At 35.0% G+C, this 127,892-nt stretch overlaps 6 protein-coding genes across 8 annotated transcripts in view; 1 reads left to right on the forward strand and 5 right to left on the reverse strand.

Moving 5' to 3' along the window:
- Window positions 1–3,964: 3,964 nt before the first annotated feature.
- On the forward strand, window positions 3,965–36,525 carry LOC144446556 (high-affinity choline transporter 1-like). The gene is made up of 8 exons (XM_078136348.1): window positions 3,965–4,130; window positions 29,785–29,892; window positions 30,616–30,771; window positions 31,190–31,338; window positions 32,075–32,206; window positions 32,422–32,575; window positions 33,181–33,389; window positions 33,852–36,525. Exons 1-8 carry the CDS (start codon window positions 3,965–3,967, stop codon window positions 34,539–34,541), a joined length of 1,764 nt encoding a protein of 587 aa, XP_077992474.1. The 3' UTR covers window positions 34,542–36,525.
- A 10,376-nt stretch (window positions 36,526–46,901) lies between these two features.
- Window positions 46,902–73,294, reverse strand: LOC144446651 (fibroblast growth factor receptor-like 1). The gene is made up of 7 exons (XM_078136467.1): window positions 73,175–73,294; window positions 72,608–72,710; window positions 63,179–63,454; window positions 54,435–54,542; window positions 51,448–51,732; window positions 50,378–50,737; window positions 46,902–48,952 (listed from the first exon to the last, which is right to left on the reverse strand). The coding sequence occupies exons 2-7, from the start codon at window positions 72,669–72,671 to the stop codon at window positions 48,537–48,539; spliced, it is 1,509 nt and encodes a 502-aa protein (XP_077992593.1). The 5' UTR covers window positions 72,672–72,710; window positions 73,175–73,294; the 3' UTR covers window positions 46,902–48,536.
- A 17,638-nt stretch (window positions 73,295–90,932) lies between these two features.
- Window positions 90,933–104,707, reverse strand: LOC144446398 (ADP-ribosylhydrolase ARH3-like). Its single transcript, XM_078136152.1, has 6 exons — window positions 104,321–104,707; window positions 103,180–103,276; window positions 102,557–102,767; window positions 102,227–102,429; window positions 93,788–93,975; window positions 90,933–92,264 (listed from the first exon to the last, which is right to left on the reverse strand). Exons 1-6 carry the CDS (start codon window positions 104,484–104,486, stop codon window positions 91,984–91,986), a joined length of 1,146 nt encoding a protein of 381 aa, XP_077992278.1. The 5' UTR covers window positions 104,487–104,707; the 3' UTR covers window positions 90,933–91,983.
- Window positions 104,708–105,491: 784 nt separating this feature from the next.
- On the reverse strand, window positions 105,492–111,191 carry LOC144446290 (ADP-ribosylhydrolase ARH3-like). Its single transcript, XM_078136038.1, has 7 exons — window positions 111,026–111,191; window positions 109,453–109,534; window positions 108,203–108,355; window positions 107,586–107,796; window positions 106,906–107,084; window positions 106,559–106,692; window positions 105,492–106,314 (listed from the first exon to the last, which is right to left on the reverse strand). The coding sequence occupies exons 1-7, from the start codon at window positions 111,189–111,191 to the stop codon at window positions 106,001–106,003; spliced, it is 1,239 nt and encodes a 412-aa protein (XP_077992164.1). The 3' UTR covers window positions 105,492–106,000.
- A 2,409-nt stretch (window positions 111,192–113,600) lies between these two features.
- LOC144446400 (ADP-ribosylhydrolase ARH3-like) lies at window positions 113,601–119,136 on the reverse strand. The gene is made up of 6 exons (XM_078136153.1): window positions 118,987–119,136; window positions 118,087–118,183; window positions 116,747–116,957; window positions 116,081–116,274; window positions 115,434–115,567; window positions 113,601–114,791 (listed from the first exon to the last, which is right to left on the reverse strand). The coding sequence occupies exons 2-6, from the start codon at window positions 118,152–118,154 to the stop codon at window positions 114,490–114,492; spliced, it is 909 nt and encodes a 302-aa protein (XP_077992279.1). The 5' UTR covers window positions 118,155–118,183; window positions 118,987–119,136; the 3' UTR covers window positions 113,601–114,489.
- An 843-nt stretch (window positions 119,137–119,979) lies between these two features.
- The window catches only part of LOC144446633 (uncharacterized), a 20,549-nt gene continuing 12,636 nt past the window's right edge, over window positions 119,980–127,892 (reverse strand). For all 3 annotated transcript variants that reach the window (XM_078136439.1, XM_078136438.1, XM_078136440.1), the window contains exons 8-14: window positions 126,948–127,220; window positions 125,803–126,035; window positions 125,357–125,489; window positions 123,391–123,557; window positions 122,733–122,822; window positions 122,069–122,225; window positions 119,980–121,460 (exon numbers count right to left, since the gene is read on the reverse strand). In XM_078136439.1, coding sequence (XP_077992565.1) covers window positions 120,859–121,460; window positions 122,069–122,225; window positions 122,733–122,822; window positions 123,391–123,557; window positions 125,357–125,489; window positions 125,803–126,035; window positions 126,948–127,220 — 1,655 coding nt within the window. In that variant the 3' untranslated portion in view covers window positions 119,980–120,858. The remainder of the gene's footprint in view (window positions 121,461–122,068; window positions 122,226–122,732; window positions 122,823–123,390; window positions 123,558–125,356; window positions 125,490–125,802; window positions 126,036–126,947; window positions 127,221–127,892) is intronic.

A 127,892-nucleotide genomic window follows, 5' to 3' on the forward strand; every position in this document is an offset into this window, starting at 1 on the left:
ATGTATTAAGGAGCAAGTCATGCACATGTTAGTTAACAAAATTTGTTTTAACCCCCCCCCCCCCCCCCCCCCCAAAAAAAAATACGAAAAAAAAATAATACAAAATACTCACTGCTCAGTTATTAAACCAATAGGCTACAATACAATCAAACCCATGCGGTTTAAATTTAGGAAATAGTACACTGTAAAGCAATATTTGAATATGTCAAGTTACATTTACAGTGTACATGTAGTAATAAATGTGCTTACCAAAAAGAAAGAAAAAACAGTCACTGCTCCCTGATGAAAACACCAGGCTATGGTACAATCAAACATATGTAGGATGTACTATACACTGTAGAGCAATATTTGTACATGTAAGGTAATTAGTAATATATTTGTAAGAAAAAATTCAGTAAGAAATAGAGATATAGTTAGTGTAGATAAGTGGATTGATCCACTAGGCTATAGTACAATCAAATATATACTGTCTAAATGTAGGAAATTATAAGCCATGGAACAACATTTGTTCATGTAAAGTATGAGTAATAAATGTGTTTTTACCACAAGCAAGAAAAACAGTGACTACTCCTCTTGGCTACAGTTCAAAATACCCATGCTGTTTAAATTTAGGCAATAAGGCCATTGAGTAATATTTGTTCATGTAGATGAACTGTGTAGTATACACTTGCTTTTACCTAAAGAAAGAAAAACAGTCACTGCTCCAAGCTTTGTTCCTATCCTATATGGATTACCTCCAAAGTATTTAATTGTGTTGTTTAAACTGTGAAGGTAAAACGAGACTAGAGTAATTTTGATCTTGGATGATGGAAAACATAATTCCACCTTCTTTTGGTCGGCAAAGATCCATTAATGGCATCATCTAGCCAATCTACTTGATTAGGCTGCTCTTAATCGCTACTAAAAGCCCAGGAATTATTCATGACAAGGGTTAGTATACGTCAAGACTCCACACAGGCATTTATATACATATACAGCCGTAAACAGTCAATGTGTAATTTGTACTAAATGCAATGTCTAACCTGCATTATCTTAGCAAAGTAAAATACTGATTGGTATGTTGATGCATTTCCTGTTGCCATGTGAACTTAGTATTACTGTAAAGAGCCCTTAGTGGCCTCATGTTAGTTTGAATAAGAGAAGACTTAATTATGAAATTTGATTTTACTGATACCACGTGACATAAAATTGACATACACGTATTAGTGCTGGGTCCTATGTTTGGTTCAGTGCAGTGACATAGGGGCTCTGATTCAGTCGAGGATATTTCTATCGTATTGGTGAACATTTACGCTTCGTTTTTACTGCCAGTTTTTCTCGTTGAGGTAGGTTTAAAAACTTAATTGCTGTTGAGTTTCAGACTTTTTAAGTAAAATGCTTGCACATTTTTGTCAGTTTAGAAGTACTTCATAAAATTACTGTCAGTTTGATAAATCTTACATGATTTAAAGGAATCATCAGGGAGAAAAAGTGTTTTTGTTTAACATTGCATTTCTTTGTGGTTGCACGTGTAATCGAATGAGGCATCGTCAGCACCGACTTTCAAGAATCAGGAAATTCTCTTTTTTCCCTGATAAGCATGTTTTCAGTGATCGTTATGATACTACTAATGACTTTAGTTGGAACGTACACTATAAATCAGAATGAATCCATTGTCTCTGGTAGTCAGATAACTGTCCATATCAATGACTGGCCTACCTGATCTGATCATTTCCTGGAATTCAGCGAATTCAGATTTTTTCTCCGTAATGCTGGCAATTTCCAGACTTTGTAATGTATGTCTGACTCCATGATGAGTAAATTTTAGTGTGTCTTTTACAGTTCAGTTGTGTTTAGTTATACATACAAGCTTGACGGCAAATGATTTGTATTTCTTAGTACTGATGAAATTCAAAGTCATTTCTCAACTTTTTATACAATTTTTAAGATAGCATTGTGAGTCAATTCTACATTTTATAACAAATATTTTTTAGGGAACCAATTTTGTGTCTGTAGTCACACTTCTTGTCCTGTAACTCATGGACTTACAGTATTTCAGGGTGAATGATTAAAACCAACAACTACAATGGTCTATGTTTTGATATGTCATTTGTAAGTCATAGAGACCAAAATGTCACCTGCTTGTTAATCGAGAGGCAAGCTGATTAAATACAGTTCAATAATTGATTGATGTTTGCTTTTACTCTAAGGTCTAACGATTTTTTTACCTTTCATATTTTCCTTACAGGTCACATGCATGTGTACATAGGAATAAAGAATCAATAGGAGTTAATGCCTGTAAGAACGTAAGTAGCAAATCTCTAGTGTTGGACATTTTACCCTCCTTTTTCAAAGCGTGTTCCATGTTGGAGTTTGTTGCTCTGTAGTCTTCATTCTGCATGTACATTCCTTGAATATTCACACTTTTACCTTGTAGCACTACTACTGCCCTAGGGCTGTATGTAACAAATGTCATTTATTCATCATACCTAATCTTTACATGTAAGGTATCACATTGCAAGCATAAATTTTATATTTCACGTTTTCTAATTGTTATGCCATCTCACTGACCTGACGCAATAGTTATTTCTTTTATTCAATATTATTGGATGGATATGTTGGTATTAATTCATATTTGAGAATATATGATTATGTTCAAATGTTTAAAATTATTTCATGAATTTTTCGATTTTTTTTTTCATCATATAATACTTTCTATATTATTGTTGCAATTATTAGATGGTAAATTTTTTAGAAAATTATGTATTTTTCAGTCCCACCGTAATCCTATTTTTCTAAATGTCACCATGGTAATAGAATCTACCTTGTATTACTGACTAATGGCTAAAGGACAGTTTTGTTACTTGAATGAAGTTTTCATTTCAATACAATTGCTAAACTGTCAGTGGATATAAAATTTTCATATATTCTTCTTCAAAATCTCCATGAAACTGAGGGTGGTGGGGTGAATGTTGGGATTGAAAGAAAGTTAATACTGTGGTATATTGAAAGTTAATACTGTGGTATATTGTTGTGGGGGAGGGGGGAGGGGGGGGGGGGCATTCCAGATTATTTATTAAGGCCCTGGTACAAAAAATGTAGATGTGGTAAGATTTTTCTTGTAGTGAAAAATTTAACAGAAATCTAAGCACAGTAGTTTTATCTTGTAAGAATAATTGATTTTACTTTTGTATAAGTGCAGTGTTTTTGATAAGGGCGATAAGCAGGTAAACTCTATCGAGGTTCCCTAGTAATTCTATAGAGGTTCTCAAACAAAATGATGGTAGATCACTGAAGTGTACCGTAATATTTATAAGAGGACCTAAACTGATTTGACACTTGTTTTATAGTAGTGCATGTTCAGGAACAATGAGGAATTTGACTGGTGAACACAGATTTTAAAAACTGCACTGGCTGCAACTGGAATAATTTCTTGAACCTGTTTTGTTAGGTATGATGACTTACTCATCGTATTGTACATGTACACCCTGAACAGTATTGAATCACATGTGGATAAATATATATGTACTTTTGTACCTATACACTCAGCATGGTGCAATATATCCTATTAAATTGATTTTAAGGTCCACACCCAAAAATCAGTCACCCAATGAACATGATTTCAACTTATTACTATACTACTTGTAGATAAAATAGACCTTGAATTCATACATACAATGTCTAATTATTGAAATTTTATAATTTTCAGTGAATATATTGCTGGTTGTCTGATTGAAAAAATAATATCTAAGAAAACAGTTTCAAAAAATCCTTCCAGTTATAGCTGGTACACCTTTTACTCTGGCTTTGAGAAGTATGCTATAATGGTATATTCTCTACAAAACTCATTCTCCTCTTTCTCTTTTATTTCCACAGATAGTTTTTGAAGTGCTATGAGAAACCTTTAACCTATACTTTTCAACACATTCCAAATATTTTTTCACAAGAGATATTTTCTAGAGATTAATTTGATTAATCATTCAAGATGGGTGTCAACATTGTTGGTTTGGTGGCCATTATTGTGTTTTATTTACTCATCCTGTGTGTGGGTCTATGGGCATCAAGGAAGAGTAAGGGTAAAGCCGATAGTGAAGAGGTTATGCTGGCTGGACGAAACATAGGACTTGCTGTAGGAATATTTACTATGACTGGTGAGTTATGAAGTCCCCTCCCCCCTCAATTTTGCCACTGAAATCAGACAGCAAAGAAGGTAGCAGCCTAGAATCCAGGTGATTTGGGATTTTGATTTTTGAGGGGGAAACAAAATTCAAAGTCCCCAATCGCCTGGATTCTAGGCTAGGTATGTATGTATGTATGTATGTATGTATGTATGTATGTATGTATTGTTGGCCATTACAATTTTTATGTGTGCTCTAGGAAAAAGAAAGAAATTTTAGGAGGAATATTTTTGTATGTGATGTGCCCTGGGAAAAAGTGACCTAAATTATTATCGAACTACACTCAGTGTGTCAGTATCATGTGGAGTTAGGGTTTTGATGATCTTTAATAACACACCTAGGGAGTTCATATTTTCAAGTTGAAAGAAATGGTTGATTTTCTTCATGAGCTCGCAAAAGTATATTTTTTTGAACTTTTAGATTTTAAAAGTTCTCAATGACCTCATTTAAGTCTGTAGAACTTTTCATGCTAGTGAAGCAGTCGTGACTGTATACGTATATGTATGTATTCTTGAATGCTAAAATTATGTTTCTTGTTTGGTGAAAAAAAGCTGAGTAAATATGACTTGGTGTAATTATATGCAAATTATGGGTTAGTAACCGACTGATTACATGTTGACCTTTGATTTTTGATGAAAGACATTTAGACTGGTTGATTTCATAAAGTAAATGAGCTGTCGTCAAATTTGAATTATTTATACATGTATAAACAAATCGTGTACAAAATGTCTATTTATGATTATGTAAATTCTAGAAAACAGCCAAAAATACAGTTTCCTTACATGTAGATGCAATATAGTTCCAACTCAGTGCATACATTTCTAAAATTCTAGAAATTACATGTAATTGTCATAATCTTGACCTTTTTTTGACTTTTTTTAACTGTGTACTCAGAGTCAAATAACCTTCATTATCATGTGGACAAATCATAAACATGAAGCAAAAATATTGAAAATGTCAAAATAATAAATATTAACAGAAACTGATCGTAACCACTATCAGAAATTTTAAATGTCACCCCTTCATTTCATCTGTTCTGAGATTGAATTTTATTTATGTTTTATAATTACTGTATATTTCAGCTACATGTGGTAAACTTTGATCTTTGTGTGTTTTCCTTTTTTTACCACCATTGTCTGTTGAAACTTTGAACCCATAATACTGTAAACCTGGATATTTTTACCACTGGAAAATTTTGTGATTTTTAGCCTTCAGCTAGTTCTCAGACTAATTTGAGTAATTACCAGACTGGTACATTGTGTTCATGTATAAAAAGGCATTTTAGTCACTCTTTATTTTTGCAATTTTGTATCAAGTGAAATAAGTGAAAATAAGTCTTATGCAAACATTTCCAGGTTTACAGTTTATGATTTTGAAATTAGTTTGCTATTACTATATGCAGTGGAAATATTGTAAAAGGTTCAGTATTTCACTATTTAGAGTTGTTAGTAATATAGTCTCTATAAAACTTGAAAAATTCACAGAGTTTTAGGTTTAATAGTGAATTTTCTCGGTAAAGAAAAATCGAATACTTGTAAAAAAACATATGGTGTACAAGTATTCTTGACTGAAGGGTAAATTAGTTAAATGGGGACGCCACTTCAGGAAATGAAGACATTTTCATAAACAGTGGGTTCTGGAAAGACATTGTGTACTGTCACAATTTCTTGCGATTTCAGAGAAATGTCAAGTTGATTTTGTTTCATGAGAGATGTTTTAAACTGAAGAGAATATACATTCATGGAACATGAATATTCATTGTTCAACTATGAATATATTATTTCTGCTGATTCCCATGATGCAATAGTGCATAGCAAGGCTACCCTGTAACAGCCTGATGCTTCTCTGAAATCGCAAGTAAATTTGTAGGTGATATAAAATCATGAAATGACTCTACAGAACCCATAGTTTATGAAAATGTTTATTTCCTGGAGTGGCAGTCCCCTTTAAAGTTCCATCAGAGTCTCTTAGTCAGTTCATTTTAAGCATGGCCGCCATCTGCTTCACATACCCACCTACCCTCGGTTCAACACTCACAAAGCATAGCCAGTAACTAGGGATGGTCCCATAATTGCAGTGCATGTCAGTAGCTGGCTCTACTGAGGCTTTGCCCCTTGTTTGCTAGTACACATTCCTTTACAGATACAGGAATTCAACCTAGTCTTCAAACTCATATGGTCTAAAGATAACACCTGTTTGGCCATTTTACATGAGAACACTGCATGGATATACCCTTCCTAAGTTCTAACCGCCAAGTTGAATTTAGCATATTTGCATGAGGTCAGAGTCAACTTGGGGGAAAAACTTTGTCATTGAGCAGTTAAGTTTACAAGAGTTACATAAGAATTTTTATCCAAGTGAACTGTGATGTCATGGAAGTAAACCAAATTCTACACTTTGCCTCTGACTGGGATGGTTAAGAGCTTATAGAGTGACTGTGGGCAATGCAACAAATTGTGTTTTGTGACAAACAAAAAGCACTATCACTTGATACACACATATCAAATGACCACATCAGTTTAATTTCCTCAAGAAATTGTTACAAGGCTTCACCTTTAATTTGTTAGCCAGGGGTGGAAGGAACCTTACAGAATATGCCACACCAAGCAGAATTCATCGACAACTATTTTGAACATAGCATTTCATATACAACAAGCTTTCTATATATCCACATACATTATATGAGCTCCTGGCACAGTGACACTTCTCATCTTTTGTGTAGTGTTTGATTAATTCAACAACATAATTTGATTGGTCTAATAAATTACATCTGATTCATTTTAATAATCCATCATCCATTGACAGTGAGAGTTCTGTCTCTCCTTAAAATAGCCCGGACTGTAACTTGTCGTGGTCGTATTATTTTCACAAGCTATAGGGATCATCAGTTTGGATATCTTGACATGTTAAGACCATGACATCCAGAGAGCAACCTATGAATATAAAAGAAACAAAGAAAAAAAACAGGGAAAAACTGATCCTGATAGTTTCATTGCGGCTACTGTCATCTGTGATTGCTCATTTACTTACCCACTATAGTCATTCTCAAGATTTCCTTGTTCAGACAACCCTGATTAAAAAATGGACAATTTGACTTTTAACATTCAACATTTCCTTTCAGAGTGATTGAAAGTCAACAAAGGCCATTTCATCAATGAAATTGCATTCTGCAAATGTGCCTATCAATTATAGGGAGCTTTAACAGCAATCCCATCACGCTACAAGTAGTCATGGATAGTTGATCATGCTTTATACTTTGTTCATTGTTACAACAGTCATATAAACATATCTTCTTTCCCTTAAGAGGAAATGATACAGAATCGTTTTTATCCATCCATATTTTCATGATAACATCAGATATTTTCATTATGAAGACAGAAAGTAAAAAAGAACAATTATCTGCATTGATACAGACTATTTAATGGTGTTGGTAACTTAAGTAAAGTATAAAATATATGGTAAACCTGGCACAAAGGTGAGATTATATAGTTTGCATATGGTAATGAAGGGTGTCACAAAACTAGAAATATACAAAAAAAAGATAAAACTTACAGATATAACAATGTATGTGTATGTTACAGCTCTATGTTACACTACATTACATCAGCCGTTGTAGTATACCCTGACAAAACCAACATGTCAGTGAAACTTTGCGATTATTCTCATTGACAATAATTTTGTAGTGATATTTTATATTTTGCACTGCATATATCATATTTTGATGTCTTACATTGGCTTTGGGAAAACGTTTATAGACAGATTACGAGAGTTTGTAGATTGAAAAAATGAATATGTTTATTGTGATGTTCATAGAAGGTTGCTACTCAGTTTCATATTTTTAGCTGTATGTGGAAACATTTTTTACTTTACTATTTCATTACATTAGTATACTCATCAAGTGGTGTTTTCTGAAGTAATAGTAGGTTTAATCATTTCCATGCGTGGGTAGATGTATGCATTAGACATGTTAGTCTTTATGTGGGTAAAAAAATATCTTAAGTGTCCTCGCACCTGAACATGAGAATTCCGTTATTTCTTTGAAGTCATTGTACTTCGTAATCGTTCTTAACAAACTTGTGACATAATAATCTGAATGATATGTTTTGTTGTAAGTTATATTAACATAATAGTTATTAAAAATAAAATTTCTACGTTAATTCTTGTAAAATCAAGTTTCCAGAAATCAATTACATACAAATTATGACGTCACATATTTCTATCCAAAAACCTACACAGAGTCTTAGATATGCATTGGATTTTAAAGCTATTGAATTTTATAGAAGGCCCACTTGTATGAAACTCATCACCTTGATCTAAAGACTGTTTGAAGTTTGGACTCCCTAAATCCCAGAAGTAGACATTTTTTCTTCTTTTTTTTTTATCGGACAGGATCACTGCATTGCCATTGTGAGTTGCATTAAATGGCATTCTAATCTTCCTTTTTATCACTGCATTCTACTGAATGTTATGCTATCTGTAAACTCCATCCTTAAAGCACTCCTACATGAAAGTAAAAGTGGAAAGTTGTGTAATGGGAAAGAGAAAAGACCTTTGGTATTATACGGAATGCTTATATGAAACCAATATAAGTACTCAACATTAGAAGGTGTCCATGTCCATTCTAAGTCTCTTCAAAGTAGTTGTACTAAGTACCATGGATTATTTAAATTGCTGTTTGATTGAAAAAGAAGTCACATGCTCTGTCTGTATCTTTCTTCTACATGTATTTATATTTTGTGGTGTTTTATAAGGTGTTATTTGAGCCGGGGGGGGGGGGGGGGTACCACTGGCCAGTTCTAGTAGGGGTGTGTGGCCAATGCTGTCAACCCCAGACCCCATTTTAGACCAACGATGAACTCATGGTTGAACGATGGATACTATGTTGCGCATGTGCAGTTAATGTAACAATGCATTATGGGACGATATCTAAAACCAAGCATTTCAGGGGGTGTGCATGCTATCTCAACCAGTGAATTAGCAGGGGGAAATCCTGAACTCGACGAGAATTTATTAAGGAGCTTTTTCCGGGACCCCATTTTAGACCAAACAAAATAAAAAATTGTGAAATGTGGACCTCATTTTAGACTCATTAGTTCTCAAAAGACAGTACTCATTTTAGACCAAAGGGCGAAAAACCCTACCCCAAAGGCAGGCACATATACGTATACCCAATAGGTGGGAATAACCCCCCCTTCCCCCCCCCCCCCCCCCCCCCCCCCCAGTACATGAGCAAATGAAAAGAAATTAAGCCAATGAAAATAGCATGAGATTTCGAACCAATATAAAATGTTAACCCCTCTGGGCAGTAAGGGGGAGGAAGCTATTTGTTCTGTGTGTCTGTGTGTCTGTCTTGGTTGTCAGCAAGCCATGATTGTCAATTAGAATGGATTCTACGTATATGTGGTTATTTGTCTGTAGTTATTTGTCTGTCAAACGTACACTTTTCCCCCTACAAGAACTTAACAGAAAGTTGCAATACTATGTATGCTGTATGCACATCACCTATTTGTTGTGATATTATCAAATTTGATGTTCATTTCTTGTAAAATTTCACAATGTATCCACACTACACATGGTTGGACTTGGAGCTGTATCATTTTCCTTCCTCTGTCTATTAGAAGACTACCTACATTTTGATATTAAACTGTACATAAAGAAGTGCCCCAATGTTTTGAGTGTGATAACAATGCACATTATTGACACAATTGTGTATTCATAAATTTCTTTAGATAGAAAACACCTGCTTGGTATGAAAAAAGTAATCTTTGGCAAACAACAGTCTTGCTATCGACATTAAAGGTATTCATGAGTGGGTGTGCAACTGGAGGCTCTTCCCACTTAAGTAGATATCAGGTTTCCTTGCCATTTTGTACAGGTCGAAAATACTGAAAGAACTTTTGAGGCATTTGTATGTTGTACTTCTAAAAGTTTGCAATTAATAGCAATTATACTGATATACAAATTGTAGGTGTCTCTATTGTTGACGAAAAAATCCTGAGTAGGAATGATAGTATCATGAAAGGCCCGGGAAGTTAAGTTGTGTTATTGAATTATTGTTACCTAAGTTAAATGTTGCGTTACATTATTGTATAAGGTTAAAATGTTATGTATTGCTTCCCCCCTTCCCCCCATCCACCATGAACAATTGTACATGTACATGAGGATCGGATGACAATCTGTTTGACATGAGGAGGGCAGATAACGTCCTGATTTGATCAATATCCAAATTGGAGCATAACAGTTCTATTACATGCCAAGTGAACAATTATGGGAAATGTATATTGATATTTGTGTTAACCATTCAAGTAGATTGCCAAAATTGGAGAATATCTGATAAAAATCATGATTTAGAGGACATACTTTAACTGCTGGATACTTGTTCATGTATACTGCCCATGGGCGATATAAGCATCACCTGCCTGGCAAACATTTCAGATGTTCCCATCTTGCATCCATTATAATAACATTACATAGGGATGAGATTTTGATGGAGTTGATGTGATGATCTGGTTGCAGTGTTAAGCTCAGGTTACAATTTGTATCTTTATAACATGTATACTACTACATATCTACAAACTGTTCATTTCATTTTCTCAACAGTTCATAAAATTCCACATGCATGTACACCAGAAATACCATCAATCTGCCAAACTTCTATTCCTGCTTGCAAATAAAAAGGACTCAAATCTGACAATGTCTCTAAACATATTGCAGAATCGAGTCCTGACTTACTCCATCTGCAAGCAGGACTACTGAACTTCTGTTTTACATACTGCTTGCTATGATATTGTCAACCAAAAAAGCGTATGCTTACTTGTATGACAAACCTAGGTGGCAAAATTGTGCTTTAGCTTGTGGATATTTGTACCCCCTAAGTACCCAAGTGTATATTCAGTATAAAGTAATTCTTGGTGCAAGTGTGATATGATAATGCACTTTTGGCTATGTGCCTGTTACACTTACAGGCATGAGTAATCTATTGCAGTCTTGACTCTAAGCTATTCAAATAGAAACAGTTGTAATCTAACATGATAACAATAAATTTTCTTAATGGATTGTGTTTGCTTGAAGACCATATTTGGTATAGAAACTTCTGAATGTGTAGAATAAACCATATTTCAAAGAAAAAAATGTCATCATTAAAAAAAATTAAACATTAGAGCAAAGCAATATCTTGTTTTATGAAAGAGGCAGAAAGAAAGGAAGAAATAATGATATGTGATGAGTATTATAATGATGAATTTGAAGTACATATAACAGCTTCCGGAAAACTTTCGGAAATTCTATTCCACTTTGGAAAGGTCTCTTTTTTTGATTGATAAAGGGTTAATAGATATGCTGCTCACTGTAGACATATCAAATCATGACATAAACTTGCATTTGACACTTTCATTTTCAAAATTAACCCATGTAAAAAGTTGCCATTTGGCCAAAAAATTGCCCAATTTCTTGGTATTTGCCAAAATATTGGCCAATATTTTGAGACTTCCCAAAATATTGGCCAATATTTTGAGACTTCCCAAAATATTGGCCAATATTTTGTGTGTTTACCAATATATTGGCCAATATTTTTGGAGTCTGCCAATATATTGTCCAATATATTTTCAGCTCTCAATATATTTTTCCCCTATAAATGTATCATTGGCCAATATATTGGTTCCTTTTTAGCACAACTGAACTGATAAGGTTCAATAGTGCTATAAGCATGGCAAACTGTCTGTCAGTCTGTGTGTGTGTGTGTGTGTGTGTGTGTGTGTGTGTAAACAACTTAAAGTCAAAAACCGCTGCGACCGATTGCTTTGATATTTGGTGGTCATGTTACTTCTGGTGTCTAGTTGGGAAACTGTTCAAATGAAAATGATTGCATCAGAAATGTGATTTTGGGTCACAAAAATGGGATTTTTGGTAAAAATATTTAAACTCCAAAAAAGATGGCCTGAAATTTGGTGGGAACAGTTTTGAAGGCTAGTAAATTCATATTTGTTCATGACATGATGATTCAAAAGACATGATGCAAATTATATTGTCAGTTATATGCAAAGTAGTTGTAAATGTGAATTTTGGTCAAAAATTTATATCTCAAAAAGTACATGGTCAGTGAGACTGAAACTTGGTGAGATGTTTCTAAAAGTGTTATTCTGCAGATTTTCTTAAAATATTTTGACACAATTGGCCCTAGCAACCATTACCACGCCCTTAACAACAACCAGATGGCAGTATATTTTGGTCAAATAACAACATCTTCAGGTAGGCAAGTGAGTAAACATTCAGCAACAAGACCATGCCCATAGTAACAGCCAAATGATTGCGTACATTGCAAAGATAGTAATATGGTTGGATAGGCAACTGGATAGTCATCCAGCAAATGAACACCTATTGTTAACATGGACCTGGGCATGTGGATAAACATTTATAAAAACTGTACAGTTGTGCTACAGTGCCATTTGCAGTATTTTTAGGAATTATTCCCTTATTTTTTTAAATCAAATTTTCCATCCCATAATGTTTAATACCAAATGTTGCATCAAATGTAAACATTGTGAAATATTTTACTTTTATACACTATCCATCATTTCCCCTATCTACACCTTGTTATTGCCAATTTACTTTAAAATATTTGAACATTAATTTTAAATGAGCCTAGTTGCTGTGGTAGTTTACACATTATGGACCAGGACAAAAGAAATGACCACTTTCAAACTAGTATAAGAACAGTGACAATATTGGGCGAGCTATCGTAGATGGGAAATACAGGTGAAAGTAATCCTTTCTTGTTTATTTACTATCCAAAATTCTATGTTCCCCACTTCCTAGTTGCTGCAGTGTTGGAAGCTTCCTCAACAAAATTTCCATCATGAACTCTTGCTTTGACATTAATATTTATTTATTTATTTTTATTTATTTATTTTTTTGGTGGGGGGGGGGGGGGGGTTGCAAAACTTCATTGCTCTGAGCAGATCAATCGAATGAGTGTTTGTGACTGACCTATTGAACTTTCTTGTAACAATAACAATGACCATTACACATAAACAAGGTATACTGACAAGCCGAATACTCAGCAATTTTACATACCATATGGAATATAAAAAGAAAAAGTGTTTGATACAAAGCACAAAAATTCTTAAAACATTCTCAAGAACTACAGTTCTTTTTGTAACCATGGTGAAGAGTTAACAATGAGAAATGGCACACACATACACCTGTTGAAAAAAGACCATGATGCATAAATGTAATATTGAAACATCTAACTTTCACTTCATAAATTTATCTTTATCTCAGCCCCTTCCCAAGACAAACTTTCTATTTTGAAATTTCCCTCCCAAACAGAATTACCTTTCACCCCACAATTCATAAACACCAGTTTTTTCCAAAAAATGTACTAAAGCATTTTTCCAGTTAGTTTTTATGATCTTTCCCACACATAGTTCATCATATACTGTCACAATCCATTCACCCTCCATAAGGCAGTCATTACAGCTTTAACCTGAAAAACAAAGAAAAGAGCTTGCATTAAAACTTGCATTATGTAACTGAATATAGACACAACTGCCCTATATAAAGAGGATTATGGCTAATCTATGCAAATGCAGGAAATTCAAACTGCTGTACAGAGCACTAGCTTCTGGGTCTTGTTTTCAGCATTTTTTTCTGTGCTTCGAGAAACACACAGGTCATGTATCATGTACAAATTGTTTGTGCATGTCAATGAAAAGTTTATAGATTTCATCACAAAATAACACAGATGTTATTACTGATCATGGGCAAAGAATACATTTTCATTCAACCCTGTGAGATGCTTTGGATTGGTACAAACATACAATTTATAAATGGCTCCATATGATGATTGAAGGCTTTTTGGAAAAAAATCTTCATTCTCATTATGTTAATTGAAAATTTTTTGCAGTAAGGTTTTCTTCTCAACACTGTGTTTCTGATAGGTGGGACACAATCAAGGGCGAAAGTCTGAGGTCTAGCTAAAGTCATCTCCACACTTTGATGATATAAATAACAGCTGATCAGAGAAGGTAGTTGACAGCTAGTAATACAGAGAACATGTCAGTGGCTTTAGTGGTCTGAGGTAAAAATAACCACAATGGATCAACCAAAATGTGTGAATGACAATGTCTACACACTCATCAAACTCACAATTACCATACATGTATATACAGTAGTGAGATTATATACCATCATGACTGAGCATAGAACCTAGATAGACATCCCATCGTAGAGACTGAATAACTGAAAAAGGCATTCAGATACAAGAACCTTTCTCTTGACATGCTTCAAGGGAAATGTTCCAAGCTTTAGTTGCCTTTTTGTGAGAAATCAATTTGAAACTAAGTATAAGAGGTATCACCAGTTTGAACTTGGAATACACTATGTGGGCTAAAATGCAACCACAGACGGTACAGCTAGGGGTCACATCACATCACTAGTAGTGATATGAATCATACTTCACAAAGCACAGACAAAAGAAACAGTTCACACCATATACACAGAATAAGAAAAGATATGCATAGAATTGCAAAACTGGTTGCTACACAAACACTAAGATGTAATCCTCAGTAAGAACACAAACATTATAATCATGTATGTTAATGTACATACTAGTATCCTAGAGGTCATGGGTTATTGAATAGATTACCATACATTACTCAACCCACAAGCTCTAAGGAAAATTTCAACTTTTCCAAGACACTTTGGGCTAGCCCTTACTGGCAACCTTTGGTAGCCATCATAGTGAGAAAAATAGCCTGAGGGGTCTAGCATATATTTTATGGACAAAGGTGATCCACTGTCTATGCTAGAAGTTTCAGTTTTTACCGGTAAAAATGGGTTGGGGTCACATCCTTCCAAGAGTAATTGAAGGTTAGATAAGGAAGCACCTCTAAAGCAAACAACAAAGACTGCTACACAACTAACTTCTTAGTTGTCTGTGATTAGTTCAACATTTTGAGAAAACAAATGAAATGCAAGGCCACTCCACAGTAGAATGCTTACTGTTCACACGTTTTGGACAATGACATGTTACCATAAAATTACCATCTTCACTTGAAAATCAACCATTATATGTGGAGTCTGGAAATTGAGTAGCAAATTATCTTTGGTCAGCATAGATGTATCTTTGAGTAATTAATTACTCCAAGGATGGATGTAAAATTTTTATTGACAATAACATTCACAACAACAGAAATCAACTTTCCAAAATGATAGAGCTACACTTACCACAATCTCGGAACTTTCACTTCCACTCTGTATCAAAGTGACATTTCCACTAGGGCAAGTTTTCCTTCTTTCCATTGACGTGCCATACGATGGTAACATTGCCATCTAAGCATTTGAAGACTAGAACATGACGCGATGGTTTTCGATCAAGCACTAGTATGCTGCTTTTGCAGATTATGACATGTAGACTGTGATAATCTCAGGATATTTTATCATGATTGCGTAACACTGTCAGGTCGTTAAATCATATTTGGAAAATGCTCAATTGCATACTATTTACATATTTTGTATTAAGTTGGCCATGTTTTATACCCAATGACAGTGTGCTAATTATTTCCAAATGTAGCATTCATGCCATTTGTTAACAAAGCATTCAGCACAGAGTGTTTCTTGTGACAAAATGCAAATTTTTTTTTAATTGATTTGAAAACAACATTTAGGGAATTCTGGTAACTATAGCCATAAAATATACTTTTCAGCCCTATACACATATCTGAGTAAGAAAAAATTTCAATGGTGCACCCATGAAATATTAAATATGTCAGAAATGACGTGACTTGCTTCACTTACAGATACATTTATATGATCATGCAAGAGAGACAACATCTACTGGCCAAGACAACTTGAGGTAGAAAGGGGTATGGTTTGTGACACACAGATCGAACCACAGACATGCAGCACATGTGTTCCTTGTCTGTGACAGAACATACTTGTATTGAAGCCAAGCTGCAAGGTGACCGTTACAATGTTGTATTATCATTGTGAGTGCAAAAGTAAAGTACATACAAACATTGCTACAATCTGAATACAAGGGTGACTGTCACTCTTTTGTCATGTTGATAAATTTCAACAAAGAACAAAAGTTTAGGGATATCCCAGGTAGTGGGTTATACTTCCATGATTTTTCCAAGCAAATCGATAGTTATTTAGTTTACCATTCACCAACAGCTATTCAGATTGTCAGTAGATTTCAGCAAATTGCCAATATTTTTGTGATGTTGACTAAATGTTTCCTCATAGTACCAGATACATGGTCAAAATATTCATCTTTCAATTAGCCATCAGAATCAAAATAAGTCCTCTCTGTTTTAAGGACAAATGAAAATTTTTTGTCATCAAAGTGATATTCACTGGTAACAGGTAAATGTTACCACTATCACTGATCACAGGCAAACCCTTCCCTAAGTTCCGATGCAAAATGTTTAGTAGTTCTCCAACCCCAATCCTGAGAATTTATCCAGAGATATTACATATAGGACGTCACAATCACAATGTGTATAAACTCTGTACATTATTAGAAGAAACTGTCAACATTCAAATAAATTAGTTTTGTAAACATGTCTGCATGTCTGAGATACCTTTAAGATTTAAACTATTCACACAAGATGGTCCACATACGGCAAGCCGTTGTAGTTGAACATGGAGCATAAGCTTGTGGCCATCTTGAACATGGACCCATTGGCCTAGTGGCTATCTTTTAAAATGAGCTGTAAAAAATGTCAAGTCTCGAGCTTTACTGGGATATGGATTAAAAACACACAACAGTGCAGTGCCTGGCTTTGAAAGGGAGCTATTAGTTGTGTTTGAAAAGTAAAACTGCAATTAAGTAATGAGTTTAAAATATAATGAATAAAGAGGTATGTAATGGTACACAAAGTACCTACATGTAAAACATTAAACTGAGACACAGTCCCTCCACCCACCTGGAGGGACTGGGTGTGACATGCTGAGACCATGAACTGAGTCTCAGTTTGCCAAAAATAGCCATCCATATCCGAGACCAGTCTCGGTTTTCCATGAACTTCAGTCCCAGATTAAAAAAAGTCTATCTGAGAATAGTTTCAGTTCACAAAAATTCATGATGTCACACTACATGTATACTATTGAGACTGAAAATTTACCAAAGATTGTAATGACAACAAACATTACAAGTAACATAGATGCATCCTTAATACTAGTACATCATAAGGGTCTATGAATACATCCATGCTAGAAACAAAACAAAGGCTTAGTAAACTACACATACAGATCACATGATAACTACACAAAAGAAAGAGTTGACACCATATACACAGAATAACAAAAGGTATGTATGGAAGGCAACATTGATTACAATACAAACACAAACAAGTATCGAAATCCTAAGAACATATTAAACACTCTAACCATGGAAGTTTTTTTTTGCCATTTGAGACTGGCAAACTGAGACTAGTCTCAGATGGTTATTTTTTTGCAACTGAGACTCTCAGTTCATGGTCTCAGTTTAACATTTTAAGTACCTTTACATACCTCGACTAAAACATGTTACAAGTAGTAAATTTTGTAACTGTGGGGACAAAATGGTAAATTGTTTAAAGGAAACCAATATATCGACCAAATACATTCATTTAGGAAAAATATATTGGGCAGTTTATTTGAGAGCTGAAAATATATTGGCCAATATATTGGCAAACTCACAAAATATTGGCCAATATTTTTGGAAGTCTCAAAATATTGGCCAATATTTTGGGAAGTCTCAAAATATTGGCCAATATTTTGGCAAATACCAAAAAATTGGGCAATTTTTTGGCCAAATGGCAACTTTTTACATGGGTTAATTTTGAAAATGAAAGTGTCAAATGCAAGTTTATGTCATGATTTGATATGTCTACAGTGAGCAGCATATCTATTAACCCTTTATCAATCAAAAAAAGAGACCTTTCCAAAGTGGAATAGAATTTCCGAAAGTTTCCCGGAAGCTGTTATATATATTTATCGTCAAACTACTAAAGGGTAATGTTATTTTGATGTAGGGACATGAAGTTTAGAGTAAAATCTATCTCAGAACCAAAGGAATTACGGAATTAGGTTCTTTCCAAAACTTAGTTACAATATGAGGTAAAAACAAGTGTACATAGGGTGAAACAATTGACCTACATAGCCCCCCTCCCCTCCCCCCTCCCCCAAATCTTTGAATACATGTATACATGTAGATATCAAAGACTATGGACTATTATGGGATGCTGTCCTATTGCTCAATTCTAGCGTGGGACTTGCCCACCTTTTCGCACGCAATAATGTAAACATTAGCCGTATTATAGTATCGCATGTTTCAATTCCGACATTACTTTGTTCAATGGAATAGTTTTGTTTGTTAGAGAAATATTGATATTCCCCCCTAATTGAATTCAGGAGTCACTGGGTTAAGTATTCAGCAGAATTGCATTGGTTACCATGGCAACCACATTGTTGGCTATAATTTCAAATGTCTACAGAGGTGTCATTAGATTGAATGTAGCCCTGTTGCCCTAGAAACAGCAGGTTAATTTTGTTGGGCAGTTAATGAAACGATGATCAAGTTCTGCCCTAGCCAGTTTGTAAGGTTGGCTGTAAAAACTCTCCCGAGACAAATTTCCTTAACTGCTTCCTTTTAAAGTAAGTATTAAAGGAAATTGGGGAATCTCAGGGAATAATAAATTACGCATTCGATTTATGTCAACATGGAATGACCAAACAGTTTTAACTTAATTTGTAGTCCAGATAAAAAATGTGATGATGGATTGGTGTTCTAAAATTGGAAATCTTCTCGTAATGATTACTTTTATGTCATCGAAATGCAGAAATTTTCACTTATCCAAACAAAAAGAGGAATGCAAGTATAGTGGAATGGCTCTTTATTAGAAGTGAAAATTTCTGTAATATGGGAATTTTCCATAATGTGATTAAAAACAAGATGGCTGAGAACTGTTAGAATCTGTTAACACATACATTAACCTGATGGGCAGGATGACAAGTTATTGCCCTTGGCGGTCCACTCAGCTGCTTGTATGAAATGACAACTAAATTACAAGATATTTATATTCAACATGACTAAAATTCACATGCTGCTCATACACTTCTCTTCCCCTGTATAATATTTTGGAACGTCACTGAGAAATAAAAAACGGTGTGGTTAGGATTGCTTGATAAGACTTTCAAATTTTAGAAATGAAGATGGCTTAAAAATAAAAGTTGTGTTTTCATGATACAAGCAGGATGTATTCCTTCTCTGGTTGGTTCTTGTAAATGTAGTGCCACGTCTGTCTGTCACTTTACTGCAGGTTATAAAAATCGCTATGGATATTAATTTCAGAGGATAGCAATATCATGCCTTTATATTCAAGTTTGTGCACATTTTTTCTTTGTGTACTTTATAAGTTATATTAAACTTTCACTGCAGATGCTTGATACTTTTTTGAAATTTAAAAAAGGAACACTAACCAAAAGTAATAACTTCTGTCTTCCATGAAAATCAAATACTGCAGTATTATAACATGAATTATATTCAGAGTATAAATTTGTGTTTAGCTTTATAAAATTATTAGGTTTAAAGAAACTGTAATAGGTCTCAAGTAATTTCTAATCGTGGTATTACCATTTGTTAGTTACAACTCCAACTACCTTATCACCAGAACTACAGATGTGTACGTACATGTATGTGAGGTCATTAGCTGTGCTTCTGTCCACACTGTGTAATGGGTTAGACTGAATGAGATTTTTGAACACTATTAAAAATCTTCTCTTCTGTGTTGGAATGCTCGTAATTTATCTGATCCTGTAAATACCCTGGCACCATTGTGATTGTCTTTTCACCCATTTAAAAAGTGATGGATTCAAAGTGGATTTTGTCAAAAACCAGGAAATCTTCCAGGAAATTGATCCGGTGGTATCAGTGTACATTGAGGATAACAGTCACACGTGAAGGCTTTGTGTGCCCACTTACATCATTAAGTCTATTTATCATCACATCCTTATGTTCAAAGACCTCAGCCATTTTCTTTTTCTGCTGTATTTTTTATTATGAAAGACACTCCAAATACAGTGAATTGTAAATTGAATGTACAGTGTTATTTTTATGGAATTATAGAAATTGCTTGCCACCTGCATTTACATATACATAATAATAATAATAATAATTACATTCTTATCAGCACATTACGCAACAACCTCAATGCGCTATACAGCACTAAAAAAAGAAAAAGCATCACGAAGGGTTAAACTGTAAAAATGTCCGACATAAAACAGAGAGACCTTAAAAACTGTTAAAACCAAATATCCAAGATGAAATTTAAACAAAGAAGGACCTTAACAACTTATAAAATCTCTGTACATGTTGGATGTTAACCAAACCAAATTAAAAATATAGAAATACTAACATCTGTAAATGATAAAATATACAACTGACATGTATTTGGCACCAAAGAATAACATGAACACCTTTTGTGTCAAAGTTTTCGAAAAAACGTTACATAGAAAAAGGGAATGAACATAAAACTTGCTAAGTTTCCTGTAAAATGTACAACAATATGCCCACATTCCTAAGTACAATATGATAGCCGATGTTTTGAGAATCACTCTTCTCTCAGAGCCACTTTTTGTGTTATAGTGTATCCATAATTTAGGGGAAAACTAGGTAAAAAATACAGGTCAATATCAAGCTTACCATTCAATAGGATAATATTGATGAAACCCCTTTGATTAGGATAAAAACAGTCACAATGTATTTATAGAGAAAATCTGTTAGTGTGCACTCTCTCAGATTTCAGCAGATACATAAAGGGTATTCATTGATTTTGTTCACAAATCAATGTTTATTTTTAGTATACATTAGGGCCATTTGTGGCAAATGTTCTTGATTTTCAGTTCGTAATGCTAGTAGCAACTGGAAATAGTAATTGAGTTGTATAGGATTTCATAGTCAGTTTTATTAAAGACACTCAAGCTGAGTTTTTATGTTTTGGAGGTATTATCTTTGTTATAGGTGAAAGGAGAATACCATTCCAGGAAAGAGAAACATTTTCATAAACTATTCTGGAGAGTCGTTTCATGATTCTATTTCACCTACAATTACTGGCAATTTCAGAGAGATATTTTAAAACTGAAGGGAATAATTTAGCATTCTTTATAGGGTATCTTTGCTGTCAGTCATTGCATGATTTGGAGTCAGTACAAATGATATATAGTTATAGTTGCACAGTGAATATATATGATTCTTGAGTGTTTATTCCCTTCAGTGTAAAACATATCTATGAAATCGCAAGTAATTGTAAGTGATGTAAAATCATGAAATGACTCCCAAACCCATAGTTCATGAAAATGTCTCTATTTCCTGGAGTGGCATTGCCCGATAAACATGCCTGTTATGTTTACTATAGCATATTTTAATTTTACCATTCACATACCATCTGCTATTGGCAGAACTCATGTTCAAGGTCAAGTAGCAAATTCTTCAATAACTTGGGGTTTATTTTACCTACATCATTCAGATATTTAGAGGTAGAAATGTAAGCTTAGTATTTTGACACACTTCTGACCTTGCACTTCATCTTCATGGTCAAATTTATATTTGTTCAAACTTGAAATTTTGTTCTGAGGGTAAAAATTCAAATTGTCTACACTAATATTATCTAAGGTAACCTTTTTGATAAGATTTGCAGGACCATATGTTAGACATCAATTGACAGCACAATATATGTTGTGGGGGTGGGGGGCTGTGTCTTTGAATGTAGAAGCCTTGTTTCTTTTCTTTTTACAGGCAAGATTAAGATCAACTACATTGTATGTTTTGGTAGACCTTCACTGCACAACATCCAGACGTGGTAAAATAGGAATATGCCATGTTTGCATTGTCAGTTATTTCCAAGGGAATGATTTATGTAATTTTAGAATTGATGGAAGGGGTTGTTTTGAACTTTTGACAAAAGTCGATCATAAAACTGAATAAATCAAAAATCAACTCGGCTTGGAGAAACATGAGGAAGCATTCTCCCACAAGTTTTGGTGACGTCACAGAGACCCTTGACCCTTGACCCTTGACCCTATTCAGAGGTTTGCTACATATGGTTTTGATTCATAGCTTTATTTTGCTGAGATTGTATCCATCAGGCTACATAAATCATAACGGTTCCAAGAAAGAGCCGTGTCTTAAATCGCATAAAACCTGAAATGAGATGTTTAATAATTAAACGCATCCTGTTGTAGGAAAGACGTTATCAATTATGAAGTGGTATTTATAACACTGGAGAGGAAGAATTACAACTGTCGTATTGCTGTCATAAATTTAAATTATGTTAAATTTAAATTTCAAGGAATTTTAGCTTTTTCATTGTTACTAATTACAAGGGATACTGGCCAACCTTTAAAAAAAATTCTAACATACACTTACTCACAATCTACAGAACTCCATTCAGACACATACGTGAGCCAACTTGAGGCATCTCTTTTATCTAAATTTTAAATACTTACATAAAACTACTGGTATTGTTTTTATTTTGATTTGTGCCTTAAAAAGTAAGTGTGAAATATCCATAGAGTAATTACAGGTTTACACATATGTATGTTTTCTATCGCCCTGATGCCAACAGTAATATTTGGATACCAAAAATCCTGTCCACAAATTACATGTACTTATTTCCTCCATTATGATGAGACAGATGTGACAGATTTCGTGTTACCAGTACTATTGATAATTTATACACGTATCAGTGAGCACAACATGCAATTTTTCACATGAAACAAAAATAATACAAAAATGTTCAAATCTGGTTCATCTCCCATGAAAAATTTTGGTCAATAATAGTTTCATTTTGACTGTTTTTTTTAGTTTAAGTTTCTAAAAAGCTTTACCATGTTTGTGATGTACAAACTCGATTTTGTCATTTTTTTTGCTAAGAAAAAGTGTAGTTAATCTAAATCTTGTGAAAAGTCTCCTTTTAACAGTGTGGTTTCCAGACTGAATCAACACACAATTTTATAATATAATTTGGTGTTGTTTTTACATCACAAAATATGCTGTTGGTGTCATGGAGTTTTCCATTTCAGTTTATGTTTATAGTTAGCATAAAAATTATAGTTTGTGAAATACTGTGAAATGTCCTGTCAGATACAGAATTCGGGTTTTTTATATACCCATACATAGTTGGCTTTGACTCCAGACTCATCATTCCCATTGTATTTCCGAATTGTGCTGATACTGATTGCAAAAGTATTTTTGTTGCAGACAGTTTGGCTGTGCTGTTTCCGAAATAACAAAGTTTCATGGTTTTTTCCCTGAGCTCTAGATTTGTAAACTATCAATTAAATTAAATGAAACTTACTCTATCTACACACCCACACAGTACCTTACCCACATAGATTGATTACACATGATATGTTTGTGACCCTTACAGATTAAGCAGGATATGTTCGTGAGATTGAGATTTTGATAAAAATCCATTGCGATTTACAAAGTATACAGTGACAAGCATCATAACAGTAATCAATAGGATCTTTATAATAGGCATTTCACTCCTGATTTTATTGATCTGCTAATAACGCTTTTTTTCATCCCAATTGATTTCTTGGATGATGTTTCACCTTTAAACATCTGTTTAACCTGCTGTCATTGCCAGTCGTCACATCGTAACATGAAAAAAGTATAGGGATTTCTTACAAATTGTGATACATTTTACAGTAAAATTTTAGTTCGAAGATGAAAATAAGAATCACATATTATTTCAATCAACAATATTGTTGTGGTGTGCCAAAAATTTTACTGAAAACTTTTCCAATATATATATTTATAAGTGTTCCCAGTAAAAGAGATTAAAATGTATTATTTTAAAACAAACTTTCAAATAATTTTGAATAAACGCGTATAGCTGAAAAAGCAATGTCTAATGTTGAGAGATAAAAAAAGTGCGAACATTTTCTTTATTTCCCCATATCTACGTCAATGTCTTTTAAGAGATTTAGAACACTATTTAGTTTGAATTTTAAACAGATAAACAGATAGCCAATGGGAATATGAGAACACATTTGAATCTACCAATAAGGATACTGTATTTGGTTTACAAGATAAATGAATGAACATTTCAGTCAGCTAGCCAATAAAAGAAAACATATTTGAACCTACCAGTAAAAAGACCATATTCCGTTCAAAAGATAATTTGACTAACATTTCAGACAGTTGGCCAATTAAAATATGGGAACATATTTGAATCTACCGATAAAAAAGCTGTATTCTGTTCAAAAGATAACTTGACTAACATTTCAGACAGTTGGCCAATTAAAATATGGGAACATATTTGAACCTACCGATAAAAAAGCTGTATTCTGTTCAAAAGATAACTTGACTAACATTTCAGACAGTTGGCCAATTAAAATATGGGAACATATTTGAACCTACCGATAAAAAAGCTGTATTCTGTTCAAAAGATAATTTGACTCACATTTCAGACTACAATATAAGACTGTTATACCGTAGCACACCTGATTTATCGAGTATCTTGTGAAATAATCTCTTTTCAGCCATTGCGAGATTTATGTGACCCTTATCTTACCACCCTGTCATGGATGAATTAGTTTTAATCTAAGAACCCTCTGCTCTGTTAAATTAATGCTCTACTTAATACAGATGTCACAGTGTGACGACCTCTGACCTTACAGACTAGGTCACTGGTGATTGACCTCTGACCTGCTTAGTTGAATCAATTTTGTCATGACATTAAAATTTAGAGAGACTAGAGTTCAATGAATCACAATGTGTCCTCAAGTTTATAAATATATGTAGAATGCCTGCTACTTACAAGAGGATGCAGTTCTTGAAGAAATTTTTGAAACTTAAGATGATTGAGGAAGAGTGTAATACAAGATGCACTAGAATTAATCATGTGTTTTATATACAGCAGCAAATCAAAATTAGTTTTATTTAGTATTTCTTACATTTAACATCGAAATTATATCGCCCCTGCCAGAATATAATACTGCTGACAAAATCAAATTTCTTTTCAAGTCTTGTTTATGTCACACCTTTATACAGCCGCTGTTCTGTGTGAATGTAATTACCAAATGATATTTTGTATGTCGTAAATTGAAAGTGATTTAAAATTTTCACTTTCGATATTTTTGTTTTCAAATTTATGCGAAATCTAACTTGGATTTAAGATTAGATTTAAATCAATTTGGGCAATAAATATGATAAATTTATGATAAATATTTTGTAAATATTTTAGATTTTGTTTTATTACAAGGCTTCTACTAATAGCAGGAAGGAAATCAAATGAATGTACGTGTGTGGTGAATTATTTAATGGCACTGAAAAATAAGGATACAAGAAATTAATAGACATGAATGGCCAACTCATTTTTGGCAAATTTATGTTCACAGCCTAAGCAACTAACATTACTGATGGAAAATGTAAAAATTGTGAAAAATATCTGACCAAAAAATGAGCAGCAATACTGGAGTGGTAAGTGCAGCGACAGCAATCAACTGAGTACACTTGTGCAAGATTCAAAAATGCTCGGACAAATTAACTAGATTGTACTCCTGCAAATTTATTTAGGTGACTTCAATAATTATACTGATGTACTTTGTACAAAGTGCATTTAGGAATTGTATATACAGGGCAATTGGATAGAAAGATGATGCTCTAGCAGTAATTTCAGGGAATAAAGAAGGTCAGGCTACATCAGGAGATAAGATGAACCCCTGGCAAGGGTTTCCATGGTAACAGCATCAGTATCCAATGATTAACTACAGTACATCAGTAGGCTGAAGATGACATTTGGTCAGTTCACTCAAAATAGAGAGATTTTACACTTCAGAATGATTTTGTCACAGTATGCGATAACATTTCACAAATTGAATTACTTTTCTAGCAAACACACAATCTCAAGATCAAAAATGTCATTTTAGCAGAGGCTCATATTTTGATGGGAGATTTTGTACACCTGAAAGTGACTTGTCACACCAAGCTGCAATATTCAAATTAAAACTATGTTTCTTGTTAGAGAAGACACAATTTTACGGTTGAAAAATTCAGTGTAGTAGAAAGTGTTAGATTCTAAACTTGAAAGTGATTTTGGTATACCATTCCTTAAATATTAAAATTGAAGTTATTTTCTAACACAGAATGTGAAAGTCAATGTAACAATCTACTATCAGATTGGATTGGAGAGTTTATACTTGAGAGAGATTTTATCATGCTGTGTAGTAGAATTTCAAAATAAAGTTGCATTTTTTTTAGAAGATACAATATTGAGATTGAGAAAGTCATTGTAACAGATATCGTAAGTATTTGATTAGAAAGGTGCACACTGGAGAGTAAGTGTATGGCTCCCTTTAGTACAGTTTGTAGTAGTAGGCTACATGCACCATAAAATGTACATTTCTAATAAAAAAAAGACAATTTTCAGATTGAGAAAGTCATCACAGCTGATACTGTCTGATTTTGATGCGAGGTTTTACGCTTGAGAGTGATATTGTCACATGGCTACATGTATACATGTACGTGTATGTTACATCAAATTTCAAATTCTAGTTACACGTACATTTCTAATAGAAGATAACATTTTCAGATTAAGAAAGTCATTGTAACTGATACTGTCAGATTTGACATTCACTACATTATCTCAATATGGAGGCCTGATGATCAAGTTATCAGTAGAGGGCCAAAGACACCTTATTGAATGCCGTCTATATCGTGAATGTCCTCTATATCGTGAATGTCCTCTATATCGTGAATGCCCTCTATATCATGAATACCCTCTATATCGTGAATGCCTTCTATATAATCATGAATGTCCTCTATCATGAATGCCCTGTATATCGTGAATGCTCTCTATATTGTGAATGCCCTCTATATCTTCAATCAAATTGCATTCAAATTATTTTGAGATGTTACTGGTTACATTGAATTAGAATTATTTTCCACACATTTTGAAACTTGAAGGCTGTCTACATGAAGCAGAAGACACTACAATTATGTATGATGTTGTGTGATATGTTAAAACTGAGAGTTTAGTTGGTTTAGTTACAAATGTAGGTAACCCTCTTGGCTATTAACTGTTAAATTAGATTTCTATCCAGAACACAGATAAATTGAATGAGTGTGTGGAATGAGATGAGACAGTGTTTAATGTATGTACATGTTGAGGAGAAGCGTCATAGAAAGTGGTCTACCCACTTAGTACTTGGGGGGCCTGGTCCAAAACTGAGGCATTTCCAAGATATCCACATTGCCTAGAAAAAAGATCCCGGTCCAAAATGTCGGCATTTCCAAAATGTTCTGTCACATTGCACATAAAGCCCACATTTCCAAGATATTCACATTGCCTAGAAAGTTCCTGGTCCCAAATTTAGGCATTTCCAAGATATTTGCATTGTGTAGAGAGTTAGTAGCTCCAAAATTGAAGCATTTTTCAAGGTATTCCCTATTTTGGAAATGCAAACAAAAATGACTTTATACCATATATTGCATAAAAGATGACAAACCCATTTCCCCAAGACTTCACTGCAATTAGTTTGAATTGAAGTCAGTAAAACTTACATAACTGAAAGATTTACCTTAAGATTTGACTGGAATATGAAGTTGAATAAATTAGTGTAATTATTCACAATAATTAATGTGCAGATCTTGTAAAAAGATGCCATATTTGAAAATAAAATCACCAAAATATTGCTCTGTATATCTATTTGTGATTTTTGTTTGCAAAATTTATTTTTTCAGAATTTTTGTGCACATATTATTTTTGGAAGGTGTAGGTTGATTGATGATCTACAATTGTTCTCAGTGAAAACTAATAACCAGAGTATTCAAAATTATTATAAAATTTGTGAATAAATGAATAAAACATAGATGGATGAAAATAGACTTGTTTGTACGACACATCCTGTCCTTTATAGAGTTATACATCACTGGAAAAAGTTGTCATCACATATAATTGCGATTTTTTGCTTAATTTGTATTTTCTGATTTGCTTTGCCCCAGAAATTTGATGACATACAGAGTTGGCATGACCTTTAACCTTTACAACCTATGCAACTGACTACCTATCTAACAAAGAGTGTTGTTCATTTCATACACGTGTCATCAGAAACAAAATGAAATTAACATTGGAGTTGATGGGCGTATATTGAGTGTATGATATAAAGGAAGTTAATGAGGGAGAGGAGATCAAAGAACAGGGATAAATAAATCACTATGTAGTCAGGCTGTCTCTCCGTGTTGATATTTCAAGGGAAAGGCTTTGTTGGCAAGATGAAGGCAATTACAGTTTGAGGTATCATAAATCAAAATGTACTGAGAATGTTTGTGTTGTAACCGATTCCTGGAGACCCAAGTTGTGATGCATATAGAATTTTGATTACGAAAGATATGCAGTACATATTTTGGGAGTTTGTTTCATCTGTGAAAGAAGTGAATATTTGTCTTTATCTTTTTGAAATGTTTTATTACGAGTTCAAAAAAATCTATATATTAATGATCAACGGAAAATTTGCCTCTAGAAATTGTTTAGGTTTTCAAATATACTGTGTAACACTGTACATATGAAAATGAAAATTTATGTTTAGGGAATCCAGAGGGACAGCCTTCTCCACAGCTAGTTATTGGATTAGTAATATTTGATATATGATACTTTTACGATTTTTTTTTCAATGAAATGGTTTTTTTTGCAAGGGTTCTCAACACTATTATATTGTATAGGCCAATGTTGATAGCATTAAAACAAACTTAACTAAGGTTTTGAACAAATAGAACTGTCACTGAAAGTATTCAAGTGCACTTGGTGTAGTATGTGTCTGTCTGTGTGTTTGTTCTGGAATCCAGGCAAATGGAGAAATAACAAATTCAAAAACCCATTTGCATGGATTCCTATTCTCGGTTACCCAGCCTCTCGCCACTGGGGGCTCTGCCTACGAGACCACCCCAAACTAAAGTCTGTGGAAATGAGATACAAATGAAAGTCACACAGTACATTTCTTCCAAGCATAAAAATGGGCTTACAAGGCCTGTTTGTTGTAATTAATATATCTATCAGTTGTTTGAGAAGTGATAATCTGTAGCGAGCAGCGAGAAGTCGGGTAACCAAGACTAATGGATTCCAGGCTAGTTTTGGTTGGTGCATTTAGTCTCACATGTATCAGTAATGGTCATTTTGTTCATTTAGCAGGGATGTAGATAAGTTTTGAAGTGGGCATTTAGAAATTGTAGACAGGTAGTGCAGACAGGGAAGGAGATGTCTCTTCTCACTGGTTTAGAAAATTTTCAATGCAAATAAGACCATATTTATAGGTGATACAACTCTGAATTTTTACACACATTTTGAACTGTTAGGTTTAATGATGATTTATAGAAAATATTATTGTTTGATGTTCATCCTAATATTGAGGAGAAACTTTTAAAAAAGAGCATGAAACTCATAAATTGTGCTACTATGATATGCTATCACCCGCAGTACCAACCAGTTTGGGTTCTTGAACAGCGCCATCTAGTGGTCAAACATGAACATTGTGATGAGGAGGTCATAATGTATCACTTTGTGCAATAGATTGAAATCATTGAGATCACCAATATCAAAATTCAAAGCAATATTAATAACACTTGTCTTTCTATCTACAGCTACATGGGTGGGAGGAGGTTATATAAACGGAACAGCAGAGGCAGTGTTCAGTCTTGGGCTCATATGGGCACAAGCACCATGGGGCTATGCCCTTAGTTTAGTACTTGGTAAGTAGTCTACACAAATTTTGAACTATATTCTTCTAGAATTATTTTGTAACACAATTGAACTTGACATTGTGTAGTGGTATAACAAGTCTGTGTCTGTGAATGTCTTCAAAACCAAGAAGTGGATTGCAAACTTAGGGGAGGGGGGGGGGGGTCATTTGTATGTTCCTTTGTATATCTTTTTGGAGGAACAGTCAAAGCAAAGTGGTCTGACTAGTGATATGCAAATTAGGTAAGCACTGTGCATGTCTCTTACTAGATTTAAATTCCATAGCTATAGATCTGATCATTGTGAAATTTGGTGGCGATATTTCTTGTGATGTGGAAGATGATTATGTGGTCAAGGCAAAATGATCGCATAGTCAATTGGAAAATTACGTCTTAAAATGTGATATTTGGTCACAAGGCTTAATGGCCCAGATCAGATTAGGATTAACATTTAGGTGAGAAGCAGTTGTCTGGTGGAGCTGTAGAAAAAGATAAACCTGAACAAAGTAATGATGTAATCCATATGACTCTAAAGGGGGACCGTGGGATTGAATCCCAGGCCTTTATACTCATACTTGATGTCAGCCTGGCCTTGTATTTGTAATTCAATCATTCATTTTTGTATCTGAATGTATAATTACATCATGAAAGGACGATCCAATTCTTGGTATAAAAATAATATGGACGAAAACTTGACGTCTATTCAAAAATGCATATTTTTTGTTTATGCTTCAGGTGGCATTTTGTTTGCCAAGCAGATGAGATCGCAGGGTTATGTGACTATGTTAGATCCCTTCCAGTTAAAGTACGGTGAACGTATGGGTGGTTTACTATTCATACCAGCCCTTCTAGGAGAAGTCTTCTGGTCTGCTGCTATTCTCTCTGCCTTAGGTAAGTATTCCAGAAACAAATATCTTCTCAAAAGTAAAAATGTCTTAAGCTTTTGTTGTTAATTTGTTTAAGAAAACTGTTCTTGCTGAAAAGTTCAATATTTATACAAATGTGTCTTTATGAAGAAAGAGTGACGTTACATTGTCTAAATTTGCACATTATTCTCAAAATTAACTTTCAAAGTTAAAACACAGATGTTAAAATTCATTTAAGCCTTTCTCATATCAATATGTTCAATGTTAATTGATGGATGAGATCCAAAAGTTACATAATGGTGAGTTTCTTTCATGTATAGCAAACCCTTAATTGCTAAGTAGGATAAAGTAATCATGGTATAGCGCCCCCAGAGTTAGTGTGATGTAATCATTTTGTTTTTATGACTCCCAGCTTATCTGTTATTTATCTCCATCTGTTACAGGTGCAACACTAAGTGTTATTTTGGACCTCGATATCAAAATATCAATTATAGCCTCAGCATGTATAGCTATGTTTTATACTGTAATGGGAGGTCTTTATTCAGTGGCATACACCGATGTTGTCCAACTTATTTGTATATTTATTGGTTTGGTAAGTTATTTGTCCACAACAAATACCCCTCACTCTTTTGTCATGATTATGATGAAACAGAGTTAGCCATTCATTCATTCATTCATTCATTCATTTCTTCATTATCAGAAATGTAACAGTGAACCAGGAAAAGGAGATAACTAATGAGTCCAACTGTTTAAAGCATTTGTCTAGTTATTGCCCTCATAACACAGACACATCATGGTGATATCTGTCGTATCATACCTTATTTGTAGGTCTACTTTTAAGTTTAGTGCAAGGACTAGTGAATCAGGAACACATAACAGCAGCAAGAGTTGATCCCACAAAGTATAGATTCATTGCTTTGAGTATTCCATCATCATTATTTAAAGTGATCACCATGCGAAAAAAAATTTACTTCAATATACTGGTTTGCATTATAGCGCCCCCAGAGTTAGTATTTGTGATTCTTTTGTTTATATCTACCCACTGAGTCTTGACATGGTAATTTCTCCAGCCATTCTCATTTTGCAAGGCGTCTGATCTATATGCTTTCATGTTGTTTGACAAGCCCTATCATGTAATAGCTGTTTTAATGAGTAAGGTTTACTATCTCATACTACATAGAAACATTTTAGAGCAAAGATAAAAAATGGATGGTTCAACAACTCAAAAGTTTTCAAAAACTACAAACAATCATTTTGTACTGCATTTGTTTATTCTGATATCTGTTTACGTTCCCCTGAATCCAAATGTCACCATTTTTCACTTCCAGTGGCTCTGTATTCCATTTGCCTTCCTGCATGAAGCAGTTGAACCTATATCTTTGACTGGAACCAAGGATGGTTGGGTGGGTTCATGGGACCCACTGTATGCTGGTGTCTGGATTGACTATGCACTGCTTCTGGTAAGTTTGTTATCTCTTCTGACTTCTTGCAACTAATCTTGTCATAACAATCCACTATCTGAGTAATAATCTCTTCTACTAAATAATATTAATTGTCTTTATTATTGGTCCAAATGAATTCAGAAATTTGTTGATGATATGGATGCCAATGAGCAGTTCCTTTGTGTTACTATACAAAAACAATACACTAACTTTATTTCAAATCTGTTTTGCAGACATTTGGTGGTATTCCCTGGCAGGTATACTTTCAACGTGTATTGTCATCATCCTCTGCATGGCGAGCCCAAGCACTGTCATTCATAGCAGCTGCAGGGTGCATTTTTATGGCTATACCAGCTGTTCTGATTGGTGCTATTGGAGCATCAACTCGTAAGTATTTGTCACTTCTACCAATCAGAATCAAAGACAGATATGATAGCAAAAAGTTGTGTTTTAAAGGCCAATGTTTGAATTCCATGGTCTTGGTGTAGTGTTATCATTTGCAGATAGAGAACGTGTCAGTCTCATCATAGAGATGAATACATTTATTACTGACATGTCATACTATAATGACAAGATAATTACTTATGGTAATTAGTGACCATATTGGACTTAATCAAATAAATTTTTAAAGGGTGTAACTTTATAGTTCTGATTGGTTACTTTTGTTTAAAGGGGCACAGTCTGTAACTTTATGGTCTTTGGTGGTTACTTTTGTTTAAAGGGACACAGTCTGTAACTTTATAGTCTTTGGTGGTTACTTTTGTTTAAAGGGGCACAGCCTTCATCAGATATTCAGATTTTATACTTGGGGGATTTAAAATTAAAATTCTCATGTGCACCTCTAGTAATGCATGTGAAGTGTGTGGAGCAGAAGTTATGGTGTTGATCAAGAAATTGAATGTTCATTATTTTTATGATGCACCTAATGTTTGTAATGTTGTAATGTTTTCAGGTACCGAAAATTACAGAGTATGTTTGTCTTTCTTTTACAGACTGGAATGAAACAACATATACAGGGAGTCCACATAACCATACTGAGTTGATTCTGCCATTAGTTCTACAGTACCTAACACCTACAGCTGTGTCATTCTTTGGTTTGGGTGCTGTGTCGGCTGCAGTCATGTCATCAGCTGACTCCTCCATACTTTCAGCAAGTTCAATGTTTGCACGCAATGTCTATAAATTAGTATTCAGACAGCAGGTAAGGTTTTGTTCTGACCTTTAACCTATCAATTACATTTAGTATGCAGTAAGACAAATTGTGTGACCTGTGACCTTCACCTTCTGAATTACAATTCTGCATCCAAGCAGACGGCATTTCTTGCTGTGACCATCAACCTATCTGAATAAAATAGAAAGGAAAGGGCCAATGCTATTCGGTAGTGGCATTGATGTTTCCAAAATTCTTCCCACATATGAGAGGAACTGTCCAGACTTCAGCTTTGTTGCATGTTTTACAAAAATGCTGATATTTTTAAGTTTTCAAATGATTTTGGTTGAAAAATAGCCATAGTGATAGAATATTTACCTAGTTCACACTGTACACAAAACATCATTTTGAATCACTCAATTTGACATTTATGAGCTGTTGTCAAAAAATATCTTTCTTTGTTTCGTGGTCACCTACCTGTTGAATATTGTATTATTTTTTTTTGTTTTCTAGGCTTCAGAGAGAGAAATCATTTGGGTCATGCGTATATCTATCTTTTTCATCACTGGATTTGCAGCATTCATGGCAATCGTCATAGAAACCATTTACGGATTATGGTATCTGTGTTCTGACTTGGTCTATGTCATTCTCTTTCCTCAACTCTTCTGTATTGTGTACTTCAGTGGATGTAACACCTACGGTTCATTGCTTGGATATATCGTTGGTCTTATACTACGGCTAGGTGGTGGAGAACCATTGTTGAGTTTAAAACCTTACATATTTTACCCATTATATGATGAAGCAGAAGGGCAGTTATTCCCATTCCGTACGTTTTCAATGTGTATGTCGTTCCTAACGATACTTATTGTTTCCTACTCACTGAAATGGCTATTTGAAAAAAATTACATCCCGAAACATTTCGATGTTTTCCAAGCAATTGTTAACGTACCGGAGAGACCTCGTGAAAAGTATCAAGACATAGAAGATGATATTGCCCTGCAAAAAGTCGTCAAACAAACAGATGGAGTTGGAATGACAGAAACCATTAATCCATTTTCAGCAGACTACGGTTCAGCAAGAAGTGAGATCACCGGATTGACACTACCGCCACCCAGTACAAGTAGTTCTAAAGAACCTCTGAAAGAGGATACTCCAAGTTCACCAGAAACGCCTGATGTTGCTGATGATGGAAGAATTAATTAAAATAACGATGAAATATTTTAGCACTTTGGGTACTTAATATGAGGGACAAAACAAACTCTTTCAAGAAAACATGGCATGTGGTCAGATATTTTTTGAGCAGGAGATTTTGATGAAAAAACCCAGGGTAACATGTCAAGGAATATTCTACAGGGCTATAACACATACATTCCACAACAGCTCTTAGTCTTAAGTTTGTAAAAAATTATGAAATAACCCCCTTACCCAAAGTTTGTCAGGTATTGCGTCAGATACTAAAACTTAATGTTTCTTGTTTTTTTATTAATCAACTTTATTGAATTCCAAAGTTACCTGTTATCAATAACAATTTAATAGTTGAAATGAAAAACACCAACAAAAGACATTATCATAGTGACGAGTGACAATGAATCACATGATGCCCTAGAACAGCAATGATTGGATGGTTAAGTCACTTGATGCCCCAGAACAGCAACCATTGGATGATTATGTCACATGATGCCCCAAAACAGCAATGATTGGATGATGATATCACATGATACCCCCCAAAAGGAGTTCAATGTGACTTATAACAAAGATGTAGTCTTGGAATATGTACAATTAAGGTCAAAGGTCATGAGAATAGTATCTGAATCTTTGAAAGACAAAAAACCCTAGATTAAGATGACAAAGTTTGAAATGCGGTGAAAGAAAAAAAGAAGGGAATTAATTAATCAGAAGGTTTTTGACGAGATGATAAGATAACATGAAAATGAAAGACAATGATTTAAAACAAATTTTCGGTGGAAGTGTTAATTTGTCAATTTTGTGCTGTATCTTCAAATCCATTGAAAAATGGGCGAATCAGCAGAAAGACACAACTCTGTCACAAAATATTTGAATTGGGATAAAAAATTGTCAAGATTATTCGATGATACTGCCAAAATAAATTCAGAGTTTGTGTTATGACTCTAACAATTGTGAACAATTGAGAACTACTTTTAATCCATTTTTATATTCAAGATGGCAAGGTCAGTTATTTTTGTGAAGGGTAGATTACAGTATGGACAGTATTAAGATTTAGTGGAGGGAGTGGGAAAGCTGAAATATATTAGTATTTGTGGGTTATAGATTTCAGACATTATTGTTAATAATATGTGTACATGTATCTAATGATGTTAAAATGAATATGATGTAAAAAATATGAGATTTTGTAATACAGTGAAAATATAATGAAATGATGATGACGACGACTATGACGACGACAATAATGGCACCGTTGGTGATTATGACGATAATGGTGAGAATAGAACTAATAATTATGTGACCGTAAACTGTATTGCACAAGATTTACAAAAGATAGAAGATTATGAAATAACCAAACAAATATATATTGTGACATTTGAGACATACAACATGTATTTGACACTGTTAGAAGTGTGTGTGTGTGTTAAAAGAGCTCAAGCAGTTATGTTAAGTAAACTCATTTAATTTAGATCTTTCTCTTTAAGTGAGAATTAGTATGAAGGGTAGGAATTCAATTGTCCTGACCTTGGTGCATATGTATTCATCATTTATTCCTCGTATTGTTACTATGGTAACAGTGAGGTGATAATGAAGTAAAATTAATACATTTGGAGGGGAACAGGAACAAAGCCTTTAAAGTAGTGTGACCTTTGGTGTCAAAGGTCATTAACCAGAATTCCACACAAACTTCATGATGACCTATGGTGTCAAAGGTCATCAGACTCCATGTTAATTTCATGGTGTCACAGATCATTAACCAGGATTCCACAGATTTCATGATGAGCTGTGGTGTCAAAGGTCATGACCCAGGAAAGTATTGGTGTGTAACTATGGTAATGAAAACATGTAATAGCTTTGCTGTGACTTAACTTTTAGTAGTAACAAACTGAAAATATAGCAATATTTAATGATATGAAAGGTTTTCAACTGATCGGTAAATCAAGAATAATACGATCCTTTTGAAAATTTTAATCTGATATTGTGATATATTTTCTTTTCATAGAAAACATAGTTTTATACATTCATGTAACCTGCTATGTGGAGAACCGATATACAGGATGAGCTCAGAATTTCATCAAAGTGTGTGGCCAATTTTTATGAAGTTATTGCTTTTATTTTAATTTCTGTTTTAATGACACAGCATTATTACATGTAGAGAGGATTGCCATTTCCAAAATGGATGCATTGTGTTCAGGTTTCATTCTCAAGCTGTGATGATGTCACTTCCTGTGTTGTCAAACTTTTGTCTTTATTCATTTTGTTCAACAATAGTTTGAATTTTTATCAAGAGACATTTTTCTGTTCTTACTTTTTTTCATTTTAAAAAATCTTTTGAATTGCACTCTTTCAATTTATTTTGTGTCTTAAGACATTAGTGATGATTTGTAAGACATTTTCTTCGAGATACAATTAAGATTAGTTTTAACCTTTCAACTATAAACACTGAGTTGATATGTAAATTTTGAATTGACCAAGATAACAGATTCCTAATGTTTTCAAGTCTGGTATTTCTGTATATGTGGAATCTGTCATAAACAATTACAAGTGGTATATGTAGGGACATAATATTTTGCTAACACAAGTTGTAGTCTGCTAATAATCCAAGCCTGTAAAAAGCTGGAAATATATTTAGGATATGAAGAATCCATGTTTTATTCTACTTTGGAACTATCTCATACTAAAATTCTGGTACATCCAATGTCTCAGTCTGTAAGATACACCATGACATGTCCTCACACGTCAGTCAACCCCCTCCCAGAGGAGGCCATTGACGACACAAAGGATCGTACAGTCTATCGATATCTAAACCTAGGAATAATCAAATTGTAGAGTTGAGAAAGAATTGGTTAAGATCTTTTTGTTGCTTACAGTCAACGTGTTTGAAAATTTTGCATTATTTGGCATTTTACAAACTTAAAAAGAAATTATTTTATTCTTATTAATGATACATTATACAAATACATAAATGCAAAATCAATACAACATATTGATAATCTTAACAATGATGCATCGCATGTACCCTATGTCCTTAATGCCATTCAGCACCCTTCTACCCCCCCCCCCCCCCCCCCCGTCTCGTCCAAGTCAGCTCTGACTTTGTTATGATTGTTGTAACCATGGAATTGTGAGAGAGACATCTTAAATGTACACTTTCTACTTTTGTTTGTCAGTTACAATTTGAAAAAAAAAACGTTTATTGGTAAAAAAATGAGAATTTTGCATATGCTTCTCAAACATGTGGTTGCATACTAATTATAGCTTTACCATATTTTAAAGTTGAAATAAAAATGTGCCAGTTTCACTACCTCAGACTAACCCCACAAATCTACACTAAAAACCAAGATATGTTTGTATTTATTCTGTAATATTTATACTATTTTGGGGTATAATTTATGATACTTTTTACACAGTTTATAGTTTAGACATCCCTCACCTTCAAGTTCAATTGTTTTTTGTAGTTTGTTGTGATCCAAATATGAAGTGACTAACAAAATACAAAATGTGTACAATAAGCTTGATAGTCTCCTTATTTGCATATATCTCCCACAGGGAAGACAAACATAGTGTTGTGAGATGTATGCAAATTTATGTAAATTAAGTCACAATTGTTTTTACAGAATTTTGTAGTGAATCAGAGCATAGCTTCCATTTTGTTATTCAAATTTATGTAAATTAGGACACAATGTTTACACAAATCCCCTTTTCAACAAATTAGAACACAGGTACTATTTTGTTATCATATTTATGCAAATTAGGGTACAATATTGTTTCTACATGATCCTTTTTTGAGAGAAGGTAGCCCACATTTTGTTTTTTATATTTTATGCATTTATGCAAATTGTCATACTGTATTTTTTTATTATATGAGTTATTTTGTAGTGAATCAAAATGTACATACTATTTTAATTTTAGGATTTCTACCATTTTATGTTAGCAATCTCTTATACTACATTATAGGGATTAGCAAAGTCTTAGTACTAACAATTTACTATATAAATTTGTAGATACAATGAAGCCACTTTTCACTGCAGCGTCATGAATCTCCCTTGCCCCTGTACTAAGATCCTGTAGATTGAGACGTACAAATATCAATATGCAATTTGTGTATGTAATTGTACAGGATATGTGACAAACAAAGAAGTGGTTCAAAGTACAGGGAAAATATCACAGTTAGGTATTTAGATATTGTCAAGATATAATACACCTCAGAAGACAAGTAACAAGACAAAATATGTTTTATTTCCAGCAGGTTTTGTTACTAGTGTATAAAGGTACATTTAGTGCCCCCCCCCCCCCCCTTTCTTGAAGCCATCATAAATTTGTAACTCATCTAAGTGTCGGTGAAACAGGTACCCCTGATTCACATGTTAGGTAAAGTTGGTCGAATACAACACAACACAAAAACCTGTTTGTTCAGACCTCTGTATGTAAAGAAGTTGCCTTAACTTAACAATTGCCCAGGTTTGATCTCAGAGTACACCCAAGTGCTAGCTTTAGGCAACATAACATGTGTCTAATGTACGTTTTTGACAAATTCAATGTCGAATGTTTGCCAATTTTAGAACTTGCCCAATTGAAGTACAGTGCATATTTGATATGTAGTTAACAGTCCCTTGCCCCTGTAACTACCATTGATGTCAGTAGATGTATCTTTGACACACTTTCAGACATTCTGGCACCATTATGTTTACAACAAATATGCATACTAATTAGCTAATTAACATAACAAATTACTTGTTCATATTAAATGTCATGGTTGTATTGCTAATGTTTCCAAGGCAAATTTGTCAGCTTTAATTACTTGTAATTGATATTTTAATCCTGTATGTTTTCCAACATGTAACATGCATATTAATGAAATAATTTACATAACATCCAATTATCATTCCAGGCAAGGCATATATTTTGCTTGATTAACATCATCCAGAAATCAATGCACCATTATTTGCTCATCGCATATTTTCTGTATCTGTGTAGTAAACTCAACTTGCATATTAATAAGCTCATTTACATACTATATCACAAATATGATGTCAAGCAGTTTGCTTTGCTTGCTTACCAGTTTCATCTTAACAAAGATGCCCTTCTAGTAAGGTTTCCAGCTACAGTAAGTAAAGCTTGCATATTAAAGAGATGATTTACATAAATTATCACTTCCATATTTGGCAATTTCTCCTCAAGTTGCCCAGTAATTCCAGTGAAAAAAGTGGTGCATTGTTGGAAGTAACTTTGGATGGTATTTACAAATATTTGTATTAAAAGATAAATGAACTGTTCAGATTTTAATCGTTAAGTGGTCACTTCATGTTTAATTTAGATAATTTCTTCTTAGACAGAGCTTGTCCCAATATTACTGCCACTTAGCATGTAGTCATTATTTGAAATGTAAACTTTTGAGAAATGTTCTCTTTTTTTCAGCTTGTGTCCTTACGTGTATATAAAAAGCAATAAATACAAGAATGGCTGTATAGACAGATGGAATATGTAGCAATAAATGTAGATATTGTAAACCCAAATGTTTTCCATTGACTATTTATTGTTTCCCCATTGTAACACCTATAAAAATGACTTCCATACAGAGAGGGTTTATGATGTAGACACGAGTCGGTTTTTAACAGAGTAAGAGAAATATTGAAATTTTCATTGAAACATTAATCTGAAAAGTCATCATTTTCAATATACATTCAAGGTTTCTTTCAAATCCAATTTTTAATAGTCTGATGATGATGTTGAATACATGCAAAACAATATTGCCTCAATGATAGACGTTTTGACTTTTGGCGATGTATACTGCCCTCTACAGTTGACCTATCATATAAATGCATAAATTAAAGTGTTGCGAGTTGGAGGTGTATTAATTTTTCAGAAATATTTATTTTAATTTTTCAAAAACCACTCTAAATGACGTGTTTGATATTATGAAACGTAAAAGAGATGATTTGGTTTGGCCGTGGACACGTTATTATCGATTACACACCAAAAAGTCGCATTTTTCAACTATTACGCAATAATGCGTTTTTGCAGTCCAAACGGCCCCAATTTCGCCTTTTTTGACCTTTGTGAAGAAATCGACTTTTGGCGATGAATACTGTCCTCTACAGTTGACCTATCATTACAAATGCATAAATTAAAGTGTTGCGAGTTGTAAGAAATCTTGAAGTCAAGTTTATAATGAAGGTCTGTCATTTTTTATAATTTTTCTATTAATTTTTTCAGAAATATTAATTTTAATTTTTCAAAAACCACTCTAAATGACGTGTTTGATATTATGAAACGTAAAAGAGATGATTTGGTTTGGCCGTGGACACGTTATTATCGATTACACACCAAAAAGTCGCATTTTTCAACTATTACGCAATAATGCGTTTTTGCAGTCCAAACGGCCCCAATTTCGCCTTTTTTGACCTTTGTGAAGAAATCGACTTTTGGCGATGAATACTGCCCTCTACAGTTGACCTATCATTACAAATGCATAAATTAAAGTGTTGCGAGTTGTAAGGAATCTTGAAGTCAAGTTTATAATGAAGGTATGTCATTTTTTATAATTTTTCTATTAATTTTTTCAGAAATATTAATTTTAATTTTTCAAAAACTACTCCAAATTACGTGTTTGATATTATGAAACGTAAAAGAGATGATTTGGTTTGGCCGTGGACACGTTATTATCGATTACACACCAAAAAGTCGCATTTTTCAACTATTACGCAATAATGCGTTTTTGCAGTCCAAACGGCCCCAATTTCGCCTTTTTTGACCTTTGTGAAGAAATCGACTTTTGGCGATGAATACTGCCCTCTACAGTTGACCTATCATTACAAATGCATAAATTAAAGTGTTGCGAGTTGTAAGAAATCTTGAAGTCAAGTTTATAATGAAGGTATGTCATTTTTTATAATTTTTCTATTAATTTTTTCAGAAATATTAATTTTAATTTTTCAAAAACCACTCTAAATGACGTGTTTGATATTATGAAACGTAAAAGAGATGATTTGGTTTGGCCGTGGACACGTTATTATCGATTACACACCAAAAAGTCGCATTTTTCAACTATTACGCAATAATGCGTTTTTGCAGTCCAAACGGCCCCAATTTCGCCTTTTTTGACCTTTGTGAAGAAATCGACTTTTGGCGATGAATACTGCCCTCTACAGTTGACCTATCATTACAAATGCATAAATTAAAGTGTTGCGAGTTGTAAGGAATCTTGAAGTCAAGTTTATAATGAAGGTATGTCATTTTTTTATAATTTTTCTATTAATTTTTTCAGAAATATTAATTTTAATTTTTCAAAAACTACTCCAAATGACGTGTTTGATATTATGAAACGTAAAAGAGATGATTTGGTTTGGCCGTGGACACGTTATTATCGATTACACACCAAAAAGTCGCATTTTTCAACTATTACGCAATAATGCGTTTTTGCAGTCCAAACGGCCCCAATTTCGCCTTTTTTGACCTTTGTGAAGAAATCGACTTTTGGCGATGAATACTGTCCTCTACAGTTGACCTATCATTACAAATGCATAAATTAAAGTGTTGCGAGTTGTAAGAAATCTTGAAGTCAAGTTTATATTGAAGGTATGTCATTTTTTATAATTTTTCTATTAATTTTTTCAGAAATATTAATTTTAATTTTTCAAAAACCACTCTAAATGACGTGTTTGATATTATGAAACGTAAAAGAGATGATTTGGTTTGGCCGTGGACACGTTATTATCGATTACACACCAAAAAGTCGCATTTTTCAACTATTACGCAATAATGCGTTTTTGCAGTCCAAACGGCCCCAATTTCGCCTTTTTTGACCTTTGTGAAGAAATCGACTTTTGGCGATGAATACTGCCCTCTACAGTTGACCTATCATGACAAATGCATAAATTAAAGTGTTGCGAGTTGTAAGGAATCTTGAAGTCAAGTTTATAATGAAGGTATGTCATTTTTTATAATTTTTCTATTAATTTTTTCAGAAATATTAATTTTAATTTTTCAAAAACTACTCCAAATTACGTGTTTGATATTATGAAACGTAAAAGAGATGATTTGGTTTGGCCGTGGACACGTTATTATCGATTACACACCAAAAAGTCGCATTTTTCAACTATTACGCAATAATGCGTTTTTGCAGTCCAAACGGCCCCAATTTCGCCTTTTTTGACCTTTGTGAAGAAATCGACTTTTGGCGATGAATACTGCCCTCTACAGTTGACCTATCATTACAAATGCATAAATTAAAGTGTTGCGAGTTGTAAGAAATCTTGAAGTCAAGTTTATAATGAAGGTATGTCATTTTTTATAATTTTTCTATTAATTTTTTCAGAAATATTAATTTTAATTTTTCAAAAACTACTCCAAATTACGTGTTTGATATTATGAAACGTAAAAGAGATGATTTGGTTTGGCCGTGGACACGTTATTATCGATTACACACCAAAAAGTCGCATTTTTCAACTATTACGCAATAATGCGTTTTTGCAGTCCAAACGGCCCCAATTTCGCCTTTTTTGACCTTTGTGAAGAAATCGACTTTTGGCGATGAATACTGCCCTCTACAGTTGACCTATCATTACAAATGCATAAATTAAAGTGTTGCGAGTTGTAAGGAATCTTAAAGTCAAGTTTATAATGAAGGTATGTCATTTTTTATAATTTTTCTATTAATTTTTTCAGAAATATTAATTTTAATTTTTCAAAAACTACTCCAAATGACGTGTTTGATATTATGAAACGTAAAAGAGATGATTTGGTTTGGCCGTGGACACGTTATTATCGATTACACACCAAAAAGTCGCATTTTTCAACTATTACGCAATAATGCGTTTTTGCAGTCCAAACGGCCCCAATTTCGCCTTTTTTGACCTTTGTCGACTTTTGGCGATGAATACTGTCCTCTACAGTTGACCTATCATTACAAATGCATAAATTAAAGTGTTGCGAGTTGTAAGAAATCTTGAAGTTACATGTAAGTTTATAACGAAAGTATGACATTTTTCATAATTTTTGTATTCATTTTTTCAGAAATATTTATTTTAATTTTTCAAAAACCACTCTAAATGACATGTTTGATATTATGAAACGTAAAAGAGATGGGGTTGATTCTGAGATACTGAGTATTGATTGATTCATTGATTCATTGACTTACTTACTGACTGACTGACTGACTGACTGACTGACTGACTGACTGACTGACTGACTGACTGGTTGGTCGGTTGGTTGGTCGGTCGGTTGGTTGATTGCTTGATTGCTTGATTTCTTAGGCTGCGGTAACGTTTACTTCTGAGCTAATATTGAAAAAATTGGAATTTCCGAATATTGCAATAATTTTTTCATATATTTATCCTAAATTATCTATAAGTTACTCAAAAATTCATGTTCTCTATTATAAGTCTTCTAAAATATGATTTGCCTCAGCCATGGACACGTTTTATTACTGCCAACAACAAAAAGTGACATCTTTCAACTATAATTATGTAATAAGTCGTTTTGAGACCGCAAACCGTCGCAATTTCGCGGTTTTTTTTTTACCTTTGTGAAGAAATTGAGTTTGAGGAGGTATACTGCCATCTACAGTTGACCTTATATTTATCCTCGTCTTTCTTAGACTGCAGTAACGTTCACTTCTGAGCTAATAATGAAAATATTGGATTTTCCGAAGATTTCATTGATTTTTTCAATATTTTACCTTAAATTATCTATAATCTACTCAAAAATTCATGTTCTCTATTATAAGTCGTCTAAAATATGGTCTGTGTCAGCCATGATCAAGTTTTATTACTGCCAACATACAAAAAGTGACTTTTTTCAACTATTACGTAATAAGTCGTTTTGAGACCGCAAACAGTCGCAATTTCGCGTTTTTTGACCTCTGTGAAGAAATTGAGATAAGATACTCGTCGCTCCCAATACATTCGTGAGAGTTTGATTAGGTGTACTTGAAGACGACTTACACGTATAGACTGTATTTTTATAGTCTAAAAAAGACCTGGTTTCTCTCTGGAATAAAATTTTTAAAAAAGTGACAACAGATGAAGCTAAGGAATAAAGGTGCGCGCGAAAATAGAAGTAAAGTGTCACCATTTTATTTACCTTTTTTGCATGCAAACAAGTGCGGAGGGGTGGGGGGGAGGGTTATTGGAAACACACTATTTTTTTATTTGGCTTCATAAAATGAAGACATTTTCTTTTGAATCCATAAGCTAATTATGACGGGATATATGTTTTCTAGGGATGTTTTTAACCACTGGTTTATAGTTTATATTAATTGAGAATGGAGAACTACACTACGTAATTGTAGCATATTTTGAACTGTTTCTAGAAAATGCTCAACTGATAGAACATTTGAGGTTCACCTTGTCCATCTTTCCATTTATGTAACAAAATAAAAAAATTAAAAAGTGGAGCTATTTCGACCACTAGATCGTTTTTTTTTGTAAAACACTATACAGGTATAATATAAGAGTAGTACAGCACAGACGAACGTGAAGTAATGTACTTTTAACATTTCTATATGGACAGTTCCCAAAATTACGGATAAGAGAATTTGTTTTCGCTTAAAACAATCTTATTTGACGGATTCTAGATTAGTACATAGTTTCGTAAACTGGTTCATATTCTGTACACTATAGAACAATGTAGTTAACGATCGTTGTATGAAATCTGACTCGTGTGGGAAAACAACTTAAAGCAACATTGCCAAGCCCATCGTGGTACCATGTTTTGATGTGGTTGATACCTGTTGTATCTCGGTAAACGTACACTGGCTATCGATCAAACATTGTGACAACTAACCTAAACATAGGACAGCCGGAGTCGTGTAAGAAACTGACACGAAAGTTAGACATTGGACAGAAGTAGTGGTACGGTGAGGTACGTGTTTCTTGCAAGTCCGTCATGCGGTGACTTTTACAAAGAGAGTGCCGCAAATGACTTTACGAAGGACCATTTGTATTCTGTCTGTGTAGATAAACAAAGTAAATATCTTGCAGTTAAGTATTGTTTATCGAGTAGCATAAAACTGGTGGTATTGTCTTGAGTACCCAGTTGATATGTGCCCTATTTTATTTTCTCTTTTACAGCTATACTGAACTGTCAATGCACTTCCAAATGAGACCACATGATCAGCACTCAGAATGGAGGCAGGGAAGTGAAAACTGTACCGGTAAGAGAGAAAACTCACTGTTTCGCTACAAATAATGTAATTTACCCAAGTTGTAAGGCGAATAATGTTCATTATACTCGTATGAACATCGAAAACTCGTAAAAAGGTCACATCTGAATGACGAGTATTTACGGTGCACTAATGTCTTAGGATTGAATATATTTATTGGACAAGTGGGATTAGTTTGTCACTGTGACTCGAGAGCTTTTTTGTTAGAACTGAATGTGGAGCAGAAGTGTAGCTGATCACATCATACCAACTAAACCATTCATAAAAAAGAATTATTAATATTGTTATTTGTTTGGGGAAATCTTTACAGGTAATGGGTATGCAAAATTCAATAGCAATATAATAGTGCATTGTTACAATCGAGTGCAACTTGGATAACTGGCTGACAAGCGTACCGTTCTATTACAAATAAGTGATTTTATCGTGTTATAACTTACTGGTATAAAGCTACGTGGCTAGGTTACTAAAAAACTAGAAAACTAAATTTGTCCTGTTACGAGTGTAGTCAATTCTAGAGTGAAATAATAAGAGCGGCAAACGTTGGTAGGGTGCTTGAAGAAACAACACACGGGAATTGCTATAAAAACAAAGTTACAAATTAAAATACCGTTGGGGGCGCTATCGTTACTTCTATTTCGATATCCCGATACCTGTGTAAACACCCAAAAGGGATTATCATCAAATATCACCCAATAGCATCATTCTGACATATCTGGGTGTACTTGGACACAATTTAAATATCAGCAAGAATAGTATGTTGGAATTAATTTCAAAGATGATTTGTATGACGTACGAGTATGAATAGTAAACTGAGGAAATTTGAGTGTCTCAATACTGAAAGTATTGCAGTTGCCATTTCTAAAAAAAAAGCCAGGTACATAAATGCCATCAATTATGCAATTCCATTATTAGAGCAGAAAACAGACTGGAAAATACTGGTATGATCGGGACGGTAAGATTGGACATATGGGGTGCTCTTCAAGAAGGAAGCCATCTTGGAACACATTCAGAAGAGAAACATGGTCTTGCAGACTACTGTCAGAATGGGGTAGAAATGGTGAGATTTCAACAAATCACTTATTTCTTATTTATAGACATACACATACAATTTATAGATACTGTAAAATATTTGCCAATTTTATTGCGGCTTTTTTCAAACAACAGTGGTTTGGACATTAATAAATGGATATGAAAGATACAGACTAGGGAGACTGATACTGAGGGGCAACTACTAGGTAGGCCCATAGGAGAATATAACATTGTGATATTACTACACAACACATTCTTTTACATAAAAAAAATCAAAAAATGTTGCAGTTTACAGCATACATTGTCATTTTGTCAATCGACAAGTCATGTGATTGGCAGTGTAGAGTTGATTGGTTTGCATGTTAATTTATTCATTACATTGTAATGATTTGTCCAACTTTTTGTTTACCATTATTACAGATACACATGTAGTGCGTACGACAGATTGCTATGACAACCAGAATATGTAGACCTGTGACAAGGAACATCCTAGTCGTCAACTTAAGGCACTCGCATATCACAACAGTAGAAGCACATTCTGCTTAGAAGTCCTTTAAAGGTAAGGAAATCAGTGTTCACACATATCTTACTATGACAAGGTTGGTAGTGGAAAATAAACTTTTGAGAGCAGTTTGGAGACTTTCGTACCAAATAATTCCAAAAATGAAAGACCGCAGGTTCCCTGCACTGAATAAAATCTATTATATGTACCTAGTTTACAAATCTTTTTAAAATTTGATATCAGATTGCATGGATGGTTTTTATATATACAAACACTGCAAGTATGATGCAAGCATGTTGAGTCTTATCACCTGGGTCGTTATGACTGGAAAGATTTGGTGTTCCTGACTACTTCATCCTGGAACCTTATAAAATTATAAGTCGTAACACTGTGAGAAAAATCAAGCAGGAAAACACAAAATGTCATACTGAAATAAAGTCACAGGAGTTATTTCCTTTTTGTTTGTTTCTGGAATCATAGGTTTTGATTAATGTAATCAACTATTTGATAAAAAGTTAATTTTCCACAACCAACCTATCTTTGATTTTGAAGGCAAAAGCTGCTTTATATCCAAGACGTTTGTGAAGTGCAATTTATGATAATTGCGTAATTTTGTTGTTAGCTAAAAACTGGCCAACACGGCGACACAAAACAAGATTGCATCTTATAGAAATACCCTGTACTAACATTTTTCAAAGAAGCAGTCTATGAAACTTCACACTCAAAAAAAAAAATCCAGAAAACAGAAAAGAAAGTTCATATATTACATTTGACATATATCATTTATGTATGCATATTTTTCTGATTGTCTCCATACAATAAATATTAAGAAAGTTTTGTTTCCGAACTGACTTACGTCAGTGCCACTCTGATGATGTGGCTTCAGTTATGTAACTCTGGCTACGTCTACAGGAACATGGATGGATCACACCATTTCACTGATGTCATTCCATCATTATCAAACATACAAAATATTTCTCCTTTTTTCTCTCTCTTCAAATTATTGATACAAAACACTACATAATTCTCTATAATATTCTATAATAATAAAAAGATCTATATTATATACATGGGGTCTGTAGAGTGTTCTCTACATAATGGAAATATTTGAAGCAATATGTTACAACATGGAGGATTTTTTCACACTTATACTTAGAAGGGGGCTTTGTTGGCACATCAATGTGTGAAGTCTTAAGTAGTCCATCCGTTTTTTTTTTGTACAGAATTCTTCTCTCTCTTCACAGAAGGCACACTTTCTTGTGATGTTTTTTTTTTTTGTCGTTTTTGTTTTCACTACTGAGGTAGTTCTCACTTTGTGCTAGCAATGGTGGACGTGTAAATGTTGATGATGTTGTATTTTACTAGCACTGCTACAGTTACTGTTCAATGTGTCCGACGTATACGTGTGTGTTGGATAGACTTTTTCTCGACTCGTCTGCATTGCAGAGTTTGCAAGCTGTTGCTGTTGCAAAGCAAGAAATTGTTCCCTCTCTACTACCCTCATCTGTTGTGTAAGCATCCTTTGTTGATGCTGTTGTCTGTAAATTGCTGCTGAATTTGAACACGTTCTGCCTCGTTGTTGACAGCACCATACCATCACCACACACACTAATATACAGATACCGGCTGGTACACCAATAATCACTGGCAACGGTATTGTACTCGATGACTGGGATGGACTTTCAAATTCCGGGCTTGAGTTGTTATAGGTTTTTTCCTTCGGTTTATTGGGATCTGGAGAGAAATGATAAGAAAAAAATAAATAATCTCTGACAGATAATGATACATCTTTTTATTTTGCAGATGACATTTAAGTGATTTCTGATTCAAGGGAATGCACACAGTACCATGTCGTCAAACACTGTCCTTAGATACATCAAAGCCATTATTCAGGATCAACTGAGGCGTGAGGAAGGCAACATCTACCACAGGCTTTTACAGTTGAACAGTGGCACCCCCCAAAAAAAAATTCTTTTTAGGAATTCACATATTTTTGACCTGCCATGATAACTTGTCCCAGGCCAGGTGTTACTTCTCTGCTGTTTACACCTTTGCATGTCCACCTACAATTGTAACATTCCTTTTCCAACAGTTCTCTAGATACACCAATGAAATTACAGACTGTTGGCTTTGCAACAACAACAACAATTACCACTTACATGTGTGTGCTGAATCGCAATGTAGCGAGTTAAAAAGTTCATATCATTACAAATTTTTCCCATCATCTGTCATAGTTTGAGATTTTTGAAAATCTTTTCAAAAGTTGTAGAAACATGGATTTAACAAGATCAACATTTTCATTTCAGGAACAGAAATATCGCTGTAACTCATGTCCCTAGACTTGGAGAAAGACTACACCATGGAAGTATATTGCTATGAGAAAGGACTGTTTTGCAAAATGGGATAACTTTTGAAGTTTGAGCGTATTTTGTTTCCTACTTCTGCATTGTAAATTGTTTTGGATGTCCCAAACGGTGCCATGTATTATTTCCCACTTATGTTTCTGTAATTTGTTTCTCTTCAAATAAAACAACTCATAAAAAAAACAAAACATCCATGGGAAGAATGAATATGCTAATCTCTTTACAAACACCTGGAAGATGTAATTTACAAATCATTTGGGAACAATTTCTCTGATTACTGGTGCAAACATCGGTTTCCCTCCTATAGTCTTTCATCTATTCTTAGTTGTTCTTTCTGTGGGTTATACAGGTAAAACAGTGAGGGATTGCCGAACGACTATGCGTATCATACACATTTTTTGTTCCCTCAGAACAATTTAGATAGATAAGAAACGGGCTTCACACACTCAATCAATACAAATATAAACAACATCATCCAACCCCTACTGATACACAGACACACACACATCATCCTTGGAACAAACAAGCTATTCAAAGTTACTGTATTGCAGGCTCAGCTTTTCAAAGCTAAAAGTGATGTGTGTGTGCACATACAGTGCCTTTCGGCAGGAATGTTGTGTTGTTTGTATTTGTATTGAGTGGTCTGTGCGAAGCCTGTTTCTCATCTCTCCAAATTGTTCTTGGGGAACATAAAATGTGTATGATATGCACAGTCGTTCGGTGATCCCTCAATATTGTACCTGTACTTCCATGCTTACACCCATTCCCAGCAAACTGTGAAATTGTTATTACTAACCTGGTTGAACTCTCAAAAATGCTGTTCTGTAGTTATATCCCATAGTATTTGCACCTAGACACACATACATCCCAGCATCCTCCTCAGTTGCATGCTGTATAACTAACTTATTCAAATAAGCCCCGTCCGGCCTGATCCAGACATCACCAGCTGGTAAGACAATAAGTTTTGCTCCATTGAAATCAATGGTTGTGTTCAATTCTTTGTGTTTCATGTGAGGTTCCACACGTTTTAGCCACTGGATGTGTGGCTTCACATCACTTCGTACTTTACACTGAAAAGAAGCAGTGTCTCCATAATTCACTGTTGTGTTTGTTGGGTGTTCACCAATAAGATCTGGTGACTTTGGTCCAAATCGCTCTGCAGTGAAGAAAAAGAAAGAAACCTTAATATAATATGTTCAAAATCAGTTCATTGTGATATTACAAAGCCTAGAAGATGGATAAAATTAACAGCACTACAGCAACATGGCAATAAATCTATCTATGCTAGGGGGTTCAGGTTAGGGTCAGGCTAGAGATTGGAATTAGACTCCTTAACATACCCTGGATTTACAATGTCAACATTAAGTGGACAATACGCTATGCTAACTACATTTGTTTGCTTGAAATTTCATCCATGTGATAATTTTCTAGTACTGTATTACAAAAAAATATAATTTTTAAACCATAACAAATTCACATTAAATGAGATTCTATATTTCTAAACCAGACATTTCCTATATGGTGCTATACACGTTCTACTCGCTTCAATCTATCGAGTTAATCTGTAAAAACTCCAATCAAAATGTCTGCAGTAACCATAGTCATAATCATAGTTTACTTCTAAACAAGGCGATAATTGATTGATACGTGTACTACCTAGTCTTCAAACATGATAAATTATTGAAAATAATTTATTTCAAATTCCAAGAAAATTCTCACAAATATAAATTTGCTGACGCATACCCAATATAACCATCTCACCATGCATGAAAACTAATCAAACAATGCAATCAATTTGAAGTTAATGATGTCTCGAAATGAGGTGACAAGCCTAGCCTACATTTTAGTATAGTTCAATATACTTACCAATTACATCTAATGTATAGGTTGTATTAATACTTCCAACACTATTTGAAACAATGCATGTATATTGTCCACCGTCACCAGACTGTAAATTTCGTAATTTTAGCGTCCATCTGGCACGTTGACCTTCTCCTAACTGATCATTGGTTAGTTTTTGTGTATCTTTTAACCAAACTATAGTTGGTCTTGGGTGACCTGTCGCGACACACTTAAGTCGAACTGAGCTTCCAACTGGTCTTTGTATTTCCTTCCTTGACATTTTACTTGGCTGTGAAAATCTTGGCTTTGCTGGAAGTAAATATAAATAATATGCTAATTAGCTCATAAATATTCAATTACAATACTTCTTTCACAAGGTGCATCTATCAAGAGATTTGATAACTGATAAGATTCAGTAATATCGCAGTAGATAACCTGATTTACATAAATCTCAATATAAGAACATTCATTCAAAAAAATGTTAAATTTTCAAAGATTTACAAATATATGGTTCTTCATAAACCAGCTAGCAAATATGCAAATTGACTAATTAATATGCAATAATAGAAGAATCATGTTGGATAAGACATCTATGCGCTAATGTAGACTAAGAGAATGTTTGCCTCTAGTCTGGCAAAAAGATATTTTCTAGTTTTCTTTAATACCCTAGAATTAACAATAAAATACATGTCTTATAAGTTTTTGAATAAAAGCTTTCCAAAATTTGGATGACTGCCAAAAAAGAACACAACTACTTAGCTGATAATTCATGAGAAACTGATAAATGGATAAAGAATGGAATTAGCATAATTATACAGATGGTGATACCACCCGTAATGTCTACCACATGAGGGCGCTCACAAATCCTGCCAGTTTACATTACCTCCAAAAAACTTGATTTGAAACACTCAAACTATTATGGTAATTAACTCATTAATATGTAAATATCATTAAATATTTAAAGTGTAGGGAAATAAATTGTTTATTATCTAATGAAATATAATCGATTTATTATGTTTCCGATATTTTACCTAAAAAAAAGTTAAATTCCATTTTAATGGACCTCTAGAGAAGATTGTTTATCACTGGCTGATATTGTGTTCTAACTTTTGGTTATTTTGTCCTTGCCGCAAGATATAAAATAAAAGACCTTACTAAATTTTCTGTAATTAGTTGTCTTCTCAGGTTTGTTTTGTCTGAATCAAAAGGTACATCAATTTAATTTGCCTTTGATACTAAAACTGTGTAATTTGAAAACTGTAAAACTGAATGTGTGCACTGTTTCTTGTTTGCAATGTTTTTAAACAAAAAACAGGTGTTTGTCTTCAAGTGATACCTGCAGGTCTTTTCCAAATCCTTTGACAAGTGTCCTTCTGTGTACAAATCAGCTTTATGAAATACCGAACGAGTAACCTTTTCCACAAGGAGAAAACATTACTGATTGTAAACACCCTAAAAACTTCTTATAAGTAACTATATTTGATTTCATACTTGTTGAGCCTGACTTCAAATGGATTAGTTAAAAAAGATGGAAAGTTTTGGCTCAAAAATTTGTAAAAAAAAGAAAAGAAAAGAAAAGGCATATGCTGAGTTTATATATTTTTGGAACGTAATTTTTGCCAAGTTTATGTTTTTACAGTAATTTTTGACAAGTTTATGTTTTTGGAACGTAATTTTTTATATGTTTTTGGAGTGTAATATATGACAAGTTCATTATTTTAGAGTAATTTTTAATGAGTTTATATATTTTTGGAGCATAATTTTTGATGAGTTTATGCTTTTAGAGTGTAATTTTTTATAAGTTTACATGTTTTTGGAGCGTAATTTTTGACAAGTTTATGTTTTTGGAGTGTAATTTTTTATGCATATTTTTAAGGTACTTCTAGTATTCTGCTTACCGAATTATACTAAACCATCACTTGCAATTCACTGAATTCATACCTTGTAGAAAGATATACCATATAAAAGATCTAATGACATAATATTTTATAGTACGTAACAGAAACCCCTACTATGAAATCAACTGTTCTAACAATGCCAGCAGACAAATGTAACATCATAGAAGGCATACATTGACATTACATTCTACTAAAACAGTTTAATCAAAGCTTTATTTCAATATTTTCACTTGTAAACTCAGTTTAAGCCACTTCAACTTTATTTAGAATGCTTTTTCTACTGTTAATCTTTACTCTAATATCTAATGGTAATTATTCAATGCATACATCACAACCAATCATTCATTCTTGCAAAATTTGTGGGGTGAAAATTATTTTGTAACGAAGCTTAAACTGGTATACAACAAGAATTCATGCTCAAACCAACTTTACAGTGTATAATTATTTCCATGGTTACAGAGTATAATTATTTCCATGGTTACAAGTATAATTATTTCCATGGTTACAAGTATAATTATTTCCATGGTTACAGACTACTGTGAAGTTTATTTAAGTCGGAAAGGGACAGAAAAGTGAGAATTTTGATCAAATATTAAACATTTATAGTTGGGAAACACATACTATTGTTGAAATTGAAAGGGCAACTTTATTACTCTGTGAATCCTAACCTGTTTCTACAGAAAATTTAAAAGATAAATATTTAATATATTCACTTTGTAATAAATGTTGAAGAATGACAACAGAACTGCAATGATGCAGAAAAGTGACGATCTGGCACACAATTTACCCAACTGATTTGGTCAATATTTCTTAAGTAAAGAGATATTGGTGGGTCAAGATTATTGGCTCCGGTAGAGTGCCAACAACATGGGACAGCCTGGTCTGATTACAATGTTACACCCTAGGTGGAGGTCTTGTACCAGGCCTTGAGTGGTTTCTATTGATTATAAATATCCTCTAGGCAAGATATTAGGTTCACTATAATCTGCATTATGCATCTAAACCAATGAGGAAAACTTCCTGTGATTGGAACACCAAACACCACACAAGATGCATGGAGAAGTATTACAAGGCTTAACAAATGGGGACAAAAATGAATTTTTTGTAACTTACTTCCTGGGGTTTTCCCTCCACTGATTGCATCATATTCTTCTTTGCTAGCTGATAATGGATTCCCATTATTACTAGGATTTGGAGGTCTGCTTGTATCAGGTTTGGAGGCTGGAAAATAAACAAACAAACACGGGAATGTCATTTAGAAGTTGTTCAGAGGGAGTATAGGTAATATCCTTATCACGAAAACACATGTTGGACAAATCATTCTATTGGTAGAGCAGCCCGGGGAGCTGTCTACTTATAGTTGGGCAAGAAAGCTTGACTACTCAAGCTGAAAAATCACTTTTTATATCAAGAGTAGGAAATTTGCTACCAGCGCCATTTACAACATGGATGCCAGAGTTAAATCTGACTGGAGGGGAAATGGATCACATCAAAGCAAGGCCTCTCTAAGTACAATCCTTTGCATTGATCTACATGTCTGATGTGATAGAAGCCTTCTTCTGTGTAGTGCAGTGTAGTGTGTTGCAGCTAGTACTGTACTAACGCTGGGCATTTAGAACCCTGGTAACAGACACTGGGAGATCTGAGGCATTTAGAACCCTGGTAACAGACACTGGAAGATCTGAGGCATTTAGAACCCTGGTAACAGACACTGGGAGATCTGAGGCATTTAGAACCCTGGTAACAGACACTGGGAGATCTGAGGCATTTAGAACCCTGGTAACAGACACTGGGAAATTTGAGGCATTTGGAACCCTGGTAACAGACATTGGCAGATCTGAGGCATTCAAAACCCTGGTAACAGACATTGGGAAATTTGAGGCATTTGGAACCTTGGTATAAACAGGCTTTGGGAGATCTGAGGCATTACAACCCTGGTAACAGAGAATGGGAGATCTGAGGCATTACAACCCTGGTAACAGACATTGGGAAATCTGAGGCATTTGGAACCCCAGTAACAAGAATGGGAGATCAGGTTAAATTTGAGCAGTGGACATTTCATTTGGATGCAGCATATCTGGTAAAAATTTCAGGAAAACTAAAGGAATATTTCGATTATTTCAAACTTCTACTAAAAAAGTAATGATAGCCATGCTTGTGCCTGGCTCTGTATGTTATCTATGTACAGCAAATTCACTTTCACATGTTAATTCTGCCAAGTTGCAAATGAGGAGTATGTAACATGTATGTTGACCTGTTGAAGTTACTTCTACTACAGATGACTTTCCTAAAATGAAAACATTCCTGAAAACTTACGATAATGCCTTAAAGTCTGTCTAAAATTTTGGTAGCGAAGGAATGAGATTAGAGTTGAAATTACAAGAGTTTTTTTATTTGGGAACAGAAGGGTGGGGTGTACACATTCCTATCTCTAATACTTGCTGGTTTACGTACAAAGTCATCTATCTCTAATACAGTCATTTCCGATGATCTTGAAAAATTAAAACCCAATCATTCAACAAAACAGGAAATAAAATATGCATATATCCTCCATTGTGTAAAGTTAGTGCAAATATGTATTGAAGTGTTAGATCTATCATTTATTTACTCCTGTTTTGTCACAATGTTTTTTTTTATCATTTTTATTTCAATATTTCATTTATGATAAATAGCATTTGGGCTCTAGAGCCTGAAGCAACATGTCTAAGCTTTTGTCAACTTTCCCTGTTTGTCGATATATCTTCATTGATCGTTATAGTCAACTGTCAAGCTTGTTCTCTCATTTAGAAGGGGGAATGCATATGAAGGCAATCATTTTTTCTTTAGATGTCCATCAACACAATACAGCTGATGAATATGAAATAATATTGTGATGGCTTTTTTTCATCAAAGTGACATATTACTGATGAATCACAAGAAAATCCTTATTGCCACATGATGACGATATTTATTTCACATTTGCAAATTCATCAAAATTTGTATTCTTGATTATGACATTCTGGACTTTTATGCCAAATTGATTTACAAAACATATGTAGAAAAATAAATACTTTTATTTCACGCTATAGTGACTCATCAGATGAAATGTTGGGGTTTTTGTTATCAAAAATATCCAAAAAACATATAGGCTTGGTCAGTTCTTTGAGAATACAAACAGGACACTATAATTTTAATTATATTTAAGTCTCACATTCATTCTGTTTGTTAATTTTGAGTTGAAAAATTGAACTGAAAATTTTTGCTTCATATTTGACATCGGTTGCATACTATAAACCTGGAAATTTTTGCTAAAGATTTTTTTTTTTGCTTATTTCACTGGACAAGAAAAAAACAAAAGTAAGTAGTGACTAAAACGTCTTTTTGTACATGAACACAATATACCAGTCTGGTAATTAGTAAAAAGTAGTCTTTGAGAACTAGCTGAAGATGACAAGAACACAAAAATTTCTAGTAGCCAAAATATCTCGGTTTACAGTATACAAAATACATTGATACCTGCCTAAATAGTTTTATTTACATGTTAAGTATTTATCAACTGGTGTAACTAAATACAAATTAAATGAAAGTATAGAATTTCTCAGCAACCAAAGGGATGTTAGAATGACAAACTTGCACGCTGTTATTTCAAGGAAAACGCCTTGAAAACACAAATCTTGCTTCAAATAGCTACAGTCTCTTTCAACAGAAACCCTGAGTCTAATTTGCTGTCAGCTATAGATGTTGTTAACATTCCAGCTTTGTTCCTACTTCATTTGTGCACTCACTGTGTTAGTACAGGGGTATCTTGGGAGGCCCTTTAATTTAGTATCCTTTGGGAATGGGGTAACTTTGAACAGATTATGTTTAGTTTGGAGAAGGCCTAGTTGACCTGAGTGCACAATATGGAAAACAAAACCACTGGGGACCATCTTTGACAAACACACGGAAGACCAGCGACGACAGACTTCATGTGTACACATTCCGATCAATGGGCTTGGGGTATGAGAGAAAAACAAACTAAAGCTTTTAGCAATTTTGGAAAATTGAGTGGAAGTGAAGAAAAACGAAGTCTCTTGTGTAGTCTGGGCAATGCCCATTCTGTTAGTATTTGGAGAAGCAGTAGGTAAAAAGACAGAGGCTTTTATGTCTTGGTGGAATGTGATGTTAATATTGGTGAGATTTCATTGTACACATTATCTGCACTTGACTACACGGTAGTAATTTGTACATACACAGCGCTGACATTCTCCACTCAATTTCTGCTAATCATTAGGACCAGTTTTGGCCTGGGGCTAGATTTGCTTGGCTCCACTAGTCTTAATGGTATAAGTTGCCTGACATCTAAGCCTATACTACAAAGCCCATTGATACCCAGTATAGCATAAACACACTCTCAATAACACCAGTCTCCAAAGCATTCTTCCTACTTTCAAGCCCACTCTGTGTATACCAAAACAATGTAACAAACGCAGCGAAAAAACTCCCTACTTGCTTACATCATACTTTCGCTGTTATAACATATTTATTTTCATGCCATTGGTTCACACATCCTTCAGGAACGAGAGAACAGATTCTTTACCCAGATACCAGTGTTTGGAGTTTATAAGTTTAGCTGGTTTCTATTTGGAAGTGGGTGTTGTGAAAGGCTTCAAAAAGAACATTGTAAACTAGTTGTTTTCTATCTCTTGCTACCATAATAGATCTAGAGGAGACAAAAGAAAAGCAAATAGTCCATAGAGCATGTATGGCCAACGACTATTCAAGATGGCTTAAACATTGAATGCAGGGCTTAGAACCGACCTTTGACCCGCTCAAACCCTAACACCAGACAAAATGGTCAGTTGTGCTAGGTCGGATCCTCAGATATCCAGAGTTCAAAGTTTGAAATTTTGAGTTTCGGCTGAAGCTTATGCAATTTACAAAGATTACTAGTTGAGATTGCTGTGTACCTGTATCAAGTGATTATGTAACTTGTACATTAGCGGGTAAATCTAGTAGCTGGTTTTTATGACCTTTCTTGCTGATAATACACTCTGGAAGGCATGAACTCAAGTCCAAATTTACCAACCCCTCAAGTCAACATCTTACACAAACACAAATACTATATGTATAATTACAAAACATCTAACAAGCTAATAAAAATGAAGTTATGTAAACACAACACTCTACTAACCATGCATGGAGGTTGAATTTTCCCCTTACTTTGTCACATTGTCTATTTACCAGAATCAAAAATATTCAAATTGCCATTAAAATCTAATAAAAAGCCACTAAAATGAGTTCATCATATTGTTACTAGTATTCTCTAACACTGACATAGTTTGGTAAAAATAGAAAGCAAGGGATTCCCTCAAATTCAAATAGGTCATTGCAATGCTCATCATTTTTTAGTACATGTCCTATAAAACTTTAGGAGCCTGTAAAGTAAAACAGACATTACTAATAAATCAGGTGTTCCCCCATCTGTTTACTTGTACTCATACAGGTTTTACGCCAAATTAACACATCATTTTTCACTAATAAATTTCTGTCTGCTGCTGAAAATAGCTCATAATTATATAGGGCATTAAACACCTCTCTGTGTACTTTTAATCTCTAGTTTTCATCCCCAGACTTGATGAACATATTTTGGAAACACGTGTGCACAGTATCTATCCCCAGACCCAAGTCAAGTAAAACATCTTGCGATTCAACAGAATTGTTACTACCAAAGAGGTTATTGTGTTTGAACAAATCTGTTGAGAAACCTAAGTATGGAAATTTTGGTCAAAAAGATCCTTTTGTAAAAAACAACAACCCAGACATACACTGAAAGTTTTAATATTTCATAAAAGAACACCTGGTACGCTTGTTAGCATAATAACTTACATTAAATAATATTACAATTTAGCACTTTGTAGTACATAATAGTACATAATAGTACAATCTATGTAAGTTAATACACAGGTTACAGGCAATATTATTATACACACGATATGTAGTAGCCCTTCAAGTCATTCCATTTTTCTGTGTATTAAAATATGATTAATTCATAACAGATTTCTCCATGCTAGTAAGTAGTACACAGTTTTTAAATTGTTCATAAAATACATGTAATGATAGTTTTAATTTTTTATCTATATCTGTATTTCCAAAACATTCTGCACAAATTTATAAAAATATCAGTTACATGATTTTCCGACATTCACTAGTATTTTGTTAGGTAAAAACACGATGAGGAAAGCTTCAATATTCTATCCCCAGTAGAAATGCCGGGTAAAAATTTACCTAAATTTATAAGAACTAAACTACACACTTGATACTATTTTCCTATCTACATGTATGTAGTCTGGGTTTTAAAACGGTCACAAAAACACTTCAAATTTGCATACACTCGTGTAAAAAATAATTGTCCCTTCAATTTCAAATGACCCCAGTAAATCATCTTAGTCTATTTCCAGCACTGATCTACTATCTTAGTTGACTCAACCTGTTCACAATCTACAAACGACATAAACGCTCATTTCATAAATGAGCGAATTAAACGATATGTTAGTACATTTACTGTGATCAAAAGCCATTTAAGAAAAAGCATGGCGTTTAATTCCGATTGAGGTTCAGTGTGAAAAAGCACTGGCACCTTAGCTACAATTACGACAACATGCATAAGACCTTTGACCCCTTGCCTAAGTAGAGCCTAATGTTAATGATTGAGGACAGCTTGTTCATTTGTACTTTTTATGGTCTTTCTCTGTTCTAAGTTACAATGTCATATTTAGAAATAATGTCATATTTCCTGTCATAGTCATTAATCCACTGATCCTTTTTTTATTGCCTCGGCAACGTGCTGTTTCATTACAATGCCCCATTTATCTTAGCAACAACTTAGCAACCCATAAACTGAAATCTGAAAAACCCCAAATTACATACCATCATGAAAGACACACGTACACATCATGGAAGCTAGATACGCAATTGTTTTGAATGATGCATTGCAAATGTTGGGTGGAGAGTTGATCTGTAGTAGTGATGGGGTCATCTCCCAAACTCAGCATGATTATGAGTTGATTTCTATTAATACTCAATTGTGGAATTTATTTCATTTTTCTGGCTTCCTGATGCTTCCTTCGCTATTGCTCAAAACTCTGAACTCTGAGTCTGACAGTAAAATTTAACATAGCAATTAGAACATCAATCCTCCATAACCACACGTCATCACAATTTCAAATTCTTTTTTTTTCACAAATTTGCTGTAATAATATTATAAATATACATCACTAATCTATTGAGCATGTGGACAAAATAATTTTTAAAATGTTGACCTTGACAGACAAATAGACAATGAAACGTTATCTTTTCATATCTAGATATTCCATACTACATGTTCCGTTGCCAGGGAAGAAAATTGGACAATCACCCTAAAAGTTCGCCAAGCATTGTGAAAAAAAATCCCAGAAAAAAATTTGATAAATGCAAAGGAAATTATTGTGAAAAGATTGGTGAATATTTTCATCTTTGTTCTAGTGTTTCAGATATACTTTAGTGAGTGTGAATGAGTAGCAAGTCCGATATTGTATCATTACAGTGTATGTATAATATGTACATGTACAACTTTCACCTACTGCACAAATCTGTCATCATGCGTAACTGTTGCCTACTTTGTATCTACCACAGTGTTGTCAAAACACCACACTCTTTTCAACAACAACGAAAAAACACACAAGCCCTCATCATCATCATCATCCATGCCTGTCTCCTATCCTATTTCAGAATGAGGAAATTCTTTGATATCTTTGGTGCACAACTTTACTTTCCATAAAAGGCTTTTCCCAAGTACTCTTACAAGATTTGTTTATTATTTTGAGTAACACAACAGTGCTCCCTGGATAACAAAACTGTTTTTTACACTGGCTCCAAAAACAAAACTTTGGCTCCACAAAAAAACAGTCTGGCTCCTAAACTGACTTCAGCTCTACTGCACAGCTAGTCAGTGAACCACAACAAACTTGTACTTCACAATGGTAGATCAACATAGAAACGACCTTGTTAGACAGCGAGATACAATATGATGTAATAACTTGATCTGAAATTGTGGATGGTTTAAAATCACTTATGTTAGCAGGTTATATACCTAACACAGATGGCTTCCAGAGTTTAAGACACACAGAAAAGTAATCAGAGCTGATCAGTTACGGTTCAACGTTATTTGAACTTCGTAATTTTTTCCTCCTGATTGTTTTGTCAGAATCTTTGGTTCTTTGAATCTTGTCAATGAGTTTTCTCTCTCTGCTGATGAGGGACTGTCATCTCCTATGAGTGTTAACTCTGTTGACTGATTTCCAAACCTGATCAGTATGTGATCACGAAACCGTGACAGGCAAATTTACTTTTTTTAAAGAGATTTATCATCATGAAGCACATTCATTGCGGCTTAATGGTAGTCAGCAGAAGGATTATTGGCAGGCATAGCTAGGAGGATTGTCAGAAATCTGTTGGGACATCCAACAACATTCTCAGCAAATTGTTTTCCTACAATTGATGTACATGCTACTGAACAGCATTAGATTGCCAGTATGGAAATTCCATGACCTGAGGTGGTCATTTAACCCAAGTGGAAGCAATAATCATGATTTTTCTCCGATGTTATGTCAAGTTTACACATTTGTGTATTGGATCTAGAAAGTCATTAGAACGCTGACGGTGGATTTACACACAACCTGGAGAAATTAACTCAATATGTCAGATATACCCTGCAAGCATTATACATTGGGGACAATTGGTCTGCCAGGGTAGTTCTTACATAAATGTTTTAGTGATACATTTATGTATTGATATTATGAATTTTAGATCTCACTATGTATATCATTGCCGATGACAAAGTGTTTGGTTTTCTACAAACAAATCCACTAGTACAACATGAAGATAAATTGGTCCACTGTCCTTGAAATGACCATATGCATGACCCCATTCATCACAGAAAAAATAACAACCACAAAAACACATTTGTCTACGTCCTTATCGCACAAAAAACACATCTTTTTGAATTTCCAAATCCTCATTTATAAACGAGGTATGTGAAATATTCTATAGTGAGACACCTGTTTTATGTTAAGAGTTTAGTTTTTAAGATCTTTGGGTGACCTCAGCATCTGTAAGGTTAACGGCTACAATGAGAGAAGACAGTTGTTGGAAGGCAAACTGTAGCAATTGTACTTTGACCTGATAGAGTAAACTGATACAAAAAGAACAAATTCATCATTGTAAACACATTAGACAAACTTCTCAGCTTGCTCCCTCCGCTTCCGTTGCCATAGTAACCACATGAAAAGTACTGCTGTAAAAAAAAACGAGGCGGGATAAATCGCCTGCCCCTTCTCTCAACACTTAAATGCCAGGTCAGTTTTTAGTCAATATATAAAGATCGACAAAGCTGGAGTGATGATGAATTGACAAGAGAGCGGTTTGATATTATATACCTGCTATTATTATGGCCTAGTTTAGAACACACACACATACTCACTCACATTAATTTCATTTAATATAGCAGTTAAGTCTGCCTTAATAGGCAGCTCAAATGCAGGGGATTTATCCTTAGTCCTTCACTATTGAAATGGTAATATTGTGAATGTGTATGACGGGCTAATAATCTGATACGTGGTTCCTCAACTCGGCAAACATAGCTCAATATCTTCAGTCCACATATCACCCACTCGGAGCTGTCTGTCGTTTCAAATTGATGTCAAATAACTGCATGGCCATTAAGAGAGGGAAAAATGCATCAAATGTTGATTCTACAGTGTATAGTAGACACTAATGGGGTAGATGGAAGGGGTAAATCAGGACAGAATCACACAATAGAGATAACGGGCGAGAGAGCATGTGAAAGTTGATCAACTCACCCTCAACTACTGTTACTGTATAATTGACTATGACACTTCCAAATCCGTTTGTTGCTTTGCACACATACTGCCCTGCATCTTCCATCGCAATGTCTCGTATTTTTAATCCTTGGCGTAAAACTCGAAATCGGTCCCAACCACTATGAATGTTTTGTTTATCTTTTGTCCATGTTGATAGTGGGGGAGGATCGCCTTCGACAGGGCAAAGCAATTTAATTGTTCTGCCAGCCCGGACTCTTTGAAAACCATCCACTACTTCAGCAAGTTTTGGAGGTCCTGCAAGGAAATAAGAATTCAAAAGACTGTGAATGAGTTGTTTGTTGTATACACAGTATCTGATTATTGTTTAACAATGTTACTGCAATTCTATACTGTAACAAAAAGGACAAAACACAAACATCACATGAATACTATCAGTTGTTGAAATGTACACATCTAACATGTCTCCATATATATCACACACTTGCAGCTTAATTCTGCCTCAATGTTTGCCATTATATTTGAGTGTTTTCTCACTCTCGATTCACCGCCATTAAAGTTATCAGGTGTCGGCTACCGTAGAGAGCCTGACTGATATAGTATGTAGCTCTAAGCCTATTTTTCACGTTCCAATATATTCTTGGCGTAGCGGGAGAAATAATGGGATGAATTTCGATCGGCAGAAATACATCAACCCCTTATTAATATCATATATCACATCAGAGAAATGTAATCCGTAAGTCAGCTAGCATGAAAAGTTGACGATTTTGATGCTGTAATTGTCTTTCACTCTCATCTCATCTCTTTTCTCTACAGTCGATGAGTCACCTGAAACCGACCTGAGCTGGTTCAACAAAGTCGGATCACAGCGAAAAACGATTCCATGTGATGACAGAAATTTATAGCCATCTCACAATCTGCATATTTTTCCCATTGATTTGTGTTGCGAGTCAATTTCAATTCGTATCATATTGCACAACTCTGTAATGCATTGCTGTGTTTTCTATTTGAAGAGATGTGGCAGAACAGTTAACTGGAACCAGAAAATCAACAAAAATCAATTTCAGAATCGCATAAAGCTGTAATTTTAATGTTGTTTTAAGAAGCGTAAAAAAATCAATATGAATAGCTCTAGAACTCACATCGCTATCAAAGCAGTTATTTTACTCGTTAAGACAGGACCAAAGCAAGAATGTAAATGGAACGAGCTCTGTTTGCAGCGAATGTAAACAAACAGTCTTTCCTGTGTGTGTAGACAGCTGTCTTACTACTATCACTCATGCAGACAAGCTACTACTTTAGGTGATATTTTAGCACGCTGATAACTGAACTTTAATATTTAGAATTACCAGATTCATATTATTTCATATGAAAATGAATCTGACCAGCTGCTTGGAAATGTTACGATTACCTGTCCATCAAGCAGTTAAAATCAATAATTATCTGGGGGGGCCCATTTGCTGTCCGGCCCTCAAGTACTCCTGTATCCTCTATTCTAGTCTAGCTCATTAAATTACATTTGCAATTACATTAGCATTTCATTCATTACTCGCTGGTACATGATAATTATCAAATACTACAATCATTTATTCAATACTTACTATAATGATTGCAATTTCAGATTGCTATAATTTGTGTCTCGTTTCACATTTTAATGGTGGAAAAACTACAAGTAACAAAATTCTAATTTGATTTATTTGATTTCCCCATGTCTTTATTTATTCAATTATACTTCAGCTATTATTTGAATAAATATGTGAAATAAAATGATCAGACTACTATGATTTTAATATTTACTAATCATTGTTCTCATTATGTGGAATAATTGAAGTCTCAGTTTTGATTTTCTTCAATTTTTTTATTCTGCAACTGGGAACCGGAGACAAAATATTGTGCATTTGAGACATAGTAATAAAAGGAGCTTAGAAACTAAACATTTTTTACTGTCTTCCGTTTATGAAATGAAAAATTTATTCTCGATATGAACATTTTCAGGGCTGCAGTGATATCTTTATTCATAATTATTATAAAAGTCTTATTTTTGATATATTCAAAGATGAAAAATAGTGATTACGATCAGAATGATAAACTATATCGCGAGAATGAATGTTCACTGAGACTCTGGGTTCATAGTTATAAATAAAAATTTCTGCTCCAAGTCAAAAATTTATTGGAAAATAAATCACAAATTTTCGCTGACACCTTGTCAGAAGTGTATTGCAGCCAACTGTTTGGAGTACATGTTTCACTTCTGATGCTGATGACATGTCAGCAAAAATTGGTTTCATTTTCAAATTTTTTTTTTAACTTGGTAGGAATTTTCATTTATACATAATATAATTTTATTTTTGAGGTCTGGGTGATAAAGATTGGAGGGGGAGGATAGACGACAACAAAATCACCTCATTACAGAGAATATCAAATAACTTCAAGATCAACTACCAGTATGCTTTCTTTTTCATAACCTTTCATTCCACAAAAGTGACATTTTGGATCTATTTTCAAGAACTTTTAGTAGTAATTCTCAAACCATTTCTCACGATTCCATAGTTTTAGGTGAATCTCAGTCAAAACTGGCATCATGACTTTGCCAATAAGCACCTTCAAATTGCAATTTGTTGAAATTCAAATTCTTTGCTTCCCCCTTAAATAAAGTATTTCTCTAGAAAACAATACGTTTAATTCCTTAATGAAATGTCCTTGGAAAGAGAAGCGATATTTTACTGGAAGGGAAAACCCAATTTTAAGTAATAAAATTCTCACTGCATTATTACATTTGTGGTACAAATGAATAATACATGGGTGTTACACTGAATAGCTAAAATTTGATGCTACAAGATCATGTGCTAGTTTCTCAATATTTTTAGTAATAGTTGTTGAATTTGAAGGTTTTCTGAAAAGTAAATCTAAATTTTTAAAGTCGAAAAGCTAAATTCAAAGTAACCTGTTGACTCATCAACTATGAAATGTTTCAATCTGACATGTTTTCAAAAAAAAAAATGTTCCAAAAGAGAGAAATCTTGATATTTTACATGTTTTAAGTTAGGAAATAACACCAATGGATAACACATCTGTAGGTGCAATATGTAACAACAGCACGACGCAAATTTCCATGAAGCAAAATTACGAGCTTTAGTAAAATTTCCCACCTTTTCATTTCACTGATGAAAGTGTTATATAATGATTCAAGCATTGAATGTGTCAGACTAGACTGATGTATCATCATCAGCCTCCTTTAGTGAGCAACAAAAACATGTGGTACCTGACATACTTCTGGCTATCTTTAATATTTACTTATAATTACACATTAACTTTATGCACTATAATAGTCAACTCATAAGACCTTCAAATGCACTCATTCTCATGTGCCATTTTTTGTTGAAGGTTATTCACAGACAAAATATATCTAGAAGTGTCTGACAACTGAGATTCTCACTCTAAAAATGTTCAACATCAAGGTACAGCAACTTTTACCAGATTGTTTCATTTCTGTTCTGTTAGCCTGTTGAAAAACCCTAAAGGTAAAAACCACTCCACCTATTTATCACAAACTAAATCAAATAATGTGATAATGTGACCTTCGCATACATACATTATTTTTTAATTTCTTCAAATCATGTCAGGGATATGGCAAACTATAAAACATGAACCTATAATCTCGTGGATGTGACAAAAATGTTGCCTTCAGTACGTGGATGCCAGGCCCAATGGCCAAGTTCAAGAGTGAGTGGATGCATGAATGGACAGTCACTGATTTATGTTTCATTGGAGAATAAGAACATAAAATGTCACATTCTATACTCCCAAAACTAACATTGGTTTGCGTTTATTACAACATGAACAATGGTATGATTTAAGAGATACAACTCACTACCTACTGCTCGTCTTTTTTATGACTCTTCCCATTCAAGCTTATTATTCTTTACAAGGGGAATCCCTCCAGATCTTACCAGCGATATCAAAATGACATTCACTCTATCTTCTCCACTTTCTACTCCATCACCATATATCCTTTCGTAATCTTATATCACATCTACTGAATGTTCAACGCACTAATCGCAGAGCTACACAGCTCAAGAGTTTTTCCGGTTTACACGTTCCTTACTTTTTAAAACTATATACTCAACCTAGCTTTTATAATTTACCCTTTCCTATCAATTTAGGCATTACTTTGGAAGACCACTTCGGTTAAAAGCCTGAGGAATTTACACAGATTTGTATCTAGTCATTGCTTTAACACGATTGGAAGGAGGAAATCGAGCAAAATTTATAGTTGATAATTCATTTAACAAACACCTGATAGAATAACCATTACAAACAAATCTGAGGAAGTTTTCTAGATTTAACTAAAGTACCGACTTACAGTACTGACTGACTGACAATTATTTTCACATTTGTTTGCTAAACTCTTGTATTTCAGGCAAGTTGCATCCGCAATGTAAGTTTCTGATCACAAATCTTTGTTGTAAAACTGTGGCGGAAAAAGATTCATTTAAATTTAAATTTCAAGTTACCAAAAAACATCAACAGCAAAACTTGTACTGCAAATGCAACTTGCCTGAAGTACAAGAGTTTAACAAACAATCTGAAAAAAATTTTAAGAATGGAAATTTTGCCAAGGTTTTCTAAACATCAAAGTAGTGAAATAGCACATTTGTATTTGTACATAAATGTAGTTGGTTATATATTAAATGGCAGAAAAAACAGGACAGTCTGTGGGAAGGAAAACTTTAGTTATGAATGTCACTTTTTTTCTTCTTTCAATTAAATATGTGTAAAATCTTCATAAACCTGTACATTACGGTGAATTATTCCAAAAACAACAACACTTCATAATTAATTCAGAAAGTCAAACAATATTCTGTATTTTAGGATAAGTGAAATTTGATATCGAAATAAATCAGTGCAAACAGTCTATGTCCCACACAGCTTAATTAAGTAAGAATTATTCATGGCATTGACTTTGTACACAGTAGACTTCAGAGACATCAAAATGGGTTTATGTACATATTTTTCTTTTACTTGCATAAACAAAACAAATACTTAAGTTTTGAGAAGCAAATTTATTTATTACTATTACATGTATTATCATATCAATATACATCATCTTGACATGATATACAATGTTTTACAAATTCGGAGACAAATGTAAATTCTTCTGCTATATTTAGTTAAATGTGCAATTTTGTTGTGTGTTCTGGTGTGTTTGATTTTGAAGACAAAAGACAAACATTACCCATGGAGAGAATCCCACTCACTTTGCAAATAAGGCAATCAAACACCTTCCATAGTCTATCTGGTAGTTATTTTTATTTTTTTTCTCTTCAAGGTCAGTTGATTTTGTATTTTTCTACTTGACTAAGATTCATTTGCTATCAATGTCTGGTACCATGCAAATTAATTTTATGTTTCATCATGTTATTTGACTTATTATTTGTAAAAATTACATGTATGTTTTATATAATACATAACCCATAGAGAGTTCAATTTCAATCTAACATTTTCATTAACACTTGCCAAAACATCCAACATCGTTAACAATTTTAGCTATGCTAAATTAGTGACAACTTCTTTTCTTTTTCAAAACTGACCTGAGGTTGCGTTATGTCGGAAAAATATCTGTGAAACGAAGCGAATATGTTAAGAAATGTTATATGTTTACAAAGATACATCTATGGAAGACTTTCAATAAAACTCAATCTGTGGATGGTTAGTATGAACGTATAATGCTTGATTTAATTTGTCTATCGTGTGAACAATAGAACCCGAGACGATTGAATTTTACCAATGTCGTTTAATTCAATCATTACTGCTTTAAAAAAAGTCTCAGACAAAGAAACCCACTTTCGCTGTTTCAAATACGGAGGGTGTCAATTTCTCTAGCAACAATAATTGCACATTACAATATTGGCAACTAATAAATGCAATATAGTTACAAATGTACCTGCACTCTGTCAAAACGTACACCATTATTTTTAACCAGGAAGAAAAATCGATTTTGACTGCACAAATCAGATTCTGAATTGCAATTCAGTTTTTAAAAACACAAATTTGACCGGCTTGCGTCAGAGGAAGTGAAAATTTGTCAGTAGCAACTATTATTTGGAGTAAATTGGTCATTATTAATATGCAATACTGTAAGGGTAAAGTTGCTTGTTACATAGTAGCATTTATCACTACTGCCTGCTTGGCTTCTTTCCATCACAACTTAATTGCGTTTTCACCACAAATAATCTCCCCCAAATGCTACCCAAATATGTACTAATCCAAAATATTGCGTGTGATCATAAAACGTGTGGTTGTAAGGCGACTGGACAATCTCTCTAAACAATACTGAAATGGCGAACAAATGAATTGTAGTTGCTGCATTCTCTACTCAAAAACTGTCGCAAGCTTTTCAGCTTTTGTTTACCTGGAATGTAGCCACGTTAACTGCTTAATTCAGGTACATTTGACCAAGTGTTCCTGTTTAGAGTAACTCTGTTGTCAAAAGTAACTCAGGTAATACATCTACTCCCCAACACTATAGTATTATTAGGGGTCGAATTTTGCCCATGGATATACTAGTACTTTGGTGTGTGTTAGATACTATACTAAGGCTGGTGTGTGTGTATTCACTACTATTTTTATCAACAACAGACTTTTCCTCTGGTGTTTCTTGTCATTGCCCATGCTGACAAGTTTGCCCAACGCAAACATTCGCTATACACCACATCCTGCTGCTTAGTTGAATGAAGCAGCTTCAGCTGCAATTTTTTGTTCTTTTTCTGACACAAAATTCTTCCACACAAATTTACTTTCTTTCTGAGTTTGACATATCTTTTATCCCGAGTTAAAATTAATGGCTTCCACAATGTTTTTATTTGAGGTCGTTTTTGGCCTTGAGCCTAAGTCAGAGTGCATACATTTGTCAAATAAGACAGTCAGGTCATTTTTCACTTTGACGTCTAACTCTGTGGTCGACCTTCTCCAAACTGGCACATACCAAAATCCACCCCATACGCTGGAAAAACAACCATTAGTGTACTAAGAAAACAATTGTAAGGTTTTTAAGGTTTGGTTGTGTTGGGTCATGATAACATGGAGGGGGGAGAACCGCTGGTGTGACCTGGCTGTGTTACCAAACTATGTACTAATTCTAACATGTGCACAACACATTTGTAAAGTGACAAGGCACTCAGCTGATTAGAAGATTTCACTAGTTCTTGTTTAGTTGGCTTGTAAACTGCTTGTTTTGCGCCCTTATTAGACATGAACAAACATATGCCCGGGACCATGTTGAAGCTTTAGTATAGAATGTAGCAATTTGTCACTGTCAAATCAGGCCAGCCCTGACTGCAAGCTGAACACTGCCATGCAAATAACTTCGCCTCATTTCAACTTTCACAATAGCAAGCCTGTTTGCCTTTTGCCCCTGCTAACGGCCTATCATAAATCTCTCTAGTCTATTTCGCTCTACTCACATATTTCATCCAAACTGGTCCATTTGGTCTAGGCAGTCAAATTCCACCCACCCATTTCACAGATTGCTATCTCTGCTGCTTTCCAACCAGTGCTTTCAAAAAGTCAACTTTTCTCCATCCCTTTTTTCCAAAAACAAACCCAAATAATTCATTCCAGTCCGATAATTACTATTAAAATTGATCTTTTGATGGTACAAGCATGTGCATTTAATTCATCCCTGTCTGGTACACTTAATGCGGGGTTAAAGGTCAAACATCCCCTCCCTCCAAGGTCAGGCTATTATTATCTTCTCTAGTCTCACTCAAAAAATCTTTGTCTGAGAGGTACTATACCAGTCCAACCTGGTGAAATTGAGAATTCAAATCTTTGCTGGTCATTACAAAAACCCATGACTCTTCCATTGCAGTGAAATGCTCCATGGCAAAAACTGAAATTTAGGCTCCATCTCGCCTTTCATTTTCTTGGCTCCAGTTTCTCTTCAACATAAAAGACTATGTTTGCAGGCCAGCAGCGGGTGTGTGCTTTAAGTGTTCCCCTTTATTCAAGGTTGTTGACGGATTGCTTTGTGGGACTCAAATGTAACATGGTCAACAGAAAAAAAAATTTGTCAACAATTTTTTTTTAAAATAGAAGAAAAGTCACTCCAAAATATTGAATTCTGGAGTTCAACACTTCTTTTCATCACTGAAAACACTGTCTGATTGTAATGTTTAATTTCATGTTTAAACAGTAATTACTGATCAACTAACCCCACACTGGTAGTATCTAATAAACCAATCCAAAACACAGGAAACAGGAGATAACAGAAACCTGGGAAGGGGGTATGGTTGTTGTACTAACAACAAACGCAACTGTAAATAGCAGTTGGGCCAATACTGTAGTCAAAATTTGAACACTGTCAGTTTATCCTGTCTGCCTTTGGTGATTTATTTGAACGTGTCCATTCGACTTTGTTTGGTTGTTGTAAATAGGAGTCGTGGTCGGGTAACTCTAGACTGTGTACAAGAAATCCTGTGAAGAGATGTACTGCTGCTCGGTCCTAGTGCATAGTGTCCCACTAACTCACCCCTCGTAAATTATTAAGTGTTTTGAGTTAAACTAACAGCAAATACATGTTAATATTCCGAGTCAACATAATAAATTACAGCAGGTCAACTTCTAGGGCACGACGGGCCTGGTATCTAGGTGGAGGAGAAGATCAAAATGGCTGCCCATGATAACAAGGCAGTTACTTTGCTAAACCTGGTGTCCATTCTGACCGTTTCAAAGGACAATATAATCGTCTAAAGTGTAGAACAATTAAGCAAGGCATTTGCTGTTGATGTCTTTAACGAGTTCCACAATACGGACACTGCGGACTCACTACATGTGTATTAGCCCTAGCCCCTGAGGTGTTAAATAGAATCCAATGAAAGGACGGCCCATCTCATCAACCAAGTGCCATCAAATCTTTCATAAAATTCACCCAACAATGTAAAATAGACCGTTTCACAACATTTTATTTGACATCAAGTCACACGACGGTGAAGAAGCTCGCCTGGACTCGACGGGTAGTACTTTTATGGCTTCCTTTTTGCAGTTAGGTTGTATTTCGAGTTCTTACACAATGGAAGTATTTTAGTCACTCTAAAGGAAGCTTATAAATCACTCAGTAATTAGCTGAAATGACGCTGTGAACCCGAACGAGGTGGAAACAGTCCACTATGACCGTCCAGGGAATATGCATCAGTCAACTAAGGACACACTAAATCACATACTACATGAATGGAACTTCACATGCCACTGAGAAGGAATTCGTGTGCGGTTCAGTCCCAGTTCAGAGACACCAGCCGACGACCGCTGAAAGGGTATGGTTTCAGTTCGCGTTCGTCAGCTGCTGTCGTACAATGCTGAACTGCACGTCGTTGCCGACCGTGAACCCTGGTAGTTTTATACTCCCCGCCAGTGTCTTGTGGTTCGAAATGAAATTGAATAGAAATCTCTTACCTTTTTCGCTGAGAGCAAATCCTAGTGTTGAAATAAATAATAACAGCGCGTTCAGTTTCGCCATCTTTGAGTAGACTGCAACGGCGTGGCTTTGGTTGAAACCCTATGGGAAAGCAAAACAACACCACTAATGACGCTATTGTTGTTAAAATTACGAAGAACAAAGGGCAAAAACTGATAAACACAACATACATCTTTAAAAGTGTAACATTAAAATGTAACTAAGTGAAGACAAAACAATAAGGTGTTAGGTTCATTATAAAAACGTGTTATGACACTCTGACGGCCAATACGAGGTACATCAATAGTTATGACCGTCCCAATGACATCGATAAAACATCAAACGCTCCCTAATAGTTATATGCTCGTCAATTCTTTCCCTAGTTCCTACTGCACAGTAAATGGTAAAATGGCCAAGCATGTGATTGCAGAAGTTTGTAATGGTGCACTATTGCCCCGAAAACCATGAACTAAATGGAGCATTACATTGGTTTGAATGTAGTGATGTGCACGCGTCAGTGTGTTTTCACAGGACAGTGAAGCCTGCCTAGTAAAACTCAACAGCACCTTGAATATGTCCACGAGTTACAGCTCAATTCGCCAACCCCTTCCGATCAATTTCCAACTGAGTCAATCAATATAATATCCACAATGTCACGTCAGTAGCTCCATGCTATAGCTGGACCATAAACATAGCATTTATGTGTGTCTTTTGGTAATAAAGCGGTCAATTAAGGCCGTGTACTAAGTGTGTGTCCCCGGACTTCGACTGGCTACTGTGCTGGAGTTGATGATTGCTCAATAGTCGGTCTTCACATCGAATTCTCACTGTATTGTGAAGCCTTTACACACCGACAGTACATCTATGAACGTAAAAACAACTATACAATAACACAGTGTCCCTTTGTTGCGAAGAATGGTCGGTAATTCAACTTGCAATCGCGATTCAGGAGTATTTCATGTCACCAACAAAACCCGGGCACTAGTTGAATTGAACCCTTACACCAGCCGCTGCTTCCACCGCAAATTAAGTCACAATGTCCACCCGGTTGCTTTTCTAAGACGTCCACAAAATCGGCCCGGCTTCAACAATTTGGCGTTAAGCTTGGTCAACAATACTTATTTTCCTCTCATTTGATCTGAAAATGCACTCTCTGCGCCTGTCCATTCAAATGTTAATAAAATTTGTGCGAGTAATTTCCAAGTCGAGATGAGTAGAGCTGCGACCGTCTAACAATTTGGCAACAATAGTGGTACTGAGTAAAGCATGGACATCAAAGCCAAAACGCCACCAGGGAATAAGCGCACCGGTCGGTCAACTGTTTAAATTCCATCTCATAAGTTGTACGGTTGGTCAGCTACTACTGGTTCTGGTTTCAGCGGAAAGCTTTAGGACTCCTTGCGTGCTTTGATGGGGCGCGAAACTCGGTATAATATGAAACCCCGCCTTATACGATAGTCTCGTTGTATATCGAACAATGCAATGGAAAGTGAGATGATGAACCGATCAAAGGCCGTCTTTCCCTCGAAGTGCGTACAACTCAGTCGAGCAGAACGGTCATGAAAGCGTGTCGCAAAGGAACAGGAAAATACTGTGTGCTAATTTTGTGCTCGGTACCCAGTTCACCTAACACGGCGAAATGTTTGACTACAGGAAGTGTCACGGGAAACGCACAATTCAACCAATCACACGTCAGTATGGCGAACTTCTACTTAACAGCTACACCCCTCTGGGAGCAATCTTGCGATAAAATTTAGCCCAAAATGATACTTCAAAACAACACCATCGCAGACATATTGCAATCCTCTCGTTAATATTTATTTGATATTCCCATTTCAAATTATATCTAAAAAACACGTCTCTTTTAGACGCCTAATAGCTACTATTTTGACATCGCTCTTAAAACACTTTCACATGTTTCTTCCGGGATGCAATAAAATCAAACGGCCACCAATATTATCTTTGTGTATAGTCAATTTGTCTGAAGAGCGCAATCGAATAAATATTCTACAAGAATTGTCATCCCTAGCCATTAAACGACGTATCTACGATAATATATATATATATATATATATATATATATATTTATATAAATAAAAGAATTATTGCTTTGGGCCACTCCTTAAAAGACTGTGACAAATTTTCCTGTGTCTTTAACTTTAAAAAAGATGGGCTAACGTCAACGCATTCCCATTGTATGAAATTAAAATGAAAAATAGTACTTCAACAGGCTTAGTTTGATATTTGGGCCGTGCATAATCTTTTAATATCCGCATAGCCGTCGGTGATTTCAGAAGAAGAAAAAATCTACAGAGTGTTCTGCAGAATATCTACTATTAGCTTATATATGAACATTTCTGTCAAGGTAGATATTTCCGTGGAGCTTTTTATCGATCGGTCGATGTGTACCAAATCTGATTATATAGCGAAGGCATCAAACGCTTGTACACGTATTATCAACTATCGATTCGTCGATGTTATTAAAACCTAGCAAAACACTATAGTAACAATGCCCATCATGTTGGCCCATGAAGAAGTGAGACAAACATCATTATCATGAAACTCGGGGCATGCTCAAGGTATATTCACGCAACAAATTGCAGCTAGCATAGATAGATAACGGTGAGAAATTATCACCACTGGTCTAGCAAACTTATCTGTTGGAATTGGGTCGTAAAATGGCAAATTACCCGCCCCTTCTTATCGCGTTATTTGTATGTTATGTAAATGTACAAAAGTTTACGTTATTGTTAGATATAACGAGTTGTCCTCCCACCCAATCACCACCACTAATTTTACTTGAGTTGGGGAAAAACGGTTTCGGGAACAGCTGACCAGAAGGGTTTCGTGTTCATGCCTTGGTGAGCAAGTGATGAAAGAATACATCTACCCCCATCACAGTTTATTTGAGCTTCAACCCCGAAGGCTTTTTATGACAGAAAACGGTTTGTTTTAAAATTCAATGAGAATATGTCAGAAAAGTAAATGTAAACAAATCTGTGTTAACAGAGTATGCAATGAGATAGAAGAAAAGGTGTATGGAAAGGACATTAGAGACGCCTCAACAAGACAGACTTAGAGTCTGTCATTGAAGAATACAAAACAAATGGCTCCTAATGAGCTAAACAATAGTCATTCAACGTAATTGGGTCTTATTGCTAAGTGGCACAAAAGAAATACTATTACGATTTCAACCCTAACTGCATTTAGCTAATTATGAGCCCATTTCCACAAGCACCTTTATTTTATCACTTCTTCTTTTCTCCCCTCCTTTTGAATTTTTTTAGAAAAGGTTTCATCCGTCTTTTAGATGTGTGTACGCATTGACCCTGCTGGCCATAGCTCAGATCTCCCGACGACAGGTGCATGACTCCGTATGCTAATATGAACGAGTTGTCGCCTCTCCAGAACATGTTCATACTTTGAGCAAACTGACAATCTAAACAGCCTAATCGTAAATCGCATACACATACTTCATACCATTACTGGCACAAATAAATAAAGACTGCATAACAACTTGGCTAGCTGTCGAAATGGTTTGTCAGTGACATGGGAATCGACTCAACATTCAAATTTGTGTGAAGCTTGAGGGTACGATGATTTGGAGAACGGCTATTGACAACAATCAGTATAAAGTACGACCGCCATGAGAATAGACCTAAATTTATCATGCTTAATGAGTCACATTTTAACATTAACAAATGTCATCACAGTTGGTGAAGGGTCATTTCTTTCTCTCCAGAACCCAGAAAACATCATGATTGATATTGTATTTTAGAAATCACTCATATGAATTGTTCTACTGCCTGTGCAGAATACACCCCAAAATAATTGGTTCCAGTATTCTGGTGCAAAGTTCGACGGATGACAAATGAACTTCGAATGTCCCCTTTAGGTCTCATAAGTAATGGCCACAAATACTTTGACCGAGAAAAAAACAACCGCCTTTCCTTAACTTAAGCTTTGATAAAGACTACACTGTGTAAAAGGGACTTAAGTTTTTCAAGTTGTCTAAGTTTAGTTCTGTTTCATATACCACAATACAATACATTATTTTCGCACACAGTTTGTTACTGTACTAGTATCAAGTCAAAAGCGAGTCAATTTCACGTGTACATTTCATTCGTAAATGTCACAATTCTATTAAAACGATTTGACCCTTGTGACCATCAGATCTTCGTAGAAGGCGTTTTAAAGTGTATCCTGGTGGCGAGTAGACGGCCATAAAGTGTAACAAGCGAGTAATAGAGCATCGTTTGACAGAGTTATGATTGTCCATGCGTAGCCTTTTTTACGACTCGATAGTAACCTCTTTACATTGTACCATATTCACGAGATATAATAAATTCACATCAAAACAGACGCCTGTCAAAATATGCACTGAAAGCGTACATATACAGTAGGTCTCATATACACATGTTTTAACATTTAAAAGAAATTAAATTATATCAAATGCGATGCCACTCACATGATTTACTGCAGAGATGATCTAATCGTCTCTCCACATATATAACTGTTCTATAACTCATCTTTATTTATCAGGAATTACTCCCGTGCATATGATTTGTTTTTAGTGTTAATGACTTTGCGCCATTCATTTCTGTACAGGCAGCATGATATAATATTAAATATTGTCATTGAATTAAACCCATAGACATATTACACAGTCAGGTGTATTGTTTGTCTATTAATTATTGGCATTGAATGACAAACTCTCATAATAAAATATAATGGTGTCGTAAACTTACCGCTAGTCGTGTCTATAGACAACAGTTTGAACTGTACAAGTAGCGAGTGAATGTTCAAAGCTTCTACAATATGATCTCTCTATGTACTCCACAAGTGGAACTCCTCAGAGTGGTAAGACGGCTGGCTGTAAAAAAAACAACGAGTGTTCGTTACCACCAGTCAGTACAGCTCACACCTTTAGACCTGTGCAAAGGCGTCCTTTGTCCACACACAAGATAACTTGCGAGATAATAAATTGAGAGGTCTTGGGATGACTCGCTCAAATTTGGTCGGTATTATATCCACAGCATGTTGGAGTGTTGAAGAGCGACGGAGGCATTGTACATAGACAGCGCCGAGTTTTAGCCAACAATGAAAGAATACTGTTTGCCCAATAGCTTGCCTGTATTCGCTCACCTTATTTAAATGTACATACAGTGAGTTACCCACGATTTCAACCCGAAGCAACCAATGCTTTTGGACTTCACAACTTTACGGAGGGGAGACGGCTCATAAAATTAGGGACCGATCGAAGATAAGTTAATGATTCAAAACAAAAAGATAAAACAACAGTGATAAAATACTTCATTCGAATGCATCGAATAACCTCGCGAACATGATCTCGTCATGTGCTTCGCTTTAATTGATTTTAAACCACATAGGATTTTGAAATCGTTTTTGCTGAGAAAAAGACATCGTATGTAGAGCTCCCCGGTCAATGTGGTGTTATTTCAAGCACTCACTGCACAATTAACTACTTCACAAAAGGTATTTGCATTGCCCTTCGAAGATACCAATTCCATAAGTAAATTCTAAAATATCCGAAAATATAAATACACTTAGGTACAGTTGAGTTGATGCTATCCAAAGGATATCACAGCAGCTCCATTATCTCACGCATAATGCAATATTGTTTCAAGGAAAATGGCTGGAAGGGGAGAAGCATGCAGACAAATACTCCTCAGACCTAGTCTCTTTGCACCATACAATGGTGTATCGAACCTGTAATGACTGTATTGAGCTAGCATCCAACCACATGCTTGCAATTTCAGTCTCTTTGTTAACTTGTACAAACATTTATCTTTTTCACACATTCATGTACAAAGCTTTCACTAAAAAAAATGTTCGATTTTTACCTCACACACTCCTTAGAAAGAGAAACCATCAATACCACAACATGGCTCATACAAAGTGGAACAAAAAATTCCACTTCAATTGAATCGAAATAATATAACATTTTAAAATCTTTCAAGTCACATCACTTTGTGATTTACATGTACATTTTCACGAAATCGTAATATATAAACTAAAAGGTATTGGAATGTTATGTGTTTGATTTCCTTAATTTGAATAGCATTTCTGATTCTTTTTTTAAAAGTTTAATGCGATTTTATTGATGAATTTCATTTGTCAAAGTTTCACTGAAAGTCACGCTCTTCGATCATCCTCTAGGTCGTGACGTTTACGTTTTTGAAAATATTCTGCATATATCAAGGAAGGATGACACGACAAAATAGTGAGACATATATACAGCCACGTGCATCAGTTTGTAAAGACGGCATCTTATCTTCAAGATTTCAAAGTATGTCTAGTTAATGTCTGTCGCTACTTTATAACACAACGAAATACCATACAGCACAACGTAGCAATTAAGTTAACTGCAAGCAATTAAAGATTTCACAGTTTCCCGCCCTTTTGAGTGACTGTGTTAAACATATGAACAATTACGGGATGTGATGAAAGCGGTGCCCGTTAAACGGATACAACGATTGATCGTGTTACGAATACGTGCCATCATTTGGATGACGTGAAACGGGCATGTGGATCAAAAAATAATCACGATGAAAATGGCCCCATAATTGAAAGTGGAAATGTAATTTGTACCAAGGCCCACGACTGTCTAAAAGAAACACACAGACTGTACAACACATGTGGGAACGAGACGAGGGAAAAGACGCAATACGAGCGCTCCCACAATTACCGTTAAGAGACTAGTGATTTACATGGCGTGTTTTAAATGTTCAGTTAGCCTGGCACAAGATTTTTTTCTCACTTATGCCACTACTGCACTGTTCCCCGTTTTCGAAGCGCAACACATGTTCTTGAGATTTCTGAAGTTGAGAGCCATCGATCAAATCAGATTCACGTCACAAACATACTATAGGAAGGAGACACATATCTTTCATTGGTTTATAATTATGGGTTACATCGTAGTAAATGTTTTTGTCTGCAAATCCTGTAACTGTTCCCACCACTTACACAATTGTTTCACCACTTTTTTTAACAGTGTAAGCATTCCCAAACCATTTCTGCGATTCTTGGCAAAAGTTGACCACCGGTAATGCACATTGAGGATATCTCAACACAAGTTCTTAACATAGGCCTAGAATTTAGTTCAAAATTGTACAAAGGATGGAGCCCGACATTTCATTAGCGCTAACGACTTCAGAAAGAATGTGGGGTGTTAGTGTTAACTCAAAGACGAAACTTGCTATTTATCAATCCTGACGTTCTGTTGAAAACAACTTGCAACATCCTTTTAAACAAAGTTTGTAGTGGAAAGATACCCTAACGAATGGTTGTCACAAATTATCCCTTAAAAAACTATCACATAATTTCTTAGCTACAATACTTTGTGTAAGTGAAGTAACCCATTACAAATTATGTGGTGAAAAGAGAAAGTTTGTATTAATTTTTAAAGTTTTTCCGGTACTTTTGTGGTAAACGATGGATATGCGATGGACCACACAAGTGAGCTAAGCTCGAGCTGGACTAGGTGCGTTGTGACAAGCAATTGTCGGTATGTGCGTCGAAGGTCTTTTATGAACAATATCCATGCATTTGTGCTTAAAACCAATACATCATCACCAACTTCGAAAGTAGTTTGATTAAACTCATTTAGCTCTTAATTCAAAAATCAATGCCGCGATATTATTAAATTTTGATGAAAAATAAAAAAAAAGGCATCTTGAAATACATTTGTGTGTAATGTGTTATTCTCGTGTTACGTGTATTCGATAAATGTGCAGTAGGACGGGCTAAGATTATGGTAATTCAAGAAAAAAAGTCATTCCTTATGGAAGGTCAATAGGATTATAGGAGAAACCCCGCAATGATGATGTAATATTCGCTTATATATTTAAAAAAAATATTTCTAATTATCACGCAATATTGTACATAAAAAAATTGTAACTTGTGTATAAAACAAGATGAATGCTGTACTGTGGATAGTTCATTGAATATTTTCTGAAGTTGTTTCTTTAATGCTCACTTTAACTTCAACCGAGAACTTTTGGTCGGCTAAAACATTTGTTGTTCCGATTACATAGCCGTGCTGACCCTGAACTGTTTTATGAAGTATGGAGAAAATATCTCAAAAATGGTGCAAAAATTCAGAAAAATATGAAAAACGTAGAGAAACGTCATGACTGCCAAAAATTGAAACAAATAAATGAACAAGTATATACAAAAATAAATAATGACCCTACATATTTTTGTAAAGGTTTGTAATCATAACTACTATTTTCTCTTTTCTAGGTCTCAATAAGCTTATACATGTATGTGGTAAACGTTGACAGATACAATACCCCAAGTTGCCAAACCAATGACGTCATCAACTGTGGACATATAGACTTATTGTCAAGTCGGATGTTAGAGACGTACCTATTTCAATGATGATGATGACACATGAACATTATGTGCATTTTTAGAACAATATTCGTCTGATTACAGAGATTTTGTTTTAATCATGAGAAACCTCGGGAAAAAAATTATTGTCAGTGAAGTATGCAATATACAGATTTACACAAAGTGGCTTATTAGATTATATTTAATGTATGTTCAATTTGACAAGTTTATAAGTTTATCGAAATTAAATTCTTCAACCTATTGGACTAAACTTGGTGGACAATTTGTTAACATTTGTAACTCTTCCTTTCGTGTAATCATTTTTTAAGTTCCTCTCCTTCCTTCCTTCCTTCCTTCCCCTCCTTCCTTCCTTCCCTCCTTTATGTTGTTTGTTTGCTACTGGGAGAGAAAGAAGTTCATCAATCCTTTGCAAACCATGATATGTTAAAATGTGGCACTTTTTAATTGTGATGCATGATCTTAAACAGTCAGAGACGAGGCCTGGTGAAATTTATAAAATGTCGGACGTTTACTTGTTTATGTCAATAAATAGTAGTTGGAAATCTGTTGGTATGCCTTGATCATTTAGACGTGTTTCTACTTTGTCGTGTTTAGACAGTCACCGAGTAAACTCTCACAAATGGGATAGATTTAAAAACATGAAATATGTGAAATATCTGAACGTTACATTCCATAGTATACTTTTAAAACACCGGCCACTCCAATGCTAATCCTTTGTGACTCATTCTCCCGTAGCGATTCTTTTCTTTCCCGGAGTTTGTTTCATCGGTAAAAGTTCCGGTTAGAACTCTACCATGAAATTTCTCCATTCTACAACTTGCCAATCACCAGAAACGAGCCATTAAGACCAATTCCAATGCGAAAGAGAGATATTCCAGCTCCCTCCTAGCAAACCAAGTCATTCTGCTCAATTTGCCCCCAGTCCGTGCGATCCTACGCTATTATGGGCACTTTCTACCCAACCGTTAAAGTAAATTGTCAAGACATACCCCCGACCAATGCGACTCAAAATCCAAACTTTACTTAAGATGTCAAGCCAATTATAACCAGTCGAAGAATCTTAAAATCACAAAAAAGTAAAACCTACTGACCTCAAAGAACGACAACATGCATAGCTTCCCAAACGATCAATAATGTTTCTACCTTGAACTTGTTGTGTTAAACCAAGCTTGTGGTCTCCTCTCTCGCATGATTTACAAATAAAAAAATCTACTCTCACCCCCTATTACATCTCTTTATTCACTACCCTATTTTGCGGGAAATGCAAACAATTTGTGTCAATATTAGAGCACATGCAAGAACGATGCTATTGAATCGGCGACTTAAATGAGAAGCCCAAGACAATACTCCACAAAGGTAGTACCAATCAATAGATTTGAATTGTTTGCAGCAGGAAATCGGAAAAAAATAACTCAAAACTAAAGTTACCTTATAAATCAATGGATGATTTTCTTGACAAGACTTCAAATCGATCATGATTTATACGTCATTTATAATTGATAACTTGTAAAAGTTGATTTATGATATGATTTTGGGCTGTTTAATTTACCTCTAGTGGTATTGTTTGTTTTGTAAACGAACATCGTAGTGAGGTAACAGAACCAACAGGTCCAACGTTTTTTTTTCTTTGATTGTCAAAGTGTCAGGACAAACATTTCGACAACAGAAACAAAATGAATAACTGTGCCATATTGCTCTCTCCCCAATGTAAACTGTATACATAGGTCACTCTCATCTGCTCATGCTGACGTCATTGCGAACAGTTTGTTTCAATGTTCATATCTTTAATGCAGTAATTATTACTCGTTAACACGTGATTACAGAAGTGACCAAGAATCATTATAGTCAGTCCTAAATAAAGATTTATTAAACCTTCGAATTTATCACGTGACTTGCACTATGTGGTGGGAAACGTAAGCAAATTCCGAACTGGAAAAACAGCGTGAAAAGCTTTTGGAAGTTGATCATGAAAAATGATGGTACCAATTTGCTGAAATGAATAAAATTGAATTCATACACAGAAAGAGTCGATAATAGTTTGGAGTTTTTGTATGGTCTGTATGATTAAAAACACGACAACCAACTCGAGTAAGACATGTTTGCAAAGAAATGATATACTATAACAATGAATACCTTTTGTAAATAAAAACAATTGTTATAAGAATCAAGATTTTTTAACGAAAGAAAAAAGATAGCAATTTAGAAAAACTATGTTCGTTTATGTAGGAAGATTTGAAAACTCTTATACAAAACACATCACACGATCAAACGGGGTCAAGTGTAAGATAGACAGGAAGTGAGCTTTTCAAATTACAAAATCCATGATGTAATTCCAGCTGGTCGCACCTGCATACGATAATGTATATCAGCTTATAACCATCTGGGCGTGATAATTGGATGGGCCACTGTCAAACTATTAAAGATAAGCCAAATATAAGCAAAAGTGGTAACCAATAAACGCACAAACGGCTAGTTGTTGAAGAAGGCGAACACAAACTAACATAAACTATGGTACATAACACTTGGGTGAAATGGATGGGGAATTTTATACTAACGTAACAGGGGATGCCGTAATGGTTACTAACAGGCTTGGATAAAACGGTCTATGATGATGGATGTGAGGGAAATGGATGGCCATGATGCTGTAACTCAAACTGGACACGATGAAGATAATTTCCTGAACATGGATGATAACGACACTATAATAACATTTATATTGCCAAGTAATGATGCTGATAACAGTAATTAGAACAATAACAATAATTATGTTAATAAATGGCCAACAGAATTAGATAAATAAACATTTGAAGTTGATTAAGTCGGTTAATGAAAAGCTTTTAATGTCAAGATTGGTATGTAGAGATTATACTTTTACTCTCCATTACAAAAAAACAATTTACGTCCATTCTATTGTTTTTTGGTAACGATGGTCAGTCGTCATGTTTATTTCTATCTAACGTTTAGCGTAAATATGAAAAAAACAAACCACAAGGTAACATCTGTCAAACAAACACTCACGCGTTACGTTGCAACTGTGCCAACCTTCTCATCTGTCTGTCTGTCTGTCTGTCTGTCTGTCCGTCCGTCTATGTGTGTGTGTGTGTGTGTGTGTGTGTGTCTGTCTGTGTATCTTACCCTGTCTCTCTCTGTGTCTCTGTGTCGCTCTCTGGCCCTATATCTGTCACTCTGTCTATGCCTATCCGACTCTCTGTCTCTCTTTCTGTTCCTGTCTGTCAGTCAGTCAGTCAGTCAGTCAGTCAGTCAGTCTGTCTGTCTGTCTGTCTGTCTGTCTGTCTCTCTGTCTCTGTCTGTCTGTCTGTCTGTCTCTCTCTCTCTCTCTCTCTCTCTCTCTCTCTCTCTCTCTCTCTCTCTCTCTCTCTCTCTCTCTCTCTCTCTCTCTCTCTCTCTCTCTCTCTCTCTCTCTCACAATATTGCAGAAATAAATGTGAAGTGTACCCACTCCGTGTTTAGCCGCATAAGTAAAACAGACTTTTCTAAGTTAAAGTGCCTACGTGTTAACCTTAGTAAGTTCAGTCAATTCACTATATATCTTTAACACACTTTACGTGTTGTAAGGTAAGGTAATTATCACCATAGCAAATTAGTCTGCCAGACTTCTTAACACGTACATGTCTGTCTTCGACAACACTCTCTCTTGTTTTGTCAACAGTTCACCTGGCATAGACTTTGTTGCGTTCCTATTAGCCTATATGACAGGGTGCATGTACTTATCCTCTTCAGTACCGAACACGATCCCGCCAAAATATTTGAACGATATTATTGCTTTCTCCCGCCAAATTTATTCAAACAATATTGCTACTTTCAGCCGCCAAATTTTAGAACAATATTCTTTCCCCACTTTTGTTAACACTTCAAATTTATTTTAGACGATTTCAGTCCGAAAAAAAATAACTAAAAATAATATTCTTCTTTTGTACAGATTTTCGTATCTGATAATAATTTACGAAATGTGGGTGGCCATATTTTATCCATGTGGACGAATTTTGAAGTAGTTGATTGGCATACATTCCATGGTATGTTTTTTCTTCTTCTAAAACCGCTACCTGTTTATTTTCATGTCTTTCGTTTGCATGGTATAACCAAACACGACGTGTAAAATCAAATTTACCTAACAGCGGAGTCAATAACAATTATGCTATTGGTCGACGGATAAACTTACTTTCAAAAGGCAGGTGTTTTAAAATACCGAGGCGGTACAACTCTGAGTTGGTTATTGTAGTACGTTCTATTTACTTGTTTTATTGAAGTACCTGAGAATTACATCACGTTGTTGGAACGTTCGTTCTGTAACGAATGATCCCTGCAGGGTGTAAAGTGATATATAAAATTGAACATGTTGTCAGATCCATGTACCGAGGAGTTTTTCATATGTAATTGAAACCCTCTGAGGTATTTACATCTGAATAGTCAATACAAAACTTCAACTCTCCGTGGGAAGCTCTTTCATACATCATTCTACTTTTTTTTTCATTGCAAATTTCGGCAATTTTTCGATATTGTAAAACTAACCACCTCTTTACGGCAACGTTGCGGAAAAATATGCTCTGGCTGGTCAGAATTATTTTCAGATTCCATTTTTTTCGTTTTGCAAATCTTTGGAAGGTCTTCACTTAGCACCATTGTACAAAGATAAAATCATATTTTTCTAAGGTACACCTATTATTATTATTATTGCATGTCACAATTACAAAATGTATGATATATACCTTGTACTCAAACCCCTTGTCACCGATGAGATTTTCCGAAAGTCTGAAGCAATATTTTCACTGACTTCCAGTTGATTAATTGAAGAACCCTGTCATTTATTCAAAGACCATGCATCTTCAATATTTTACAAGGAAGTAAATGTTGTGGACATTGTAATATAACTGGGTTTTTTAGCAGTTCTTAACAATCGTGGTTCGTAAATAAATTGAAATGACTGCAAGACCTCAATAATCGACATGATTTCTGACTTTCTTATTTCGATACAAAGTTAACAAATTTCTTTCATTTGAAGCACTATCAAAGTCGTGATTAATCATTACATGGACAACATAAATCATCATCGTCCGATTTTTATTGAGAATATGTTCTGAATATGTATGCGTGCACGCGAATTTTAGTTGTGAGTGGCGCTATTTTAGGTTTTTTATTTTCTTATACTATTTTGCCCCTCCCTATCTACCGGCCTCAATTTCCACTTGACAAACACATTGTATTTAACAGTTTCCTGTTCCTAAAATTATTACACACATATTTTTTAACGTAATATTGTGACTTTTTAATGTAGAGACCATCCGACTTAAGTACCACTGTGTTGTTGTTGTTGTTGTTGTTGTTGTTGTTGTTGTTGTTGTTGTTAAATTTATTCCACTGATATTAAATAATAGGAGTCGGTGCTCACTGCACACAAACCGTGTTCAAAATCTGAACTTAGTCTATTCTACTGATTTTGAAACGCAACTATACTTTATTTGAATCGGAGGAAACTAGAAACCAAAATAACACCTACGCTATCGATTTCATTCCGTTCACTCTCAAAATTATAACTTTACCCCATCACAAGTGAAATATACATATATCTATATCACCATTATTACAAGCGACAATTATGGTAATATGACCATGTATATGGCAAGCCGCATTTATCACGACATGTGAAGACATTGTTGTAATGTAATAACGATATACATAATTTTACAAATCGTTCTAGGTATCCAACTGTACATTTCCCCCAAACATAATAAATAATGAAATCTACACCAACTATGAAATTAGATTCACCTGAATTCAAAATTGATTAATTTCAGTACCAACACTATATATTACACGTCATGTACATTTCATACTAAGACCTTTGACCGCTACATTTCATCACTACCCATGTAGTTTCAATAAATGTCATTTCATTTTATCCTTTGTTCTTCTGACTCATATTTTCCTTCTACTAATCGCCATTTACACTTCTGCATGCAGGAGAAAGTTCAACTTGCTTGATGTTAAAATGTAGGTCAGAACACTTCACTGCTGTTTTTCATCGTTGCCACGAAAATATATGATAGGGCATGCTAACGTGCATTATACGGACGCTTACCCTGTAAGACCAGTACGATTGGCGTCTTCTGTTGTAAAAAATCGGATTGGGGTAAGAAGACACAGGTTTCCCGCCTTTTTAAAAGAGAAAGAAATTATTGAAGAAAAAATGACAACAATCTGATGCAATCAACAAGACAATTGCTGTCAGGACAAAGAATGAGAGAAGAGTAAACTCAGTTTTGAATTCACCCTAACCTGTGTAAATGTCATATTTCAATGCTACAGGACATCAACCCGGTGAAGAATTTACGAACCAATAACATTCTACATACAAAACATATGGATTCTATTTTTAGCGTCTTTTTTTATGAGTTGTTTCTCTCTCAAAATAGATGTCGTGGTTTGATATTAAGTATAATTATGGATATTTCTTTTACACATTCTGGTATTGTACATCATCACCATTGTGAACTGAGTTGTAACTGTTCTCTTTGAGGAGGAATACAGAAACAACAACAACAACAACAACAACAACAACAACAACATCAACAACAATTCTTTCTACTTGTCAATGTCTCCCTAACTCATTTACCCTTTCTCACTGCCAACTCACTCACGCATGCATGCACGCACGCACTCACTCATTCACTGACTCTCACTCACTCACTCACTCACTCACTCACTCACTCACTGAAATAACCCACCCCCATCCATCCACTCACTCACTCACTCACTCACTCACTCACTCACTCTCTCTCTCTCTCTCTCTCTCTCTCTCTCTCTCTCTCTCAATAATTGCTGTAACAAAAGTACTTGTAATGGCAATAAGTAATTAATTCATGAGACTAAAGAAATCTAATTAACCATCACTTTTTAGGTACTAAAGGAACTATAGCTAAATGTGTCTGTCCCTCATCTACTATTGGTGACTGCTAATCACGTGGTTTATGAAACGATAAAAACGCCAAGATCATTGTGACTGGGTTGACAAGTACAAGCCAATGACATGTAATTCAATATGTTCAAAAGTATCAGTGTCACAAATCCAAAAGTTAATTTCCCCTTTCACGGGATTACAACCATCTACATCTTAGAGCCTTGCTATTAATGCGTTCACTAGAGGCTTCGGGCTGTCGGTCTGTGTATCCCAGCAAATATTCACTCAGAAACTTTCTTCAATGTTTCCTGGGGGATGTCGGCATCCTTTTTAACATTTAAAAATTGATAAGATAATTGAAAATCGTTTATATCAAACACCTTTATACGTTTAAGCCCCGGTCTTTACAACTAACGAAGTCGATTGCTTCAAAATTCTAAACGGGTTTGTCAGATATTGTTAGCTAGGACCACTTTTAGAAAATAAGACACCATTTTTGTGCTTATTAATCGCTTTTAATCCCTCTTAAGCAGTGAGAAAAGACTGAATATCATTCTTTTGCGTTTGACAGATTTCAATGGTTTTCAGACGACAAACATTATGAATCTACTGAGGTCATGACCTTTCATTCTGACACGTCAAATGGGTCTACAGAGGCGTATGAATCGCACCTGAAGACTACACAGCACGCCTGGGGAAACATAAATTTCAAACAATTGGCCGGTTCATTTTAGCGAAGTGGAAAAGTGGGAGACGTACTATGAACTCGTTATAATATTGCAGCTGTGAGACTGTGATTAGACTACGGAGAATGATGCACTTCGCATGCTGAGTGTTCGACGAATATCCGATAGATCTCCCTCTGGAAAGTGAAAAAATGTCAAGCAACGGCAAAGAACGACACTCTCTACTGATATGTCACGCTAAGGGTGTTTATACATAGGTTTGAAAGTCCTGGGGGAGCTATCATTAGCGTTAATTAGGCGAGAAGTAGGGTACGGGGAACACGTGGTGAATACCCAATCAAAGTGACGTCTGACGTCTTTATTGTTTTTATTATTTTAGAATTCGAAAAACATTGCCAAGAAATTAAACTGCAACTAGTATTACACATTGTGAATAAATTTGTTCTAATCATAATTCTTTTTTTCTCTCTGATAATCTAATATATGATATTTAGCTAAAATATATGTAAAAGTAGAAATTAGCATATTGCATAAATTGGACTAAATTAGTTTTGAAGTCAATGTAGCTTCTCCGTACATTTCCCGCTGACTCGCACTAATTAAAATGGAAAACACGCGCAATACAACTAAATTGGACAATTGCAATCAACAAAATAGACAACAGATGTATTTTTCTTTGGTTGCAACCAATAACGACAACCCTTTCACGTAATTTACCTGTATCTCATTTGAAAGTGTAGATTCTCCGCAAGTCGTCATCGACCTGCTTCCGTCTGCCAGCTCCACCGCCAACCATAGATATTTGCATTTGTACCTGCCCCAATTTACGCTATAGAGGGCAGGCTTTCACCAACACAACTTCACAATCGGACAGTCTGAGATTTGGTTTTAAAAATGGGTGTGTATGTGTAGGGAGTATGGGGAGGGGGGGGGGCTAACAGGGTGAGGAGTGGTGTAAAAATCAGAAAATCTGAAAAGAGTACAAAAAACTAAATGTCGGGACCTCCAAAAGATAGAAATTATGAAATCGTCAAAATTGACCATGCAAAGTATAAGGTATGTTACCTGGGCCACCATTTTTGTTTTTAAGTGAAGGTGAGGTGTCTGCACATAGCTTTAAATATATTTTCTAAGATATATCATGACTTTTGTTTTCTATAACTTTGAAGCAACATTTTCTAAATATATACTTGCCATTCAGAATCCTATGTTTACTTTCTCATTATAAGATACAGTGTTTGAAGTATTTTCTGACAGATTGTACACACCTTGCAAAGATGACATTACAAATACTTATTTTTATACTTTTTGAACTTGAAAATACTAATATCATTTTTTTTTTGTTTCTCTAACTTTGAAACATCCTTTCACTAAATACTTACATTCAGTACCAATGTTTACTTTGCCATAAAAGATGCACTGTTTTGGTGTATCCTTGTAGATTGTACTTCATTTGAAGGTAACGTTATTATTTATGCTTGATGAAGTTTCAAATACAAAAACAAGAGGTTATAGTTCCCTGCAACAATGTTTTCCATAAACACTCAGATAATAGTTTTGCTCACACCCACAATGCATTGCTTGGGCACTTCCTGTCATTGCTAGTAGATTTGAAGGTAACATCACAGAATGAACACTTCAGTGGATAAATAGCCATCCTTTCAATGTGACCTTTGACCTTGGTTTCTTTCAGTGATGATCTCAGAATGTGATATGTTTGAATGAATAATAAAGCTATGTACTGAAAATTAGAACCATAATAACAAAATTAACAAACAATGTATCATGAAAACATGGTTTCTAACCCTAAAAAAGTGCAATGTCACTGACTACAATGGTGGTCATTTCAGCAAACATGTTTAGTTTGGTTACAATGAGATTTATTTTAACACAAACATGTTAGTGGAAATACTATTTTTTTCACATTTTGGCTAAAATGTGTTTTGATTGATACAAACTTTTTGTACCGATTCACTCTAAACAAATCTGCCTTTTTAGATGTCAGAATTTACCAGTGAAAGTGGTACCATTTTCAGTCTGATTTACTTTGGCACAAAAATTGTTTCAACTGAAAGCTCCGTGCCAAAATACACACAGTATGTTCACAATTAATGTAGTAAGTACTGGTCATCTGAAAGATCTTTGGGATTTTTACTCCTAGTGCATATTTTTCGGTGATTTCACTCACATCACTTTTACACAAAAAGACCTAATGAAAGCACAAAATATATTAAATTGGTTTATTGGAAATAATATCAGAGAAATCCCATAAACTTAAAAAGTCTATCATAAGACATTACCTTATAGAATTATTGAAAGGAGAACAAACATCAATAAAACCTGCAATTCAAAATGGCTGAAACAACAGGCAACCAACTCTACAGTTATTTTGTTTGTTGGTTGTCTGTATCTAAATTAAAGAATAGCTCAAATTATTTTGGAAAAAAGAGCTTTTGGAAGACAAGAGGGTAAACCGCTTAAATTTTGTACATTTTCGGATCTGACTTGCCACAATTTTTTGTGTCACTTAGTTCTTCAAGAAAGATGTTATCAGTCTCTGAATTCAGTTATGAAAAACAAAATATCCCAAACTTCTTGTTAATCGACAACTTGTGAGAGAAGAGACTGTAGTTTGAGCACATCTGGTAGAGTGACTCTGATTCTGATAGTAAGTAACCTTGCAGACTGAGGTACTTGAGTCACCTTCTTTGTGATGGATCAGCAAAAGTAGAAACTGTCATAAAACTGCATTGACAACTCTGTCAGCAAAATAAGTGAGTTCGTGGTTCCTGAGAGTATGCCGACCTCCCTTGACAAATGCTCTATTTACACACATGACAACCACTACAATGAAACCAGAAAACCACAAGATACAGTCCCTGTACTTTCTGTCCATAAATTTAGAGCCCTACCTACTAACTGTCAACGGAGTTGGCATGAAATAGTGGAAAAAGTCACACACACTATCATGTATGGGGTCAAAGGTCACATGCTCCCCCTTTTGAGGGTCAAATGTGATGAAATAAGGTAAAGGTTACACAAGTACTTGATTTTGGATAAACTGTCAATTTTTTTATTTACATGGAATAACCTTGAGAATTTCTAGAAGTTTTGAAGATTCTTTTCAACTAAAAACCAACATTTTTAGAAAAAATAAAAATGTTGAACATTTAATATGTGCGCTTTTTTTCACTTCATTACTATTCCACACTCATGCAGAGTTGTATTCTGTTTGAACAGAAAATATGAGGTTATTCGTTCGACATCATGACAATTCAGTCTCAAATACATCACTTATTCTTGAATGCTTGAAATATGATTGACACTTATTTCTTGGCAATAACTTCTTAATCATATTATTTCAGCTTCCGATGGATATTCACTTTAATTCTGAACTTTATTCTGTGACAAGTTCATAAAACTGATTTGCATACTGCACTGCATCATCCATTCCCTCACAGCATGTCTTCCAATTCTCAGGAATACTCTCCATCCCATAATATGCACCAGCAATGGCACCTGCCATGGTTGCTATGGTATCAGTATCTCCACCCAATGATATTGCGTATGTGATTGTTCTGACAAGACCATTGGAGGATATATTAGGACTGGGTTTTAGACAGTGTAGAAATGAAAAAATAGCTGTAGGAACTGATTTGTATGCAGATACACCATTACCTGAAAGAATGATAAACTGAACAATTCAGTCACTGAACATACATATTTTGGCTCTAAATGTATTTTAGATTATTTAGCCAAACACAGTTTTGTCCCAGCATGAAAATGGGATAACTTTCACTGGTAACTACAGATTTATTTAGGTGGGTGTAGATTTTACTAATTTAGATACAAAATTGATGTGGCTATAAGTTCAAAGCAGCCAACAGATTTTATCTGCCCATATAAAATGGTGCCAAAATGTGAAAAATTGTGTTTCAGTTGAAATTGTTGTGAGTGTACTGTTGATGTCACTGTAAGCCTTCACAAGATCACTAAAAGTAGAATGTACCATGTTGTATTACACAAAGCAGAATGGAACAGACAATGTCATTGGTCATTTAAACCTCAACCAACAAATATCCATAGCTCTCAGCCAATCAAAATGATTTGTGCTAAATTCAGATGGGCCGAGCTGCTAAAGCTCAAAATGTTTTGTCTTCATTTATCTCAAATGAAACTTTTCTTGGTGATAGCATACCGACATGTCAAAAACTGCACTTCAGAATGATTCACATGTTTCAAACTAAAAATTTGATTGCACATATTAAGGCTTTTTTTAACTGAAGATCATATCTGGTATTCAGTGAAAAAATACCTGGTTGCAGATTGCATGAAAATTTACAAAATTTAAAAATATACCCCTTCCACCCCTCAATATGTGCCTTTTCAATATTCCATCCTCTCCATAATGTGTCTTTTTGTGAAAACATAAATGAAAACCTTCAAATTACCAAATTCCATTTTTTTTACTAAAAAATGGAAAAGAAGAAAAAAAGGATCACAGCGATTTGTATGATGACTGGGTTTTCTTTTTCACACTACAAATATTTAGGTAACTTATTCGCACTAAAACAGAATTCCAGCAACATTTTACCAACATTTAGGGCGTTCTCACTAAAAAATCTGTCAGTACTCCCTCCACTAAAGAAAATCTACACAGGATGTATGTTGTCGTTAGTTTGATCATTGTTTATTTTTCATCTTTTCACATCCAGGATCTGTCAGACAGCAGATGCCAACTGTACGGTGTAGGCTTGAACTGTTGTGACCCTCACCAAGTCCTACTTCATGCTACTTTGCAGTACAACTGTCAGTACTGTGAATCTGTTACAGCTGGTACTATAAAACTTTGGGTGCTATATACTATGGCTAGGAAGTAGGACACCAAAATGGATGTGTTATTTTTGATGAAACACATGAACCAATATTTGATATGTAATGAAACAACTAAAACAAAATTAAACCTTTTTTTGATGGAAAAAAAATTAAAGTAAATGTACGTTTATGAAAAATTTGGAACAGTTTACTTAGTAATTTGACAATGACATGATACACCTGTAAATACATCAACCAAACAAACATAATCTGATCTGCCTAACAAATCATATTTTGCAGCATAATATTGTTTTAGTGTAAAGTTTCTCACAAAAAATAGTTCAAAGTTTTTCAGGTAAAAATTAAAAATATTTTAAGTTTCTCACCGAGTATTTCAACAACTCTGTCAGTTGTTGGGTCTGGGTCTCCCAGCAAACTTTTTAGTTTCTTTAATTTGACGCAATATGGCTTTTCATAAATTACATCTTGTGGATCAGCATTAGTTTCTCCACCTTTGACCTTTAACAAGCAATCTTCACCTTTGACCTTTGGTAAGCCATCTTCACCTTTGACCCTACCAACAGAAACAAATAAATATGAGACTAAATCCTGCTAATAGGCCCATTATACTAGCCTTCGCTGCAGACAATAGTCAATTTTCCGGTTCCAAGATGCATTGCATGACAGGACATTGCTTATGTTGTTAGATTTATTCTTGTTTTGTCTTTATTACATTTGAAATAACTTTTTCATCAGGAAATGATGGAGAGACATGTTTACCTCTTTGATTATGAGTGATTTTATAGAAAAAAGACTAAACAGCATCAATGAGAGAGGAATATTACGGATGAACTCAGGTTACAGTCAGGTGACAACCATTCCCCTGAGTAGCGCGTGCAACCCCTCAGTGCATGCACAATACATGGTATTGTATAGAGAGATTGCAATGCATCTTGGGACCAGCCTCCCCAAACAAAGCAAAAACCACAAAGTACTGCCTAGATAACAAAGTATTGGTGACTTAACAGAGATATTTCTCTGTAAAATTATAGACAGTGGAGGAGAAACCCTCCACCACTCTGTATGGTAAAATATACATTTTAAAAACACTTCTATTAAATACTATGCCCATATTTATTTACAATGTTTGAAACATTTGATATCCATGACAACCAAACCATAATATTTATCACAATGCATAATACAGCTCAAGACTGCAACTCAGTTGGTTAGCTTACCTCATAGACCCTCCATTTGGTGGAGTGGCTACGCTTACCTAAGTTATAATTTAGTTACAAATGTTTCCAGTGTTTTGGCATGATCAGACATGATAATATAGTCATTAGCACAAGGTGTGAAAGGGAACAAATACATTGTCATGGTTACTTTCAAAGATGTGGACCTCTTGTCTTGAGAAGGAAATGGGGATTTAAGAAAACTCTACTGTGAGTGTAATCTGCACCAGAGTGGGACAGTAAGTCACAAAGCCCTACAGCAAAATTGTTCAAAGTTAAATTTACAGGCCACTTGGTACACATTCATTCTAATGAGTTCTATTTAGCAAATATGTAAATTTCATTCATCACATTAGTTGAGAATTTCAGGTGGTATTACACAGTCTTCCATTGTTTTACTAAATGACCAATTAGTAAGACACTGGAACATTACCAATCACTAATCAAAATAACAAGCATTATGCTATTAAAGGGTTGGTCCTTTTAATTTCCATAAGAAAAGACTTCAGACCTTGAAACCCCTCAGAATACCTATTCAAATCTCTGCTAATGGGTCTGCACCCATTTGGGTAAAAACACACTGAATCACATAACTACATTCACATGCAATGATGAACTAAACATGACTTAATATGACAGTGTTTGTCGAAAATTTGACAAGGATATTTGTCACTTTTTTGTTTTTTTGTTTTTTATCTATCTATCTTTAGTTGTACTTTTCTAAGTACAAAAAATTGCAAGTCTCTCATAGAGAACATTTTCTCTCAGATTTTAATAAGAAATATGAGAAATAAGAAAACAAATAAATGACCAAATAGAAATAAAATTTTCTGTATCCTATGTAATTTTAAGAAATTAAATTTTCGACACACAGAGATATTAAATTTTTATATTTCAATCAAAATTACTTATAATACGTAGTGAAAATTGATATGGAATTTACTGGGTGGGTAGCTTGCAATATAATATGTGTTTGTTGTTTAACATGGATTTTCTTTCTGGTTGGAGGGATGTGGTAACACACAAAGCCGAAAACATCTTAGGACCAAAGCCGATTCAGAAATTTGCTGGTTTCCCCTACCCCAGGGTAAAGATGGAATGCCATATGGGATGGTGGTGATATCTAAGTGATTATTGTAAAATTTCTATTGAAAACTCACTGTAATGAAGCCAGTTAAGTTTCAGAAAAAGCTTCCAGCTGTTACCTTATTTCCGAGTTTTATTTACAGTTAACACCAAACTTCCTTATTACTTGGTAAATGTATGACGTTGACTTAATGAATACCTAAATATCTTCAAAATACAATTTTTTGATCACTTTGATTCAACATTTGATAAAATGGGGAAATTTAGAAAGGCAAAATTGAAACCACAGATTGGGAAGTACATGTACCTGTTGCGCATAGTGAATTAAATACTACTTTACACAAATGCCGACAAGAAGACACCGACTTTAATGCCCTAAGTCTAAAAATATAAATATGGCTTCTATAGTTTCAGGATGTGAACATCACAAATCTATTATAAGGAACATGATTTTAGCGCTAAAACCGACGCTTGTTTGTATATCATTTTTGGGGACAAGAATTCGTTTCTCCTAGAATTTTTAAATCTAAAATAATGAAATAAACAGTGATTTTGCTAAGGGTGGTATTAAGGAGGTAAAATATACCCTAGTTCTCTTGTCATTTTACTGAGAATTTATCAAAAGGCTCAATATATGGGAAACTGCTACTTTTACTGGTTTTTCCCTTTCCTGTAACAGGGGTCAACATTCTTAGCAAAGCACACTGGACAAAAGTTGCAGGTTGGCAATTTGAGTAAAGAAATCTATCCACAGTTTACAACAAAATAACAACTGCAGGACATTTTCTATCATGTGTTTTTGTGACAACAATGTTTGGGTCTTTTTGTGTCAGCAAGGCAGGCGGACTATTTTCAGTTTTATGAAAATCAGCTAGTCCCTGAGGTGGGCAAGTGCACTTCCTTTTCTTGGCGGAAATGTACCTTTTAAGTGACGTAGCTATGACATTTTTTGGAAATGTCCATCTTCTGTTTTGCAACAGCTTGACAGGTTTTTTTTAGCCCAAGGTCATACTTTGCTGTACGTATCTGCCAACCAGTGTTTTAATTCTGTAGTAAAATCAAAATATCAAGATATTCTGTGAAAAGACAGTTAGTAATAAAAAATCATGTTACAGGCTTTCACAAATAATTTGAAGTATTTTGAAGTCATTCTTTGGTTGAGAATTTTTCCTAAGCTAGGACAGAGGTTCGAATTTAAACAAATGTGACAGTTCTCAGAAAATATGAACAGTGTTGTGGTGAGAACAAGGAAAGAACAGCACTTGTACCACAGTTCAAACACATTCTAACATTTCGTGCAGGAAATCGTGGGCAGCTGTGCAGATATTTCTTACAGCAAGTGTCTCTATTGTAGCAAAGCCATTTTTTCTTTGTCTTTGGGTAAACCATGTATACCTGCTAATGAAGACTAAAAGGTGGGAGACCATGGATTAAGGAGGTGTGATTGTAACACAACACTACAAACCCTTTCTCAATGATAAGAGTCTAGAGGTGAAGCTACTTAACTGCTCTTTTTTAATGTCCTGTCTAACACTGTTTAAAGACTTACTTTCGCGTATTTCACAGCAAAACAAAAACCTCAAAAATAAGTAGTGACTAAAAGGCCTTCCTGTACATGAACACAATGTACCAGTCTGGTGATTAGTGAAAATTTGTCTTTTAGATCTAGCTGAAGACTACAAAAACACAACATTTTCGAGTGGCGAAAATATCTAGGCTTACAGTACTCTGCTCTAGACAGAAAAAATTTCAGTTCTGCACATCTGGCTGATTCACAAAGGTAAATATACATTTTGGCACACAACACTTTTCCACAGAAAGAAAATTTTTCACATTTTGACACCACCTTATTATAGCTGACAAACATCACTTCTATGAGTATAGATATTGTATTCAAATAAACCTGACTATAGTATATCCCCTATGGTTACTATGGTTACTATGAAGAAAGGCACTTTTTTCTTCTTTATGTAATTCAAATTTTCATTCCTCAAGTGACAAAAGTGAATTTGTGCATATTTTGACCTCAGATGATAAACTTCCTCATGGAAAATTTCTTGTAGATGTAAACAGTACGTCCTCCAGTAGTCTGCTAAAGGATTGTATTCACTTTATTTCTGTTTGCTGTACCATGCTTGCTATGGCATGTTGTTATGCAATAAAGATTTACAGTTGCACAGAATCTACCAGTGAAAGGGACTACATTTTCACATGGATTTATTTTGGTGTAAACTTGTATGTTTCAGCTATAAAATAAGCTAAAATAAAGTTTAGAGACATATTTCTGGGAAGTATACATATGCTCACATTATTGCTTATGGTCTGTGACATCATTGAACAGTCTTGTCACCAAAATTTAGCATTTTGTAATTGTTTTTATGTAGACATTCTGGTATTTGAACTCACAAAAATTAACTTACATGTAAAGCAGATTGCAATTTTGTTGCTGTCTTCTGCATGAATGTTTATGTATTTAGTCAATTATAACAGCTAAATCTTGGTTACAATTTAAAACAGTACATAGAAATAAAACCACAGTCCTTCTACCTTCGTGAATAGTATATATAACTAAAAACCCACAAGTGCCTGTGGGTTGAAGTGGACTTTTTAAAAATAAATTTCTACATCTATACACACATTAGGAGAAAAAGTCATACTTAAATCAAATTTTTGTCCCAACAATGCCAGATTTATGCACTTGAAATTCAAAATAAAATTACTTCAAGAAATTTCATAAATTGAACAGATTTCAGACATGCAGTGAAAACTTAAAAGTTGTAAATTCTGCCATTGAAGGTGGGGAAGACTATTATTAAAAATCCAAGTTTATTTTTTAGGAAAAGTTGGGTTACCTGAAGCAGACAAAATGTGAAATATAAACAGACCCAGGTGTGCTAATGAAATGTACATGAACAATGCATCAATTTCATGGCAGGAGAGTTCTTCCTACACTTGAGTTCTAGGTATGTGAAATATAACCTTTTGAAGTACCCTTGACATGCTGGTCAACAATACTTTAACACAACCACAGCTTTATGGATTTTTGGTTACTCAAAACTGAAAGGAGGGATACCTGTTACTCTCATTGAACTAAAAAAATGGATGAAAAGTGTTTAGTTTATTTATATAAGGGTATGGGAAGGATGAAAGGGTCACAATCAGAAGCTTGAAAAATCACTGTTTGTGTAACTTTTTGTGTTTGACTAGTCATTTTATATCACGCTGTACACGTTCACACAGAAAATATGGTATTAATACCCTTTTCATTCTATGTCACCTTGTACACGTGTACACAGAAAATATATTTATACCCTAGTCATTTTATATCACGTTGTACACGTTCACACAGAAAATATGATATTTATACCCTAGTCATTCTGTCACCTTGTACACGTGCACAAAGAAAATATGATACTTATATCCAAGTCATTCTATGTTACACTGCATATGTTCTCACCGAAACTATATCAATACCCTAGTCATTTTATGTCACCTTGTACACGTGCACACAGAAAATATGATATTGATACTCTAGTCATTTTATATCACATTGTACACATTCACACAGAAAAAAACGGTATTAATACTCATTTCATGTTACATTGTACATGCTCAAACAGAAAATATGGTGTTAATACCCTAGTCATTCTATGTCATGTTGTACACGTGCACACAGAAAATATGTGATTTATACCCTAGGTCATAGAAAATATGGTATAGGTGAGTAGCTTTGGGACTTTGAGACTTTCTGCAAGTAAACCCACTTCAAATGACAATCTATCCCATAATGTGAATGCAGAGCAAATTACTTCACTCTCCAAAATGGCTGACAGAAAGGAGTAAATGTAAATTTTTCATGATAAAGTTTTCAATACAACAAATAAATAAAATTAAAAAAATAATAACAGAGGCAGTGAAAACAATGGAAATAAGACCGACATTGCATGGCAAGGTGTTGTTATGGAAACAATAATAGAAAACACTCACTTTGAACTGATTCGACAAAGAATATTGAATATTGAAAATGGAAGCTGACAATATTACTTCAATTTCATGTTCAGTTCAACAAATGAGGATTCCTTACTGAATCTGAATTCAAACCAAGACAAACACAGATGGCAATGAAAGAGAAGAGAATCCCTAAAACAAACTTTGTCTACTGACAACTTTCCACTAAGCAAACGATACTATGCTATAGAAAGTGCTCCTTCAACAAACAAACTTGAATTACTCACACAAAGCTACAATAACATAGTAACCAAGGTCATGTGATCAGGTTGTGTGATAATACACCATTCAGTGTAGTAAATAAACACAAAACCGATTGTAAAAAAAAATCCTGCTTCATAGACTTTCAATCTATCATGAAGGTAATTTTAGAAATGGAAAATTGAACTTTTTCACTTGAAGTATTTCCTGTGTGTCTCCGTTATGTCGAGGAAAACTTGGGTCCAGCTGAAATATTTCCTTGTAGTCTTTTATCCCATGTACTGAATGACAAGACACTTCTGTCTCACTGAAGGAATCATTTGATGGATGTCTACAATATTTATAAAAACTTGCCAGCAAGGTAGGTGGGTATGGGTTTGGATGTTTTGCAAGAGTCAGTTGTCAGTTTTTAGAGTGACTTCTATCATATCAATAGCGCCCTCTTTGGCCAACAATTACTTTAAAATTTAGAGGTCAGTTTTACGGTGACTGCTATCACATAAATAGCGCCCTCTTATCCAATCACTGCTTGAGATTTAGATGTCAGTTCTAATACTTTTATAGTGACTGTTATCACATAAATAGCGCCCTCTTTGTCCAATCACTGCTTGAGATTTAGATGTCAGTTCTAATACTTTTATAGTGACTGTTATCATATCAATAGCGCCCTCTTTGTCCAACCACTGCTTTAGATTTAGATATCAGTTGTAATACTTTTATAGTGACTGTTATCACATAAATAGCGCCCTCTTTGTCCAACCACTGCTTTAGATTTAGATATCAGTTGTAATACTTTTATAGTGACTGTTATCATATCAATAGCACCCTCTTTGTCCAACCACTGCTTTAGAGTAACTTTACACCACCAAAATACCAGTCTATTTTGAATTAAAGTACATGCTCCTGAGATGAAACTCAAAGAATATGAAGAGTATTTCAAATTCTAGAGATTTCCAATAAGGTGAAGTAGAATATCAAAGAAAAAATTGTTCTAGATTGTTCACTTTAACTTTTAGCATAAATCTAATTATGGTCTAGTTATAGAAGCTTATTGGTTATTTCAACTTACTGAAATCAAACAACTTGTTTGCTAGCTAGTTTGGCTAGTTTAAATCACAATCTATGTTTTTTGCTTCACTGTTTCACAAACTGCTTACAATGTTAGCAATGACAAACAATAGCCACCCCCCCCCCCCAGCAGTTTTAGTTATCAGCATGCCTGTTTGTAAATATTTACAAACTGTTCACTATATTATAATCTTGACTGGTCTTTCCCTTATAACCAATGGAGGACATAACTTTAGAAAAACTTCCATCTCCTATTTTACATGAATTTTCAAGAGGGCGCCATACAAGGCTGAGACATTGCAGTGCCAAACCTGTCAAAAAATTTGAATTTCAGAAACTATAATTTTAATGTAAATAGAATTCTCAAACAGTTATGTAGACATAAAGTGATGTTTTCTATTTGTGTTGTTTTTATGTAGTAGAGAGATTTGTTTTCTTTTTTTAAAACTTTTTGTATGAAATAAAATTACGATCAACAATTCACGTTTAGTTTTGAGTGTTAATATTTCTGACAAGCCAAGTAAATGACATGTATAGATGACATACACAGAAGTGTCACAGGCTTTAATGACTGATACAGGCTAATAGTGACCTGGTCCATAATACGATGCAAAAACTATAATATCAGCTTTACTTCAAACAAACACATAAGGAAAGTAAGTAGGAATATGTGAAAAAAGATACCCTCTCTATACTTGAAAACCTGTCTAGTTAATGTAAATATGAACTGATCTATATTTCTGATCTAAACTGACAGATTTTTCATCATCTGCACTCCTTTCATCATTCATCATCCATTACATGTTTTGTTAATGATTAACAGTACAGTGATGAATCTTTCAGACTAAGTACAACAAGTGACAGGTAAGCATTTACAACTGGTTACAAACATGGAAAGTAAACAATTGAATACATTAAAAACAATTAATTGGCACAGCATGTTGGTACAGAGACAAGTATGGCTTGACAAGAACAGTTTTATGGCCTCCTTTACATACACATCATCTGTGGATGTGAGCTGTTGTGTAAAGTGGCCATAAAATTGTTCTTGTCAAACGATGGAATGTAATACAAGTCTCTGTACTTCCAACATGCTGTGTCAAGTGTTATTAATCCAATTCTGACCAGTTCTTTACTTTCCCTGTTTGTAACACATTTCGCTTGTAAATGCTTGCCTGTTGCTGGTTGTATTCTACTCAGCTAAAATGTACCAAAAGTCTTTCCTACTTTTTCCTTGGTATTTCATCCTTTATAATAACTTCATCCTCAATCTCATCCATGTACTCTATAAGTTTATCAAGAAACTCATTTGCATCCAGTGAAGATTTGTCATCATGATGTAATGCTAGATGTACAGCTGCACATTGTAATATGGCTCCATTGTAACCATGGTGATGGAAATGTGTCAGCAGGGTATTCTTTTTGGCAATCTGCCAACATTAACAGAATGATCAATTACATAAACGTTATTTGGTGCTATAATTATAGTATAATATCTATCATAAATTTATTTCTTTTTCAAGAAAAATGTTCAATGAAGTGTGAACTATGACCCACCTTGACCATTTCTTCAAAATCATGATATGCAAATAATGCCACAGGAGCCACTCTCATTGCACCACCGTTGCCATAGGAACCAGTGCCATTAAACTGATCTCTGGCTGGTTTGTAAACATCCTCTAAAGATGGATCAAGTAATTTATCGAATACTTTCATAACATTTCGACCATAGGCTCTGAATGGTTCTTTTTTGTATTCCCTGGCAAATCTGTAACAAAACAATGATTTACATTACCAATAACTGATAATTGTTATATAAATTCCCCAGGTGACATTGCTATCATTTGCATCATTTTACATCTGCCCAATTTATTAAAATGTGACTTTTGACTTTGTATCTGTAACTTGAACTATTTCCTCCCATAATTGTTGATATCACAGAGCTGACATAGAGGCTGGAAATAAATGTTATATTAAATACACTGTGTCTACTTGCTGGCTCTTTGACTTAGCTACAGTTGTTATCCCATGGATAGCAAACGAGTATAACGGAGTCACAGCATCGTGAGAATGAGTCACAGTTCCAGTACAGTCAGGACAGTCTGGTATGCACTGGTTGATACATTACAGACATTGCAAGAACCATTGATCGTTGTAATTTGACAATAAAAATACATTACCTTTGAGCCATGTCTTTGGCATTGTATCCTCTGTTCTTGATTAATGATTCAGCTACTGATCTAGCCATAGCAGTGTCATCTGTAAACTGCAATTTACCTGTAATTATCAGAGAGATTTGTTTGAGTACTTGCATTCACATCGTCAAGAGCTCGAGATGAGGCGTGTTTGGAAGCGCCCTCAACGGCAATATATGCATTAGGGAATGAGTCTCGGTGCTACCTGTCGTAGTTCATACCTTTGGTACTGCTTCATGCTGAAGTTATCACATGAGTATGTACTTCATTCCCCTCTCCAGACAAATCATATACCATATGCAACAACATCCCTATTGTGTTGTATAACTATTATCTTGATCCTGTCAATCAAGTTTATAACTTGGAAGTTTATATATTCTGTATGTTGTGAAAAATCCATGGCATGTACCACCCATACGCCTACCTCCCTGAACCAACCAACTGAACCTCGGGCAACATATATTTCAGCTGTAAGATATAGGGATAGGGGAAGGCAGTGGGCAGAGCGGGCAGTTTTCGATATTTTTTTCAGGAAGTAAGTGAATAAATGTTACTACAATATTCACAAGATGTAAATTAATTGTGTGATACAAATAATTAATTTTTGATCATGTGTGTCATCGAAACTGGCGAGGCAGTGCATTGAGATTGCAGCACAACCTAATATGTCAACTGACAACTGTCAATACGTATATTTTACAAGGAGAAATTGTTTTGTTGTGAGTATATAAAATAGCATCCTGTGTAAATTTAACATTAGGGCTTCAACGAATAGTGGACAGAGGCCATATGTCTGGTAGAGGGTAGCGGAGAGAGGGGAAACCTTGGCGAAAATTGCGGGAAGCAGCCAGTGGGCAGGCAAATCTGGCGGGAGGACTGGTCGTGTAATGTCGCAGTGGGAGGGCAGATACGACCAGCTTTCACTTTCCCCTCCAACCTTGAATCAAATGTAAAATTATGTAAATTATTATTAGCAATGTTTTAACTTTCTGTAATAATTTCAGAAAAATGACTCGCTGGCTGCACCTGTATTTCAGTGGACAGTAGTATTTTCGTAACCAGCTGGATTACATGTTTTCGTCAATAGTTTACTACTTTACACACTAGTTGACCACCATCGTCTTACCTCTTTTAGAATACGCTATATCAGGAGACTCAACATGTTGTACTACGGCTGTGTACTCTACTGAACCAAATTCAAAGTCCCATCCCAAGACGTCGCCGGCTACAGCAGCACATAGACACCCACGAAACTTCGATAACAACCTTCCGCTGTGACAAGGTAACGCCATTTGGATTTAAAAGCAAAGCTGTGACACCAAACTGAAACTATCCTGCCTAAATCTCCAACTTTTGAGGAAGGGACAACGAGATATTGAGCAGCCAATCAACTAATGGTCGATCACAACACGTCAGTGATTTATTCCATATAGAGCCTCGCATCACTACGTCACAGCTATAACTCCAAAGGTTCACGCACCAGTAACATCCAAACAAAGTCGACACAATTAACCAAAGATGTCGACTAATGATATGTAACCTTCAGATATATGGGACAAGACATAGATAGACATAGATTTTATTTTCATGGTCCTTTTCATGTGATACCCTTCAATAGTTTTCAATGCGGCATACACTTACATACTTAAAACGACTTAGGAACAACTCCGGTAAAGTTTCCCCATAACTTTACGTCTACAAAAGTTTGTCACCCAACTTCATTTTCAATACTTCAATGTGTACGTAGGGATGTGGGATGGGGGTGAGGGATACCTCCCTGCATGGTATACAATACATATACTTTTTGACTACAACACTCTGATGAGTCCAATCAACGACAGCCAGTTATAAACTGAATGTCCCCAATGTGGTCTTTAACTGTGAGTGGAGGTGTATAAAATCGTAATGATACTGCATAGGAACTAGACTGTCAAGATATATAATCTAGTAATCTAGTTCTCAAACAAAACGCACAGAAGATAGAAATGGTCAAAAGAAACTTGTGTGTAAAGCAATTCATCAGACCACTACTAGAATTCGCCTCTGAAGCACGACGATATGCATGGCATGGCTACAGACGTCGACAGGCGTCACATTGATCACTAACTACACAGGGAGCCCGGATACCGGTTTGTTTTTCACAAGAAACGACAAAGAAATAAACAGTAACACTCACAAACATTCATACTCAACAAAGCCCACACATTTTATTAAACATCAACATTTTTATATGTATCAGAAAAAGATATGTTTCCAGAAATTTCCCTGATCTATGTTAACTTACAAAATGAGTCAATATAAAGGACAAAGAAATCAAAGAATACGACAATTCACAAATAATAATCGTCGTAAACCACAGCCTCTTTTACGGCACTACCCAAGATATACCGTCAAGAGGTGTGTCACAAGAAAAATAAGGTCAGGTTTGTGAGAATGTAAATAACAAGATAATAAATGAATGGTTTTTATAACATTCTGTGAAAATGTAACCTGGGAATTATGATTCTTTCATGTTAATGATTATGATAATTACATAATTAAATGTATATCATACCTCTATATTAGTTAATAAATAGTCAGCTCTGTTGAATGAATGATCGTCAACATTACATATAGTACATTACAGTTTCTTTAAATAAGGGAACTCGATTTTTATCACATGATTTGTATTAAAATATCACCACATTGAAACAGGTGAACAGTACATTAATATTCAAATGTGATAACATAATCTGTTCAAGTTGATGACGTCACATGTCATTCTGGTTGTACATAAATGATACAAGTTCTCTAAATGTCTTTTAATTTAGATTTGGAAGCTGTACGTGCCACAACTTTCTTTTTCTGTGATATGTTCATAAAACTGATTTGCATACTGCACCGCATCATCCATGCCCTCACAGCATGTCTTCCAATTCTCAGGAATACTCTCCATCCCATAATATGCACCAGCAATGGCACCTGCCATGGTTGCTATGGTATCAGTATCTCCACCCAATGATATTGCATGTGTGATTGTTCTGACAAGGCCATTGGTGGATGTATTTGGAGTGGGTTTTAGACAGTGTAGAAATGAATATATCGCAGTAGGAACTGATTTGTGTGCAGATATACCATTACCTGAAATAAAACAAAATTTTCGATGAAAGTTGGGTGACAGCATGTTAGATTACTAGATTATATATCTTGACAGCATGTTATCTAGCTGAGACAATGTGTTTCCTATTCGCAATTTCGAAGGTAATTTCTAGATCTTTCTACTTTCGCATATAGAGAAGAGGAGTTCAACGAAGATATACAGGTAGCTGTGGATAACACGGTTCATTTCCGTTTTGCATATTATAGTTTACTGAACGTTACTCACCTAGCATTTCGACAACTGTATCTATTGTTGGTTCTTGGTCAGCCATAAGATCTCGAACCTTCTTTAATTTGACACAGTAAGGTTTGATAGTCATTTTTTCCGATGGAATGACGTCACTTTCTTCCTTGTCGACTCTAAAAATAGAGAAAATAATGATTTCATGCTCTTTTTTTAATAGAAAATTTCCCCCTTTAATGAGTTCAAATTCATCGAAGCATACCATAACGTTCTCCTCTGAACGTAAAATTTAAAAAGAAGAAATCATCTATTAATTTGTACTTGCAATTTTCTAAAAAAAAGTGTACACAATTTGTGTAAACGAACAACTGTTTCATCATATATCTTACCTTTGCGAATGTTCGCCTTCAATCACATCCATATATTCTACAAGTGTGTTTATGAACTTTTCTGAATCCAAAGGACTTCCATCATGACGTAAAGCTAGATGTACTGCAGCACATTGTAAAATTGCTCCATTGTAACCATAGCAATGAGAATGCGTCAGAAGGGTCGTCTCCTTGGCAATCTGTTAATATTGAAATACGTAATTGACAATTTGTCCATATATGTCATCAAATATACCCGTCTGAAACAAAGTTGCACTTTCATTCTAAAGATGGTCGCCCTTTAAGATGGCCGCTATGACGTTGCACCACAATGCCATGTATGGCATCAATTGGATAATTTGCTGGATTGTGATACCATATAGGTTGCGTACAATGTATGAGATGAACAAAAAGTTGCACTAAAATAATTTGAAGCGGTGTATTTAAATTAATATTATGTGTTAGCTATTAGCTACTACGATTCAATATTACATGAATGAAACTCTACACTATAACATTAAAAATGTATGGACAGTAGCACCATGAATAAATTATACTGCGTTATCAAATACATGTACATTTTTATTCCCTGTGTAAAGTCATAGACAGTGGAGTCCCCTACAGTGTCTATGGTGAAGTCAACAAACCATCCCATAATTACAGTTTGTAACAATAGTAGATATTGACAAGCTGTGACTCACCCTCTGCATTTCTTCGAAATCGTGATATGCAAATAATGCCACGGGTGCTACTCTCATTGCACCACCGTTGCCATAGGAACCCTTGCCATCAAATTGATCTTTGGCTGGTTTGTACACATCCTCTAAAGATGGGTCAAGTAATTTATCAAAAACAGTGACAACAGTTCTACCGTATCCACGGAACGGTTCTCTCACGTATTCCCTTGCAAACCTACAATAACAAAGTTTGAATATTCTGGTTGAAATTATACGCAAAACACCTCATTCTACATACTACACTTCTTCCATCATAGTTAACACCGTAACTGTAAAGGAAGAGGTACATTCACTTCTGACATTTTATAAAACAAAAAGATTTGTATTCAACTGCTAGACAACTCTCATTCATTTGTGTGTTCATTCATCCGCTACTAGAAACTTTTGAGGCCTGAGGCGGAGAATAGTCAGTGCTTACAGATGGAATAAGTAGGTACTTAAATCTGACGATGCCCCGTTCCTTTTCAAAATCGAGTTCTGACTTACTCTGTCTGCAAGCAGGACTACCCGAGGAGAGCGCTGCAAATAATAAGACATTGATCCATAAGACAGTAAAACGTTTCTAAGATGTCATCATTTACCTTCCAGCTATGTCTCTAGCGTTGTATCCTTTGTTCTTAATCAATGATTCAGCAATTGACCTGGCCATAGCTGTGTCCCCTGCAAACTGCAATTTACCTGTATGATTGTTTATAGAAAAAAACAGATGCGAAATAGATGTAGTAGCAGCGGAACTCAAATAACATTATTGAAGATCCCCTGTAAGAGTGTATTGAATGATTGGGATCATATGCTAATTCGTAATCGAATTAATGATGCTATATATAGAGATAACTATATGTATAGCGACGTACAGAAAGTCCTTGCATATCAAACAAGAAAAAAAGTACATCTAGGCAATTCTCCATCATCGTCGCAAACCACGGCCTGTTTTACGGCACCGTTCTTAACGTGCCGTCCCACTGGTTTTATTTCGAACTGTAGCGGAAGAAATGACAAGATTTTTTCTTTAACTCTTTTCAACAGACTTATGGCAAATGAGTGTTGTACAAAACGACAAATTCTTGCATTCCATGAGTCAAATTAGTTAGTTGTGATATCGATACCCTAAGCTCGGAAGACATGCTCACCAGGCTTACAGCAAAATGCATGAAGTGTGTTGGAATAAACATGATTGATATTAGAAAAAAAATCGAAAAAAACTTCTTCTCCTGGAAAATTTTCTCACTAGGCCACACATCACAATTTTGAAGTTTATTCAATCATTGCCAATCTTATTTCTAGATGACTGCAGGTAGAGGTTCTCTGCACTATGCAAAAACGTATTTGACATCAAACAAGTTAAAGTATGACGAATGTATAAAAGTGAGAGGTGTATATATATACCTCGTCGCGCTCTACAAATAAACCTTTCATGTCTATCCGCATCGCATCTTTTCATTGTGATACGTTTAAAGAGAACTACTGCATCTTCGAGGTTGAAGTTTAATGACTAGTGCACTCGTCAAAGAAATAAGTAAATTTGACCTCATAAATTGTACACACCTGGCTGGAAGAAGTTCACCGAAGCAGATAAGATATATTACTGAGCACTTTCCTCACCTAGTAATTTGAAAAGTGTTCAGTTTGTGTAATTTGTGATCTTGAGATTCTACAGGGATATAATTTTAATATGCCTGGCAACAGCATACTGTGTACAGATGTACAAGTACACAGGGGAAATACAAGTGTTCTAGCCAGAAAAAATTAAAACAGTAAACGGTGCGGTTCTCACGCTTTTTGTTAACAGCAAATGTTAACTTACAGAAACCATGCACTTTATAACTGTTACCAAGAGTAACCATGCCAACATTTAGTTGATACAAGTGGTATACATGTGAGATCAAGCTGGCTGTTTGTAGTTTTCCCAGTTCCTATCAATGATCATTGCAAACAATTAGACCTCCAAAGATCTCTAAAGATTACTTACTTGGAATATTTGCACTAAAATGAATTAGGTTTAGCTGATCAGTGAAACAACAACAACAACAACAACAACAACAACAACAACAACAACAACAACAACGGCTATATAGCTGGTACGCACGATTGAGAAATTCAATAACTTCTTGGTGACGGCTTTTTTTGTAAAATATATGCTGAAGGTTATTCAGATGTTTAATACAAAGGTTGTAATTGTCAATTTGATTAAAATCTGATGCAGGAATACGGTCAATGATGGGACGGGGCTATGGGAATGAGCGCTTCTGTTCTCCCAGAACAAGATCGAAAACAAACAACAGCATACGAAGGAAACAAAATAAATAGCGCAATCGGGCCGTATTCACCACGGATGACATTGGATTTTAATCAGATTAGTAACTATCCTAACAGGTGAATCCTCGGTCAAAATGTAAGTGTTCAATCTATAGGTCAAAATTTTCGAATGGGTTTTGAAACTGTTTACTGTGAAGTTACCGGTATCTATAAATTATCTTCACATCGACGTTACACTGCAGTGTCTTTACAATAAAATCTACAGAATAAGAGGTTTCCTCTTTGTGCTGTTTACGAGGTAACTATCCTTAAATGACCTTGCGAACTAATTTCAACATATTTACCTCAGCAGTATGGAGGGGCGGTGCATACTACCCTAGAAAAGAATATGATTTAGTATGGGCCATAAATAAGCCCTCACTTCAAGGAGAAAGTGTAGCAATGTCACTGTGTCCCCTATACACGAAAGGGATTCTGGTCAAAAGGGGTTGTCCAAAGTTGAAATGACTCTATGTCTGATCGAAGTTACTGAACAAATTAAGACCGGGTCGAGTTAGTGTTTGTTTCCATCCGAAGAACTAGGAATGGAAACTAAAGAAAGTTATAGAAGTGAGATGAAAACAGGGTGTATAATCATTCAAGGAACTAAATTCAGAGTCTGTGGAGATGAAACGTTTTTGTATATATATGTATATATATACATGTATATATATATATATATATATATATATATATATCCGTATAACCCGGCTTCCGTGGTGATCATACCTCAGTATTAGTAATTACAAAAATGCAGAATTCCCTGCCAACATGTTTACCTCTGTGATTGCTTTATATCCTTTCCCGGGTTCTTAAATTAACTATTTTCCAGGAATACTTTGCACACTACACCTGTGGGTACCATTGTGAGGCAGATTTGATCATTTATAAAATAAGGGACACATTATTTTGTTTAAAGAAATTAGTGAGTAAGGGAAATGATATCGCAATGGTGTCAGAAACGATAAATAAAAACAAAGCAATACAAACAATCTAAACGAAACAATAAAATAAAACTTTGTGGCAGATTTTACAATATTTTTGCAATATTCTCCACGACTCAACTTGTTAAGAAATAGAGTATCGGGTTAGATTAACCAGTTTCCTACCTCTTTTGGAAAACGCGTTTTCGGGTGACTGAACGTGTTCGACCACAGCTGTATATTCCGCAACACCAAATTCGAAGTCCAACCCTAATACGTTACCAGCCACGGCAGCAGCCAAACATCCCCGAAACTTCGATAACAACTTTTCACTCGTACCAGATAGTGCCATCTTTATACTTTATATTGTTCAATTCAATCTTTCAATGGCAATACCAAGACCTGCCAATTTGACGACGACCGATGTTTAGCTCTCTTATAATTTGAAATTTCGATGTACATGGATGGTTTTGAGACCAGGGGGAACTACTTATCACGACATTGTAAATGTCGGCTTATAATGCTTTCGGAGTCATCAGCTCAAGAAATTAGTTTAACTTATTTCAGGGGAGAGTATGTTTGCTGTGACCATTTCTTGCCATCAATGACCAATGTGATATACCGTACGTTTCCACAGATTTTACCAAGTTTTCGATGTAATTCATTTTTTGAAGAAACAAATTTCCTTAGGTGTACGCCCCCGGAATGCCATGTGTATGGGAAAATGTCACTTTCAAGGTGAATTTTACTAACTATTAGAAAGGTGGTATATTTTGGTAGAAAGAAGTATATATCAAACGGTATCTAAAAGTGCCATAGGTGATTTGTCATAAGTAACTGTGGTGTAGGGAAAAGATAGTGTTAGTGTACAATAAAAGGCCAGGCTGACCTCAGAGGGTAAAGACACGTCCTGTCGTTCTTCTCAATCTCGCGCGAAGTGGTAGCTGATACATTGTCAAGGCCGTGTGCACACCGTGTCTTTACAGACACGCCTGAACTTATATACAATAAACATTATTTTTGAGTGCAGTCCCCGGGATGATAAAAATCCCAGAAAAAAAGTTACGATTATTGTAGCTAGTGTGAATTTGGAACAATCTTTTTACACTCGAAGTTCGGAGCACAGACATGCGCCATCACACTGTTGAACGGTATAAATTCTACGTCGAAAACCAAATTCTCACGTGCCTTTCCTATACACAATAGGGTGAAAACCTAGAGCTTTCAGAAAGAGCCAGGACTAGTGCTTCGCATGTCCATTCAAAAAGGGATCATGTATATTTGAAAAGGAACCAGCGCAGACAAGTTGGCTGATTTTTTCCTATCTGTTTCAGTTGATATTCAGGGAGGCCTGAAAAAGTCGCTATCCCTTTTTCGACTGGTAGAGACTTGTCTTTTTCTTGGCTGAATGAAGACAAATCCTGGGGAATTATATCAAATTACATATTTCAGCTATTTTCATATTAGGAAATTATCTAAGTAAAAATGGATTCATAGTTACTAGAATTGCATGTGTAGGTAATCCTATCAATTCTAAAGTGTGAACAAAAACCTGAAATATCATCCACATGTACCCATGTAATTAAATGATTTCATCCATATATTTTACATGTTATTTATTTATTTATTTATTTATTTTTTTTTGAGGGGGGAATAAAGTTTCACTTTCATTTGACTCTGAAATTTCCTGATAAGGATCAATAAAGTTTCATTGTATTGTATTGTATTGTATTGTATTGTATTGTATTGTATTGTATTGTATTGTATTGTATTGACCTTGGAGATAACATCTACATTTGTCTACTCTCTTTACAAATAAATGTCTTATACTTCTTTCCAAACTGGAAGTATGACTTCATCATGTGTTACATACATTTTATTTTCCTTGGAAATCAAACTTCTTAAATAGAGGTTTTTTGGATATGTTTTTTCTCTGAGGGACATATAACTTCCATTCCAGATAAAACTCGGATATATCAGGCAAAGAATAACAGGTTAGATGTGTTTAAATAAATTCCCAATCCTTCCTAAATAAATAACAGGTGGGGTATTTATTTCAAAGACGATGATAACAGGTGTACACCCAGTAACAGTCATCTTACAATAACTATATACAATCAACACATACAAAAGATTAAAACAATGACATATACTGAACACATGGTTGGAAAAATAAATTTTACGAATATTTACAATTGATATATCCAAAACAAATCACAAGAAATAAAATAAAACAAATTAAGTCATTGCAAACTGGCATAAAAGTGCTTTTCTAAACATTTGGTTAAAAATATCAGCGTCAATTTTGAACCATTTTAGTTTTCATCCGACAAAAATGGTTTTTACTTTTAACGGAATCTGATTTGTATCGCTAAATTGAAACATTTCTAACAAATGTCATCAAATCGAGAAATGGAAGAATTTTTGCTATAATAGTAAAATACATTAAAGTGGCACTAAAATACAATAAAGTGTCAATAAAATAGCCTTTGTAAAATTACATACTGGCTTTATATTCACAGCACTACACACTACTACATACTGATTTGTTGAAGTTGATTGTGCTGTCTGAAACAATTATCAATTTTGGCCAATTAAGTTAGAAGAGGGAAGAGGTGGGGTGGGGGGGGGGGGGGTCTGAGACCTAACTGAAAGGAAATTAATTTTTCATCCTACACTGAACTGTTGATCTTGCCTCTCCTAAGACAAAGCTAAGTGGTCTGAGGACAAAGTGATTAGGTTAGAAACAGGCAAATCGGGTCTAAACATGATTATTTCATAAAAATTTGAAAGTTAAAACATAAAGTGGATTCATTTGGAAATTGGTGGGAATGTTTCTGGGGATGTTGAGATGAAGATATGTAATGGAAATTCAGAATCAAGTCTCCAAAGTATTCTAACATATCATACAAATTCTGTATGGTAACAAAATGGCTGGTATTCTGATAACATTTATGTCCCATGTAATATGTAATCACTTTGCAAGCTTTGAGAGATAAGGTCCAAAAACACACACAGGATCAGGTGGGTACAAGATATACAACTGTTCGTCATTCCATACCCACCTGAAGACTATATTCAATGTACAAGAGCATAGAAAATCAGAAGAAGCCAGACTCAAGGGCTAGGAACACACAAATATTTTATTCGCAGCGAAAGCATTAAACATTTTTACAATGTAGTGGGTGGTGACAGTACTTTCTGTACAATCATAAATGTCTAGTGATGCGAATATGTTGTACTAGGATCATCCTCATTGAATTTTACTGCATAAATTACTGCAAAAAGATGACACAATGATGGACTGATGTTTTTACTGATTGCGTCCAAGATTGATGATAAGAAGAAACTGATGACTAGTGTAGCAGTGATGTAGATAACAGCCAGTAGCTGGGGGGGGGGGGGTCAAGTAAAAACATAGGTGTGGTTCTGATTACAAACCTTCAACAAGTAACTGGTTAAGTATTGAACTTTATGTTACATACAGAAAATAGTCCTTGACAAAGAACTATTATTTACATCATTCTGCATGACTTACCTGTTGTATAGATTATACTAAAAATTTACTAAAAAAATTAAATTCTTGCATATATCATGCACATCAAAAACATTAATGTTTATCAACAATTGCTATCAAATCACTTCCTACATCACTTTGACTCTGAACTTTCTTTTTCTGTGACATATTCATAAAATTGATTTGCATACTGCACCGCATCATCCATGCCCTCACAGCATGTCTTCCAATTCTCAGGAATACTCTCCATCCCATAATATGCACCAGCAATGGCACCTGCCATGGTTGCTATGGTATCAGTATCTCCACCCAATGATATTGCATGTGTGATTGTTCTGACAAGGCTATTGGTGGATGTATTAGGACTTGGTTTTAGACAGTGTAGAAATGAATATATCGCAGTAGGAACTGATTTGTGTGCAGATACATCATTACCTGAAATTTTGAAAGAAATCATTATATTTAACCAACACAGAAATAATTGGATAATTCATCGTATGTGCATAGGGTCTTTTAAGGGCATAAGATTCCATGTTAGAAAACAAGTGAAAATCTACTTTGGGCTAAGGATGGCAACTGTGCAGTACCTTCTTTTGGTCAACCTCATGCAAACCATAACAGACACTGTGATTGGTTGTTGAATCCTCACCTGATATATTTCAACCAATCAATAACTGACTTTATCATGAAAGGCACAACTCTGACCAGAGATTAGTAAAAAATACATTTTCAACAAAAACCTTTTACGTTTTGTATAAAGTTTCAAATTTATACATAGAAAGATGAGATTAATAGCGTACATACATACATACATACATACATACATACATACATACATACATACATACATACATACATACATACATACATACACATACATACATACATACACACACATACACACATACATACACACACACATACATACATACATACATACATACATACATACATATATACATACATACACACACACACATACATAAATGCATTCATGCATACATATATACAAACACACCTACATGCACACACATATGCATACACCACCCTACCCCCATGCACACTTTTCCTTATTACCTAGTTTTTCGACAACTTCAGCTACCTTTGGTATCTTGTTTTCCAATAGATTTTTAACTGTCTTGAGTTTGTCACAGTAAAGTGTTTTAGAAGTTGTATCTGATTGGTCACCTTCACTTCCTTCACCTTTGACCCTGAAACCATATACATGAATGTGCAATTAAATGTTAAAACAAGGGCAAATGTTGCTTCCAGTTATCCCCCCCCCCCCCCCACCACCACTTCAATTTGGATAACTGATATGCATGAAATTCGTTCAACAACTACATACCAGGTCTTGGACATTACAACCACAAGTTGAATTCTGTATTGCACACTTCTTTATTCTATAATATTTGAACAATATACTGGAGGCCAATAAATCACAAACTTGTAAGTTATACATTTCAAAACAGAACAGCTTCTCTACACAATACATGTCATCATTGCCGCCATGACTGTAGATGACAGTCCAGACATTTGCTTATTCTTCCCACTGAGGGCGCTGTTCCACAAAATATTAAGGGAGGGTGAAATTGAAAATATTTTTTTCATTTTGATGTTGGAAATGAAAATTTGGGTTGGTCGGGTAATGAGAAACAGGACAAAAAATAGGGTCACTCTAAGAAAAGCTATCCAAATTCACAAAGGATAAGTCATTGTCTTACTTTTTTCTTGTTCCTTCACTCCTTTCACCTTCAATCTCATCCATGTACTCTATAAGTTTATCAAGAAACTCATTTGCATCCAGTGGAGATTTGTCATCATGATGTAATGCTAGATGTACAGCTGCACATTGTAATATGGCTCCATTGTAACCATGACGATGGAAATGAGTTAGCAGGGTTGTCTTCTTGGCAAGCTATCAAATAAGCAAATATCATGGTGTTATATATTTAACTTTTGTAAACCTGGAATATTTCACTGAAGACTTATTTTCCTTTATTGTGCTCAAAAACTAAAACGTGAAAATAAGTAGTGACTAAAATGCCATCTAAGATCTTACACATAAACACAGTGAACCAGGCTTAGAAATTTGCATACCATACTTTTTGAAACCTGGTTGAAGATCGCAACAATTTCTAGAAGCGGAAATATCTAGGTTTACAGTATTTGCAAAGAGGAATAACAACAGAGTTTTGAAAATGTAGATAAAAGATTAATTATGAGAAGTAAAACTTTCTTAAATACAAATTTGTTGAACTTTTGGGTGATTAGAATGAATGAGCTACAATCATGTACACCCATCCTGCTTTCTTTTTGTATTTAGAATCTGTATGTTTCCTTGTGAACACCATTGGGTGATGAACTTTGAACTATGAACTGTGACCCACCTTGACCATTTCTTCAAAATCATGATATGCAAATAATGCTACAGGAACTACTCTCATTGCACCACCATTACCATAGGAACCACTGCCATCAAACTGATCTCTGGCTGGTTTGTAAACATCCTCTAAAGATGGGTCAAGTAATTTATCAAAAACAGTGATGACATTTGCACCATAGCCTCTGTGTGGTTCCCGCTTGTATTCCTCGGCAAACCTATCAAAGACAATGCACACCATGGCATTTTAGCTTATCTGATGGAGACTACAACATACACTATACAGTAGTGTTTTTGTTTATCAGGGTCAGTGTGCCCTCTAACGATAGCTAAATTTTGTTGTTTTGAGTCAAAATGATAAAACCTGACATTTCTTGTGAGTCACCACATAGTAAGAGATAGGGGAACACCAAACTTTGGTGCGTCACTAGAAAGTGTGTGCGCCAGTGGTGTGTCAAATTGGCTTAGCAGGCACACTGATCAGGGTGGTTAGTGGGTAGAATCTACCAAGAGTTCTCCAAGTATTTTACCACTGGGGTTTTATAATGATTCTCCACAACAATGGTACATTGTAATACAAATGTTTCCAACATTAAACATATTCCCCATCCCTTAAGCAAAAGCATTGAACAGGTTCTTCCAGATTATGAATATAGAAGGGTCTACCACCATTCAGTAAAACTGTATAGCAATAGGCTATATGCATGATAGCAAGGTTGACACCTAATTCCTTTTTTCCAGAAGTGACAGAAGCCAATAAAAGACATCTATACAAACATTTTAGGATGCACAGGACAGTAAAATACACATGACTTGACTTTTATCATATTTTAATCACATTGTCTAATACTTGTATGTTAGTGTCTCTGGTTATTTCAGTAATATAAGTCAGGGGCATGAAATGGGGATTATTTTGAGGTGTGACAACTGCTTGGCTGGTGAGCAGGTGGATGCACTCAACAGGGCACTTGCAATCCAGACTGAGCATGCTCAGCTGCAAAGGACTATGGGACAATCTGTAGTAATTGTACAACTAAATCTGGAGTTATAAATTCAATAAACCTGCTACAATGGTCAGGCTAATCATAATTACATTATCTGTAGTTACAAACAATGTAAAATAACTGTTTACAAGACTGATTGATTCATATTTATCATCACATTTCCCATGATGCACCATTCAGGATATTCAAATGATCTTTCCGTGCCACACCATGGGGTATATTATGAGAAAACCCTTACAGCTCAGATATGGGTTTTGTGGACCTCAGTAGTACTGGTTACGGGTCCTCCTAAAGTCGGGCCCTTCCACCATACAACCTCGGTTGATTAAGATTTATAAATTACCTTTGAGCCATGTCTTTAGCATCGTATCCTCTGTTCTTGATTAATGATTCCGCTACTGATCTAGCCATAGCAGTGTCATCTGTGAACTCTAACTTACCTGTATATTTTAACAAGAAATATAAAGTAAAAATAGTTTGTCCTTAAACATGAATTCATATAGCAGAATGATACAATATTTATGATTACACGACAAACATCTCATAATCAGTCGTGTACTGTACAGCTGTATGTTTCAATGGCCATCTGGAATGTATAGTTACTTCTGTTGGCAGACAGCCAGTTGGGACTCTATTTTGACAGTTGTCCCTCTATTCCTCAAGAAATAAGAGATGGAATTGAGCCCTGTCTGCATGTAGTACTAGAAATTAGCTATTATCTGCATAGTTTGCAATTATTGTATCATCTTCAATTGGACTGTTACAACCATGACAACGTAGTCTTTCACAGCAGATTGAACTGTGCAGATTGATTCGTCTGACCACAGATGAGGTAGGCCTAAACAATATACAAGTACTTGGAATAGTTCAATAATGTTTAGACCATGTTTTTCTGTTATAGGCTGCATACTGGCACGTAGCTGCAGAGACTCCCTTCCCAAATATGTGGACGAGGAACCTAGACAGCCAAAGTGTTAAAGTTGAACCCGAGTTGAAATTAAACATGGAAATGTGTGCTGAATTATCGAAAAGGTGTTTATCGTCTGTCAAGAATGAAAATATGGCAAAAAATATCAATCTTTTTCGTTCGTTTGATTCCTTTAACTCGAAAAATACCAACTTGCGCCTTTAATAATTTACAGTTTGTTATAACATTTACGTTGAGTGAAAAGGGACTGTACATGATGAGCACTTCCGCGTTTCGTGTTCACGATGATCGATGATTGATTTGTGGTTTACCTACCTCTTGTGGCAAACGCTTTTTCAGGAGATTTAACATGTTCAACAACCTCTGGATATTTCGCCAAGCAAAATTCAAAATCTGATCCTAACACATCACCGGCCACAGCAGCAGTTAGACAACCACGAAACTTCGACAGCAACTTTCCACTGGTTATCGCCATTTTTGCTGTAGCATTCTCATGTACGTGTGAGGGCGCACTGTACCAACCATGCAAATAAGCTGACTTCATGAATATTAACATTGTAAATGCGTTTAGAAAATTGGTCCTTACAGTGACGACTTCTAAATATGTGACATATATTGTTTGTCCAGAACGAAAGTTGCTTGACATTCTATCTAACTAAGAACTGAAGGGTACACTATTTGATTTCCGGGGTGCACGTGGGCAGCTGGATTTTCAAGAAAAAAAAGTGCCATAGGCCAAAAGTGAAGTAAAATATTGCTGACCAACTCAAGACAGAAAAAAATTTCTTCCAGTGTATAAGCTAAAAAAATGTGCTGCAAGTGGGAGAAATTAGCTACAAATGTCAAAATCCCAGGTACACGTGTCTCTGGCGCCACTACCCACACGACAACACCTAAGTTTTTTTAAATGTATAAAACTGTTCTAATTCATTCAAACATTGACATTCCTGTCTAATGATGATTATGTATGTCCAGTCACCTTTTCATACTGTGATGAAACAACAGTGATCGTGATGATGATGATGATGATGATGATGATGATGATGATGATGATGATGGTGGTGGTGGTGGTGGTGGTGGTGATGATGATGATGATGATGATGATGATGATGATGATGATGATGATGATGATGATGATGATGATGATGATGATGATGATGATGATGATGATGATGATGATGATGATGATGATGATGATGATGATGATGATGATGATGATGATGATGATGAAGAGATTGAAAATAATTTCAATATTCATTGCTTGTGTTAAAATATATATTTATTTATTGTATATTTATGAAAAGCAGGATACCAACCGTATGCAGTTAAAATAACTAAACTTGAATTGTTTATACATGCACCAGCCTTCAAGTCAAATGCATGAAAACATCTCTACAAGACTTGGTAGAAAACTAAATACGTAGATCATTCTTCCGTTGGAGAGATGATACAAATTTTCTATCGTGATACACAGATCGTATTTCTTCAATACCTTTTTGTTGCTTAAAATTTGAGACAACTAGCAATGTCTGCGGTAGCACAATGACATATTCCAGGTACGTCTCAGAAAACTAAAGGACTTGGGATTCGCATTTGCGAGTGCCCCTTTCATCACTCTGGACGTAAAAATGTGCTAGGTGCGACTAAAAGAGCGCCATCAACGACAATTCTAATTCTATCTACAGAACCTCGATGTGAGGTATCTATTTGCAGCTTCGCTACAACTTCCCATGACTTAAAAATGCCCCGTATGCATATGCATTATATAACTGGAGATATAAAACAATAAAGTGGGAAATAATATATATTGTTACACTTAAATATATTAAATTTTATCAAAGCAATTGCTGTCTTTCAGAAATGGAGCTGAAGCTGAGTTGACAAAATGAGAATTTTCTGTAGGAAAACTGATAAAAAAAGTTGCTTGTATTAAAAATGTAAATTTATATTATTTAAAATAGCACCCATACAAATGATAGGTTCCTAAACATGTAAATAATATTGGCAAGAGAAAAAACGAGTCGTATCGACCGAGATGTCAAGAAGTCTTTTGACGAGGTAGTGTCCGAGAGTTACTCATTAATAGTTGTTCCGAGTTTACTAAACATCATTGCCCTGCAATTTCTTGATGGATAAAAATATAGTCTTTTCTCTCATAGAGAGGTTTGCACATATAAATAATACTGTTTATGTATCAATCGGTTCAATGTCTGAATTAGTGTCCGAGTTCGACAAATCGGGCTCTGCAATAGCAACATGTACGTTTTTGTCTGGTTGATCCGGTATTTCGTCTGAAATATCGCCCTCTATTGATTTACTTGAATTACTTTTGACACTTTCGTCTTCATCTGTCTCGTCTCCTTCATCATGTTCGTCGTCTTTCCGCAAAGCACAAGTCTCGTCAGGCTCACCCTCGGGTTCACCTTCCAAGCAAGTTTCATCAGTTTTTTCAATTTTGTCTGAGTTGGTTTTTACCTCCTGGTATTTCATCTCAATGTTTTCTGATTTTCCCTCTTTTTTCTTTTTTGAATGTTTATCAACACCGTTGCTCACAGTGTGTTTACTCCTACGAGCCCTCCTTCGTCGACAAATGCAACAGCAGATGATGACGATCAAAATTACTGTGATAAGAAATCCTATGCAAGCGCCACCAATGATGAAATGAAGAGTTGTTGGTTTCCATGGTAATGTCTGAGGCGCATGACGTGTAGGTTCAACTGCCAATGTAGAGTTTGAGTTTGTTGGGTAGACTATCGGCACATCATTCGATGACGTCAGCAACTCTGGAACTAGATAAGCAACAACATTTCGTTATTTTGTCGTTCAATTGTTAGTACTTGTTCTGCAAATAAGATACTTGTATTGAAGGGGCACGGTCAAGATCTGAACAATTTTTTTGCGTTTGTTTTTATCTCGCAGGAAGAATTGGTGTACGATTCTGTAGATGATCTGAGGCTTCGTATTGGGCAAACCAATGAACTGTTCAACGACATAATTTTAGGGTTAGCGCAGAAAACTATTTTGGACATCAAAATCACAGAGAAACTGTACATGTATAAAACTGTCAAGGCTATACAAGAGTTATATGAGGATTTTACACTCATTTCATACCAAAAACAAACACATAATAAGCTTTTCTAGAAGAGTTTTGAATTTTCAAAAACCGTCTCCTCGAGTTAGCTCTGTAACTCTAAGTTGACATTTGGACGTAACCTCCTACACCAGTCGAATCTCATATTAAGGGGATCAAACAAAGTCTAAGATTGTTGATTCATCCATAGATTATAGCTAATTTATAATCTGATAACAGAGACATCATTGTTCAGATATTTCATATGAAAACATTAAATTCACATAACTTTGTAGGATATCGTCGATAAAATTTACACAAGCTTACCTTCTGCTTCGATAACAGACAGCCAAGCACTACCGTGAGCGACCACCTTTGAATCGTTAAATACCAAACAACTGTACGTAGCAGTGTCGTCAAAATCGACATCACTGACGTATAACTTTTTCTGATATGTATTCGATGACGTCACGTCAACAGGGGGCTACAGAAAGAAATTTAGCAGTTAATATGTGAATAGGCTACTGGCTTTAACCCCTCGCCTCTATTCTCCCATCTCTGTTTCTCTATACCTGTTTATGTAGGTCTGTTTCTCTGATTGACATTTTCTTAGTCTCTGTATCTACCTGTCTCTGTCTGTCTGTCTGTCTATCTGTCTGTCTGTCTGTCTGTCTGTCTATCTGTCTGTCTGTCTGTCTGTCTGTATGTCTGTCTGTCTGTCTGCCTGTCTCTGTGTGTCTTTGTCTCTGTCTCTGTCTCTGTCTATGTCTCTGTCTCTGTCTCTCTCTCTCTCATTTAGAATCATGGTAATTGTTCCCGCATACTGCCACTCCCCTCTTTATTCCCTCTTTCATTTGCCTCAAAACCAAACATTTTATATGTAAATTGTTTTCTGTAAAATTTACAACCTGTCGCTTGTCTATAGCATTGAAACGCTCCATGGAAGCAATTCGATGACGATTGGGTATAGTGTATGAAATATCATATTTACCTGTGTAAGGCATATAACTTGGGGTTCTTCTTCAAACAGTTCCTTAACGATATCATCACAGGGCCAATCCGGGTGATTTAACCATAAATTCTGGGTGAATAAATGAAATATATCGATTTGTTGTTCGTCAACAAAAAAACGATTAAATAGCATATCTAGAGTATACATAGTGATGGTATATATAAATAGATATCTTAGGCATCCAGAATGTAAATGATTCACTGGATATTTGCGTCATTCATTACTTTCAGAAAGAAAGTAAACGGCCATTTGTATTGAAAAGGTCAGCTATGTATAAGTGTACAAAAAGCAAAGCAAAGCAAAGATTTACAGATTCTTTGTGACACAATGGCAATCACTATGCAGAATTATCTTGCGTCTGAGTGTGAAGGGGAAAGTGTCACACCTATCTTAGCAGATCTTCGCCAAATCATGTACGGTATATTAAAGAACGTACACTATTTTTTCAGATATTAAATAAAAATGAAAATGACCACTTACAGGTGAAAAAACTCTTACGAGTAAAATGTAACAAATATCCTTTAACTTCCTGTCAACATGATAAAATGTAACAATATCTGTCAGATATTTGTCGATTCGGACGTCATTTTATTTCAGGTTAACCGACTTTAAGTTCACAATTGTCCAAAGTTCATACCTTGACTTTTTGAATGACGTCATCAACACGTCTTGTTGTTTCTAGATGCTTTAGCCACTGAATATGAGGAACCACTTCCCTTCCAAATACATCACATTTAAATGCTGCAGTTGTACCCACAACAGCGGTGATATTCTTTGGTAGATCTGGTTTCATAATTATTGGTGCTGTAAAAATATATACATACAGCTTAATCATTTGCTTGTACCTTTCACTTAGTTTATTTAAATCAATATGTAAAGGAGAGAGAGAGAGAGAGAGAGAGAGAGAGAGAGAGAGAGAGAGAGAGAGAGAGAGAGAGAGAGAGAGAGAGAGAGAGAGAGAGAGAGAGAGAGGGGAGAGAGAGAGAGAGAGAGAGAGAGAGAGAGAGAGAGAGAGAGAGAGAGGGGGGGGGAGAGAGAGAGAGAGAGAGAGAGAGAGAGAGAGAGAGAGGGGGGGGATGAAGAGTGAACATTAGGAATAATCCTTTACCCACGACACTGTTAGCAAAGCTTTGACTCTTAGCATACACTATTAGGGGAGGGGGGGGGGAAACACATACAAGTAAATTACATTTACATTCTTTGTTGAAATCTATAGATATAGATAGGTGAATGACCTAATGTAACATTAGGGTACATTCACAGTTAGTCTTGTCCACAGACAAGTAAGAAACAGATCAGCAACATATTTCTTACTTGTCTGTGTCTGATCATAGTTGCTTATGTTTTTTTCATGAAAGAAAATTAGGAGATTATTATATATTCATGGGATTATGAATTAATCTTGCACTAAATTATTATAATAGTTTACTGATTTCCACTTTTTTAAAAACGCACGCGATTGTCCACAGTCTGATCAAGTGTCCACAACTACAAGATTTCGGGAAATATATATGAACATTTTTCCCTTTCAGATGCCAACATTAATAAGTCTATGATGAAATGATGTTAAGGGATACACAGAAATTAACACTATTAGTATGTAAAGAAGTAGTCTGTGAGATACGACGTGTCCTATCGCCCTAGCACTCAGCTCTCAGACCGATTAGGGCAGGATTGCGACCACAGACTAGTAGTTATAATGACATCAGAAAACATGGAAGTGTACAATATAGACTTATTTCCACACGAATATAAAACATTCACAATGTTAAACTACAGCGCAAAAACGAACAAGAAATGGTTAGTAAAATTGATCAAACGAAAATGAGGGACTCCTTGTATACTATTGTGAATTTGATCAAAACCAATCACTTTATTTCACGTGTACTATCCTACAAATCTATGTGGGAAATTTATAAAATATTTAATGAGTACCTTTTCAGGATGGATTCTTTTCTGATTCTAACGTCATGAAAGTAGGTCTATCACCATATGTATGCTAACTGATATCTTTTTCACCTTTTTATGCTGATGACTTTCCTTTGCCAGATCACACGTATGAACTTGCTCAGTTCAAACATGTTTGTTTGTTTGTTTTTTTATTGTGGATAAATATAATCGCTTTTGTTTGTCTTGCAGTTTCATTTTTTTTAAACATTTCATTTGGTCATGTTTATGATAAATGTTATGGTATTTATCATTATAACTATTCTACTTCTTCAAACGCACCATTCATCAATATTTGTGGAAGCGACTGACGCATGCGCGACTGAATATGACGTAACCCAATTTGTTTTACAAATCACTACGTACGATAACATAACACTTTATGCACGCCGTTGAGTTGCAAACACAGGCCTGATCTTAGTCGTTTTAAAATTGTTTCTCAAAACTACATAATAGATACCCACATCTTATCCGTATGGCCACCATATATTTTCATTTTGGTGCCCCCCCCCCACCCCTTATTCTTCATATTACTAACTTGTAGATGTGAAGTATGCATGAATAACTATTACTACTACAACTCTGACAACCATGTCATTCCATAGTGCTATTGTTGCGATTATCTCTACGACTACCACTCATTCTTCTGAACTTACGTAGTACGTTGAGTTGATACGTCATATTAATGCTCCCTAGTGTATTACTAACAATACATGTATACATCCCATCATCTCGTAGTTGGATGTTTTCGAGAGCTAGTATCCATCTCTTCTGCTGCTCATGGCGTACCTGTTGAAATAATGTAAGTCGATATATTTGAAAGTGATAGATAAAACGAAAAGCGTTCCAGTAAAGACTCAAAGGTTTAGAGCTGATATACTTTTTCACCCACCCCCTCCCCGACCCTATTTTCAGCCTAAGTTACAAAGACCAGATGAATGAATATCGCATTTTGTCTGTTTTAACATTACAGCATCTTTAATACTATTACACACACACACACACACACACACACACACACACACACACACACACACACACACACACACACACACACACACACACGTGCATACTTTTGTCAATAGCAAACCACAAACTTTACCTGGCCTTCTATTTCCTGATGAATTTCTTTTCCATTCTTCAACCATTGAATGGTTGGTGTTGGACTGCCCTCGGCGTTACAACGAAGCCTAACATGACTACCCACTGGTTTGACAACCAAGTGTGCCATTCTTTCTGGCGATATAAATTGTGGGTACACAGGGTTCAAAATTGTTTTGTTCTTTGTTGTGTCTATTTTACGCTCTTCACTGCCGTCCATCATGAAAGTCTTGTCTGTTTTTTAGGTCGGAGAAAAAAAAATAAGGATAAGTTTACATATAACTGAATAGTACGAGCTTTCGCAGTCATTTACTACTACCAAACCAGAGCGAATATAGAGTTTCAATTTGGCAACTCGATGTTTTTACGTCTCAAAGAACGTCTTGTTACATTACATACATGTTAAAAAATGCAAGTACTGATAGCGTGACAAGCATATAAAATGATACATTTTATCTCACTAAAAATCAACATCATTTTCGGACTTGAGGAAGATTCAAATATAATGAGCTAAAATATAACATTCATGTGCATTCTCGCTCTGGTGCCTCTATTCTGCTTGTGTACTTTGTAAGAAAATACGTTTGTGTTAGATTTGTTAAAAACATCGTGCCACCTAATTGAAACTCTGTGGTCTTTCTGGTTTGGTAGTGTCGCAGTCTAAAACGTGTCACACAATACTGTTTCGTGACGGGTGAACGCTGATTCATGAAGACCGTTGTAACTCATACATAGGCAACTAGCTAGGGAACTGAAGATAGATTATAGAAATTATAAAACAGAACATTACATTTAAACCGATTTTTCTTTCAACTACTTTATTTCTTCAGACTATGATTTCATCAATAAATATGGTGACATCTGTACTATTTTGTCATAAAACAAACTTACTGTTTCGACGTGAATGAGTGATAAGTTAACGTTCTAAATTTGCATACTTTTAAAATTAAAATTTGTATACTTTTAAAATTTTAACAACCTGATAATTGCTATAGACTCTGAGTGGTTCTCATTGTACTTATTTTCAACATTCTCGCAAACCAGAGCTGTGCCGTAAAAGAGGCTGTGGTTTACGACGATGGTTTAGGAAAATACGTTTTTGTTCCAGAATTCTCAACAGAAGAAAACACCTTACATACTACGTACCTCGAACTGTTACGGTAAAGTTTGCCCACAGTTGTCCATGTTCGTTCGAGACAAAACAGGAATACGTCCCGGCATCTTCTGGCGATGTATTTAATATTCTTAAACTTTGTCTGGTTTGTAATAGTTTATTGCTGTCCAGAGGTATAGGTGCCCCCTTGCTTGACCAGACGATGTCTGGTCGTGGAGTACCTTTCACAGGACACTTCACTCGTACATCTTCCCCTTCGTACGCTGTAACACGGGTTTCAAGTTGTCCAGTAAAAACGGGAGCAACTGCAACACAATGAAACAAAAGGTTTTAATTTAACAATTTCACTGACAAGGGACGGTGTACTTAACTTCGTTCAAATACTGAAACCATTATTTTAAAAATATCATGTTTTAATAATATTCTATTTTTATATTTAAGTAGTATTATACAATGCATATAACATCTATTTCAAGAAATATAATACATATTATTGGTGTTTCAGTTGGACCGACTAAAGATGAACGTTTGGTTCACAGTTTCGACATGCCGGACACTCACACAGTGAATATAGGGCCTAAATATATTTATATCAGGTAACATAGTTTTTAAATTTTCATCTGCTCTTGCCTGTTTGGTGCATTGCCAACGTGTTCTTCTATACACGTAAAACAGTTTAAAGAGTAAAGTTGACCAAAAAAGGGGAAATGTTTGTAAGCTAAATACGCGGGTCGCTTGTCATCTGATTTATCGATAGAGGGCCTAGGGATACTTTGACATGAAATCCCGGTGTAAACCTTTTCATTCAGTGGAAGGACTAACTTGCAATTCAATCCAAACTACGCAATCTCAACAGCAGAAGAAGTCTCTGTATTATTTGCTAGTTTAGTAATACCAATTCTGTTATTAAGAATGGTAGTCCCCAGCCCCCCCCCCCCCCATCCCCATCCCATTCCACCGCGAGGATATATCAATAG

Source organism: Glandiceps talaboti, chromosome 15 (assembly GCF_964340395.1).
Source record: "Glandiceps talaboti chromosome 15, keGlaTala1.1, whole genome shotgun sequence".
NCBI classification, from domain to species: Eukaryota; Metazoa; Hemichordata; class Enteropneusta; family Spengelidae; genus Glandiceps; species Glandiceps talaboti.

Coding starts and splice junctions, on each gene's coding strand:
- LOC144446398 (XM_078136152.1), bottom strand. CDS start 104,486: ATGGCGTTACCTTGTCACAGCGGAAGGTTGTTATCGAAGTTTCGTGGG. Junction 102,768..103,179: donor GCCAAAGACATGGCTCAAAG/GTAATGTATTTT, acceptor GTTTTGTTACAG/ATTTGCCAGGGAATACAAAA. Junction 102,430..102,556: donor ATTTTGAAGAAATGGTCAAG/GTGGGTCATAGT, acceptor TAATGTTGGCAG/ATTGCCAAAAAGAATACCCT.
- LOC144446400 (XM_078136153.1), bottom strand. CDS start 118,154: ATGGCTAGATCAGTAGCGGAATCATTAATCAAGAACAGAGGATACGAT. Junction 116,958..118,086: donor GCTAAAGACATGGCTCAAAG/GTAATTTATAAA, acceptor TGTCTTTGATAG/GTTTGCCGAGGAATACAAGC. Junction 115,568..116,080: donor AGTGAAGGAACAAGAAAAAA/GTAAGACAATGA, acceptor ATATGGTTTCAG/GGTCAAAGGTGAAGGAAGTG.
- LOC144446556 (XM_078136348.1), top strand. CDS start 3,965: ATGGGTGTCAACATTGTTGGTTTGGTGGCCATTATTGTGTTTTATTTA. Junction 30,772..31,189: donor TGCTATTCTCTCTGCCTTAG/GTAAGTATTCCA, acceptor CATCTGTTACAG/GTGCAACACTAAGTGTTATT. Junction 32,576..33,180: donor TGCTATTGGAGCATCAACTC/GTAAGTATTTGT, acceptor TTTCTTTTACAG/ACTGGAATGAAACAACATAT.
- LOC144446290 (XM_078136038.1), bottom strand. CDS start 111,191: ATGGCACTATCTGGTACGAGTGAAAAGTTGTTATCGAAGTTTCGGGGA. Junction 108,356..109,452: donor TGTTGGCATGGTTACTCTTG/GTAACAGTTATA, acceptor ATGTTATTTGAG/TTCCGCTGCTACTACATCTA. Junction 106,693..106,905: donor GAAGGCGAACATTCGCAAAG/GTAAGATATATG, acceptor CTCTATTTTTAG/AGTCGACAAGGAAGAAAGTG.
- LOC144446651 (XM_078136467.1), bottom strand. CDS start 72,671: ATGGCGAAACTGAACGCGCTGTTATTATTTATTTCAACACTAGGATTT. Junction 50,738..51,447: donor CTATACATTAGATGTAATTG/GTAAGTATATTG, acceptor TCTTCACTGCAG/AGCGATTTGGACCAAAGTCA. Junction 48,953..50,377: donor ATTTTTGAGAGTTCAACCAG/GTTAGTAATAAC, acceptor ATTTCTCTCCAG/ATCCCAATAAACCGAAGGAA.